The sequence below is a fragment of the Brachyistius frenatus genome, unplaced genomic scaffold, assembly GCF_029030835.1.
Source record: "Brachyistius frenatus isolate BFR_SWC_R1_liver_20210118 unplaced genomic scaffold, ASM2903083v1 Contig_234, whole genome shotgun sequence".
Taxonomy (NCBI): Eukaryota; Metazoa; Chordata; class Actinopteri; family Embiotocidae; genus Brachyistius; species Brachyistius frenatus.
This window is the reverse complement of record NW_027210833.1, coordinates 31-144,209: the sequence shown is the minus strand read 5'-3', so window position 1 is coordinate 144,209 and position 144,179 is coordinate 31. Positions and strand designations below refer to the sequence as shown.

The 144,179-nt window shown below is 39.9% G+C and overlaps 2 protein-coding genes across 2 annotated transcripts; both read right to left on the bottom strand.

The window, feature by feature from the left end:
- Positions 1 to 30,633: 30,633 nt before the first annotated feature.
- On the bottom strand, positions 30,634 to 42,681 carry LOC138633734 (probable glutamate receptor). Its single transcript, XM_069720127.1, has 10 exons — positions 42,585 to 42,681; positions 42,349 to 42,424; positions 39,909 to 39,940; positions 37,218 to 37,397; positions 36,508 to 36,731; positions 34,482 to 34,579; positions 33,363 to 33,580; positions 33,042 to 33,261; positions 31,212 to 31,462; positions 30,634 to 31,133 (listed from the first exon to the last, which is right to left on the bottom strand). The coding sequence occupies exons 2-10, from the start codon at positions 42,410 to 42,412 to the stop codon at positions 31,035 to 31,037; spliced, it is 1,386 nt and encodes a 461-aa protein (XP_069576228.1). The 5' UTR covers positions 42,413 to 42,424; positions 42,585 to 42,681; the 3' UTR covers positions 30,634 to 31,034.
- A 1,823-nt stretch (positions 42,682 to 44,504) lies between these two features.
- Positions 44,505 to 107,370, bottom strand: plch2a (phospholipase C, eta 2a). The gene is made up of 22 exons (XM_069720128.1): positions 107,228 to 107,370; positions 101,789 to 102,032; positions 101,415 to 101,544; positions 88,970 to 89,140; positions 85,353 to 85,446; positions 80,929 to 81,132; positions 79,091 to 79,211; positions 75,329 to 75,500; positions 71,057 to 71,164; positions 69,479 to 69,634; positions 67,973 to 68,071; positions 67,022 to 67,122; positions 64,357 to 64,445; positions 63,710 to 63,892; positions 63,410 to 63,517; positions 62,676 to 62,800; positions 62,320 to 62,404; positions 59,040 to 59,186; positions 56,573 to 56,652; positions 55,040 to 55,117; positions 52,575 to 52,956; positions 44,505 to 47,313 (listed from the first exon to the last, which is right to left on the bottom strand). Exons 1-22 carry the CDS (start codon positions 107,361 to 107,363, stop codon positions 45,683 to 45,685), a joined length of 4,644 nt encoding a protein of 1,547 aa, XP_069576229.1. The 5' UTR covers positions 107,364 to 107,370; the 3' UTR covers positions 44,505 to 45,682.
- Between the last annotated feature and the right edge of the window lie 36,809 nt (positions 107,371 to 144,179).

Below are 144,179 nucleotides of genomic sequence, written 5' to 3'. Positions count from 1 at the left end.
CACCAAGTGAAGGCAGAGACAGCGAGCATGTGTGCGCCGATACTGTTGGGGGAGTGATGTAAGAATTGGTTGAAGAGATGGAGACGGAAATGTGGAGAATAATATGAAGAGACTGTGGACAAAAGTGGGCGAGAGGGAACGAGATAGAAAGAATGCCTCTGACAGAACAAAACTTTACCTAATATAGGTCCAATAATTTTAAAGAGGTCAATATTGTGCCATCGTGAAAAAGCTTTTTGACACAGTGTCATGCAAAATAAGGTTTAGGCTACCTGTTTAATACATAAATAAAAATAATCACATGATTTAAAAACAGCAACAGGACATTGTTATGGAAGTGCTGTTTGAGTAATGAAGTGTCCTGGTGCTCACCTTAACATGCTTCCTGGCATGATCAACCCAAGCGGCAACCAGCAGCGACATCATCCATTGGTTTGTGACCGGCTTGAAGCCTTGAGTTTGGATTTTGGACGGCGCCATCTTGTTAGTTCTGAGCAGTTTGGAACAGGAAGTGACCAAATTTGGACAAGCTGGGGAGGAGCGAGTGGTGGATCTGACTTGATCTGATTGGAAACCCAACAATTCTACATCCCGCCCACTGATAGTCATAACCTGACCAAATCACAGGCCTCTCATCAAATGGGCACACCCCCAAAAACATGACTTTTTGAGGCTTATTCTGTAATTAATGAGTGTATTATATAGAAAACTCATAAGACAACCATTAGACCTGTAATCTAAGTCTACTTGTATATACAGTCTATGGATCAACCCAACAATGTGTTTCCAGAAACAACCCAGTCCTTTTTTGAGTGTAGCATATTCTTTGGACGCTAACTCGATGAATAAAATGCCGCCTAAATAGCAACTAAATAGCAGTGGTGTCACGGTAGTTAACTAGAAGGTCAGGTTTCATGCCTTAATGATGAACAATTCCTGCATGACCATACACTTTTGGCTTCCTTCACTCTTAAAGTTATAAATTATTGCATCAGCAACGACGTGCAAAAGATGTCAATTTAAGATATTTGCTGAACATTCAAATGACATCCACTGAGGAGCCAGAAGTTTTGGTAAAAACGTTTTGAACGTCTTTTCAACGTTCAGTATGGAGGTCACTTGAACGTCAATAGTGAACATTAAAAAGACATCTAAAAAAGTCACAAATACTATTATTCTGGCTCCTCAGTGAATGGCATTTGAACGCCTAACAAAAATGTTGAACTCATGTCTTTTGGACATGTCTCTGCTGGCAAGAGGTTGCATCACTGTAAAAGCATTGGAGTATGCACAGTTGTACAACAGTGGGAAAACACATTATCTTAATTATCCACTACCTCTTTACAAGTTCTGTGCATTGTTCAATTCAATTCAATTCAGTTTTAATTATATAGTGCCAAAACACAACATAAGTCAACTTTACTTTGTAAAATGAAGACCTTGTAGAGCAATGTAGAGCAAATACAAAAACAAACATTTCCTGCACTGGAAAAAAAATAATGCAACACTTCTTTTAAAAACATATGGTAAAACCATTTAGTGCTACGTTCCAAGTAGTAATTGCATTGTGGTTTCATGCTACACTACTGCGGCCTCAAACATGGACAGCAGATGTGGGCACCAGTAGTTGGCAATGGGAGCAAGATTATTTTTGCTGGGGTCAAATTTTATAAGTACATCCTGCTCTGAGAATTACTCGTAACAGAATGAAGCCAAAAGCAGGATTAAATCAGACACCAATACAGCAGCGATGTCTGAACAGCCAAAAGAAGATGGCATTACAGACATACTGGCATGAGCGGAGTTTTCCTAAGGAATATTGTCACAACTTTTTAGTCTCCAACAAACATGAGTAGAGCGTGGGAGCACTGGTTGGCAGACAATCAAATCCGGTTCCATTCTCTCCTGACATGTACATTTGTTCACCACCTCTCATAGATTTAGAACCATTGAATCAGTCGGTGTGGGCTTCATGAAATGCACTAATCCAGTGATTTTTTTTTTCCCCCCTTTGAAATCCATTATGAACACAATGAGGGGATTTTGTCAGGTGTCCAATTCAAATGGTTTTGTCATTTTGGCGTGTAAATCCAAAGCTGGCAGAGTATGTCATCACCTTCGAGGGTGTCTGGATGGTGGGTTCTTTGATGTCCTTTGCTATCTTTAGCAGGCTGACAGACCATTTCAGAAATATATCAGACGTCCTTATGCTACATGGAAAAATCCAAACCAATTCATTCATGGCACATATAACAATAATTTACTGTAGGATCATTTGGGATTGTTTCAACATGGGTCTAACTTTTGCTGTTTTGTCCATCATATTTAATTTTTCAGTAAAATTCGAACTTGTATATAAAGTGTCAAATCATAACAAACTCATGTCAGGACATTTAATATAGTATAGTTCTTGCAACAGAACCTCACAAGATTATAGAGATGAACCCAACAATTCAACAGTTGACATGAGTGATAGCGTGAAGAAAAAGGGAGGAATCCTCAGACAGAGACAGGATCAGAAGTGGGCAGCCATCGGCCTCGACCAGAGGGGAGTGAGAGGAGAGTGGAGAGAGAATATTTTGATGGAGCCAGTAACCATCAACCAGAAACAAGTAACTCCATGGAGACTGGGATACCTTGAAAAAAAAAAATCACTGATAACAGACTTGCTACAATGAGGTAAGCAAGAAACCAAGCATTTTAGCCAAGTTATGTAAATTACATTATTTGGAAGTAAACCAAATAAAGTAAACTGATACACTTCTCCTCAAATATGTAACTAAAAATTGGGGGCACAGCATGAACGGAGATACCATTTGGGGACTTCAAGACTGCAAATAATTCCCTTACCAGTCTGGAGATCCCTGTAACCAGGCTGTATCTGTTAAAAAAAAAAAAAAAAAAAAAAAAACACACACAACCTGTTTCAATCATATGCTAATGTTTGCGAAGCAGTGCACGTTCAATGAGGAACCTGCGTAATGCTACTACATTTAGAGATACTGATTTTGTCAAATTGTGACCTTGCATCTTTCTAAAGCAACTAACAGTGACATCACCCATTGGTTTATAAACTGCAGTTATAAAGCTTTGAGTCCAGTTTTTGGCCATCGACTGTTCGGAGTGGTTTAAAGTGACCATATATGGATGAATTTAGGAGAAGCCAGCAGTGGTTTTGGATTGGTTTTGGATTCTGATTGGCCGAGGACACTATGCTGGAAAACTGACTGCAGCACAGGCCTTTCAATCAAAGAGACATGCCTTAAAAACATAGCTTTTTCAGGCTTGAATTTCTATTTAATTATGGGATTATTTTTAAATGCAGTGCTTGAAAACTAATAACAAGGAGAGACTTTAGTTAACAACATCATAATAACCTGTGGAAAAGAATTATTGACTTTTTATGTCATGGTAGAAGTTGAATGGGAGTCTGTGGAGCAGGAGGCTTTTTGGACCCAACCCCTAGCTGCACTTTGTGGTTTTGAACTTTATGGCACTTCCGCATTGGCTTCATTTTTCAGACCCAGCAGCTATGCCGACTGTTATACACTGCTCAAAAAAATAAAAGGGAACACTTAAACAACACATCCTAGATCTCAGTGAATGAAATATTCCAGTTGAAAATCTTGATTCATTACATAGTGGAATGTGTTGAGAATAAAATAACATAAGAATGATCAATGGAAATCAGAATCATTATCCATGGAGGTCTGGATTCAGAATCATACTCAAAATAAAAGTGGAAAAATCAGATCACGGGCTGATCCAACTTCAAAGTCAAAATGAGGCTCAGTAGTGTGCGTGTCCTCCATGTGCCTGTATGCACTCCCTACAACGCCTGGGCATTCTCCTGATGAGACGACGGATGTTCTCCTGAGGGATCTCCTCCCAGACCTGGATCAAAGCATCAGTCAACCCCTGGACAGTCTGCGGTGGACGTGGCGTCGGTGGACGGAACGAGACACGATGTCCCAGATGTGCTGGATTGGATTTAGGTCTGGGGAACGGGCAGGCCGGTCCATAGCATCGATGCCTTCATCATGCAGGAACTGCTGACACACTCCAGCCACATGAGGCCGAGCATTGTCATGCATCAGAAGGAACCCAGGGCCCACTGCACCAGCATATGGTCTTCCAATGGGTCTGAGGATCTCATCCCGGTACCTAATGGCAGTCAGGGTACCTCTGGCTAGCACATGGAGGGCTGTGCTGCCCTCCAAAGAAACGCCTCCCCTGACCGTCGCTGACCCGCCGCCAAACCGGTCACGCTGGAGGATGTTGCAGGCAGCAGAACGTTCTCCACGGCGTCTCCAGACTCCGTCACGTCTGTCACATGTGCTCAGTGTGAACCTGCTCTCATCCGTGAAGACCGCAGGGCACCGATGGAGAAGCTGCCAATCTTGATGTTCTCTGGCAAATGCCGATCGCCCCGCACGGTGTTGGGCTGTAAGCACAGACCCCACTTGTGGACGTCGGGCCCTCGTACCACCCTCATGGAGTCTGTTTCTGACAGTTTGAGTAGAAACATGCACATTAGTGGCCTGCTGGAGGTCATTTTGTAGGGCTCTGGCAGTGCTCCTCCTGTTCCTCCTTGCACAAAGGAGCAGATAGCGGTCCTGCTGCTGGGTTGTTGTCCTCCTACGGCCCCCTCCACGTCTCCTGGTGGACCAGCCTGTCTCCTGGTATCTCCTCTGTGCTCTTGACACTGTGCTGACAGACACAGCAAACCTTCTTTCCACAGCATGCATTGATGTGCCATCCTGGATGAGCTGCACTACCGGATCAACTTCTGTGGGTTGGAGAGACCGCCTCATGCTCCCTCTAGTGGTGAGGGCACTGGCAAAATGCAAAAGGGACCAACAATCATCCAGAAAGGATGAGGACAGAGAAATGGTCTGTGGTCACCACCTGCAGAACCGTTCCTTTATAGTTGTTGTCTTGCTAATTGCCTCATTTCCACCTGTTGTCTGTTCCATTTGTACAACAGTAGATGAAATTGATTCACAATCAGTGTTGATCCTAACTGGACAGGTTGATTTCCCAGAAGTGGGATTGACTTGGAGTTACATTGTGTTGTTTAAGTGTTCCCTTTATTTTATTTTTTGAGCAGTGTATATAATCTATGGTTTAAAGTTGTCGTTGCCCCAACATTTATTCCACCTTCAAAAATAACAGTTTTATCCTTTAACAATACTAAAAAAAACCAGCTAAAGTAATTCAAAGTCATTTAAAGTACACCACACAAATGTTTCATTTAAAATAATGAAACTTTATTGACTGTACAAGAAATTATTTCCCATCATTCCTTTATGGTAAACTTAAAAAGAAGTCCTTCAGGGTTCTATAACAGAGGGGTTTTATAACAAAAAAATACACATATTCACATATCAGAGCTACTGCAAATGTGAATTTTTCTTCAGTAACTCGGAGTCTTTCACAGAAAAAAATGGATCTTTGCCAATCATGTGCAGAAGTTACTTAATTATTGCATGTTTCTTCATTTATTTCCATATCCACCCTTCACTGTGCCGAGAGGCTTGTCTTTTGTCTGTCACCTGTTGTCTTCTTTTCTTCCGATGTCTGCACGGGAGAGTACTGGACTACCTCCAAGATGTCACCTCCCTCCACCATTTCTGATGTGCCACCTGTCATATACAAACAGATTTCAATGTCTAATCAAGACCATTCTCTTTCTTCCCCACGCCTCATACTGAAAAATCACAGTTTCAAAAACCCCTTTTCTATACCAACTGTGAATTTTCATAGAACTCCACACACTCATTAACAGCCCTTGAGTGCAAGCTGAAGACTCAGTGGATCGGGTCAAAGCGCTTCGAGCTCAGAAGACAGCTCTTTGTTGCTCTCTCTCGCTGGTTTTCAGTATAGGCGCCCTCAAGGTTAGCAGATTAGCATATAACATCAGATGTGGGTATTCAGAGGCATCCAGGAGGCTGCTCAGGTCCCAGCTCATACATACACTGTACAAGTGCTATTAGCATGCATGCCAGTTATCTGCCTGACAAAATGGGTCATGTCGTGTCATGTCATGTCATGTTGGGGTATAAGGTATCACATCATGATAGATTGTGCAGCTGTCAGTGAGAATCAGTCGGTGTGGCGTCACTGTCATGAAGAAAAAACATGGTTTTCTTTCAGAGCAATACAAACACAATAAAACTAAAACAAAACAAAAACAAACTTAAACCTTTTCCCATCAGGTTTCCGCCTTTTTTTTCACTTGTATTGAGCCAACACAGAGGTCTCTTTAAAAGAGAAGCAGGTGTTCAAGCAGGGAAGAAGTCTGTCTGGACAGTGCTTTAGCTAGGTGTGGATGCCTGATGTGGAAGCAGGTGCATAGCCTCCTTCAAAAAAAGAAGAAAATCAGGTTGAGTTTTTGGTGTGGTTTGTTTATTGCTTTGGTTGTTTGTCGGTTTCTCAGCAGGATTACAGAATAACTGCGTGCCCGAATTTCATGAAGCTTGGTCAAAAGGTGTAGCATGGGGCCAAGGACTAATGCATTCAATTTGGGAGTGAATCCAAATCATAATGCAGATCGACAACAATTATTTTTCACTTTTAATATACAGTGAACCCTCGTTTTTTGCGGGGGTTACGTTCCAAATAGAAACCGTGATAGGCGAAATCCGTGAAGTAGTAACCTTTATTTTACAATTGAAATAGATAGAACTGGACATTAAATATATCTACGTTACATATAGTCGTAATGTGATTTCAATGCACGATGCAAATCCGTGAAGCAGCGAGACCGTGAAAGGTGAACCGCGTTATAGCGAGGGTTCACTGTACAGGGTATATGGCCTACTAAATGGCCATCTTAAAATCCAGTAGATGGTGGCACATTTCAATAGTAAAAAATATTGGCACTTCTAGAAATATAAGGACGCCATATCACACATTCACGATGGCAATATGTTTTTGGGTTGTCCGTCTGTCCGTGCATCTGTACGCACATATGTCCCTGGCTCATAAACATGACATTTCAAGAATAACTCAAGGTAATTTCTCTAAATATTGCTCAAACCTTTACTTTGAACTGGATATCTCAGGAACTCCTACAGGGAATTTATTTATTTAATTAATTTTGGCACAAATGTTCACTTCATGAATGAACTAATAGGATGGGATGCATTGTGTGTTCGGACATGTTTCTTATCTCAGCCAGCAATAACATTTTCAGCAAATTGTGCTGCAGTTGCTCTTCTGTGGATTCAGACCATTTGCTCCACAAACGCATCAGTGAGCTTTGCGGCGCTTGGCCCTGTTATCGTTTCACTGGTTGTCTTTCCTTAGAGTTCTTTGCTCGGTAGTAACAACTGCATACTCGAAACCTGCCATTTTTGGAAATGGTCTGACCCAGTCATCTAACCATCACAATTTGGCACTTGTCAAATTTCCTCAGAACCTTACACTTCAACCTTTACAAACTGCCTTTTCACTTGCTGAGGATACAAAAATATCATAATAAATAGGGCGGCACGGTGGTGCAGTGGTTAGCATTGTCGCCTCACAGCAAAAAGGTTCCGGGTTCGAATCCGGTCCTGGGCCTTTCTGTGCGGAGTTTGCATGTTCTCCCTGTGCTTGCGTGGGTTCTTTCCGGGTTCTCCGGGTTCCTCCCATCATCCAAAAACATGCACCTCAGGTCAGGTTACCTGGCGCTGCGCTAGTGGCAGCCTGTTGCAGCAGCTCCCCCCTGAGAGCCCCCCTGCTGTAGTGAAGACATTTCACCTTGGGGATTAATAAAGTGAAAAAAAAAAAAAAAAGGTTTTCTACAATGTAAATGTAATGGTGTTCAATACATGACAATGTAACACACACGCACACGCTTTCATATAGAATGGAAACTGTAATTATTCAGATAAACGTCATCATATCTGTTAGACAGGATCAGGCAAACACTGGAAAATACCATGCGTGTAATGAAAGGTCACAATCAGTCTGCTACAAACCAATCTAAAGCCAAAACACACTCCGCAGCAGTAGCAGCCTGAAAAGTCAAGAGTTGATAAACCTACTAACACTCAGTAGCTCTGTCATGAGCAGTGATAAGAGGGGAAAACAGGTGCAGCAGACATTAGGACTCATGATAAGCAATGATGATTACCTACAGGAGGGGGAGGAGACTCTGAAACAATGAGGACAGACGAGATGAGAAGGAAGCTCAAAAACCGAGGACGGGAGGGGTTTTGAGGAGAGTCTTCTTGCTGACAGCAGTCATTACCATGAAGCACCAACAGATGTTATGGCTGCCGGAAGATAATCCGGCAATTTTCACCCCTGTCAGGTCTGTGCAGGTTCCAACCAATCAGGCAGTGCAGGTCTGCCCACCTGACACCTTCTCTACGTGCGTACATGCGTGCGGGGACAGACACAGACAGACAGACAGACAGACAGACGCGCGCGCACACACACGAGGATGGGACAGAAAGCAGGTGAACACGCTGGAAGGTTATTAGTCTATTGTCGGGTTAAGTGGGGTGTCTATACTGAAAGCCTTTCAAATGCATGTTTGAGCCATCTACATTTTACGCTCATGTAAAATGAGCCTAAAGCCTAAAAAGCCTAAAAGCCTAAAGCATATTTTTTTTCTGCATCTTAAATGTGTAACCCCGGGGCTGCAGGGTGCTTTGAATTTCTGACTGATGCTATTTGCGTCGCTGGCCTTCTAAGTTCTCCACTCTATCTCCATCGTCCACAATTTTAGAAACTCACCCTGTTGCCTTGGCATGCTATATTTGGGATCAGAGTTGGCAGCGCAAACCCAACTCTACATTATCTGATAACAAATATAATAAACAAAGGCCACTCTTCCTTTCCAGACATTACTGCTTTTAAGGATGGCCCACGTGTCTCTCTAATTGCCTGCATGTTTTCAAACCACTCTGTAACAAGTCCTGAGTTACGGACAGTGGGTTCCTCCGACAAAAGACACTTCAGCCACGTTTCCCCTGTTAACAGGGTTTATTTCCTCCAAATCCATCCCGGTCACCGTGCCCACGCTCTGCTGCCGTGCTGGTCACGTTCCTCTACATTCACTCACCTCCAGCCTCCTTCTCCCTGCTCACTTTATAGGGGAGAGCTCATCAGTCCACATCCAGATCAGCTGTGCTCATTATTCCCCATTCGGATCAGCTGTGCTCATTACATCTTCCTGCACCGTTCCCTGAACCACTCCCCCACTCTCTCCCCTCTGCAGCTGAGCTAAAACCACACCCCGCTACCACACCCTCATTTCTTCTCTTTTAGCTCCTGATAATTATCCCATGTCTAAATCCTGGTGTATTTAGTACTTTAGACAAGTGCTTCTAAAATGTCGTCTTAGCCCTCTGCAGTACTCAGGCCACTCCTTCAGATTAGTTGCTACTACTTCAGCAGCGATGCAAAGACTTCCCTCTTCCTCTCTTCAATGATATGACCACTGTCCTGCTTTCTGGCTCCTTAAGGGTCCTGGATTCTATCCCTACCATCCTCCAACAGCCCTCTAGCCTTCCTCACTGGTTCACATCTCTCCATTTACCTCTGACCTGGCTTCTCATGTGCTCTCATGTCTCCCCTGGGATTCAGTTGCCCTCCAGCCTTTCCACAGCCTCTTAGCCTTTTCTGTATCCCTTCTCCAGCCTTCCACAGACCTCTGGCTCCCATAGCTGCCTTGCATATCTGTCACCCAGCCTTTGACTGCCCCATAGCCTTTTCGGCCTTCCTCTTCTGGCCTTCAACAGTCCTCTAACCTTTTATTGCAGGCTTAAATGTCTCCTCTAGCTCCTCCTCATCCTTCTACTAACCTTCTCTGCACCTGTCGTCTGGTTTTTGACGGCCTTCTTGTCTGCATTGCAGACTTGAAGATCTATCCTCTGACCTTCGACGGCCTTCTAAACTTCTTCGCGTCTCTCCCTGGTCTTTGACAGCCTGCTAGCCTTCTCTGCATCTCTACCCTGGCCCCTGATGGTCACTTGTCTTCATCAAGTGCTCACTTTTCTCCTCTGGCCCATAACAGCCCTTTTTCCCTCAACTCACTCTATATTTTATCTCTGTGCCTGAGTTCCAATAAACTTGTTCATTCAATGTATGTGACTGTGTGTAGTCATTCATGATGCTATCCATGGTAAGGTAGCTTTTTTCTACATCCATTTGTAACATCACTCTATCAACCCTTAGAACCTCATAGATGCAAACTGCATCCAAATTCCCACCACTTCTTCTCTGTCGAATTGCGCATTGAGAATTCATCACAGGGAGATGCAACGCATATCCTATGAAACTGCATGCATATCACATGTGCGTATACCCTGAGTGTGAGTCCATGGTTTGGGCCCCTGGCCACCCGGACTCATTCACCTTCTTTCTTTCCCCTCATATCCTTTCAATCTCAAATGTCAAATAAAGGCTTAAAATGTTCATAGAAATAACTTTCAAAAAGATAAATAATTTGCATGCTTCTCATGGCAATGATAGAAAAGAAATTTAAGATGTAACTGAATAAAAAAAAAACCATGTATTCATCTGTCTGGCACACATACTTTTTCAAATTGTCATACAGTGTCCCACAACAATGGTTCACATATTGCCAGATTCTAGACAACCTCCTCTACCCAATTATAAAAATATATCAGTACTTACAATATTTTATGTTGACATACATGTAAAAACATAACAAATTCATGAGACAAATTTTTTTTTCCTTGATATACAGGATAATATAAATCAACATCTCAAAAGTATTTTCAAATTAAATGATGAAAGATTTGAATAGACTGTTTTGTAAAAAACAAGATATATGTTGACCAAGATATGAGCTTAAAAGGGAAGGTAGTTAAATGACCCTGAAAAAGCCAAGTTAAGTGGCTTCTCATCCTCAAAGTCAACTCACCAACATGTATAACTCAAACTAACATTACTTCAATAAATTGTGATTCACTCCTTATAATCTCTCCTTGTTGAAGTTAAGCCTATGTGTAAATTCAGTGAGAAAGATTTGTTTCCTCATGTTTCATCTTTATTCCTCTGTGGGTGAACAGGGGCTTTTCCTGCTATCCTATTTTCTTTGTCACTTCTGCTTTCTCATGCTGTCAATCAATCATTCTTAATCTTGTCGTTACTGTAGCTGCAAAATTATCTTTTTGCATGCATTTTTTTTTAGCCAATCAGCCAATCTTGTCCTTGTTCTTTAAATATCATCGTAATTTCAGACGCGTGACCCTCCGTTTCCTTTTCACCACCTCATCTGTCTGATTTTCCCAAAGTATGGTTCTGTTTGAGGTTTCTTCTTGATTAAATGGAGGTTTTACTTTCCACTCTCTGAGGTTTTCTTCCTGGTCAAAAGGAGTGTTTCCTTCCTGTTGTTGGAGAATCAACATCTGTTAAAAGGAAGAAAGCTTTTCCTTCCAGCTGTTGCTCACTTATATTGTTGAATTGTTCCCTGTGTTAAGTACCATGGGATGTCCTATGTTTCGATTTGGCGTTACATACGGTTGTGGATTACCGAAGAAGATGATTCCATCTGGTCTAAATGACTACTGACCGGTTGCCCTCACATCTCATGTGATGAAGGTGCTGGAGAGGCTGGTCTTGGCCCAACTCAGACTGCGGGTGAAATCTTCACTGGACCCTCTGCAATTGGCGTACCAGCCTCATGTGGGAGTGGACGATGCCCTCATCTACCTGCTGCAACAAGCTCAGGACATGGTGGAGGAGTACAAGTACCTGGGTGTCTCCATCGACAACAGACTGAACTGGAAGACCAACATCAATGCTGTCTACAAGAAGGTGATGAGTTGACTCTTTTTCTTGAGGAAACTTCGATCCTTCAATGTGTGCAGCAAGATGTTGGAGATGTTCTACCAGTCTGTTGTGGCCAGACTGGGGTCTGCTGGGGGAGCAGCATTGGAGCCAGAGACACCAACAGACTTAACAAACTGGTTAAGAAGGCCGGCTCCATGATTGGCTGTAAACTGGACAGTCTGGAAAAGGTGGTGGAGAGGAGGACACTGAAGAAATTATTATCCATATTGGATAATCCTGTCCACCCTCTCCACCACCTGCTGCAGCAGAGCACTTTTTCCAATAGACTCCTCCAGCTCCGCTGTCACAAGGACAGATACAGGAGATCATTCCTGCCCACTGCCATAAGACTGTACGATAACTCACCCCTCGCCAGATCCATCACACAACAATGACACCCTTGCACTGCTATTTTGTCTGTTGTTTTGTTCTAATTCATTGCACTATTGTTTTATTTAGTTTATTTAATATTATTTTATTTTATTTTATTGTATAGAATGTGCTTTTTAAAAAAAAATTATATTCAATATTTTTGCCCTGTACATGCTGCTGTAACATACAAATTTCCCTCTGAGGGATTAATTATCTATCTATCTATCTATCTATCTATCTATCTATCTATCTATCTATCTATCTATCTATCTATCTATCTATCTATCTATCTATCTATCTATCTATCTATCTATCTATCTATCTATCTATCTATCTATCTATCTATCTATCTATCTATCTATCTATCTATCTATCTATCTATCTATCTATCTATCTATCTATCTATTACACCCACAATTTTCTCTAAAATAACTTGAGGCTGAAAAAAGTATTGTCTACTCTACGTTTCACAAAATCTGACTTACCTTTGAATTTTGATGCAAAAGAACATTTTAAATGATAAAACAACAAGTGTTTGGACCCTGAGTCCAATAATCAGTGACACAACTTTTAGAGGCAATCACTGCAAAAAAGCAATTTCTGTAGCTATCACTGACACTTCTGAACCTGTCAGCAGGTAGCTTGGTCTGCTCTTCCAAAGTAAACTGCTCCAGCTGTCTCAGGATTAAAGGGTTCCTATTCAAGACTGCATCTTTCAGTTCTTTTCATATACGTTTGATGGGATACAGATCAGGGCTCATATGAGGCCACTTTATAATAATCTATTGCTTTGATTTTAGCCAATCTTGTGACTTTAATTTAGTGTTTTGGGTCATTATCTTGTTGGAGGAACCCATGACCTGTAACCGAGGCAGAGTTTCTGATACTAGACAGCACATTTTGCTCCGCAGATTCAAGGCATTCCTCGTGTCACACAAAGTGAAGCAGCCCGAAAACAAAACCGAGCATCCTCCATGTTTCACGTAAGTATGGTGTTCTTTTCTTGGAGAGTTTCAACTTGTAGTTGATGAACCAGAGCTGATCTGATTCGCCAAAATAATGCAATCAGACCCTGATGTACCTTGACCTGATGTTCCTTGGAATTGAGCTTTTATCTCTTTAGAAGTTTGCCTTGACTATTTGTCTACCATTCGCACCAATCGTTCTGTTCAATCTGGAGCTAATTTTCCTCTTGCAAACTTAATATTTGCATTTTTTTTCCCCATTTAAGTATGATGAATTACTGATTACAAAATTGAAGATTTTTCTTTGCAACTAACTCAAGAAATCAGTTGATTTAAAACTTATCACTATAATCCACTTATTTATGACTATTTGCAGAGGTACCAAGAAATATATCTGGGTCATTTTAGGTGATATTTGCATAGACATAATATCAGAAAAACATTGTTTCACACTGGCTTTGCCTACTCTCTGACATAAAAAAGACATGCATGTCACATGACAGAAATTGCTTTGAAGTTCATCACTTTGCAGGAGGAATGAAGCATTGCTTTAATGAACTGTTAAGGGCACCAACAAATTCATTCATGTCTGTAAATAACTTTAAATCCCCATAAAAAAAAAAAAAAAGTGTATGTAGTTAAAAATGTTGTACTGGGAAACTGCCACGTCAAATTCGAAGAAATTATTATGCCTTTCTGGAGACATAAAATAGTATTTACACCTTTTGTATACCCTGGTAACAGCAGTGGGACACAAAACAGAAAGTTAAACGCACAATTAACTAACTGACCAAGTCCAGTATGAAATGAGAATGAAAGGTTATGAGGGCTTTGACATTTAGAGAATAGTGGTGGTAAGCTTCTTACAAGAATCCTTACTGTAGGTGTTTTTGGTTTTATTTTATTTGTAAGGTGTGGAATTGATTTAAAGTATCTTTGTCAGCAAGAAAATAAAGAATATATTTGTTGCATTCTTTTTCTAACTTTAAAGGTGCACTATGAAAGATTTGAAGTTAAACCCACAAAAGAATTACCAAGAAATACATGATTGCCTCAATAGGCAATATGAGTCACTGTGACATCCAGTCTTCCTTCAGTTTAAGGAGGAGTAGATTATTTTATTTTATTTTCTGACAGTTTAAGCTTATTCAAGAGTTAACAATGGTGTCGCTTTCCATTATAAGAGACAACTCCTGGTGAGTAAAGGAATGAAGTTTGATGCTGAACTGGCATTGTTTCTTCTCAAGTGGGAAGTAAACAGCAAGGCTTTTAATCCACCACCTGTGGCTTAGAGGTTGGGAAGCAAACTTGTGACCAAACAATCAACGGTTAGAATACTTGTACTGGCAAGGATAAACTTCCATAGCTAACAAGCCCTTGAACAAGGCACCTAACCCCAACTGCTCACCGGGCACTGCAGCTGCCAACTGCTCTGTGTGTGTGTGTGTGTGTGTGTGTGTGTGTGTGTGTGTGTGTGTGTGTGTGTGTGTGTGTGTGTGTGTGTGTGTGTGTGTGTGTGTGTGTGTGTGTGTGTGTGTGTGTGTGTGTGTGTGTGTGTGTGTGTGTGTGTGTGTGTGTGTCCACTTCTTATAGATGGGGTAAATGCAGGGATCAAAATCCTGTGTGTAAACACATATTTTGTGTGTAACATGGCTTTATAGTGATAGCGCATAAAGGTAGCTAATTGTATTATATAATACCATCAAAAAGATAGAAATTAGTCATTCAATTTAGTACAGTACATCTCTTCTCACCTGAACAAATAAATGTAACTAAACTAAAACTAGTCTTTTTGCTATTTTCCCCCAAATTTTCTCCTTTTGACACTTGTTACCATGTTTGCTATTGAAGTGGGGCAGTCCTCAGGTTGAAATATTTTGAGTTTACATACATTTTTTTGGTGTCCAGAGTTAAATTTGATATATTCATGTATGCTTGTGTCTTCTTATTGAATATCGCTGTGTGTAAACTCTTTCTTTTGTATAAGCCCACACATCTCTCTGAAATCCAATGGATTTGAGATCAGGTGACTATGGCCATAGCATGATTCACATCCTTTTCTTCCTTATCCTCATGGATGTGTGGCAAAGTTTGTGTTTATATTTCCTCATCATGCATTTAGGTTTTCCCATTCATTTGTGTAGTTATTTTGTTGTTGTGATTAAGATGGATCATATAGATAGTGTTACTCTAATCCGGCACAAACAGTTCCTTCCCAACCTGCCAACCAGATGTCACATCAGTGTACATCCCAAAGCCCTGCTGCGGTCTCCACCTGCTTAACCCCTGCCTCGCTGTCCTCTTGGGGCCTCACCTGTCAGTATTCAATTCTATAGAAACCTATAGCTGTCCCCGGCTGTGGACGTCAATGCAAAGCAGGCTTGCCAAAGGCATCCAGGCACTCTGATATCTGTCTCCAGCTACTCCCATCTCCCCCTCCCACTGCTGCCACTATTCACACTTTCATCCCTCCCTAAGGACCATCAATAATGCAACGTGGAGCCTCTCAAACAGTGTATGCACACACACACACACCAAATATATCAGGACACACAAACAAGCCCAAACAGAGTCCCGAAAACACACACACACACACACACACACACACACACACACACACACACACACACACACACACACACACACACACACACACACACACACACACGGATGGCTGAGCTTGCTCTGTGTCCCCTGTGTGATTAATAGGCGGGCACTGTAAGGGGCTCCTCCACTGGAGGGTATTATCATGCAGGCGGGCGCATCTGCAGACATCAATAAGTAAGGCAGGGGGTCGAAAGGGTCCCAGGGTCATCCCCGTGGGGTGCCCCTTGTGTCAGCAGGATTCCTCTCAGACTGTCACAGCCTTTCACGATGGACTCCAACAACAAATAGCGCCTACTTGTCGTTGTTCCACCATGGCTGTCAGTCAGTCTGTTGGCGGTTGAAGAAAAGAGCAAGGGGCCTCTCTAGGACATCTGTATTAACAGGAGAGAGGCCAAAGAGCAGCTTCAAGACGTGCACATGTAGGCTCAGATCTTAGAATGGAGATAAAAACTGGTCTGCCATGTGATTCACAGGATTACAGCTCCAAGCTCATTAAAAAGAATAGCTGAAAATCATATGATTTAATGGATCCTTAGGTATATACACAATAGATGAAAAAAGGTTTGTTAGGTCAGTGTGAGAGCTGGATGAAAAGCATGAAGCACAGTTCAAGGTCTATGCACTTGTCTCAGTCAACAAATTTTCGAACTCAACACGGCTACCAAGAGATGCAGTTTCTGTAAAGACAGAAGGTAGAGCAGGAAAACTCTGCGTTTCTGAACTGGATGAACAGTAGTAGTTGTTGTGATGACAGTAGTTGTCATGGAAACAGCAGTACTAGTAGTTAAAACAAGGTTTCCATGGAGAGTAACACGCATTGACACAAATCACCTAGAAGCCTCCTGATCATCCACAGCCCAGCTCTCAACTGGTACACTGCATTTCTTGTGGAGGAAACTAAAACAAGCTATTACATATGAACCTGCACACTGTAATACAAAAAAAAGAAAAAATTCAAGGTGAGACAGTTTTAGTTAATTTTATATTAACAAATTGTGAAAATGGTCCCATCCAGAAATGTTGCTGTTATTGCTTTTGTAGTGTTGTGAATAGCTCCATCTGTTGTAGCAATGCTTCACCATTGACTGTATATAAAAGTGGATGTCGTTTCCAGGTCTGAAAAATGAGGCCAATGCGGAAGTGACTTAAGCTGCGATACCACCGAGTGCCACTAGAGGTCTGCTGCAAAAAGACTCTGGCCCCATAGACTCCCATTCAACTAGTCTCATAAAATTCTCAGTCAATAATATTTCTCCTTGAGTTATCTTTGTTTTACTAGCTAAAGTCTCTCCTTGTTATGAGTTTTCTGTCCGTCCATCTGAAAATAATCCCATCATTAATTAAAAAATAAGCTTCAACACGACGTGTTTTTGGGGGCATGTCTGTTTGATTGACAGGCCTGAGGGGCTGTCAGGTTACAGCTACCGGTGAGTGGGACGTTGTATCGCCAGATTTCCAATCAGATTAAGTCAGATTCCCCACTCGCCCCTTCCCAGCTCGCCCAAATATGGTCATTTCCTGCTCCAAACCGCTCCCAACTAGCAAGATGGCGCCGGACAAATTCTGAACTCGAGGCTTCATAACGGCCGTTCAGGAATCAATTCATGACGTCACTGCTGGTTGCCACTTGTGCTTCACACACAACCTTCACAAAGGCTGATTCAATTCAATTCAATTTATTTATATAGCGCCAAATCACAACATGGGTTATTTCATGGCGCTTAACACATTAAAGTCCTTCCAGCAGAATTTACTAGCTTTTTTATGCTAACATAGTAATCTCTCATGAATAACGGCAGCTGGGTGCTGCTCACAATGGGCCTAATTTACCAATATCGTATTATTAAATTCATTCTTCAGGAGATGCCTTAAGAAAAGCTACATCAAATTCATGAGGTTGTCTGAAACTGCAGAATTGTTTGCGTGTTATAATGAAGAATTTCTGGAGAGCAAGTCCGTTGTCCAGTCCTTGGAGTGTTAATGTAGTTTTTATTCAAAACAATAATGTTTTGAAAAGTAATGAAAATAATTATTAAAATTATGTAGCATCATACAACTGTAGAATTGAAGAAAACATAAGAACCAATTACTTGACACAAACATTTCAGCACTCAAATGCGCCCAAGTGTACTCTTAAGTGTGCGCAGATTTTGTATTTAAGATTAAATCGTAATAAGATCTGCTGAAGTGGGTTTTAAGAAGAAATTTCTTTGTGACAACGGGAAGTGAATTAGGCCCATACTCTTTTTTTTTATATAGTCTAAATACCATAAAAATCCTGAGGTCATTCAGAGAAAATATAAAAGACCAACTGTAGGTCCATTAAGATTGCAGTCAAAGAGATGTCCATTAAAAAGGAGGAAACACCAGCCCTGAATATCTAATGAGAGCTTTACATTGGTAAAACTGCTGAAGTCTGCACCACATGTGCTTTGTGTGTGTTCACATCTTTGACTACTCCTTGTGTTGAACAGGGAGAGTAAAAAAGAGTGCTGCAGGAAAAAGAAAAGAAAAAAGAGAATGAACCAGCCAGCCAGCGAGCAAATGAATGGAGGGAAGGGGAGAAAGCCAAAAGAAAGAGACCGTCAAAGTCAAACAAATTCAGAGGGATCAATGTGCAGACTTCGCTTGGCATATCCAAGGGAGCGCCAGACTCAAAGCCCTTCAAGCCTGCAGTTCAAAGTGGCGACACATCCATTAGAATTTCTAATTCTGATCGCATCGACAGATCCACGGATGCAGCGTAGGGAGAGCGAGCTGAGGGAAATCTAGGCCACTTCTGAGAGACAGAGATTACTGTTCTTTTCATTTAAAAGTCTAAATACTGTATCATTTTCAAATGAGTCCAGAAAAGTGGACATTTTTTCGCCAGGAAGAGATACTTCCTCGCCAGCCCTAACTATAAGCTTTGTCAAAAAAGGGAAAGTTTAAGCCTAGCCTTAAAAGCGTGTCTGCCTCTCGAACTGAAGCAGGGAGGTGGTTTCACAGGAGAGGGGCCAGAAACCTGAAGGCTGTGTCCCTTCATACTTTAGGAAACTCTAGGAACCCCAAGCAGTCCAGGACTCTGAGAGCAAAGTGCTCAATTAGGATGATATGGTTGTATAAATTAATTCTTAGAGATAGGTGCTCCATTAACTCGAGGAAGCTCAGAGTAGAGCGCTGCTCCTTTCGCATCAAATAGCGTCAGTTGAGGTGGCTCAGGCATGTGATTAGGGTTCCTTTTAGGCGACTTTCATTGGAGGTTTTATGGGTACGTCCAACTGATAGAAGAGCCCAGGGCTAGACCCACAACACACTGGAGGGACTATATATCTTATCTGGCCTGGGAACACCTTGGGATCCCCCAGGACGAGCTGGAAAATGTTGATGGGGCGAGGGAAGTCTGGGCTAACTTGCTCGACCTGCTGCCACCACAACACAACCCTGGACAAGCAGAAGAAAGAGTATGTATGGATGTATCAACACTGTTCTATAGGTAATGAACTTGAAATCCCCTAAAAATGGTCACATACCATTCTTGAGGCAATTTAGGTCCCTGTAGCTTTTGCAATGTGTTGCGACTCCGTTTTAATTAAACCAACTCCACAATGTTGAGATCAGGGACCTCACGTATGAACAATGCAAACAGTGGGATGTAAAAAAATAAACGTGAAGTCAGAATTTGCAGGTCGTGGCGCAAACTCTTGTCTGGCTCTGTAGCTTGGTGATTTCAACCTAAACTACCTACTACCAACTAAAAAGCTCCCAAAAATTTTGAAATAAAGTTTACACCGCAATTTCTGGATCATGTCTATGAAGTAGTCTTTGAAAAAAACATAATTATGTCCAACTAAGACAGGAAATAGATACAGGCATTCTCTATATCACCTTATCATGTGCCCTCTGGCTAATTTCCCACAAATGAAATGCCTTAATCAATGTGCCAGCAATAAGTTCTCTTTTAATCACTTGTTACATAAATACACTTTGTCTTTAATACTTGAACCAGTGGTGCAATTTCTGCTACTGAGCCATAACTATTCCATAAGCAACTTTCAATTGTAAATGAGATAAGCAAATCTAAATTTCAGATGTAATTCCCATCAATATTCCAGGATGAACAAGAATCCCCGGGATGCACCGGAGGCTCTCTGGTCAGTCGTGGAGACACTGCAGGTGTTGAAACGCAGGATGATGCCCGGGAATAGGCAGATTCAGGAAAGTCGGGTTTGCCTTTCCCCAATATGAACCCTGAATATACTGAGGCCTTTTCACCATAATAACATAGCAAACTGATCGTCATCATCAGTAACACCAAACTGCATTGAGGAACTGCAAAGCAGAGCATCCGTTTTTAATATCTTCTCATGTTGTGTGTTTAACTTCATGTAGTTTTTGCGTGTAGAAGCGCTGCAGTAAACACAACAGAGCACAGCGTAATGGAAACACTGCTGTGGTAGTGCTATCGCTGCATTTTCTTTAGTTTTTGAACCCAACTGTTTTGGCCACCAAACAACCTGTGCTTCATATCCTCCACCTCGTCCACAAACACCTTAATATCCGATTCTATTTCCAGGTATTCCTCTCTGTTGTTGCCGTGATTCACCAAAGAACGACTGAGCCACATGCCTAATTCTATGCACATCAACTTTCATTTGATGCCTTGCATTGACCACTTAGTGTTAAATGTTGTTTAGGTGAAGGCGGGGTATGAGGCTGATATACAAACGAACATTTCCACATAAACAGATTTATAAAGGGAACATTGCATGCATGCACATGTTTTTATAAATCTGATAATTGTTTTGCGTACACCATCATCAGCTTTTGTGCACATGTAAAGTTTTAGTATGGATCCTACGCACTGTTTCATAAATGAGGCCCCTGGTCTCTGTGGGGTCAACGCATCTCTTTCAGGACTTGCTTGTCAAGGATAGCTCCAGATGACTGCAGAATCTATTTGGGACAATTAGTCATCTCCCTGGTAGTGTGGGATTGATAATAATCTAAAGATCTTAACACATCTAAAACTTTTACACAATACTGTACATGAATGCTAAAATGATCTTTTATTTCACATGTTTTGACTACCTGGACACGGGTTAACAAAACTCCATAAAAGTCCTGTCAAATTTCTCAGAAAAGTGTTCTGAAACTCCTGAGCAGGGAAAAAGAAAAATATATGAATTTTGTTTTTTCTTTTACTTTTAATCCCGTAAACTACCGCTCCTCCTCCCTCACTTCACTCAGCTGTCCTCTGATTTTAGGTTTCCTGTAACATCTGGCCAGGAACAGTTGACAGAAATGGGACTTTTAGGCTAACTAACTCTGGCTTATTTCACTTATTTTGATCCCTGTCAAATAAATGTATTGCTAAATTTGAACATTAATATCGGTGGGTATAGCTTCAGGAATATCATCAGATCAGGAATAGAAGTCAGGCCAAAAAGTTTTAAAAAATGGTAACGGTCATAACAGGCCGCAACAGGTAATTAAAAAAAAAGGCTGGACAGAAGGCAGACTGCACAATAGATCTTTTTCAAAGAAGACATTTTGACATGTAATAGCAGGAAACTCACATGTGTAACTGGTAATCGTAACAATAGCTGTGTCCTCAAAGTCAGAAAAACCAGCTCGATGGATTTAGTATTGTTCATATATACGGGGACTAGAGCTTGGCTGACTACAATAGCTTAAATGGAACCGTGTCGTAACGTAATGTATTAGCTGCGATGAAGTCCAAATGTCTGCTGTGAAAAAGGTCTATCTGAGTGGGACAGTTAAAGGTAGACTGTACATGTTGAGGAACTGAGATCTCATTTTGACTTGTTATAGCAGGAATGGCAAAAGTGAATTAACATTAACAATGGCTCAGTTTCACCAGGATTCACTGCTTAATACCAGGATCCATTCATCATTCATCATCAAGTGACATGCACATTGAATTGTGTGACTGTTTGTTTTTTGTTTTTTGATTGTGTGATGGGTAACAAATACTGTAGAGGTGTCGATCTCTTGGTCAAAGTACTTTACCAAGAGCAGTTATTAGCAGCTTAAGCCCTAGAACTCGAGGGACGCAAAGTGCATCCAAATTCCCACCCTTTCTTCTCGGTTGAATAGCACAGGGAGTATTCATCACAGCGAGATGCAGCACATATCCTATAAAACTGCATGACTTTCCAAAAATGACAGTGCTTCGCCCCCTGTGGCGAAGCAAAGAGGAAAATGGCTTTGAAGTTGAATTTAATCATTGTTACGCTGTTCATGTACAGTGCATCTGGAAAGCATTCACAGCGCTTCACTTTTTCCACATTTTGTTATGTTACAGCCTTATTCCAAAGTGGATTAAATTAATTTTTGTCCTCAAAATTCTACACACAACACCCCATAATAATAACGTGAAAAAAAGTTTTTTGAAATTTTAGCAAATCTATTAAATATAAAAAAATGAAAAAATCACATGTACATAAGTATTCACAGCCTTTGCCGTGACACTCAAAATGGAGCTCAGGTGCATCCTGTTTCCACTGATCATCCTTGAGATGTTTCTACAACTTGATTGGAGTCCACCTGTGGTAAATTCAGTTGATTGGACATGATTTGGAAAGGCACACACCGTCTATATAAGGTCCCACAGTTGACAGTGCATGTCAGAGCACAAACCAAGCCATGAAGTCCAAGGAATTGTCTGTAGACCTCTGAGACAGGATTGTATTGAGGCACAGATCTGGGGAAGGGTACAGAAACATTTCTGCAGCATTGAAGGTCCCAATGAGCACAGTGGCCTCCATCATCCGTAAATGGAAGAAGTTTGGAACCACCAGGACTCTTCCTAGAGTCGGCCGCCTGGCCAAACTGAGCAATCGGGGGAGAAGGGCCTTAGTCAGGGAGGTGACCAAGAACCTGATGGTCACTCTGACAGAGCTCCAGCGTTGGTCTGTGAAGACAGGAGAACCTTCCAGAAGGACAACCATCTCTGCAGCACTCCACCAGCAGGCCTGTATGGATGTTAGAGTGGCCAGACGGAAGCCACTCCTCAGTAAAAGGCTCGTGACAGCCCACCTGGAGTTTACCAAAAGGCACATGAAGGACTCTCAGACCATGAGAAACAAAATTCTCTGGTCTGATGAAAAAAAAGATAGAACTGAACTGAACTGAATGCCAAGCGTCATGTCTGGAGGAAACCAGTCACCGCTCATCACCTGGCCAATACCATCCCTACAGTGAAGCATGGTGGTGGCAGCATCATGCTGTGGGGATGTTTTTCAGCAGCAGGAACTGTGAGACCTGCTCCAGAGCGCTCTGGACCTCAGACTGGGGCTAAGGTTAATCTTTCAACAAACACACAGCCAAGATAACAAAGGAATGGCTTCGGGACAACTCCGTGAATGTCCTTGAGGGGCCCAGCCAGAGCCCAGACTTGAACTCGATCGAACATCTCTGGCGCGATCTGAAAATGGCTCCCCATCCAACCTGATGGAGCTTGAGAGGTCCTGCAAAGAAGAATGGGAGAAACTTCCCTAAAATAGGTGTGCCAACCTTGTAGCATCATACTAAAAAATAGATATTACATAATAATATATTATATTTTCGTTCTTTATTTTTAATAGATTTGCAAACATTTTAAACAAACTTTTTTCACTTTGTCATTATGGGGTATTGTGTGTAGAATTTTGAGGAAAAAAAATAATTTAATCCATTTTGGAATAAGTCTGTAACATAACAAAATGTAGAAAAAGTGAAGCGCTGTGAATACTTTCCGGATGCACTGTAGCTCTGCGCCCATCTCTACATCCACTACTCAGGATTGAATTACTTCTATTCATGAACTTGTCACTGCATGATTATGAAACACATATCACAAGACAGAGCAAGACCAGAGTTTTGTAATGATGACTGTCAAATATTATTATACCAAAATATTCAGGTTATAAAGACGGGATATCTTGAACTTCTTTTCAAAACACACAACTGTTGTGTTTGAATATGCCCCGAAGTTCAGATCAGCTCACAATGTGCCACAAATCAAAATAAACAGCGGAACACCCTTTCTGAAAATACTCCTTTCTCTGTACGACAAAGCCTTTTCAGTTTATCCAGTTTTGAAATCACAGCTGACTTCTGTATTGTCTGTCTGGATATTTTGAGATCACAGTGGTCTCCTGCGTTAACCATCTCTAAAGTCCTTTTTGGCTGATATTACATCCCACTTCATCTAAAAATAATGTATTTGCAGGAATAGCCGATAGCCGAGTTATTGGTATACGCTTATCACATGAATGTATGCCAAGACCAAAACCTGAGTCCCAGGTTTTTGTCCTGGACCATGATTCCATGTGGTTCACTTGCTGTTCTCCCCTCATATCCTGGCAATCTCAAATGTCACCGTCAAGTCATAACATGCCCACAAAAATGTCCTTTAAAGTATTTTTATTTTTTTAAACTGTGCTTTTCATGGCAATTATATAAAAGTTGTGGGCAAAAGATGTGTAAGACTTAACTGAATCAAGCAATGGTATTTACAAAATGTTTTCAAACTGCTGATAGACATATAGTGTCCCACAAGCATGGTTCAGAAAGTGCCAGTTACTAGAAATTCTCTTCTGCACCATTATGAAAATATATCTCTACTGTCTGTGGTGAGATACATGTAAAAGCATAATAATTTTATAAGACAATGTTCTCCTTGAATTAAAGACTAATGTAAACAACAACAAAAATCTGTAAATGTAATCAAATTAAATAATGAAAAATTTGGAAAGCATACAGTGTTCTGAAAAAACTAAACAAATATATAGCATGAATGATTAGCCCCTATAATGATCAGGATATATGATCTTAAAAGGGAAGGTGGAGAAAATGACCGTGCTACGAGATGAGGTTTCTGCTGAGGCGCTTCCCCGCCGGCCAATCTGCAGATTGTGGCTGAGAGGATGCATGAGCTTAGTGCAGCTGTCAGGAGCTGCCAGCTACCAGATCAATAGCATTCTTTTTCCTCCTCTACCTCTCCACGTCTCTCTCATGCCTTTACCCCCCCCCCCCCCGCCTGCTCAGCCGTCAGCCTTCTCCTGCCAGCACTAAATCAATGAGTCCTGAAGCTGATTAGCAGGTTCAAGTGCAGGTCATTTCACAGAGCCGGACATTTTCACAGATGAACGTAATCATATTTACTGTAGCGACACTATGCAAACACGTACTGCTGACGTCTGGATGTTCCACAACTGTGGTAGCCACATGCTAAGTTAAATTTTTTTACTTGCATTTATGTGTGAAAAACAGAGATAAGATCAATTCAATTTCAGGATGAAGTACTGAGCATATATTCACTTTGATGGGTTCTTGTGTTTTTCCATGTTTGGGTACAAAAGAGAAACATTTCAAGTAGTTTAAAGAAAAGCTATTCAGGTTAGGTTGGGCCCTTATTCCTATAGAAATCTGTGAAGACCTGGCCAAGGCCAAGGTTTTCCTACTTTATTTACTTTCCTACACTTTATTGACAGTTCTTTCTGTCACCGCCGGAAAAGCTATTTCCACACACTGAAGAGAGTAACTGGACTTCTCAAAACAATATTTGATTTCAACTGCTTTGTCTGTATAGCCAGCCAGAGTGCCTCTTAACAATAGTTCACAGTAAGGAGTTATTTTATTGGTCTGTATTTCCTTGCAGCTTTTATTATAGTGTTTTAAAATGATGGTATTTCACTGAAAAATCCAAATATATTATGAATAATGGCTTAATTTGGTGTTAATTATGAAGCAAATACAGACAGGGTTAGTTGTTGCAGGTTATACTGTATGTGTTTGGATGCTCACATATACATTTTGTCGACATGTGAAAAAAGTTGTACATTAAACAAAACTAAGATCTGCATCATATAAATTTAATACTTGTAATGGTTTCACGGTTTAATTTAAAATTAGTCCAAAAACATTGCCAGCAGATGAAATTAGGGAATAATGTTTGATGTGAGCAAAGAATGGTTCGCAAAGTGACCATCACAGCTTCCTTGAAGGTGAACAAAAACTCTTCATTTGCAATGTTCAGGAGTTGGAGCTGCCAGTATTCAACATTAACTGTAGTTATTGATTTAACAAATGCTGAATCTTGGTTGAATTATATTCTGAGCTGGAGTCTCCAGCTGCTTTGGAAATTCCTTAGTTTTGGATTTCAAACTGATATGAAGACCAACAAATACAACACACTCTACATAACATTATGTGCTATACACACCACCAATCACCAAAGTTCTACAGACCGAACTTGTACTAAACAATGACTCAGTTGTTGTGTGTTATAGTCGTTCTAGGAAACACTGGTAGATATTGATGTTATTTTATAAATTATTTCTCACTTACCTTTAATACATCATTTCTTATTTCTGAAAAACGTTCATAACTTTTTTAACAATGTTTCTTGAAATTATCCTACTAATTTACAGATACATACCAGCTAGTTTTTAGGAAATTATGATAATTTTGGAGGAAATTCATTGGAACATTGGATTTATTAGTGAAGTATGAAAAATGTGTTCAGGCTCCCCTAAATTAATCCAATTATCAAGAACAGACCCACGATGAAGATAACATTTCGGAGAACATTTTAAATTAAGATTTTGCACCCCATTGATATGTCATCGCAATTAGCTTAAATTTGGTAAAATCTTGTTGATCTTTATACGTTGGGTATCAATGCTTTAATACAAATCCCTCCACATTTTTTGCAGCTGATCATGCATCATATAAATGCAGGGCCTGCATTATAGTTATATCAGTGGTATAGTTATATAGTTATATAGTATATATAGTTATATCAGTGGTCCATATTTCCAAACTGATTTTAAAATTAATCAAAGTGCTACAAAGAAAGTGACAAAAGAATGTGGGACCACTGGGGCCCAGCCTGTCTGCTGCTTTGCTAATCAAGTTCATCTTGCATTTTCAAGTCCAACATCAGTGGTGCAACTAGTGAATTATATCATCCCCATGGCTCATATGCACCATCCTTTTATATGTGTCTTAATGTTCAAATGATTTACTGTGTCGAACACTGAAGGCAGAAGAGCTGCTGTTAATCCACTTGATGCACACTTCATTGCAGTTTTTCGCCCCGCAGTCGGACCTCAGGGAAGTGAACACGAACCAAATTCTACTGAGCCTCACGCCAATAGAAATCCTATAGCACCTCCAAGTGGCCATACTGGTACATAGCAAGCAAATTTGAAAGGTGAGGTGTACAGAGTTTGAAGACTGAATCAGTCTCTAAACTTAATTTTATTATTCAGCAAATTATTTACTGTGTTCCACCTCTCTTGCACAGCGTGTTAGGACATTAGATAAAATGTCAGAGGGTTTTTTGCTTTTCACGACTGACTCACCTCACTGTTCCATGTTCATAGTGCATCACTTCCTGGCATTGTTTTTGGTTTATAATTCAATCTCCTCCATACAGGGTCAATCACTGGACAATAAAGGAAAAAAAAAAAATCATCCAACATGGTTTAACTGGAAGTCACACGTATTTCAGTTTTTAAAAATGTCCCTGCAGTGCTACCAGTTTGACAAAATCCACCCCCGTAGGTCTGTCCATAGTTTTACACGAGATTCCGTTTTCATCAACTTCAAAATGCCTGTCACATTAATGCAAAGGCAGCCGATAAGAACACCTAACGCACATCTAAATGTGGTTGTAATGCCTCGTTTTTTCCAGATCTAATCCAGGTGCCTTACGGAGACACTGAAGTTGGAAAAAAAATGGTTTGAAGTTTAAAGCCAAACAATCTAATGGATATGAAAGTTGCTAAACTTTATTTTTATGCCTTTTTCTGCAGATTATTAATAATTTTGAAAGACCTCAGAAAAAAAATCAGAAAAACATTTACTGCCTTTGTTGAACAAAGGTCCTCCGGTTTCTTTTACAGCTCTTGTTTGTAACAAGGAACTAGTGCAAAGAATAAATCATGAAACAAACATGCTTGACCACATAAAATCACAGAGGCCACTCTGTTAAGACAGACTACATAACTTCTAGGTGGTTAGCATTTAGAAAGAACAAGTTTTATTAAACTCCCCTTAATTACTCAACGTAAGATTTAATTTTGTCTTGTAACAAATTCAGTTATTTCGATTTTGAAACATCAAAACGGATTTTTAAATTCTATGAAAAATGAAAAAGTGAGTAAATTTGATTTAGATTGCTTATCTATCTGACCAACCATTGCTAGAGTGAAGTCATATCAGTTTGGTTTTCTTATGCATCTGCATCGGCGATAGTCTGTGGCTGAAAGCAGAATGTTTCTCACAGTCCGTCTGTATCATTCTCGTGAACACTATTTCAGGAAAACTGAGGAAATCTCGTCAAATTTGGCTTAAACATTCATTTTTTTTGTTTTAATTGCATATTTCTATGATCATATTTTATCGTAAGGTAGGAAGGTCTGATTCTGGTCTTTTCTCAATGTTGACCAAATTATGCTGCATTTTGGCTTTTGAAGGGCAGTTTCGGTCACCACTTTAAAGTCTCACATAAAGAGAAACTCCATATGAAATAATTTTTTTGAGAATCTTACACACACTCAAAGTTACTTATTAAAAGGCTGAAGTCTGCTACTAGTGGTGTTAGATTCCAAAGATCCCAATAGTGACACACGGCACCATGCATGCAAACTCTGCATGTTGCTGGCCAGGACCGGCCTTAAGCATCTCGGGGCACATTTCAAAGGCTAGCATGGGACCCTACCCATTATCACTATACCAACATTGACAGGGGCAACCGGTGCTTATATATTTCTTGGACTCCTCCCCTCCCCCATTGCACAGCATGCCCCAGTCCTTTGTGACCTATAAGAATAAAGCAACCAAGGTAAGTACAATAGATGTTATCATGTGATTCGAGAACATATATTCATTTTTTGGTAAAACAAGTCGTTTTGGAATATTTCAACAAAGACAAATTCAGATTGCCTAAATAAAATAACTTTTGACTCAAAGCTAAAAAGTGTACAAGGTGGATATGTAGGCCTAACTGACAACATGGGCAATAATTATGCAAAACCCCTGCAAGTCTCACTGAGATACATCAGAAGGCATAGATTGTCAATACACATCAAATGGTATTTTACCAGTGTAGGAGAAGCAGATGATGAAAACCTATAATGAAGAATCAACAGAATGTAAAAATGTCCACATGGCCCCCTACCAAACCATATGCATAAGGCGTTTTCAGACCAAACAGTTCTAAAGACTCTCTTGAGGGACCCAGAAAGTTTCCTCCAGAACTAAATAGGTTCGAAGGCCTTTTTCTGTTTGCATATAAACCGCCAGCAGGAACTGTTAAATGACAGCACTGCTGGAGCGACACTCCGGTACCTTTTTCTCTAATTGAGGAAATACAGTTTTCAGTTTACTTAAACCGGTTGAAATTCATGTACATATTTTACCTGTTTGAAGATCCAAAGCATGTTTCATTCAGCGTGTTGTGCCTAAAGTCAGACGATCACACTTTACATGAAAAATCCGCAACAACCTCTGGAGCTTCAAATAGCAGTACACCACTGCGTAGCAGCACGTCATTTTTTTATTTCTCTTTGTGGTATCGAAGTCACACTGTATTTCTTCTGATGTGTATCGGCTTGATGAAGCCAGGACATTTGTTGTCGGCCCATTTCTTAGTATTCTGTGCCTCCAATTGAAACTCTCCTCTGCTCTTTTAAAATGCTTTATTCGTAGCTGTAGTTTACCTGCTGACTGTTTACACAGTGTTTTAAACCCGGCGGTTGTCTATGCTCCAGTGTGTGTCACCACAGTTTCTATTGCAACAGGGGAGAGTATCTAGGCAGACATAGGGGCTACAAGAGCCCCCCAAAGCGTAGTTATAGGAACGAAAAACATTCTAAGGACCCAGATCTGAGCAGCTGATGGACCAACAGTAAAGTCCAGGCTTTGTTTCTTTGTTTGTTTTCATGTTTCTTTCCCTTTCTGTAAAGAAAAACCTTCAGAGGGAATTTGAAGCTATCACACTTTTGATACATCAGCAGACATTTTCTGAATCTTCCCGTGGAAACACGATTCACAAGGTACTGGAGGAATTTTTAAAGTTCTTGGACATTAGTTCTTGTAACTTTTGGACGGAGCATCTGATGATTTTTGTCCAGAGCTCATGGCCCTGAAGTGGAATAAGCAGTAAACTAATTGGACGTAAGTGTTCCTCTTAAGTGTAACAGTGCTTCATAGGTTTCCCTGCCCAGATAGAGATAAAGTTCTGCAGGTAAGATGGAACGGATGGTCACGACTGAAAGAAGTGAAAATGATCTTGTTTAAATTTTAAGCCTCATTCTTTCTTCTTCAGGCATTTGGGGCACTGAAATAAGATGAAAACACAACGACACATCACTTTAACACTTAGCAAACAGTTTGATATTTGTAGTTGTGTTTGTGTCGACCTGATGAATGGACGTTGTTATTTGTTCAATATTTGATGTTTTCGGTCTCCACTCACTCCTGAGAAAAATATCAGACTCTTTAGCCACTGAATACTCACTATGTCTGCTGCTATTGTACGATGGTTTATAAAAGCTGGTTTATTGAGTGGATGTTGCATCCACGAACCCAAAACAGTGAGCTCCATAATGCTTGAAAGCTTTGAAGAATGAAGATGAACTGCAGATTTGGTAATAATTGATCTATAGAGTCATCCCTACAAACACTGCAACTCACAATACCCAGCTTTAGACAAGAAATTCAAAAGGATCTTTTTACTAGTTTTATGAGAAACACCTCGTAGTTTGCATTTCAGGAACTCTTGATTGTGTTTTTTGTAATGTTTTCTCTAATTACATGTCTTGTTAATATTTTTGATCTTTTAAGATGTAATGAGCAACTAATTTCCACCATGAACAACAAAGGCGTATACAAGATGGCAGTTGGGATATTGGGAGATTTATTTGGAATGTACAAATTTGAAACTGTTATATGACTATTATACCTCAAGAAGAAATATACATATATTAGTTGTGAATGGCACATGGACATGTGATAAGATACAACAAGAATGAAAAGCAAACAAAACACAATGATTAGTATTTGCATTTAGAAGTTCTACTTCCATTGGTTGGTTGCTAAATGTGCTGCTGCTGCTGCTAGATGTTCCATGTGGTCACTGAGCTTCTCTGGATGAATACAAAACACACTGACCAACAATACATGACATTTACTATGGACATACAGAAAGCTAGTGCATTTGACAAACAGGACAGAAGCTCTTGGCTTAATCTCATCTCTGACACTATCTATTCAAATGCTGACTTTTAAACCTGTCCGTTAGGCTTTGCTTTTGTCCGAACTGTCTGGCTCTGCAGTCTCCCCTCCGCTGCCAAACCTCCGATTCAGCTCTGACGTCAACACCAAGCAGCATGATTTCTGTTAAAGAACAGAAGTAAATGGTAAAGAATAAAAGCACTCCATAGAGGGACCACACCATGTGATACTCTGCCCTACCTTGCCATCCTTAGCTTGGTTACGGGCCTTGGATAAGAGCTCCAGCAGGGACAGCAGGAGCCCGACGCCCAATCCCAGGCCCAGGAGGAGGAAGAGGCCTCGCAGCTCATGGGGTTGAAGGCCCTCGGTCATGTTGGACCTGTCGGTGCTCATGCAGCTGCTGGTCCACCACTTTTCCCGTAGGTACGTTAACGCACCGGACTCACTAAGCTGGAGGATGGCAATGGTTAGGTTTTTCACCAACGGAGAGCCTGGTGGGGCATAAAGAAGTGATGGGTTAGAAACCACAAGCAGCTGAAACCAACAAGCTGCTGCCATAGTAGCCTCCACTCATGGTTGCAGGCTTTCCATCAGGTGCAGGAGGGAGTTGTTCCTAGTCAGTAGCAAGAACATTAGTGATGTCCAAAACTGATGTTGGCGGATAACGTCTGGCTGGTAGTCGTAGTAGTAGTAGTGTTTCAGTTCAACTCTCATGTTGTGGAGGTTGAGTACAAACCAGACCCAATTTCACTTCGTGTATATATGGGTCTGTCCACCCTCCATAGGGAAATGTTCGCAGTTGTTCCATCCTACCAGGTGTAGACCTCCCGTTAATTTGAGCCAATCAGCATTCGCTAAAACCGTCCGATACTCTGCCACCGCTGCAGCATTTTTTAAATTGTTTTAATGAACTCCAGCAGCCTGACGAGGTGCCGAGCGTTTATTCCTCACTGAACTCTGAACGTTCCGTGTTTTTTTTCGGGCGGAACAAACGCAGTTAACCACCGACAGTGGTTGCTGATTGGTCCGCCCTTCAGAGCGGCTGTGCAAACGCTAATAGGAGGCGAGTTACCGGGCGGTTATGACAGCGAAGAGAACTGAAGCTGTGAGCGACAGTCAGCGCAGCCAGGCGAGGGGTTGAGGTCTTTTACAAGCAAAGTGGAAATAACAATTCTTTATGGAGCTGGCTTTATGCATCGTAGAGCTGCCATGCTCAAACAGTGGAGGGACTAACACAAACTGTCAGATGGACTCTTCCACTAGGAAAGAACTCATTGACTCTTTTATTTAATTTATTGATTAACTGTACTCCAGTTCAGTTGTGTATGTGGGCTAAATCTTGACCCGCTTCAGCAGGTGGTCCTAAAAAAAGCTCCACCTACTTTAAAGCATCATCTAATCTCGAACACAACTGTTACATTGCAAACTAACTTCCGGAAGTGAAAAAGCAGCTTTGGAAGCTCATTGTTGTATAAAATATGGGGATATTAAAACCATTAATTTTTGTAGTAAAGAGGCCAAGTTCAAACCACAAAAAACAACCCCCGACCAAAAGAATGTGGATGGGGTGACATCGCTGCCCATGTACTTTTGGTGGTGTTTTGTATTTCATCTTAAAAGCAGACTATAATGGATGAGGACACTGTCAATTATTCTGAATTGCTCCAACTTAAAAACTCATGTTCCAAAGCCCCTTTAAAAATGTGAGTTAACTGAACTTTAATGAAACTAACCATCAATAAGTTCAATAAACGTATGATTTTAAGTCGATATCATCATAACACTGATAATTGTTAGTGTCAGATGTGCTTACCATTTACATATCAATTATTATGAAAAACCCACTAAATTATAATAATAATAATAATATTGTTATTTCAGACACACAGCAATAATGCGTCATATCAGTTTTTTTACAATACAAAAAGAAAGGTCTCAGAAGCCGTTGAACTCTTCAACAGTGCAACAGTTCACTAATATACTAATCATGTTTGTTTTGCTCACTAAATTGGCCTCGCAAAAACCAGCATACTTTCCCAGAAAACATCCGGTCAGATGCTGTCAACTCACCCAGAGGTGCCGCGATGCTGTAGGCTCTCATCGAGATGACTTCCTGTGAGCGGGTCAGTTTACAGTAGCGAGCCACTGCCAAGTCCAAGGACACTGCTTCGCCAATAAAGGCAAAGTTTCCCTCCTGGGCGCGGCGAACACCCTCCTCCATGCTGGATACGAAGCTTTTCTTACGCTCCATGTGCTGATAGATACGCCGGTACACGGGGTTGTGGGAATTCTGGGAAAGAAAACAACGACAAATGAACATTTACATCAACCTACCCCAGATGATAATAATTAAGCAGCTGTAATGACTTTGAACCCTAATCGGGATTGTGCCTTGAAGAAGTGCATGGTGGATCCGGCGTCAACGGTGCCATAATCGATCACGTCCTGATTTGCGAGTTCCTCAAAGCTCTTGATGGAAATGTGCTTGTTGTTCGAGTGCAAGATGGAGTTGAAGTTGCCAAAGTAGCAGGCGAGTAGCAGGACGGCAAACACCCACCAGATGGCACTGACTACACGTCCAGACAGGGCTTTAGGGTGAGGACCAGCACCTGAGAGGACAAAGACAGCGGGCAGGTTGCTGCAGCTGCACAACAGAGTAACCAGTAAACAGCGGCAGTTTGGCTGAGATGATTGATTTAAAGACAGAGTTCACTGCTGATGACCAGCACCTTGAATCTTGTTACAGGATTTAAAATGGAAACAAGCGGACTAAAGAAGGGAATGCATGATTTATCAAGTTTATCAAAGCTTTAAAACATTGTTGACTGTATGTGCATCACTAAATTATAACCCTAACCCATTTTAAGATGGTTCTAAAGCGGTATTGCTGTCAAAAAAACATATCAACAAAGTGTTTGTTCAAGAGAAAAAAATAATACAATATTAAAAAGCAGATGAAATGATTGGAAGGGTGTAGAAAAAAATTGCTTTGACTTGACTGTGACTGTACTTAAACCATTAGTTTAGTTATCCTTATTCTTCGAGCCACCAAACTCAACATTTACTGCATTGCTCAGTTTTGCATTTTTTTAAGAGCATTTCAGATGTCTGTCGGGCTTTACAGAGTTTTGCATGGGAACATTGTACAACATAATACACAACAATGTGTATAGTTATTTGAGAACAAGTAACAAATAGATTTGGAATAATCTGATGACTGGAGGACTAATTTAATTTAGTATTTCCCAGTCGGTCCTCTAGTGACTCATCATTATTGACTATATAGTCATGGATTATAAATTATTAGAGAAGGACTGAACAACACATCAACTATCTGGTCGTTCTTAATTTGTTCCTTCCTTGTTCTTAGGTACTATTCAGCCCTTTTGTGTCATATTCGATAGTGTTGCAGTGTATTTATTCTGAGAGAGAGTGTTGTGAGAAACCCAAGAGGTGCAAGAGGTGTGTCTTTCTATGCCTGCAGTTCAGTTTAGCTGACTGCTGCGTTACCTTGCAGGGTGAGAGCTCCTGTGATGTACCAGAAGCTGTGCAGCAAAGTGAAGCTGTGTTCATCTGTGTCTGGCTCACTCCATTCAGTAGGACTGATCCTGCACAACAATGAAAAGGCTTCATGAGCAGCGATGTTGAAGATGCATTTATATTAGACTGCTTACTAAAATCAAATATGTCATGTATCAGCACACATCTGTGGAGTTACTGACAAGGTACACATTAGTCAACACTTCTTATTAAAATTCAAATAAGTCATGAGTCACAACAGCAGGGCAGTTTTAAACATACATGTTGTAACCAAGCGGCAACCTCCGGCACTGAAAAATAAAGCCAACCTGAGTGAGTCAATCCCCATAGAGCCTGATGTTAGAATGCCAAACTTCACAGCAGTAAATACAATGCTAACAGCCCGGTATGAAAAAGGGTTTGGTCTCTATAGTTTATTTCCCTGCTCAGGACAACCATACAGGAGGTCAATATTTATATAGCTCCACCATTTAAATTATATTAAGGCTTAAAGTTTTAGTCAACCAGAGCCACTCAGACAGACATTCTCCACGGCACAGGCTTCAGTAATCAGGCTTTTTATTATTAGTCTCAGCTCCACCCACGCACCACCTCTTTACCCATGTTGGGATGTTGGGATTAGTCAGGAATTAAGTGGAAGTCAGTCACTGCCAAGAAACGCACACACACTTACATGAGATGATATTTCCACTGATATAATGTAGAGTGAGTTTAGAAACACAGATTATTACTGTGTCTTAGAGGACAGATGCATTTATGTCTGTGAACACATCTGGCTAGAATTTGCCTCAAACCTCATGCAGAAAGGTTACAGCAGTCAGATTTCACTCCATCTTCAATGTTTGAAAGTTGTTCTTTTGAATCTCTTTGTTATCTTTTGATTGACTTACCATCAAAGAGTCGTACGGCATACAAAGGTGTGTGTGTGTGTGTGTGTGTGTGTGTGTGTGTGTGTGTGTGTGTGTGTGTGTGTGTGTGTGTGTGTGTGTGTGTGTGTGTGCAAGAATCAATCATGTTGCTCTGATGTCATCCAAGTGCAATTGCAACCCCACAGTGTATTGCAGAATAGTGATACAAGTATGCAACAATATCAGTGACATATTTAACACAATAAAAAGCCTCTTCCTGCAGGTTTGGCTCGATTTAACTTGAGTATGACCGCAGACAGAAAAGGCAGTAAAACCAGCTTTGTTACTAAATAGTTCATTTGGTGATGCTGTCTGCAGTAAAAAAAAAAAAAATTCATGATCTAAAGGCCAAGTGATGCTTTTCCTCTCTGGACTTCGCACACAAAATCTGCAACAGTGTGGACCGTATGTATCGCAAGTCTGAAAAAATACTCATGTAGCAGAAGAAACATAATGGGTGTTTGTTTTTTGGGGAGTTTGTGGCACAACATTGCCATTCTACACCTTTCTAACTCATCTATCTAAGAAAACGAGGATGCACAGATGGTGTTAAACTCTGGGCATTGTAAAGCGATAGTGAGCATTACATTCAGCACTAAAAACAATAGGGTAGGTCTGTTTGTAAGTGAAGCAGTCTTTAGAGGACCCTTGTTTTGTATGTTTTCCACTAATGATGCCCAAACACTGTGAAATTCCTAATTCTTCAGAAAATCCTGCGCTGTGTCCTGCTGCTGTGCTCGGGACGGGAAGGCAACAAACTCTGACTCGCGTCTACGTAGAAGACTGGCACGTACTCAATAGTCAGCACACGCCAACACAGAGACCATGAATTGTAATTATCCATCTAAAAACTTTCGGTTGTTTGTTAACTTGAAAAACTTGTAGTCACTACCAGCTCAGTGGCGTCAACTTCAAACTGACACATTCATTAAGTGGCAAGACAGTAGAAAAAATACTTTACAGAGTAAATTTAAAATGTTTTGATCAGAGATGATATAGAAAACACAACCTCTTTGTGCCCAGGAGCTGCAACCCTGTTTCTACTGCAGAAAAAAGAGTGGCTGTGACATTTTGATGGATGTACTTACCTGCCCACCAGGAAAATGCAGAGACCCGTTAGCAGGAAAGCAATGAGGACACCGACCCACATATCGATGGAGAAGGGTGACAGCAGGCTGAAGGTGCTCTCTTCAAAGGCCACGTCTTTGCTCAGGATGAAGCCGATTCCTGTTTGCATGAAGGGGGTGCTCATGTCCACAAACTGCTCTCTGACCGCAGTGAGGGTCAGCGGGGCCAAAGCCAGGTCGGCCTCCTGATGGAGGGTACAGGCCATATACAGGTGATGCAGTACAGCTGACTGCACATTTTTCCATTTGCATGCAAAATACTATATAAACTACGTTTGACTCCAAGAATTTGGTCATTGTCAGGACAAATGGTTTCAAAGTATTGACACCATCATGGAGCTAAAACTATAATACTAAAACAAGCATCTGGTGGAAGTTTATCCAGACATAAGGGACATCTGGAAACAAAACTTAGGAAAAAAGATGTAAAGCAACAGGGAAACTCAGTGTTCAATCATTACATTACTTATTTTTAAAAAGGTTTTACTCCATTTATTAAAGTCATTTATGATACATTTGATTTATATTTGAATACGTTGGGTCTATATACACAGACATGCATTTAAAGCTGAACTAACGCATCCTTGTCATATACAGCCCTGAGGATACCATGGTGATACCATGTGCAGTATATACTCCAACATGCATGTAGTTGAAGGTTTATTACTTACCCCTCTCACGACCTCACCAATCATGCCGTTCCAGTTGCCACTGGATTCCATGGATCCGTATCGGTTGTCCTTCACCAGGTGCAACTTATACTTGAAGCCCAGTTTCTTGGAGAGCTCAGAGATCAGGTCAATGCAGTAGCCCTCCAGCTCTGAGCCTCTGCTCATGGTGTACGGGTCTTCCTGAGAAAACACAACAAGGAGTGAGGTGATACAATGCTTTGAAGATAAAGGAAGAAAAAAAAAACATAACTATATATCTATATCTATTTTGGCTCTAAATTTAACAATATGAGTGTTGGTAATTCTTTGATTTAAGAGGACTTCAAGGATTCAAGGGCTTGAAAGGCACTTTAAAAAGACCAGTGCAATGTGTGCCGTGTGCGCTCGTGTGTCATGGTAACAGTAAATAGAATTCTGCTTTTTATACTTTAAAACTGTTTTTTTTAAAAATGTCTGTTGCCATGTTGGATATCAATACCCATTTGTTTGGAACTGGAGGTCCGCTCATATTAAATGTTGCTAATATTCCCATTGCACAGATAAACTGTGTGCACAAAACTACAGTACAAACTACAGTAAACCATAACATTTTGTTATATTGTCGCCTTATACTAAAATCATTTACAATATTTTTTTCCTTCCATAAATCTGGGTTCAATGATTTGATGACAAAGCTAAAAGTGCATTTTTTTTTTTTTTCCAAATTTCACCAATTTATTTAAAAGGAACATTTTTAATATTACATTCACATCAGTATTCAGGCGCTCGACTCAGTGCTTAAAACCCCATTCCCAAAAAAGTTGGAACACTGTGTAAGATGTAAATAAAAACTGAATGCAATGATTTGCAAATCCCATAAACCCATATTTATTTTTTTTGATTTATTATTTTTTTTTGTTGATTTTATACACTTTATTAATCCCCGAGGGGAAATGTATTCGCTACAGCAGGGGGGCTGTCAGGGGGGAGATGCTGCAGCAGGCTGCCACTAGCGCAGTGCCAGGTAACCTGACCTGAGGTGCATGTTTTTGGATGATGGGAGGAAGCCGGAGAACCCGGAGAGAACCCACGCAAGCACGGGGAGAACATGCAAACTCCACACAGAAAGGCCCAGGACCGGATTTGAACCCGGAACCTTTTTTGCTGTGAGGTGACAGTGCTAACCACTGCACCACCGTGCCGCCCTAATTTATTTGATTTAATTGATTTAATTGATTTAATTGAAAATAGACCAAAAACAACGTATCAAATGTTGAAATTGAGAAATTATATTGTTCTATGAAAAATATATGCTCAGCTGTAATGCAAGGGATGCAAAGGATTATTGTTAGTAGAAGGCAATAACGATGACAGTTTGTGCAATTATATCGTTGGCAATACGCTAACTTTGAGGATATGCTATCGGCTTTATAGTTGGTCAACTGACACTTGAAGCAGATGCACTTCATGCTGAGAGGAGAAAGCCTGTTGTTCGGTGCTGTCTGTCTCTATATAAACGTATCTCGTGCACACAAAATGTTATCTAGTGGCCACGATTTAGCATCTCGTGGCCTCGATTTAGTAATTTGTGCACTCAATTTTTTTTTTTTCCTCTATGGACACTCCATAGTTAAGTTAGCTGTTTATTGTTATGTGGTTTAGATCAGGTAATGGCTAGCTCAGTCAGTTTGTCGTAGCAGGTGTTGCTGACCGTGTTTGGACAATTCCAAATGGATGATTAGTTCAACTAATGACAACATAAACTGTACCAAAAAACATTTTAAATGACATATATATGGCTTGGCTGTGGCTTTTTCATGCTATTAGGTCCTGCTAAAAACAGATAAACAAGCTATAATCTAAACTATATATCCAATTGCCATTTGTTTCTACCCACTACTGGATCCATGCAATCTAACTTTAAAATAATCAATTAGAAAAAACTAAAGAAACCTACTAATTAACGGCAAGGCAAGAATATGTAAATTTGAACAAACTGCCTAAACTCTGAGAGCTGATATTACAGACATCTGTGACCCATCAGAATCTGTGACCTGTCCGAATATTTGGTGTCTTCAAAGGGGGTCATGTTTACAGTGAGAAGAGTCAATATATGCCCCCCTCATATGGGGCGGTGCCTGGGTGCTACAGTAACTCACTATCACCTCCCACTGTACAAAGTGGTATTACAACATGGGATTATATTTTACAAATTTAACCTATAATGCTTCCTTTAAGTTAATTTTGATTTGATTATATTCTTCATTTTATTTTATTTTATTTTATACTTCAGAGTAAGTGTGTTATTTATTTGTTATTTGTTTTTCATATTGACTGCAATATTTTCAAATATTTTTTTCAAAATAAATGACAACAACTATGAATTTTGCGTACTTTTCGACAGTGTAGGTGTAGCTAAAGGAACACACTTTCAAAATTTTGCATTACATACTTACATTCTGAAATAATACATTATTGCATGTGACAAATATCAGAGGTATAAACTGTAATGATTATTTATGAAGAAGAATTTGGGTAAAATGTGAATATTTGCTTTCGGTAGTTCTTCCAAATCCTCCTCCAAAGTCTGTCTAACGAAGAGGTTTGTTTACATCTTGTCTGAGCTAGTGGCCAAACTACAAAAAGGAACTTTCTTGTATTCTGGACTCTATTTCACAGCTGCACCTGGAGAAATGCAAAAACAAAGAATACCTTTATAGTGGTGATGGATAACTCCTTGGCATCTAGGATAGAAACAAAAGAACAAACACAATAATCAGTGTTTGTTTCCTTTAATGAAGCAATTCAACTTAATTAAGCATGAGCTCCAGCACAAAATGAGAGGATTTAGTTTAAGCCAGTTCTGTGGCTGATTAGTGGTTTGGTTTCAGGACTTCAAACGTATGTACAAATCAGCTCCTGAAAGCCGAACGAAGCACATTGTTGGCTCCAGTCTCCTTCACGTGTTTTTCTCTCAACCACAGCAGTAAATAAGCCAAACAGCCATTGAAGGACAACCACGGTCTTGTTATTGGTTGTTTTTCAGGAGAGCTGAGAAAGTTGGTCTGTAGTGAAGAGAGCAAGGAACAACAAGAGGGGTAACTGGGCCCCTGCGAGGGGATCAAAGTGAGGACCCGTTCTTGAGGATGTTATTCACCGTCCTACTTCAACCCCCTCCTTCACCATGTAATCAGAGCAGGGGAGGGAGCCCCAGCCCATCCAGTCTGTCAGTACTCATGACACCCACAGTTGTTTTCTATTTGCTGTAACTGTAACCAATGGCATTCGCAGCATGTCCAGCGGGACCTAACATGCCCTGCCAGGGTTGGTCAGAGTCAGGCTTGGGGACGAGCGGAGGTGCCAGGGGTGCAAGTTCTTCATAATTGCATGCCATAACAAAAGCTGGCCTGGTTGGGTCATATAAAACCCATGACACCCTGTCAGCTTCCTCCAGAGAAGATGGCAGGACCTCGGATCTGCGGAGATGCCTGTCATTTCCCTGCCTGCCTGCGGAGTCCTCCCCAAACACGGTTAATTGATTTATCACAGTTCTTTTTGGATCACAGCGAGGCGGTTGCCCCTCCACTGGTGAGAAATGGGATTCAGAGGGTACTCCCTCTGTGCTTTGATAGGACTCCAGCAGTCGAGCCGGGCCAGCGGGGAGAGAGCCTAATGTGAGGAGTGATTTGGGAGCGTGACCCTGTCTCAATAGTCAGCCAGAGCCTGCTGGCAAAGGGCTGGGCTTTAACGCTGTAGACAGTTTACAGAGGCAAGACTGCTCTGGGACAGGACATTTTCTCACTGCCTAAGTAATTGGGCGGAGGCTGTAAACCGTGAGAATGTAAATTGACCGACTGGCATACATGTTTGCCACAGACAGAATTTGGTCAAAGAATGGATTAAAACTGAAATATAAATTAATAATGTGGAGGTTGTACTTGCCAGCAAAATGCTAGAAGCCTATTTCAAAATGGTGAGTCTCTTTTGTTTTTAAATAAAAAAATGTAAAGTAAAAAAAACTCTGGCCTTCAATAGAATTTGGATTAGCGGGGATCCCTTCACCTCAAAAATGTATTTCCCTCACCAGAACAATTTTATGATTCTACAAAACCTTGTGTAAGATGATTGGCAGTAATTGTTTAATGTCTCATGCAAATGTTCTTTCCTTCTACATGATCTCAATAAAAAAAAAACATTTTGGTGAAAATGTTTGATTATTAATGATGAACTATGAGCTATACAGCTAAAACATTTAAGATTACCTTAGGATGGATTTTGTGCTTTTAAACAAGTGAAACTGGCACAAAACATTGGACATGGTTGTATTTAAAAGATGATACATAGACTACATACAAAGCTCAGAAAATAGTAGACCAAAACGTCTTGAAGAAGCATTCTCCCTATTTGTAAAGTTTTTATGAAAATCAATTTTGAAATATCAGTTGACATTTTTTTTTTCATTTTCATCTTGTTATGGGATCTCAAAGATTGGTGGATGTTGGAGCACGCCATTTATAATTACGTTTTATGTAACCATCTTAGTGCTTGATCATTCTAATTCAAGAATATAAATTGGAAACTAAAATATGGGAATATTGTTCTCAGGCTCTGTCCACTGACATCCAACTCACTGTGCTCTACTTCCAACAAAAGTAGTCTGCAGATCCACGATTTCAAGCCAAATCCTCTCCAGTTCATTGGGAGTAATGATTGCACTATTACACGTGGGTAAATATAGTTCTCAGCAGGGATCGCTTTGCATGGTCTGGGAGGAACAACAGCACCCGCAGCAATGTGGTGACAGTCCAAATAGTTTCTTTACAATTTTTGAGATCTCTTTAGCAAAGACAACATTGAATATTGCAGCAAAAGATAAGGTGTTAAACCCCGACAGAGGAGAGATTAAGTTGTAACATGAAGAAAATCATTGCAAAAGTGCAAAAAGGTAAAGTCTGTAATATAACGCTGTGTTCTGCAACAAAAAGATGAATCATGACAACCCTATGTGTAATTTCACTACAATTCTGGCCTCCGGTCAGGGACTACAGGTGGAAAATAATCCAAATCTGGTGCAATAAATGTACTGTCCATTGGTCCTTTTAGATAAACTGTGTGCAAAGCGTTGCAGGTAAATTGCACACACTCGTCTTACCTGCAGTGACGACCCATGCAGTCAGGGCTGCTACACACAAGACCAAAGCCCTGCAGATTTTCATGTTGCCACAACACTAAAAGAAAAGAACAAGATAACATTTGAGTTCTTTAGAAATAATTATTGACACCAATAATCTCAATCTCAATTTCTGAATTTTACATATAACATTTACAGTACCTGCAAGGATTATGTTTGAATATGTTAGGTTAGCTATAGAACAAGAATATCCTTACCTTCAAAATAATGTGTGAGAATTCACAAGAAGTCTTGTAAGTGGGCAGTGGGAAGGACTGTGTGAAGCAGAATGTGGTGTGGGTTTATATGGTCAGCACGAGGAGGGAGGAGGTAGGAACTCAGAGGGGGATAACTGTCGTGATTGTTGACCAGATTCAAGTCTGAAGAAAGATTATATCAAATTACTGGAGCCAGATGTATTTTTCGAATGTCAAATTGTTAAAATGTTTACACTTGTAAGAATAAATACATGCGTACGTACAATACATGCTCACACTTGTATGAATAAATACATTTGGGGTAAGCCATGTTTCTCCAACTATTCCAACTGAAAACAGCAAATAAACTGATCCGAATGATTACAGTATACTGCTGTCTAAGTGAGAGTTGTATTTTGTCGGTTTGATTTTAAACCCATTACTTCTAGACTTTAGTGTAACTGTTACCACATGTGTTTTAAATTGTTACATAACAGGATTTTTTTTTTTAAAACAAAGGAAGTGGGTGGGGTTGAAGGTTTGGAGTTTGGCAGGTTGGGGTTGGGTGGTGGTGCAATGAGCGTACAGATGGATGAATTGGCAGTCACAAGAGAGTCAGCGGAAGAGATTTCTGTTTTGGAGCGCATTTTCTCTCACTCCATTCGATGACTGACACCTCAGCATAAATTATATCTCTCCTGTAAAACAGCAACTGCGAGAACATCTGATGGTCACTGAAAGACACAGAGAAAACCGCATGCAGAAGGTTTTGTAATTTGAGGTCAGGGTGCAATTTATACCTTGTTTGACATCTGTTAAAACTCCTCCAAGCCCCTAAAGTTAAAACCCTAAGGTTCCATAATCTATAGTAATTACAAGTAAAATTCCTGAAGGTCAATCATTTGTTTTAGGAATATTCATACAACACAAACCAAATTAGTTTACTTGCACAAAACCTTTAAAAACCGGCAATGATTTCATCTTGAAAGGAGGGACTGCATTCACTGTATGAGACAAAAACATTTTCTCAGGCCTGAAGTGCTCGACAAGCCCTAGAGGTTTCAGTTGAGAGGCCAAGATGTGCCAAATTGTCTGGATAAATACGGCTTTAAAAGGGACTCCTTGGAATCCTAATGAAGCTGTCTTTTGTGTTTGTTAGCTGGCTGGAGCAGAGTCTGTGGCGTTAAAATGAGCATGTCGCGCTTCACAAAGTCTAACAGAGAGGCCTGGCAGTGCCTGACAGCTCACCAGAGGTGGCTGTCAGCTTTGGAAACCACAGACTTGACAATGGACAAACCTTTGACGGACAAACCGCCGTCCTAAGAAAGCATGGAGCGACTGCAGGGTTTCTTAGGTTTCCAAAGTCCCAGACATTGTTGTCCACAACAAAGTATTTGTCAAGTGCAGACTTGATCAGTACTCCAGGGGTCAAAGGTAGCTGATACCAATGATTTTCATTAGATTCCTTAAAGGTATGCATGAATCCATAACACAAGTTACTAACTAGTATCATCAGTACCAATTATATAATTTTTTTATATAGGTTTCAGTGGAAGCTGCATGTTGTTTTAAAGGATCCATTTTTTTTGTCTTTTGAAAAGATCTGATAAAAATATGTTTTTCTCTCCTTCATTGACTGGTTGAGCTTGTCATTAGATTTCAGTGTTTCTCCTGGAACATTCTCCTTTCCCGCAGGGGTTCTCGGGGTTTCTTTTGCAAGAGAAGTTGAAAGAGGAGATGGCTGGTAAACACAGACCCAAGCAGAGTCCATAATTACAGCAGCAAGCAAACCCTGCCAAAACCAAGGTTAAAGGCTTTTACATGTCAGTTTAAATATGGCTCAGTTTTACTGTTTTTTTAATGACTTGTCTTTGTCTCTGAACCAATAAAGCTGCAAATGGATTGAGTGCAATTTAAATGAGACAGCTGGAAAATGTTCAGTAATATTCATTTGGGATTTATTCAGGTCATAAATACACAATGTTTCAATTCAATATTGTCCCTAAATTTTGCACAAAGAACTGGCATGGCAGGCCAAACAATACAGCAGTTCGACAAATAAACGTGTTTCGATACAGATCATTCTCATCCTATACCTTGGACCAATGAGAACACAGGGTTACAGACATGATGGTCTTCTGACCACCATGAGACAATCTAAAAAAAAGAGATTTGGAATATAACAAATCTTCATATAAAAACTCCTTGTAAAATAAAGCATAGCCGTGGGATAAACATTACAGTGCATAAAAGTCATGCAGAGAAGACAAAGGGGCTAAACTTGGGATGGAGTAGTCTACCACTGCTTCAAAATACAGGATCTTAGTGCTATGGCATGCCACAGATCCAGAAGTCAGCAAAATATTGGCAGGTTAGTCAAATTACAATGTAATCACTACACAAAGAATACAAAAAATTAGGCCCTTTAATCCAGCATTGTAGGAATGAAGTTTTTTCCCATTATTTTTCAGCAAAGACAGACAAGCCTCAGCTTTAGCATCAAACTGTAAATTATCTTCAATATGATACCACGCCATGATCTTTAAAATATTGCTAGTGGATGGATAGGCCAAAAATAACGACTTGACATAAAGCATCTAATTTTCAACACGATTAAAGTATATCATTACAGTTCAAGTAAACAAAAACAATGGATTAGTTAAAATCCTGCCCTCTAGTTGTGATCTATTGCTACTGTATGCTTAAGTAATGCTCCAAAAATACTTAAAACTTGAGAGTAGATGATAATTAACGTAAACGACATAAAAACTCCTTGTATTTATCACTAAATACTTCGGGCATTTATCTAACAACTGGTGCAAACAGATGACAGAGCTCTACTAAGAACTGCTTTGAGACAATGTTTTCTGATTGCACAGGTTAAAAAAAAAGATCTTGCACAACTTTAAAATGTAGATACATTGTTCAGGAATTACTAATTCAGTGGAACACAATTTTCTGAGATTTTTAAATAATCTGTATTGTGAATCAGTTTCCTGTAAGATATTCTGCAAGATATACAATTTTTTTCTTAAAAAGATTTTGTACTGGGAAAAAACTGGACTGTGTTCCAAGTGAGTAGCTGTGTCTCTCACGCTCAATTTCAAGTCAGCTGGTTCCTAGAGTTTGAGCATGAAAAAGACTTCACTGTTTTCAGTGTCTGGGGAAGACTGGGACTGGATTGGGGAGGGGGGTCCAAGGGGGGTTAGCTGACTCAGCAGGTCAAGGCTGCTGCAGGGACTCCGGGCCACGCAACACGCCCCTTCGGGGTTCCCCCGCTCCTCTAGGGGGCTTGCATTATTTCCACTGTCAATAATGCCAGTAAGACTAAAGCTTGCACTTCTGGCCTGGAGTAGGCCCTGGAGCCTCTGCCTTTCCTGGGCCTTCTTTGCCCTGTTTGCAATGTACCGCACCCTGCTCTGGCTCCTTGACGACGTCCTTCGCACCAGCGTCTCATCCATGGACTCCTCGTGTGGATTTTTAGGCCTATTTTCTGGGGCGAAGTCGCTCGCAGTCAGGGGCTCCACATCAGTAAGCTTCCGTAGCTTCTCTGTCAGGTCACTGGGTGGCCGAGATTTTTGTGGGCTGCCTTTACGTAACTGGTCCCTGGTTGGCCTAACAATGAAGCTGCGGCTAATGCTTCGGTACTTGCTATCAAAGTTGCAGGAAATGTCATCAGAGGTCAGATCCCCAAGGCTTTTGGACATGGAAGCTGTAACTGTTGGGGTTTTAGCTGCAGTGGATGACCTTCTGGTTGATGACTGCTTGAGTCCTTCCATGTAGAGTCGGCTCCAGGTGTGCCTCCTTTGAGTTAGTGTGCCAGGTGAATCCACTGAAGCTTCCTGGGCTGGCTGCAGCAGGCGGGGTTTAAGCTCATCTTTAGGGCTCTCACTTTGTTGAAGATTGGGGTTTGACTTGCTCTTGCTAACTTGTATGGCATCGTACGAGACTAATGCCGAGTGACGGCACTTGACCCAGGGAGGACCACAAGTGCTGCTGGCTGTGGGCAGGTTGCTGAGGCTCTTTTTGGCAAGGTTTGGCAGGGAGAGGTCGATGACAGTGTCACTTGAAGAGATGCTAGAGGACGAGGACATGCTGTCTCGGCAGCTGCCCGGCTCCAGCCTGCTCCAGAGGCGATCATTCATGGTAGCATCTGTACATACCTCTGGTACGGCTGACTGGGCTGGTCCAGCTAGGGCTACATCCACCTGAACATGGCCCCCACTTTTTGTTCGTCTTACTGGTGTGTGGGATGGCAGATGGCTATAAAGTGCTCTCCCGGTCTGGGCATTCTGACATGCAGGGACTGGAGTTCCAGCGCACATTGAAGCAGCAAGAGACTCTGCTTTGTGGTCAGACTGTAACTCTACTGGTTGGTTATTCTTCTGGTTTGGTGTGTGCTCCATGAATGACTGAGGGCCTCTGTGCATCAGGGCGTCTGGACTGCACTGTGACTGTTCAGTTTTCTCAATGGGTGTATCCAGGGGCAATGACATGGTTCTGGAAATGTTATTTGGGTGTCTGCTCACATTACTAGTACCACGTGCCACTCCATTTGAAGGAACAGACAATGGGGAATTTGCATTTATTGCTGTGTATGGTGAGTGCAGTGGTATATATGACGATTGATGTGAAGACAGACTCTCTTCTAGAGTAGAGGCAGAGAGGATGAAACGGATGCTCCTGGTATCTTCTGGGCTTAGTGCAAGAAATGGAAGAGGGGCAGCTGGTCTCTGCACTGTAGAATAATCTATGACAAGACAAGGAAGACAACAAACAAAAGGTATCATTGTTATTTATGTTTGTGGTCACTGGAAGCCTTTCTATGTAAAACTGTACCAACTTTAAAACTAGGGATGCACTGATCCTACAGTCGTGGACGAATTAGTTGGAGCCCTTAACAGCTCGTTAAGACAAACTGTCAGTCCCCCTGAAAAGCCATGAAATGTAAAGCTATATTTTTCATGTATGCCTGTAGCCAAAGCACAGAAAGTCTGAAAATATATTTTTTTTTGTTTAATTAGTATCACACGTCTTCAATCTCAAGCTCATTCTGCCTAAAATCCCGTTACTAAAAAAGTCCAAACGCAGTGTATAATGTAAATGAAAACAAAATGTGAGGATTTGTAAAACAGGTAAACCCGTATTTAACTTAATTAATTGGAGAAAAGACCAAATACAACTTATCAAATGCTGAAACGGAGGATTTGTTTTTGTTTCATGAAAAATATATGCTCATTTGTAATTTTATATCAGCAACACGTTTCAAAAAAGTTGGAACAGGGTCATGTTTAACACTTATTTGCATCACTTCTTTTAACAACACTCTGTAAACATTTTGGAACTGAGGTGAGGAGTTTCTTGAGTTTTGAAAGTGAAGTGTTGTCCCATTCTTGTCTAAATAAAGGATTTCAGCTTCTCAACATGTAGTCTGAATGGTAACATATGCTGCTCCAAAACCTTTAAACAGCATTCAGCATTAATGGTTCCTTCCCAGATGTGCAAGCTACCCATGCCATGTACACTAATGCATCCTCATCACGGATGCGAGCTTTGAAACTATGCGCTGATAAAAAGCTAAATGGTTCCTCTTCCCTTTAGCTCGGAAGAAACAGCGTCCATGATTTCCAAAAAGAATTTAAAATTTGTATTTGTCAGACCAAAGGACAGTTTTCCACATCACCTCAGTCCATCTTAAATAAGCTGGGGCCTAGGGAAAGCGGCAGTGTTTCTGGATCATGATGATATATGGTTTCTTCTTTGCATGGTGAAGTTTTAACTTGCATTTGTGGATGCAGGGATGAACTGTGTTCACAGATGATAGTTTTCAGAAGTGTTTCTGAGCCCATTCAATGATTTCCACTACAAAATCATGCCTGTCATACTGTCTGAGGGCGCAAAGATCACAACCAGCCAATATTGATTTTTGGCTTGGTCCCTTGTGTCGAAATTTCTCTGGATTCTCTGAATCTTTTAATGATTTTAGGTACCGTATATGATGAAACCCCCAAATTTTGGGCAGTTTTTGGTTGAGAAATGTACACAGTCTTGTTCTATTTGTACCCAATCATGTTACTGACCTGTTGCTAGTAAACCTTATTAGTTGTGAGAGGTTCCACCAGGTGTTTTTTTTTGCGTTACACAACTTTTCCAGTCTTTTGTTCTCCCTTTCCCAATTTTTTGGAAACATGTTGCTGCGATCAAATTCAATATGGCCATCCATTTTTATAGAAGAAAAGTTTTTTTTTTTTATTAAATGTCTTTTGTCGGTTACAAATTATTTCAGAAAATTGTGAGTTTCTTTTTTTTTTTTTCGTGAAAGGGCATCAACAAATTCATCCACAACTGTATCTGTTGGTTTGGTATCAGCTTTTATTTTGACCTAAGTAAACATGTGCTTAATGTGACTAATTCACACTAGACTAAATACAGTTTTCTTTCATGTTGTAGCTAATTTTGATGCGTCAAGCTTATGTTTCAGCAGAAACATTTATAGCAATAGGGCTTTCACACCATTTAGCACTCGAGCCCTAATAAATGCATGTTAATGTGAAGGTAGTGGAGGTGTTGCTACTTGAAAACTGATGACAGGGCCACTTTTTCAATCTTTGTTGTAAAAAATAAGAGCTGAACTTTTAGCAGGAGTGTTAAAACACTGGAATGATACATTTAATTATTGGTATTGGTTCATGAGCAACATGATAGACACACAATTTGAGGGGTCCAGTAAAGAAATGTCAATGGTGGATGTTGATTTTTGAACATCTTATTAAGTTAAGTTAAGTTAAGAAGAAATGCGAAGGTTCAGTTGATAAAGAGATTGTGCACAATTAAAAGATTTTTATTATAATAATGACGCCACTTTAGTGCACAAAACATTAACAAATAAACTGGACTAATGGTGTAATTGTTGGTTATTAACTGAGCTTTCAACTGCATCTCATGGCCTTTATCAGCAAATGGACAGTTTTGCTACGTACACTTGCTGACAAAAGCTTTGAGATGAGATGCCCGTAAATGCTAAAAAAAATTTAAAAAAAATTAAAAAAAAAAAAAAATTGCAAGTGGATAGCTCTAGCAATTTCCTTGGCCACGTACTGTTCCTAATGATAATTCCAGTTTATTACAACTTAATATATATATATTTTTTTTTTTAGCCATACCATCTTTTTGTATACATTATAGTCCCTCTTGAGGCATCAAAACCTTAATAGGACTTCTTGTATAAATAAGGCTCAACTAAGAAACTTGACAAGGAACATGGCGAAGACTTAGAACAGTGTTGGAACACACCGATGCCATCAGGAAAACATACAAGCTATTTAAAAACCTGAATATCAGGAGGATCATCTAAAAAACATTATTTCAACGGTAAAAACCCAAGCAATCACACCTGAAACATCCTTAATGCAGATTTGATCATGTGAAAAGGCAATGATGTGAAAAGACAAAGCTAGCATGGTGCTCTCACTACTCACTGATGTCATTTTGAGTTAGTGCAGTTTCGACAATATGTGAAAGTGGAGAAGAATATGAATTTCAAAGCCCAGCCAAACTCCCACAGGTGCATCACATATGGGTCATGAGGAAATCAGACTGGTGAGACAGAGAAGACTGATGGGTGAAGGATGCATTACAGGCTGCATGCATTCAGTTAGTTTACCTGGCTGTGGTCATCCCCTCAATTCTGCACTAGGAACAGAGAGAGCGTGCAAACGGGACAGAGAGGAAAATGGAATTTAACCAAACTGGTTAGAGGAAAAGATGAAGAGGTAAAAATGTAGGCAAGGAAACAGCTCCCAGCGCAGAGAAAGCATCTTTACAAGGTAGGTTAATGCAAACTGGTATCCAAAATTGACATGAGAGCAGATATAAAAGCAGTTGTTTTACACTGAGAGTAAGGACAAGAGGTAAATGTGCTACAAAATGATAGTAAGACGTGATAAACCCCTAAGTACAATATGCATCTGCAAGCACCATATGACTTAGCTGATGTCAGCACACATTGGCTATTGTAACGAGGCCAGAAACTTCAAATTGAACTCCTTAAACTTAGTTTTCCCCACACCATTCATTTTAATAGTGAAAAAGTATGGCCATCATGTGATAAAGGGAGTTAGTTTGTGTAGAACAGCTGGTGTTGTGCAGGAACTCGACTCCCCCTGGAACATGTCATGTGAGGGACGAAAAGAGGTTGTATGTGGGTGTATGTGCGTGTGTGTGCGTGTGTGCGTGTGCGTGTCTTCACATGGACAGATGTCAGTAAATCTTACAAGAAAAAAAATTATGTAGTCAGTATAAATGCAGACTACAGAACAACAGGAAAAAGGTTGACATCATGATTGTATTTATTGGGGGGGTTAGATGGGATATATTAAATTGCTTATGTGCAGATACAAAAATATGTAATCATTATCCATTAGTCTTATCATAATATTATAATATATGATATAATTGGTTCAAGGGATGATGAAATAAACAGTCTGTACCAAATAGTTTGGAACATGGATGCACCCTTAGGATGGATTACTAGCTGTTAGCATGTAAAGTAGACTAAATTGGGGGAAGTTGTATGTGTGCTCTCTTAGTTTTCTGTATGGATGTTGTGTTAGACCATACACATTCAAATGAATCTGTTAAATTGAAACTAATACTATTGATTTTAGGGGAAAAAACTTACCACTTTTCTCATCTGTCAAGCACGTAGGCGGGTAGTATTGGGTAGCATTTTTTAAGGAGAGAAAGCAAGCTTGGAGTCATTTGAAAAATAAGGCTTACATGAAAGGTACAAAAACTACAGCTAAACTCTAAATTGGAAGAGATGGATAGAGATAAGTGTGTGTTTGTGTGTGCAGAAGGGGGTGGGGGGTTATACCTGACTAGGGACAACTGGGATGACGAGGTGTCATACTTACAGGTACACAGCAGAGGGAAGGGTTTGAAACTAGAGGCTACCAAATATTTGTGATATTTGCATGTATAGAGGTTAACTGGAGACTACAGTCTAAAGTACATAAAAGGTCCACACGGCTACAACAGATCATCTAGCTGGTTATTTCTACGGCTGCCTCGGATACATCTTACCCGCAAAGAACATCGGCGACTTATGACGCAACTCTTCCATTTTCTGGGCAAACAGGGCGTTCATCTCTCGCTGCAGGGTGCCTACAGCCCTCTTGCGGCTGTCAAGGACAGAACGTGGAGGCAGCATAGGAGGCAACTCCAAACTGCTCAGACTGCCAAAGCTGCCGCAGCTGCTACTGTCACTAAGTGAGAGACCTTCATTTGCACTACCGTTCGTAAACGAGGCGAGTGCTGAGCTGCAAACTGTGCCATAGTTTGGGGGTGTTGCCTGCTGCCAACAGAGGTTGGTCGTGCAGTCTGGTGTGAGGCTTGGGGCTGGTGTAACAGTGTTGGGGGAGTGTTGACGGGGAACACTGCAGGACCGCGAGTTCCTGTGTAATGCGTCAGACTGAGGTCGGATGTGTTGGGCGTCGAGAGTTTGCCTGGCTTTGGATCTGGGGAAAGGGATAGGTCGAAGGAGAGCCTGGGGCGAGTACTGAAACTGGGCCTCCATGCAGGACTTGGGTTTGAGAGGAGAATGCTGTAAGTCTGGCTGGGCAGATAGGGGTTGGGGCTGGGGCTGAGGCTGATGCTGGGGCTGGGGCTGGGGATGGGGATGGGGCTTGTCAACCAGTTCCAGTAGAACTTGTCTCTTGTTGGTGGAGGAGCTATCATTTCCTTCCTGTGTCTTCCCATTTGTCACTTTCAACTTGCATCCCTGCCTTTCCTCAACCTGAGGCTGATCCTTTCGTTCAGCCTCTGGACTCTCCTGCGAGCCGATCACACACGTGACGCAGTTGGAAGACATCCCCACCCTGCCTGAGCTGCTCAGTGCAACACGGGCAAACACCCCTGGCTTCATATCGATCGGATCATGGGAGCGGAGCCGACTGGCCCGTTTCAGAGGCTCACTCATGGGTCGCCGTTGAGCAAAAAAGGAGGTCTTACCTTTACCTCCCTCAGGGTGAAAAGCCCCATTGGTGTCAGGATGGTCCCAAGTGCCCTTGGTTTGATGGGATGCCAGTGAACACCCGTTGCGGTGTTGTGGGGGTGTGAACTGGTGAGAGGCGGCAGCAGAGGCCTTGTCCCTGTCCTCAGGCTCTCGCACCTCAATGGCGCCCTCCGAGCTGCAGTCTTTGGTGTCGATGGCGATCTCTGGTAAGCCCTTCTTGATTTTGGGCTGACCTTTGGTGGGTGCACTGGCAGTGCGGCGCAGGAGGTGGGCACCGAATGGGTGCTTACGGCTGTGCTGTACAGCAGCATGGCTGTCCAGGGAAGCCTGCTTTGGGTTTCTGTGAAACAGGCCTTTTATGCCGCCGGCTGCTCTGGCCTGACAAACACACAACAGAACATTGTCAAACACACAATCAAATTTTAAACAAGAATGTACAAGTTACAAAAAGGACACAATAAGTGTTTGCCATAATATAGGTGGCACGAGTCCACATTGTATTATTGCAATAATACATGGGCAGTTTTTGTACAGTGAGCATGCTTAAAGAGTAACAAATTCTACCAATATCCAGATTCACTTAAGTAATTTCCTGTGCGTGGATGATCACTTACAGATTACACTTTACATGATCATTCAGCTGTTAATGCGGATCTACTTTAAATTTCACTTGGATTCAAAGTGTTTAGTGACATTTTGAGCAGTACGAAGGTAAACACACAAATAATTCTTCCGACTGTTTGATTCTACAAATAAACATGGTGACTTTCAAAGTGCGGATCTTACAATTAAAAAATAATATAACTTCTTATTTTGGCATTCCTTAGTTGTAGAACCACAAATGAGTGGATGGCTTTGATTACTGGAACACTACAGCAATTTTTATTAAGGCTGCTTGGCAAACTTTGCTACCTGTAACAATATGCTTTACTCTCATAAACGTTCTAAAAAAAATAGTGGCCTAACGATGAAGAGAAAAATACAGATTCCTAAGGATATTTTTTGTGTATAACCATTATCAAGAGTCTTTGCCAGTTTGGCTAATATTCAGATTGCACCGTCATGAAGAATGTAACATTGCATGGGTGTTTCCTGTGCCTTTGGGGGCTATATGAAGTCACAATTACTTGGACAAAGATGACATTGAATGAAGACATTTAGACAATACCAGTGATGATTGTGAAGCTCACTTTGACATTCTTGTAGATAACATTAGACCACACAAATGCCCAAACAAATTAAGCTTTAGTGGGACAAGGCATTATAAGGTGCCTTTCCACCAAAGGAAATTTTCCTGTGGAACATTTTGAGGGGAATTAGTTTCTTTACCTGTGTGCCAGAGGTTGAAGGGGTCTAAATTAAGTTCCAGAGAGATGTTTTAAATGCAAAAAAATGTGGGCTCTGCTTGGGGGATTGTATTTTCTGAAGGTTCACAAACTTTTGAAGAGGTGAACATTCCTGGCTAGTCAAGTACACTGGTCATTGGACTAATTCACTTTGCTCCAGGGCCCTGCTGTAGGAACACAAATCACAATGGATAATTTACCCCTCGGAAACTTCCTGGGCAATAATTCTTGGGAATTTAAAGTTCCTCAAACTTCTGGTGGAAAAGCACCTATATTATATCGCCTAAAGTAATTTCCATTACTTGTTATCAAAAGTGGAAGAACAACATGAGAGAAGTAGATCCAAATAGTCTCACTGCTGACCACTGTGGTGAATGGCTTACAAAACATCGATCAAGAGGACAGACAAAATAACAAGATGATAAAGAAAAAGAGGTCTCTAGCTGAGTGAAAAAAATAAATATGAGTTTAAGTGCACAAGATGGTTATTCAGCTCTCAGGAGATGAGACTCAATAAATCAAGTTCTTCTGCTTGAGGTTCCTTTGGCCCAAAAAGCTTCTATCCAAAATAAACAACAATCTGACATTCTGCGACATATACTTGCTTGTAGTCTTACTTATAAGCAGACGAGAAGTTCAATATTAAGTCCCTGTTTTTTTCGTTTTAGCCAGTCTTAGGTCAAAAACTGGGGCAAGGTTTTGACAGCTCCAATATGTTATAACTGCTGCAGTGTTAGAGTCCTCAAAGACACCGGGTTTATTTTAACCCTGCAGTGCATCACACTGAAAAAAACTTGAGTCAAGAAAAAAATGCTCTCTGTTAATAAAAACAAAAACAGCAGCGATAAGTCATTGCAGCCAGGCAGATTTCCAGACTAACATTTCTCAGTTGTTTTTATGACATTGGATCTACTTGGGGGAGGGGAGGGGTTCAATGACAATGCAGGCAAGTCAAGCCCTCATAACTCATGTGAGGCATGAGTTGACCATATAGTTGTTAATGTTAATTAGTTGGCTAACAAGAAGGATGTGTGCAAGGGGGAGTGTGTCACTTCGATGGCAAAGAGGGTTAGAGCGTGTGGCTCATGCAAGAGGCCAACTGGGTCTCACTACACCTGAGTTTTGAGTGGCAGCTTCAGGGCTCCTAAACATTTCCTGCCTCTAAATGGAGGTTTTGGTAAAAGAGGGTTCCACTGAAAACACAAACAGACACAGGAAGAGAGCGAAAATCAGAGAGGGAGAGGATGAAAGAGAGAAAGGGGGTAGGGTGGGATCAGGAGAGAAATCGCAACAGGAGGGACACTAACAGCTGAGAAAGAGGAAGTTCAGAGCAAGGACAATGTGAACAACAAAGTGCTCATTTACAACATGTCTGGAGACAGCTGAGTGCATTAAAACTTAAGGGTCAAAGGGAAAGTAAGTCAACGCTGGTGTGGTGACAGCAACAACTGCCCTCATAACATTTTAAAACTGAAATGATAGAATTACATCACATATAGTCAATATACACGTATCTGTATGAACCACATTTGCAACACCACCATTTTACTTGATAAAATGAAAAAAAAAAAAACGTAAATAAAGAAATAAAACTGATATGAATGGTTTCAACTGAAATTTATGCTGAATTAAACGGAAATGTTGACAAGGACCAACTCAGAAATTGCAAATGCATGATTGTTCTGTAGACTAAATGGCCAAAAATATGAGGGCACCCAGCTGATGTTGGGCAGTAAGGTCTGACTTGACTTTCATAGAATTCTAATCCAGTCCTACCTATTACAATAATTAGTGCAAATTCAACCAATCCCCACAATATTTGTGGTAGCTTAAAGTTTTGTGAAATTCCCGTGATTTCTCTGTAAAAAGGAAACTAAATAGAATCCCTGCGGAGACATTGAGACACAAGGTAAGCCTTTCAAAACAAAACTTGCTTTGTCAGCAAAAACAGCTCATCATTTGCAATTAGCAAGGCTCTTCAACCTCTCCTCACCTCATTAAAACAATGCACATGCTCATTAAACAGAAAAAAAACAACCCACCCAAAAAAGTGATGGGGTTAATGAGAAATATGGTCTTATCATAATCATAATCTTTCAGTATATACCCTGTGACCCTACTTCTGTAATGTGCAGTATTCTTATTTCAATGGTAAGTAATTCCATATATTACTTCCTATGAAAGTCCCATATGACTACTTGTATATAGTCATATATAACTACTGCATACTCAAGCAGTTGTTATCCCAATTGTTTTCCTCAACTTGCAATTTTTTACTGCAAAGGAATTACATAAAACTCCACAAACTGCGCTGCGATTTTTTTTTTCTACATATATATAAAAGCTGCAGCAAAATCAAGCATTTTTCATTGCAGAAATCATAAAAAAATAAAATAAAATAAAAAACAAAACAACTGCAAAATTCTTGCAGGAGTGTTATTTACTTATTTTGAAAACAAAATTGAGAAAATGTGGATACAATTGTATTAATAACTTCATATAAATTGTAATTAACACAGTCCCAGGGTTTATTGTACAGACTTTCAAGACATTCATATTTTGAAAAGTTATAACGCTATTGTTCCATTCGTAAAACAAATGTAACAGCTTTTGGTAAATTTTCAGACGGCTTTGTCAGTGGCACCTACCTTACCAGTGATGTCATTCACGGCAAAATGGACAAAGATGGAAGCCTCCTCCATACCTTCCAAGTAGACGTGGCGATACCCTGCAGACAAAAACATCACAGCACCACCAATCAGATCAAAGATAAAACTGTAGGGGGTCGATAATCAATCAGTCTAGTAGTAGAGATCCTATCTCCGGGTAAAAGACAAGTCACATATAATAGGGAGTGGGAAGATAATGTTCCATAGTTATGAACTTTGGGTAATGCATAATGTTTCAAGGATCCTGCTTCCTTTCTGTTGGTGAGTTTGAGCCGGGACTCTGCTCACAAAGCTGAATAAGCTTTTTTATGCGCACTAAAGGACTAGCCTGTAAAATCAAGTCACCATCAGTCAATCACATTGGCTGAATGCTTTTGAAAGGTTTGTATTTTGTTTGGTTTAATAATTGGACTGTGACTGTGCTCTTTCCATATCATGCACCGTCACCAGGGCAGAACTGCTCATGTGCTTCAAAGGATTCATAACTTTTAAAATCACACAAAGCAAATGCACTCAGTCCAAAAACAAGAACATTTCCAATGTCCAAGTTCCAAGTATGGGAATGAAGGCAGTCTATTGGAGTTTGTAATCCAGTGTTGAACTCATTTTTCCAAATACTGTGGCTTTTTATTGTAATTAGTTTTCTCCTGATGAGCTCCTTTTTTCTTGTTCTGATCCTTTCTCCTTCATTAAACAATTCAACCTTTTATATTTTTACCCAAAGGGCCTTGGCACCATCGTGTGGTAGGAGCCCTTCCTTCACAAGATGACACCCCTTTTCCCAACATGCAATGCGGCATTACACGCCATCGCATTCCATCTAGGTCATTTTATTCCTGTATGGCAGCACTATTAAAATTCAATGCAAGTTGAATGGATAGGAAGATCACTGCGTGCTCGGGGGCCACACAGAAAACTTTGTCAATTCAAAAAACTCTTCATGGTAATAGATATACCAGTACATGAGATAAACTAATCACGCTCATCCCTTTTATGGAATCAGTTTCAAAAAAGCAAAATACAAGATGAACATAGCAAAATAGTATCGGTCTGTTTATGATAATATCAAAACAATTCCAAGCAGACGTGAGGTGCTTATGGCAGGTCGATATCTGTATATGTTAAAGGTGAAAACAGTGAAACAGCATCCGGACAGGCATCTTCTTGCAGCGCATGTAACATTTGAAATGGGCCGTAGACTCGGAAAATCCGGGGTGTCTGGCAGGGCGTCCCTTGAGGCTACTTAGCCCAGTATTATTCTGTCTGTCTGTTGGGTGGTGAAAACTGTTAGTTCAGTAAACAGTTCCACTTCTATAGAGATGACATCGATGTTTGATTCCATTAATCCTGCTGAAGCCTCCACAGAAAAGCTGTGAGACAAACAATTTTACAATTCAAACAATTCTAATCTCTCAAGAGGCTATACAGAAACTTGATTTACTTTACTTAAAAAATAAGCCTGTACCGTCATGGCTTCTGCTCAGAGTTCAGGGAAATGCTTCATCAGTGATTAAGCCACAAATTAAGATGGATGTTTTTGGATGAAGGCTTATTGGCCGTGTTTGATCAGTATGGCATTTTCTGGGCTTGGTTATTAAACACAAGTTTTGGTTGTACTTTATTAAGAACTATCTGGCAACCTGTGCAAACGATGGAGATGCTAGGCTGATCTTCTTGAAAACAGTTCCAGCAGCTACAGTAACTACCCCTTAAACCACAAGTTGTTATTTTCACATGTTTCTGTCTGTGTACAAAATGTCAAGTTCCCAATTAATCAAGGTTTTTTTGTGGGCTCAGATTCGAGACCTTTAATAGTTTCTGCCAATATGAGTCAGATCCGAGGTTGATATTTACCTTCATGACACAGCTGCCTACAGCACAATCACGCTAAGGTAATTTGTAATAATATCCTTAATGTTGGTACATATCCAGTAAGGAGTAAACAATTGAAATACAACATTTGAAATAATGAGCTTTAAATTTGTTGGTATTTTTGAATTTTGGACAGAGCCGGGTTTGTTGTTTTGTCCCTGCTTCCCGTTTTCATGTGAAGCTGAGTTCACCACATCTTATTCCAGTCTTGCACACAACACACATGGAAATTTGTCTATTTTCCAAAATACTTATCTGACCCATTAAAAAAAGTACATTACTGGTCGGCCAAAGAGATCCTGATATTGACTATTCTTAAAACATATCAGGTTAAGCTGCTTCATATAAACCATATCAGAGAAAGAGGACAATGCCATATACCAGACTTTTAGTGAACCATCACCATTCCCTCTTATTTTTCTTACCCTCAGCAAATTCAATTTCCATGTCTATGAAAATTATATCACCGGAACGCAGGACACAAAATGCAACAACATAGCTTTTACAGGTCGCCGTAGAAACGTGACACGGGTGGCAGCTCCATCTAAAAAGCAGGTGCTTTGCTGCATCTTACCTGGCATCATGCTGTTGAGGGCGATGGTGCGTTGGCCGATGAAGTCCTGGCCGATGGGGTCATGATCCCACACGAGGAAACGCACCAGGGCCAACTCCGGCATCTGAACTGTGAACACCAGAGTCTCCTCCCACATTGGGTTGAACCCTACGAGGCCATCCCAAGTAAGGTTTGCAGAAGGGGTGTAGGAGAGGAGGTGGGTGAGGGAGGAGAGTGCGACGGAGGACGGAGAAGGAGGAGAGGAGATGGAAGAAAAATTGTGTGAGACAGCAGAACAGGAGTGTAACAAAAGAAGTCAGACAAAATAAAAAGAGAGGATGGAAAGAGCGGTCGAGATGGAGGACAGAGAGAGTGGACGGGTCAAGAGAGAATCCGAGCGAGCTCACCACTCATCAATTATTCAGGGTTTGTTTGTGAGAGAGACAGCAGACTGCGAGGTGCTGCGTATGCACATCTCCTCATGCTGCGCTAATCAATTATAGATCAGAACTCATACAGGCAGCTCAAACACACCCATGAGTAGAGTGACACATTTCACCGGTGCAGCACTACAGTCGTCACACACATTAATCACATGTCAAAGGCAAACCACAACAACACCACAGCTCTCCTCGTGCAAACAGCTGAATGTCATGAGTGGCTCAGATCACATAGAAGACCTGAGGAGCAGTCAGCAGTCAGGGACCAATGAGTGTCCACTCAACACTTTTCAGTTTTACAGCCTGGTAACACCTGCAAGGGATCCAGTGTAATGAATCCACATGTCCTTGCAGAATTGAACAAAACAAGCCCAGCGAAACAGGATAGACAGGAAAGGCACAGATCTGGATGAATAGGAAGACGATAATCTTCTAAATAAGGAGTGTGCAGGGTTGTCTTTCACACTCCGGAAACACACTCCAATACCGCAAACTTAAAGCGAACACTAGCTTAGCGGTAACAGGGACCAGTCCAATCATGGGCTAATATTAGCTACTTCAGCTACATTGCACTGTGAGGGTAAGGTAAGCCATCTATCAATGAGAGCTGTCAATTAATGGACCACAAGACATGAAAGCCCTCACAGCTCCAACTCTCTGGTTAACTATGAGCCTTCAAAAACACTGAGATCATCTGCTGCTGGTTTATTGGAGGTTCCCAGCAAACAGTCGAAAGAAAATTGGGGATTCAGCTTTTGACAGCTAACCTCCAAAGCTGTGGAACAAATTTCATGTTAGATATCAGGGAAGCTGCTCAGTTAATACTTTTAAAAGAAAGCTCAAAGCATATCTCTTTACATCAGCCTTTAACTACTCTTGAAGCTCTCTTGCACTTGAACTACCGCACCTCTAAAATGCACATTGCTTACTTTATATTTTAACTCTATTTGTGTTCAATTTTATGCATTTTATCTGTTCTTATGCATTTTATTGGTTCTCATGTATTTTATGTTCTGATGCATTTCACTTATTTTCTATATTTTTAAATGTTCATTTATATCTTGTTTTTATGTGAAACACAGCATGTAATTTTCTTGCTGTAAAGCACTTTGAGCTGCATTTCTTGTATGAAAGGTGCTATACAAATAAAGTTTATTATTATTATTATTGTAAGTCAAATTTTCAACATTGCCAAAACTTACCACCAGAACACTTATTAGAGGACTCAAATTTAGCAACTGTGACCATTAGACTCATTGGAAGATTTGTGACATAGGAGAGAAGTCAATTTTTAATGGGAGTCAATTGGACTCCATCAGCTTAAAGCTGCAGTATTTGGCACTTGATTATTAAGAAACCACTGTAGCTGACTGATAAAATGCTAATAAGTTGGGAACATGGTAGGCCTTGTCTGTCACAGCTGCTCTGTCAGCTAGCCGCCTTGCTAACTTCCAGTCGACCTTACTGACTGCAAACTTGCCTCTTTTGGAAGGCATAGCAAGATTTTAGTGGATGATGAAACACAGCTGGTTCCTCTATTTTTCACTTTCTAGCTTCTTCTCCGGCCTTGTTCCCTCGTGTGTCAAAGTTCACCCAAGTCGAACTTCGCCCCCATAAGCAGTAAAGTAGCCCATTGAAGTTAATTGATTTTGCTCAAAAAGTTTTACAGTTTTAAAATGAAACTGAACAGCAGGATGCTTATTTAATCTCTTCTCTAACAGCAACCCTTTACGATTTATTAGGTTTCACTTGACCATTTCTGATACATTTTGCACATCTACGAATGCATTGTGACTAGTTATAGTTGCAAACTATTTTTGAGATGTTTATCATTTTCTTTACAATATTCCCAAATATATTTTGACTTATGAGACATAATTTATCTGCTATAATGGTGTCACAGAAATCCTCACAACATTTAATTATTATTTACTGGACTATCTAAATGAAGAAAAAAAGCCAATTTGCTGTTTGGTGCACCACACTGAAATTGAACCAGAGGAAGGAGTGAGCTGTCTGAGAAGAAAATTATACATGCAAGCATGTTGAAGGTACAGGCTATTAGACCTTCTCAATCAGCTTGATTTTTCTGTGACCACAGTTGCAAATATTATTAAAAAGTTTAGGGTTCATGGGACTGTAGCCAAACCTTCGTGCATGTGGCTGCAAGAAGAAAAGTGACCCCAGATTAAGTAGAAGAATAATGCGAATAGTAAAAAAAAAAAAAAAAGATCCAAGAAAAACGTCCAGAGTGATACAAGCAGAATTTCAAGGTTATGGAACATCAGTGTCTGATTGCAGCATGTGTCGTTTTTTGAGCATCACTGGGCTCTGTGAAAGAAGACCCAGGAGGAAAACATTTTTAAAAAATGAATGGAATTTGCCACAATATGTATTGATAAGCCACAATGCTTCTGGGAGAATGTCCTTTAAACAAACAACAAAGAAGCCTCAAAGCTTAATTTTTTTTTGTCTGTGACCAAAAAGCTCCAGTTAGACAAAAAAACAAAGCTTTGGGGCTGCTTCGCTGCGTCTGGCAGAGGATTCCTTGAATCTTTGAATAAAACGTCAGGACTATTAGGGCATTCTGAAGTGAAACATGATGTCCAGTCTCAGAAAGCTCTGTCTGAGTCAAAAGCACCCAATCATTTTACTAATTTGAATCAGTAAAATCTAATTATTTATCATAAATATCAGAAAATAATACATTTTTAATTGCGTTAGTCACTATTAATCAATAATGGGTGTTTTTATGGTACCGAGCAGATATAATCCTAACCTGTATGATAGGTGGTTTTTATAATCATTTTACAATTCTTTTAAAGTTTATGAAGACAGATTAAACCTCCCAATCAACGCACCATTATCATCCACCACTCTGGTTTGCTCCTTGCAGCAGTCCACCGGAAGGCCGATGATCTCCACCTCCACAAAGGGATCAATGATCTGACAGAAAAACATGATACAGCATGAAGAGATCACTTTATACAAACCACTTGCTCTGACATTCAATTACGTCTTGGTTTGGCAGTTGTTGTTTTTTTAATTTAAGAATACACTATTGGCTAAAAAAAAAAAATCCTCATCTACACTTGGTAAAGGTTGATGCATTGCTGTGTAAAATTCTCTGCTAATGCTTTCCCAATAAAAGTAATTGTACTCAATCACTTAGTGTGTTTGTTTACTGAAACATTACAACTGCACTTGGGTGTCTTACCTCTCCTCTGTCTCCCAGCATTGAGTCTTTGGGTTTGGGCAGCTGTTGTCCACTAATGATCTTTAACACCACCTGTTTCTTCATCTGACTGGGCAGTGGGTCTTCCAGGTTGGGGTTAAAGGCACCTGAGGTGGGTAGAAAGGAAGTGAACTGTTTATTTTAAATCCTTCAGTTATTGTACATTTATAAAATGAACAAAATATATCAGAATCAGCTCTATTGGCCAGGTATGTTAACACATACAAGGAATTTGACTCTGGTTTTAACTTCAGCTCTCAGTGTGCAAAAAAAACGAGACATACATAAATATACATATAAATCATAAATATACGTATATACAGCTAGGAAAGAAATAAATTAAATAAGTATATGCATGTATACACCTAAAACAATGGTGCAATTGCACCTGGTGCAAATGGTGCTGATGCGATTGGTATCCAACCAATCATCAAAAATCAAATAGAATCAATCATTGCAATAATATAAAAAAAATGCAATGGGTGCAAAGATCAAGTCTTTCATGTTGCAATGTAATGTGTCACGTTAGCAATTTACTGGAGTTGAAATAAATATATTACTATACTTTTCCTCTGACATTCAACAACAACAACAAAAAAATGCCTGACCTTGTAAAGCTAAATTTAGAAAATGAAGAAATTTCTGGGGTCTATGTAAACAGTGAGCTTCCAATTCTCCAACTAAAATGACATGAATGACTCTTTGTATATGCTGACCTTCACACATGCAGGCAGGTTTGAGAATGTAGCCACAGTTGCCATTGCTGTAGAATTTGGCTCTGTTGAGCTGGAGGACCCGGCCTTCGGACTGGTAATTGAGTGCAACTGAAATCAAAAGCATTTCACTTCATTATTGTCAGCAGGCTCAACATTTTACTTTAATATTCCTGCTAACAGCTGCTGGGAGAGGAGCACAAAGGCGTCTGCAACACTGCCAGCAGCTGATTGGGAGACGTCTTGAAGGAAATCATAATGGTTCATAAGGCACACAGTGAGTGGGTGGAGTTAAGCTCATACCAAGCTGGCAGCCGGTGTTCCAGAAGGGCTGAGGGTTGAAGTTAGATGAGTCCACGCGGTAAGAGGAAGGGTAGATGCGGGAGAGCTGTCGCTGGTTGAAGTGGATGATGGACAGAGCTTTCTGCTGCATCACCTGGCTGGCTTTAGTCTCACTCAGCGATGACACCTGCCAGCTGCAGTTTGCTGCCACAGATAACACGGAGACATCTTTTTTTTTTTCTCCATCAGACTTGATAAACTTCCATTCAATTCAAATTATTTTTAAGTTAGGTCAGAGGGACTTATGATGATTTCACCTGCTGATTTTTTTTTAAATGTTGTGGACATATGTTTTTAAAATTGTCTAATTCAATACCACAGTGATCTGTTCAATGGAACAATTGAAAAACATTGTTGGAGAAATGAATCAATGAAAAAGTCTAATGATCGGAATGAAAGTTTGATCTCAACTTTCAAAATTGGATGGTTTTTGGATACTTGAATAATAAAATCAGTCTACACACTAAACTAAGAATCACTGTCATTTAAAAGTGAGTGTCAAAACCCAGATATTTCACTTTTGCTATTGTACAGTTGGCATTGTGCTATCAGTGCTCCATTGTTTGAGTTAAATCTAACAACTGTACAGAGTGAACAGAACTGCTCACCTTGTGCCTCAATGTCATAGAGACCCACAGAACACGTGTATTTGACCAGATCGGAAAGAGCTCTGGACAACTTCATGGTCTTCTTCTTTCTGTGAAGAACACAAAAGTCAAAGGTTACAGAAGAAGACATGTACACGTGAAAACAAATCAAATTTGTAGGGCACATTTGAAAATAACAGGAGTTACCAATGTGTTTATGATTCCGTTATAAAGAGAGTTGCAGTTATCAAGATACGAGATGAAAAAGAAAAAGCATATAAAACAGCTTCAAGATTTCTATAAGAAAGAAGCCGTTTTAGTTTTGGTATCAACTTTAGGTGGAAAAACAAATAGTGCTAATGACAGAATTTTTCTTGTTTTATTAAAAAACAAGTATACAAAGAATACAAGTTGAAGCCATAATAAGAGCTGTTTGAATTATCTAAAAGCTTAGAAGAGAAAAGCAGATAACGCCATGCTACAATTCACCTGTGGTTTCAACATTTAATGCATCACATCACTTGGTCTGTATGGAATCATGACATGTACAGTAGTAGATTTGTCGGCTTAACATGTGATGCCTGTTTGAATGAATTTAACAATTGTTTTTATCCGATTATATAATTAGAAATCATGTTGGTAAATAAGAGGAAGGTGAGCATGAGCAACCAATTCACATAATTCCTTTATGTGTTCCTATAACGGACGTGACCACTCTAATCATTAGTGGAGGCTATAACTAACACAATGTGGAAATAGGTAGCCGAGTAACAAAAAAACAAAAATAAAACATGTCATTGTACTTTGAGTTGCTGGATAAAAAAAAAAAACATTGCAAAGAGACAGACATGTCATCGTTTAGGAAATCATATCAGCTACACACACAGCAGTGTTGAGCTGATTAGGATAATGTATTTATTTGGGGCCTGTTATTGTGTTTTGGGATTTTATGTGCGAGGTTGTTCATGTTTATACAGCCTCCATGAGACAACACAGAATGCAAAATAATATGTTGTCCAATTGCTTAGAATTGTTGTTTCACCAGACAGACCATGTCGTTAACATCTGCCGTGGCCTGATTGCATTGCTTAGTAAGTGAAGTTGAATTATCTTAACACTGCAGGTGTCTTTTTTGAAGTCCTTATGGGTTCTTCATCCCATCTTACCTTGACCTCACGATGTTTTGCCATCAAGGTGAAGTAAAAACTGGTTTAGATTGGATTTATGGTGTAATTTTTTCTGCCCTCTTAGATTTCTGTTGCATGCACTGAGATTAAAAGATAAATGGTTGGGAAATTTTCAGATGGGATAATAAGAAACTGTTTTGTTTTCATTTAGCTAAAGGATCATTTTGGGTATCCATCATTTACTATACTCAAAATATCTTACATGGCTCTATTTTCAGAAATCTGGGTGCAGTGCAAACGCAGGTCTATTGGCTGGGAGTGCATGTAGGTGTGGTGAACACAAGCGCATCTGAGGCACAGCGTGGCACAGTGGTAAAGTAGGAGGAATGGATAATTAAAAGGTGTGTTACAGCCGACTTCAGTCATGGCCAATCGAATCAGCTCCTCTCATTCCTTTCAAACCGGCGTATCATTAACTCTACGCGGGAGGAAACTGACATCCTCGTCCAATTTAGGCTCGTAATCACTGAATTTATGGTAACTAACATCATGGCCCCTTCTTGGGTATTGTGAGAACTGCTGCCCAGTGTAAGAAGCAGTTTTTGGGGCGTCGAGGATGGCATATTTGATCACATCACATTTTTGTGTCGTTGGCATCAAATTCAGATTTGATTTGATTTTTGATTTGATACACTTTATTAATCCCCGAGGGGAAATGTCTTCACTACAGCAGGGGGGCTCTCAGGGGGGAGATGCTGCAGCAGGCTGCCACTAGCGCGGCGCCAGGTAACCTGACCTGAAGTGCATGTTTTTGGATGATGGGAGGAAGCCGGAGAACCCGGAGAGAACCCACGCAAGCACAGGGAGAACATGCAAACTCCGCACAGAAAGGCCCAGGACCGGATTCGAACCCAGAACCTTTTTGCTGTGAGGTGACAGTGCTAACCACTGCACCATAAGCATATAGTTTTTATAAAACAAAAAACATCTCAGTTTCAAAATTTGATTTGTTGTCTTTGGTCTGTCTGCAATAAAATGTGGGTTTTGTGTGATTTGCAAATCATTACATTCTGTTTTTATTTACATTTTACACAGCATCCCAACTTTTCTGGGAATTGGGGTTGTAAATAGGAAAGTTGCATTAACATTTAAAAACATGTTGTATTTATGATTATTTATGTAAGTGTAAATGTAAAACAAACATGATGTTCACCACAGCAGTCTGTGGGATTGTTGATAGGTCTGTTCATCTGTGCTCTTGCCCACTGGAAGCCATGAAATAGCTCTCCTTCAGCTGCACTGCAATTACACCTGGTTTGAGCTGGCTAAGCCGTGAGCGCTATGACAACAACATTGCACTGAAAAAGCACGTCTTTAATCGACACACCTCTTGTTCTGCCGTGGTGAAGCCAGATTCACGGTAAGCCACAAAAATAGCAACTCTATGCAATATGAAAACTCTACATTAACATGTAAGGAAAGACAACACATTCCTGTCTGTATAAAACACTGTACGAGAAGTGTGAGTGTGTGCGCGCATTTGTGTGTCTGTAGCATACTTGCTGTGGTGCAAAGGAGCACGGGAGGCGCTACTTGTGCTCTCTTGATCAGTATCTGTGTCTTCAAAGCTTGACGTCTTCTTCAGCTTGGATGTCTTTTTCTGCAGAACAAAGGGACAAAAGAAAATCAGTGACAGAGTTCTCTTCATGTGGAACAGTCTTCAAGATCGTAAAAAGAGATTTTTAAAATGTCACAGTATCCTGAATGCTTTAAAATGTTATTTCATCTGACCCAGATTCAAGACAGCAAAAGTGTACAGAACACTATAATTGGAGACTTAAATCTGTTGGATATCAAATCTAGAGCAGCACATTATAAATGTTGTAACTAATGTTTAATTTCTTTAAATTTTTTAAATACCCATCAAAAATCTAAAAATATTTTTTAGTCTGTGTGACCAATAAGGTCCAATTATTTGTTTATTTAGTTCACAATATCAAACACAATACGGCATTTTACTTAAAAAATGACTTGAAGGATTACCATTTTGGATTTTACCAACTAATACCAGAATTATTGCCAAGAGGTTGTACGCTTCAGCTAACCTCTCGAGGTTGTAGTTTATGTGCATATAAAACAGCATAAAAAGCAGTAATGCATTGTCATACATATGCATGTTTGCCATGCTTTGTATCTCAAGAGTTCTAATAATCAGCTAAAGATGTACTTCTTAAAGACAACTTCAAATTCTTAAATGTTTTTTTGCAATATGGATGCTTAAATAAGCTGTGCTTCTTATTGGTTCATTTTCCCATTTCAACTGTTGTTATCGACTGTTTCAATCTAATACTATGGGTGCATTTAGTGGCGATACAACAACCAATCATTCACATGGAAGAAGTCCAGTCTACTTTATCAGTACTGCAAACTCTGCAAAAAGAAAAATGGAAGATTGGATAGATGTACAAACAGACGAACATGCAGAAAACTGAAGACATAAAAAGGCTAACCTTGCGTTTAGAGAAGCTCCCCATGAAGGAGCGGCCTGTGCGCTTGTTGCTGCTGGGATAAGACTCGTCTGCTGTGTCCGTTCCATCCTCACTTTTACCCTGAGAGCAGAGCAAAAACAGAGAATATTGTTATTGAGCCTCATTGTTGTGTGCACAGCTCGGTAACATCTAGCTCAACAAGAAGGTTTGAAAAACTGCATTTACATCTATGTGCTGTCAAATATCCATGTTCAAATTATACAGAAGTGTGGGTAGAAACGCCCAAAATTAATAACAAAATTTCAATACATGACAAAAAAAAAAGTTTCTAACTGGACTGCAATAGCAGGGCCAGCTTAATAAACATAGAAGTCTGTCACTGACTGACTGAGCGAGTGATAAAGTTATACCACTGGTCAGCTGCATGCCACAACTTTGGGTGGCTGTTTCAAATTAAAAAACCCTCCAGCATACATGGTGGAGCCATGAACTAGATTTTTTTTTAGAAGAGCTAGTGTATTGAAAAAGGTAAAATGCCACAAAGTGCAACGGAAACTAAATTAGCTAACACGTCATGATGTCAACATCCAGTGAAGCTCTGCGGGAGAGACGATGAGAGCATCAGAAATGTGGGGCTCTTTCCTCTTCCTACTGTTACTTGATTTTGGACTTACAGATTAAATACAATACACATTAAAAAGTAATAGTAGTTTTGGTTGCTGTTGTTTGGTGGTTACACAAATAACCCAAACTCCAAGATCTTCAGCTTCCTTTAGCTACTGTATGGTACTGGTGCATTCATTTAAAAATGCAAATAAACACCTACATCATTGGTTTTAAATTAAACTGTTCAGTTACTCCACAAATTAATCCACACCTTCCAACAAATCAGAAGACAAAATGTTCCGCTGCTATAGTATCACAAGTGTTGCTGATCAAAGTTTGTATTGGTGGTTAAATGCAAAAGTACTATCTGTTAGTTTTGTTCATTTTCATTTGTACTAATATGTGTAGTCAGCAGTTTGCTGTTCATAAAATATACAAGACAACATAATATTTCAAACAAGCAATCAAAGACAGAATCAAATAAAAATAAAAGTCTGGACAAAAGCTGAGAAACCATTGGGATTGAATGTGGAAATGCATTATTCTTGCAGCAAGCCAGAAAAGCATAAAAGATAGAAAATATACAGCATTTTGAAATTGAAATGTTCTTTATTTTAACATGCTCGTTTGCAGTTCACTTTAATAAGTCTTTCCTCCAGCTACGACTGAAAATATCATTTGATTTTCAGTGCAGCTCAGTGGAAGTTGAACTCAACAGCCATAAGACAATAAATATCCATTTATTAATCAATCTATCTATGAAGTAGTGACCCCAGACCTCATCATTCCTCCACTCTGTGTGCTTAGTGCTTATTGCTGTTGGATTGTTTTACTTGAATTTGCAGCATTAAAGAAGAGTAATAAGTCTTTATTAAGCCACTGTGTAAACACAGACTGAGGTCACTTTCTGTCTGCATTTACCTTGCTGCCAGTTTTGTCTGCGGGATTCCCGGTAGAAGGAATGGCTGCGATGGTGAAGCTGTCTGGGTCCTCTCTGTCTCTGATTTTGGACTCTTTCATCAGGTTGTCAAGCTTTTTTTTAGCCATGTTCTCCACCTGCTTCCTATCGGCTGACGTCTGGAAGGAGGAAGGAACAGTTACAAGGAGGATAGTGATGCTGTTCATGACACAACAGGTGAGGATAACATGAATGGTTGTAAAGTTGAGCTTAGAAGCAATAAAAAAAAAAAAAAACACTGATGAAGGATGATAAATGAAAGGATGTGCTTATTCCTTATGGAGAGATCACTGCACAGTATTTCAGATGGAATAATATGCACATGCTCGGTTCGGCCACACGGTGGCAGAGTGTATCCATAAAGCACCAGTATTGAGACCACAGGAATAATTTCATTGTCTGAGTGCTTAGCACACATGGAACTGAAAGTACAGGACCACTATTGAGCTTTTATTCATGTAGAATTTGGTCCAGTCAGTCCTGTCCATCTGATTTGATGAAGGAGGATGTTATATTCCTTGTTGAATTGATATATATCATACTAACTGAAAGCCTAACACTTTATTCTGATTGTGCACAGTATGCTGCATTCTTATTGGTCTCTTGGTTTTCTTGTTTCAGAGGGTTTTTTTCCACCCTGACAGAAATGTATATATTTGACAAATATTGAATAAAATATTCAATACTTATTAATTGCACTCGATTTCAATGATTTTTGTTCAAAATTACCCAAGAACAACCTAATGTGGAAAAAATACCCACAAATGATGACAACATCCATTGCAACCTGATAAATTAGTAGTAATATAAATGTAATGGTATATAACAATTGCAACATGAGCCTATCCTTGCAATGTTAGCTGTGGATGTATCAACCAATGGCCACAGTGCCCAGCCAACATTTTTGTCACTCTTATAATGAGCATCGCTATAACTGAAAGCAAGCAGACCTCCACTTACTGCTGAGCCATAGCTCAATATAGTTTTTCAGAAAAATAGGTATCGCATACACAACAAGTTATTAATGTTTCCCAGCCTATACAATTCATATAATTGTTCCCAGATATTTTCTGTTCTTAATGTGCCTGTTTGGTTCCAGATGGAGAATCTGTGTAAAAGAGTAAAAGCATTTTTGGGTCTTTCAACTTTCACAAGCAGGATGAGAAAGAACAGATGAGATATCGGCGGTGATTGAGGACGAGCATTTAATACAGTACCTTCCACTTTGAAAGAAGCAAACAACAGTTGAAGAGTGGGAAAATGGAAAAAAAAACAGGAAGAGAGAAGAGTAGGAAATGAGAACAAATAGGCCCACGGAGAGACGACAAAGAGAAGCAAACAGCAGAGATAGCAGTCTAACAGATATACAGTAAATAATAAACAACAGAAAGGCAGGAGAGGAGAGCACTCAGTCAACATGGCTAAGTTCCAACAACAAGAAATACATGCAAAATTCATATGTCACTGACCAGACACGAGGACACAAAGCCTGCCAGGAGTTCTGGTGGAATAAAGAGATAGAAACCAAACAAGGTACGTACATCTCCATTCATCAGCTTGCAGTCTTCCTCCATCTCATCAGCACTGTCCTCGTCCGACACGTCTCCCTCCTCTGCGTTCTCATCAATGTTGGCAGGCAGTTTCTTTCCCTGTCAGTAGAATTTCACATTTTAATACCAATTCATATTCAGGGGAAGCTTTAGAAATAACAAGAATTGTATGGCTTACAAACAATTTGAAATAAATTATCAAATTGTGTTGGTAAAAGAATCTGTATTTATTTCACTCAAATCTGATATGTTTATGGCCAAAGAACTTCTTTTTGGTCATGGTTGTTCATTGTTCTTAAAGAGTGCAGAAAAATGGCACGCACAACTCACAGATCAGAAAAGAAGATAGGTGCACAGCTATGATGAACATGCTAAAGAAAATGCACCCACAGAGCAATATGCAATAATTTATTGTAGGCAAACAAATGGACGCGTTTCAGCCAGAGGTCATCTTCCACGTTGAAATGTGTCCGTTTGTTTTTCCCTCAATAAAATATTGCATCCTGCTCTGCGAGGGCCGGTGTTCTTCCTTTTTTTTTTGCATGATCATCATTCTGAAGCATTCATTTCCACCCGTTCATATGGTCTTGCAGGGCCTCCCTGCTCGCTCCACTAGATACAAGTAGATCAAGAAAATTGACTTGATAAACAGTGAAAGTCAGGTCAGCTGAACGCACGCCCATGTTTTGTCGCCACAATCATATCTGATGTGGTATGACTGGTAGGACCATTCACCTGTCCTGTTTATATGACTTTCTATGATGATGAGTTGAATGCCTGTTGCTAAAGAACTAGCCAACAATTAGGACAGTTTTTTTTTTGATGCAGCAGCAGGAGCCATTCAGCAGAAATGTCATTTATTTCTCAAGGAAACACTTCTAACGCAGTCGGCTGTCGTTCTCCCAGCCCCTACGGAACCCTGTTATCCCCTTCTTTTTACGGTTGTCTTAACATTGTCTGTCAGGTAATCCCTCCATTTCCAGTAACTGTTGCACTTTCTATTTCTCTCATTAAGAATTGGGGATGAGAGGAGGTAGACGTAAGGGTGTATGGCTTCAGCGGTTGATATTCTGGTAACAGATGGCCTTTCTCTCGCCGACTGCCTTGGCCGTCGATTTTTCATTAACAAGTGAGATAGTTTGGCCTGTGTTAACAATCACTCTCAATCACGGTATCATTGAGACAGAGGTCTGCAGCACCACTTTGTGGCTGATAATACACTGACCCCCCATATCCACAGTGTGCCTGCACGCCAATGAAAAAAGCCACCATGGACCTCATCAGCGTTCCTTTCAGCGCTTACATTTTGTTGACAACACTGTGCTGATTGTACACACAGGTAACAGTGCTGGCATAACAGCTGGTTGAGCAGTACTTAGCGTGCTAATTACTGGCAAGGTGCCCCTGTCTTTACTGAGCATCTGGTGTCAATTGTTACATCCAGACAGCTGAGCTGGTGCTCAATCTCTGTATTAGCAAGGCTTGCTGGGTGTTCCCAGTCAGCCTTACTGACTATAGCCTGATGAGAAACCAGTGGCAGAATGTTGTGGGATATGCTGGAAAACATATTAACTGAAGTGAGTCTAATTTGCAACTTCCAGGACCTTTAGGTTGTACTGCTAACATCTTGGTTCCTGAAACCTCATGACACCTTCAGAGGTCTAATGGGGTCCGTGCCAGGATGAGTAAAAGACAAGAGGTGGTCATCATGTTTTGGCGCACACATTTATATAGTTATAATAACATGCATACAGTGGTGTGAAAAAGTGTTTGCCCCCTTCCTGATTTCTTAGTTTTTTGCATGTTTGTCACACTTAAATGTTTCAGATCATCAAACAAATTTAAATATTAGTCAAAGATAACACAAGTAAAGACAAAATGCAGTTTTTAAATGAAGGTTTTTATTATTAAGGGAGAAAACAAATCCAAACCCACATGGCCCTGTGTGAAAAAGTGTTTGCCCCCTAAACCTAATAACTGGTTGGGCCACCCTTAGCAGCAACAACTGCAATCAAGCGTTTGCGATAACTTGCAATGAGTCTTTTACAGCTGTGGAGGAATTTTGACCCACTCATCTTTGCAGAGTTGTTGTAATTGGAGGGTTTTCCAGCACCAACCACCTTTTTAAGGTCATGCCACAGCATCTCAATAAGATTCAAGTCAGGACTTTGACTAGGCCACTCCAAAGTCTTCATTTTGTTTTTCTTCAGCCATTCAGAGGTGGACTTGCTGGTGTGTTTTGGACCATTGTCCTGCTGCAGAACCCAAGTTGGCTTCAGCTTGAGGTCACGAACAGATGGCCGGACATTCTCCTTCAGGATGTTTTGGTAGACAGTAGAATTCATGGTTCCATTTATCACAGCAAGTCTTCCAGGTCCTGAAGCAGCAAAACAGCCCCAGACCATCACACCACCACCACCATATTTTACTGTTGGTATGATGTTCTTTTTCTGAAATGCGGTGTTACTTTTACGCCAGATGTAACGGGACACACACCTTCCAAAAAGTTCAACTTTTGTCTCGTCAGTCCACAGAGTATTTTCCCAAAAGTCTTGGGGATCATCAAGATGTTTTCTGGCAAAAATGAGACGAGCCTTAATGTTCTTTTTGCTCAGCGGTGGTTTTCGTCTTGGAACTCTGCCATGCAGCCATTTCTGCCGAGTCTCTTTCTTATGGTGGAGTCATGAACACTGACCTGAACTGAGGCAAGTGAGGCCTGCAGTTCTTTGGATGTTGTTGTGGGGTCTTTTGTGACCTCTCGGATGAGTCGTTGCTGCGCTCTTGGGGTAATTTTGGTCGGCCGGCCACTCCTGGGAAGGTTCACCACTGTTCCATGTTTTCTCCATTTGTGGATAATGGCTCTCACTGTGGTTCTCTGGAGTCCCAAAGCGTCAGAAATGGCTTTAGAACCTTTTCCAGACTCATTCTTTCTCATTTGTTCCTGAATTTCTTTGGATCTCGGCATGATGTCTATCTTTTGAGGATCTTTTGGTCTACTCCACTTTGTCAGGCAGGTCCTATTGAAGTGATTTCTTGATTGAGAACAGGTGTGACAGTAATCAGGCCTCGGTGTGGCTAGAGAAATTGAACTCAGGTGTGATAAACCACAGTTAAGTTATGTTTTAACAGGAGGGGGCAAACACTTTTTCACACAGGGCCATGTGGGTTTGGATTTTTGTTCTCCCTTAATAATAAAAAAAACCTTCATTTAAAAACTGCATTTTGTGTTTACTTGTGTTATCCTTGACTAATATTTAAATTTGTTTGATGATCTGAAACATTTAAGTGTGACAGACATGCAAAAAAATAAGAAATCAGGAAGGAGGCAAACACTTTTTCACACCACTGTATGCTGTTGTTTGTATAAGAACTTCTTATGGCAGCAAAAACTCTCCAGTGCTGCCTTACCTTTGAATAATATATCTGTAAGTATATTGTCATGTGAATATTAATAAATTAAATTGTGAGGGGCAGTGTACTGCAAAACACTTCATGTGTTTTCCGCCTAGTCTGGGGAATGTTCCAGAGGTGACCCAAAGTTCAAATTGTAAACATCTTTCGGGAGTTTCCGGCTGTGCTGTTGATGTGATGAACAGATGTTAAATCACAAGAATTACAAAATGAATGTCCACAACAAACACATAAACACATTACTACTTTCGAGCGAGACAACAACAACAACAAAAGTAGAAAAGCATATTGGACAGGGCCTGCAGTCAGCCTCAGGCTGAGCTTGGTTGGATGTCCATCAGTCCCAGCTAAAACGGGATCATACTTTTGCAGTCAGGGAGTCTAAGACTGCATTAAATCAGACATATTTTTAAAACTTAAAACTTTTTTTTAACTAACATTCGCTTTCAGTTGTATTACCAATATGGCTTTCAATTATCTGTGGTCCGCTGGACTCAGGAAATTGTTTTCTTCGTAATAATACAGGTTTGAATGCCCAGATAATAAGCCAACCAGCAGTCTGCTGTTAATACACACAAACAGTGCATAAACTAATTTTCAAGCTTTAAATTCCTTCAGTCAAGTTTTGTTTTGTTTTTCCTTCTCTTGTCCCAAGCGGTTTTCAAACACTTTCTCATCTCATTGCTTCAGTCGGACCACCCTCTCCTGCCTTTGAAGTTGTTCTGTGAGGTTCACACTCCAGATAATAAAACAGTGAGCAGAGATAATTGCCTGAGGACTGAATCCGCTCAACGAGGAGAATCAGTCACTTACTTCGGATTGCTTTATGGTATATCCACATTCCTATTTTACCTTCACAAGGATCTTGCCCTTGAGTGTTTCTGGCGACGGCAGTCGTCCGGTCTCATCGGCTTTGATGTTGGACACGTCCAGTTTGTCACCCAGGATTTCAATCAGGTACTGTGCCATCTTCTTTTGCTGAGGAACGCTGCAGTGGTTCTCTATGGACAGGATGACTGGGTAGCTGAGGGACAATCACACACAACAGGTTGGAGTTACAGAGCGTCTGTCAGCGACTTTCTTGCTGCAGAGTTTGGAACTCATTAACGTCAAAATTAAACATTGAGATTAGGATTTTGTTGGCTCAGCTATGACTTCAGACAACAAACGCTGTACAGTACAATAAAGACATAACAATGGCACTCACAAGGACTAAGTTACATTGTTTGGGTGTCATTCAAGATTCACTTTTACATAACATTACGTGCCAGACACATTCCTTGTTTCTATCTACAAAAAGAGAATAACGGCACTCAGAGGTGAATAAACTTCAAGTTATTGTGGGTAAAAATACATAAGTTTCACGTAGAATCCATCATCAGTGTCGTTAAAAGATGCAGAAATTACTGCTTATATAGACGGGTGAGCACAAAAGGACCAATTGGCAAGGAAGAGACATGAATGCACATACATGCTTTGAATTAAGGAGTGCTCGTACAATATGGCACCAATAATCATAACCACATCTATTTAATTTTCTATTTTGGCTGTGGACACCAGTCTATTGGTGTCCCGTAGAAAATAAAACACTATCCCTCAAACTGTAAACACATATCAGAAAATGTATATTAGGAGCTACAGTTTATGATTCAACAGAATACTTTAAATAATAAATCAAATAAAATGTTCAGCCTACTTTTTTATTGTTCAACATGGAGCGATCTGTTAATGCCTCTCAGGTATTGATGCTTGTAGGTGAACTCTCTTTTGAGACTGAAATTACAGTTTGATCCCTGAAATGCTTTACGATTCCGCATGAAGGTTTTCACTCCGCCTCTGTGCCTGGCCTCTCTGTCCTCTGTGGAGCCCGTTTTCTATCCAGCATCCTGGAAAATCGGATTGCACTTTGATGCTGAATGCAGCCTTTCACCCTGCTCCTTTTTTTTTTTATCTAATTATCTGTGCAATATGGTGCCTAAATTTTGTTTTCCAGAAGCCACAGTGATAGTGAATACACGCACAAAGTGAGTGTTCCTCCTTCATTTTACTTGAAGAGACAGGATCTAAAAATAGAGATTTTCCTCTGCATCCTCCAGACTGTGTGTGTGTCAATGGGATTATCACCCTTTGATGCATATTTTTGTGAAGAGGAGGAGGGTATCTCTGTGTATGCTTCCAGTTCTCTGTGTGTGTTCCTGTGTCTGCACAGATGTGAGGATGTTTTTATGTTGGTTTATAGGGATATATCTGTGTATGTTCTTTTTATACAAATAGGTGACAAACAAATGAGTATAACACAGCTTTGACACAGGACACAAGGCTTTCCTTAGTGGCTTTCACAGTCACCAGATCTTAATCCAACACATTACACATTATGCACTGATAAGTTATGTACCATTTCCACATATTGACTCCGAAGTTGCAACAGCGATCGGGTTCTATTCATTGTGAATAAGAGTTGAGCACTCCAGCCCAGCTGAGTGACGGATATTTTAAAAGGTGCCCAGTGACACGACAGAAGACAAAGAGGGAGGATTGCTTCTAGCGCAGATCCAGGAATGACATGCCAATAAGTCTTGCCAAGCGTGTGCATCATCCTCGTCTTCAATCAGAAGACAGGGGAAGAAATGGTGACGTCAGGAAACAATACATATGTGTGACTATGTATGTGGCCAGTGCAACACATAGTCCCTGAACCAATGAGTGCATGTTATGTAGATAAATCCACGTTTAAGGCGGAACAGGCTCAGCCTCCATTTCTGTGGTGGTACAGTTGAAACTCTAATCAAAAATAGAGGACTGGGAGAAGCCCCCACTTCTGTATTTCAGTTCTTCCTTCATATGATGCCCTTGTTACCGAACACAGAAACATGGGACTCTCTCCTGAATGATGTATGTCCCTGTAGGTTTATGTTGTTGCCATGGGTTTTAACTATTTCAGCTTCACTTCTGGAAAATAAATGTTTTTTTGGCAGACATGTCACAATGCTCATGAGCTTCGGGCAGCATTGCTAAGGTGAGGAAGTCAGCCAGAGGTGCAAAATATATATATTTTTGAAGAAATACAAAGTGACAGCCCTGCTACTATAAACAGATGCATGTATTTTCTCTTTCTGATGTTTGGTTTTACTCATAGGATCCTTCAGTAGCTGAGTGATTAAGGACATAGTGAAAACAAATTTCTGTATCTCAGTAACATGACATATCTGCAACTCAAAGTAAATATTTCAATATTTTTATTTTGATAGAAAAGATAAGATAAGGGCGCTATATGAATAAAAGTGAATAGATACTTTATTCATCCCCACAGGGAAATTCATATGTCTAGTAGCTCACACAAATCTAGGTTTAAAAGACATAGGAATAAAATTTAAAAAATTCAAAACCCAAGACAGTGGTAATAGTGGGTTAAAAACAGAGATTCATTCATTTAGACTAATATGATTAGATGTAATACGACAAAAAAAAAAAAAAGTTAACGGACATAGAACTTCAACTTTTTAAAGCTTTTTAAAAGGAAGCTTTTTTTGTTTCCCTTTTTGGTAACACTTCACTGCAGGAAGTGAATGCAGGAATTCATACATGAATTATTGCAAATTCATGTATGAATTCCTGCATAACTTGCGCATTACTTCATGCAGTAATACCTCATGAATCATCAGGAAATAACATTAGTTTAAAGTCTTTCAAGCATTGCTTCATACATAACTTAACACATCAATTAAAGTATTAACTAAGGTGTATACATTATCATACATCAGGATTTATTAAGCATGATCATGATGTATTCTTTGCAAAAAATGTTCAATGAACCAAACTCTGCAGCAAAAAAACTAAACAAAAGGAATACCAATGAAAAAGGAATCATCGGCATTATGACTAATTCAACCACATAAGTACAATTAGTGAAGAAATTCAAGATATTATCCTGCAGTTGTTTGACCCGTCTTCAGTACGGGATTATTTTCGGTATTCTGATATGTGACAGTCATCATGACAAAGCTCTGGTCCTGCTCTGTTTTGTGACGTGTTTCATATTTATGCAGTGATGAGTTTATACGGTTGTGGAGAAGGACGCAGAGCTGCACGCAGAGTGTAACAACAATTTAGCTTGGTGCAACTCAAAATTTCCCTTTAATGCTTCATCAGACAGACAAGGCAGTGGCATTTCAGGAAAGCTCAAGTCGGGCAGTTTCATAAGAGACGATCTCTCCATGATAAATACTCCCTGCGCAATTCAACCGAGAAGAAGCAGTCGGAATTTGGATGCAACATGCGTTCATCGGATTCTAAGGCTTAAACAAACATAAGCTCCATTTTCATGATTTTTTGCCATTTTATTAAAGTCTAGCAAACTGTATATTGCAGCAATTTCCTATGTGCTGACAGGATACAAGTCTGCGTACTGCTGGACTTACTTTTTACGTGTTATATGTATTAAAGCCAAAGACATGCACGCTTTGTGGGTTGTCAGTTAAATCAAAGTGATCTATTATTTCAACCGGCTCATTCAAGGTTTGAGTATGTGGACACTTTTTCTGTATAAGGAAATAAAACCTCTGAAAAAATAAATTAATAAATGCAAGATTTAGAGAGATGCGAGTATAAACGTACTCATTCTTGACGAAGGCATATTTGTTGATGGTCTCGATGACATCTTTAAAGACGATCTTGGAGGTGAGGGTGTAGCCATGGTGGACAATAGGCTCACCATCTTGACCATCCCAACAGTCAACTGTGAAACAAAAAGAAAAGACAGTATGAGCAGGACAGTCATTGTATCGAACCTGATGTACATTCCCTTTTCCCAAAAAGTTTGAACGCTGTACAAAATCTAGATAAAAACAAAATGCGATGATGACAGGCCAGTTTAGTTCCCAGACTCTTCTACTACGGAGTCATGTTGTTGTAATACATGCAGAATATGGTTTTGCTGAAATAATCAAGGCCTTCCCCGAAAGAGTTTAGCTTGTATCTCTTCCTTCTCTCCGTTTACTATTCCTGGTCTTCCCGGTCAACATGCATTTTGGCAAACTCCATTCCCAAAAGGGTGTTTTTTGGAAAAGAGTGCCTTCCTCCTTGGTTCCCTGATTATCCTTCAGTTCAATGATCTGTGTATGGTAGACTAATGTACAGAGACATTATCAGGCTCTATGATTATATATTTGATCACCTAACCTTACCAATATCAGTTTTTTAAAGACATAAGCATTTCTCCTTTGACAGCAAAGATGAATCAAAACCTGAATGCTATCTTGATCCGCAGCAGACCTGCCGACATTAGCATCTTTAGAACATTTGGTAGATATATAGGTAGGGTGCTTTTAAAAAAAAAAAGCTTTTGGTCTGATTTTCAGCAGTTTGTGGTGAAGGTTTGTCAATTCTTAACTTTGGACTTTTATTGTGTTTTTTTTTTTTTTTTTTTTTTTACAGTCACGTAACGACTGTAGTTGTCAACAACTCGAGAAACGTTCACCTGTGTCCTGCCGCTGTTCTGCTCTGGTGCGTGTCTGTGTGAGAGAGGCACAACCTCACCCTTTATTAAACAGACAGTGCCCAGCAGAGCAGGGAAACAGCACAGGAATTAGTGACCTTCAGTGACAGAAAAATGCATGAGTGACTCTCACAAACGCTTAAATGAAACAGGTGCACAGGAACTAATTAAATATATAGTTACTGGATGTAACTCCAGTTCTATGAGTACATGTGCATGTTTTTTTCAGGAGGACGGTGGGTCACATTAGGGGGGGCGTGCCAGGAAAACAATGACTTTGTAACCCTATCCAGCAACATTTCTTGAGGGGTAAGTCTTCTAGGATTTCGCTTTTTGCAAGTAATGGTTTAACACCAACAGATGCTTGAACTGCAAAGTCAAAATGTTTGAAGCTCTAACCCACAATTTAAAAATTCCCAATGAATGAATACACTTCAGGACTGTTAAAAAAAACAAACTGGATAGTGCAATATTTTGTGGGAGGCTACTCAAAACAAAGGGAGAAACAAGTTTATTTATCTACAGTTCGTCACGTTAAAGTAAGAATATGACTTACTTCTTTAAATGGCTCACCTCCTGCTACACTCCCCTGTGAACTCTCAGATTCTTTGACACATTAGCACAGCTCCCAGGGAGCAGCACACCACATGTCCTGTTCCTTTTTAGCACAACTCGATCTCCACTTACATACAATATGATATGAAGTGGAATAAAACAGTACTTTGAACTAAACTATATCAATTCCCCAACAAGCAAATCACGTAAAAAGTTTCAATGAGGGGTGTGAAAGGATTGTGATATATGGATTCAAAGTTGGATTCAGAGTCATTGAAATGCTACCTAACACTATCCCTATGAAAATATGGCCTTTTCTGATCCTTATGTTTATACATTAGTTGCATGAATACTGAGAATGTACACTGACATGTATGAGTAAATTCCACATGTCCATACTGACCTTCCACACAGCGACAGCCGGCCTGCAGCACCCAGGCATACATGTCCACCCTGGACTGTGACATCAGCTGGTCCCCCATCAGGTAGGTGTTGTGCGATGAGGCAATGAAGTAGTTGCACAATGGCTGGTTCATGTCGTGGCTCACATTGTAGTGTTCTGGGTTGAAGATGTCCCCTGCTGGGCTGCGCATGTAATTTGTAAAACCTGGAAGAAAGTTAAACAAAAAGCTTTTTTCCTATAGATTTTCTCCAACTTTTTACATTTTTTAATCCTAAATCTATTCTAAGATGTCAGAAGTCATATCCCACTTCAATCTGAAACTTGAATCCTACACTTTTCATCTTACATTTATTTATTTAATGCAATGTAAACTGTGGATGTAATTAAATGTATTATATTAACAATAAACAACATAAATGAACTGATTAATAATGCAGTGTAAATGTATTTATTAACAAAAACATGAGCCTTAAATTAGTGCAATATATTGATAGAAAAGGGAAGACATGAACAATGTATCTGCCTGAGTTCCTAGGGCACATTAGGGCTAATGTTATATACAACAACAAAAAAACATTTGTGAAAGTTTGAAAACATTTTTTTACAAAAGTATTTTTATATTTTAGGAAAACATGTTTGCATGATATGATCACATTATATGACATGGCTATATTTGCATAATGTTTGCACAAATATTGGGATATTTTTCATGAAATGATGACTTTTAATCTAAAAAGGATTTTTTTTCTCGTAACTTCATTTTCCAATCCTGCCCTTATAAATGTGTAACTAAATTTGAATCATAATTTGACTTTTTTCTGACATTTTATTTTTCTATCATAAACTGCTGTTATTATTTTACAAACATTTGCATTTTATTCCTATATATTTTTTTAACATCTACTCTTAATTTCTTAGATGTTGTTCCCTCACAGAAGCTGGACTATTGTCATAAAATGTATAGCCCATCAAAACTGTACAATAATATTTCCCATCTGTGTAAACAGCACAGTGATTCAATTTACTGATCAAGTACTCTCAAAATATTATTGATAATTATTTTTTGAAAATAACTGGAAAATAATATTTTTTTTGTCCTTTTCTATGAAGTTCAGAAAAACTAGCAATATTAACTTCACTTCAGTCCAGTAGAATGAAAGACCACACTGTGAATGTGGACTTCTTGTTCCCTATTTTTAAACACTGTTACTTTTTATTTTGTGATCTTAAAAAAAAATAAAAAAAATTGAGAAACGGTAATGATGGCATGTGTGGAAACTTCTGGCAGTCTTTTTCTTGTTTTAAAATACCCACACAGTGTTATATGAATACTGAATAACATTGCAAGGGTGAACTGACTCTATTACTACCTGTCTTCACTTACCAAACGACTCACTAACTCACAGTATGCTAAGCTAACACTATGCATGCTCTGCTCATACACCAAAGCAAGACACCACCTAATACAAAGCCTTTGTAACAGTGATATTGTTCAGTATCTCACTGTGGTTATCAAGGGCGCAGCTCTCTTCACCCACAGACATATATATGCAGTGGGTACGGAAAGTATTCAGACCCCTTTAAATGTTTCACTCTTTGTTTCATTGCAGCCATTTGCTGAAATCTAAAAAGTTCATTTTATTTCTCATTAATGTACACTCAGCACCCCATCTTGACAGAAAAAAACAGAAATGTAGAAATTTGTGCAAATTTATTAAAAAAGAAAAACTGAAATATCACATGGTCATAAGTATTCAGACCCTTTGCTCAGTATTGAGTAGAAGCACCCTTTTGAGCTCGTACAGCCATGAGTCTTCTTGGGAATGATGCAACAAGCTTTTCACACCTGGATTTGGGGATCCTCTGCCATTCTTCCTTGCAGATCCTCTCCAGTTCCGTCAGGTTGGATGGTGAACGTTGGTGGACAGCCATTTTCAGGTCTCTCCAGAGATGCTCAATTGGGTTTAGGTCAGGGCTCTGGCTGGGCCAGTCAAGAATGGTCACAGAGTTGTTCCGAAGCCACTCCTTTGTTATTTTAGCTGTGTGCTTAGGGTCATTGTCTTGTTGGAAGGTGAACCTTCGGCCCAGTCTGAGGTTTTCTTCCAGGATATCTCTGTACTTGGCCGCATTCATCTTTCCTTCAATTGCAACCAGTCGTCCTGTCCCTGCAGCTGAAAAACACCCCCATAGCATGATGCTGCCACCACCATGTTTCACTGTTGGGATTGTATTGGGCAGGTGATGAGCAGTGCCTGGTTTTCTCCACACATACCGCTTAGAATTAACGCCAACAAGTTCAATCTTGGTCTCATCAGACCAGAGAATCTTATTTCTCATAGTCTGGGAGTCCTTCACGTGTTTTTTGGCAAACTCTATGCAGGCTTTCATATGTCTTGCACTGAGGAGAGGCTTCCGTCGGGCCACTCTGCCATAAAGCCCCGACTGGTGGAGAGCTGCAGTGATAGTTGACTTTGTGGAACTTTCTCCCATCTCCCTACTGCATCTCTGGAGCTCAGCCACAGTGATCTTTGGGTTCTTCTTTACCTCTCTCACCAAGGCTCTTCTCCCACGATTGCTCAGTTTGGCTGGACGGCCAGGTCCAGGAAGAGTTCTGGTCGTCCCAAACTTCTTCCATTTAAGGATTATGGAGGCCACTGTGCTCTTAGGAACCTTGAGTGCTGCAGAAATTATTTTGTAACCTTGGCCAGATCTGTGCCTTGCCACAATTCTGTCTCTGAGCTCCTTGGACAGTTCCTTCGACCTCATGATTCTCATTTGCTCTGACATGCACTGTGAGCTGTAAGGTCTTATATAGACAGGTGTGTGCCTTTCCTAATCAAGTCCAATCAGTTTAATTAAACACAGTTGGACTCCAATGAAGGAGTAGAACCATCTCAAGGAGGATCAGAAGAAATGGACAGCATGTGAGTTAAATATGAGTGTCACAGCAAAGGGTCTGAATACTTATGACCATGTGATATTTCAGTTTTTCTTTTTTAATAAATTTGCACAAATTTCTACATTTCTGTTTTTTTCTGTCAAGATGGGGTGCTGAGTGTACATTAATGAGAAATAAAATGAACTTTTTTGATTTTAGCAAATGGCTGCAATGAAACAAAGAGTGAAAAATTTAAAGGGGTCTGAATACTTTCCGTACCCACTGTATATATATATATATATATATATACACGTAGACGCCGCACAATGGTCAACGTGGCCGCCATTTTGATCTGGGCAACTTGCCGTATCTCTGAGTAGACCCAACTGGTAAGGATGCCGGAATCGTGTGCTTTCTGGGATTGTTCAAATCGGTGCACTATTCAAACTGGATCTCGGGTTATTACCCTTTCACAGGTACAACTGAACAAGTGTTTGTGGTTGTCTTTGGCCCGTGATAACATTACATTTATAGAAAACTAATTGGCCACAAGAGTCAGACAGTAAATAGCTAACATCAGAAAAAAATACTCTATTTGGTGTCTGAATACAAACAACCTCATCATCACCCATTTAGAACATTACAGGGACAAAAAAAAGAGTCATTATTATTTGTACACTCCATTTCTACATCTTGTTTTTAGCAGATAACGTTTATAACAGAAAACTAACGGCAACAAAGTACCGGCCGTGTGGGAGGGCTTAAGATCTCAAAATGAAGCAAACTGATGCTTTGAAAGTAGGAAGGGCTATAAAAACAAGTTCAAATTTGCATTTTCCACATTCTCATAATGGCATTAATAATGGCACTTGAGATGAACTGTGGAAGTCAAGACGAGTTCGGGAAGAGCAATAAAACTGCACGTCTGCTTGTCAGACGGGCAAAACCAAAACCTCTATAGGACTGCAAAGGAGCTGCAGGAAGGTGGTGGTGCACTGCTCTCCTGTGCAGCAGCAAGAGAGTGGCATTTATGCTTTTTATGTCTAAAAAAATCTACAAACTTTCACACAAATGTACATTATAGTCTATATTAGGTCATTTATAATTACACTGACCTTGCATTTTGTAAAAAACAAAACAAATTTGAAACACTCAGCACTTGCACTCAAGTATGGAACACATTCATATTGTAAATGTCTTTGGACAAAAGCATCTGCCAAATGAATAAAAGGTAACAGTTTTCAGATAGTAATAACAAAAGCAGAATTAAACAGCCTTCAAAAAGCAAAGTCACTTTTTGAACACACAGCAGCCAAAAAGGCAGCAGCGGCTCCATCAAACTAAAGTGGTCCATTTGCAAAACCTTGCACAACATTTTCATAATAATCAAACCTTGGCTCAGCACTAAAAGGGAATTATCTGAATAGCAGCACGGATGATTGTGTAACTTTCATTACACCTCATTAGAGGAAAACTAACAGCATTCAGATTAGTTCAAAACACAAGGGCAGTTGATGGCAAAGAAATTAAATTAAAGTGGACTTACCATCAATTCCCAGAACCCCTTGCTTCTGGTTCTCAGAGCACGGCTCAAATTTGTTGATAATCTCCAGGCAATGTTCTTTGGTCACCTTTGTCATCTACAAAGTGTGGAAAAACATGTCAACGACTGCATGATGCAAATTGTACAAGTAGAATTACTTAAATCCCCTCTAATGAGCAGGAGTTAAGTATAGAAGAGCATACATGAACTTGGCTGCAAAATCCAACTGTTTGTCTGGTAGCTGCTCTTTAAAGCCCCTGATAGGTCAATCGGATTCCCCTCTCTATTAATCATTTAAAGGAGGCGGTCTCTTCCCTCAGCCACTCTTCCTCATTCTGTCAGTGTTTTTGTTCCCCATGAGAGAACATGGCTTTAGCTAGGTGAGACTTTTTTTTTTCACAGGATTATTTCCATTTTAGACACATTTTGTTTCACCCCACGTCTAAAGTTACTAAGCAGGGTGAGTGTCTGAAAGTGTTTTAAAAGGGGTACACCTGCTATCCATCTCATCATAATCTCTATTTCAGAGAGAGTGCTGTGTGGAGAGTATCTGAGGTAAGAGCCCATGTGCATTGTTACTGTGGACTGGTGATCACACAGGTTGCTGTCAGCTCTCTCAGCAAAGGCACACACACACACACACACACACACACACACACACACACACACACACACACACACACACACACACACACACACACACACACACACACACACACACACACACACAGCAATACAAACTTGAAGAATATCTCACACTTTTAGTGTATCTTCAGCTGGAGTTTGAAGTTAAAATTGAAAATATACCATGACGTGCAGTCAGTAATGGACAAAAAAACAAGGCGTTAAGAATAACAGCTTCCAATATACAATAACAAACCCAAAATGTTTCCAGATGAAATATACTAATCTACTCAGGAATGAATGATTTTTATGCTGTAACTTTATGATTTGAGTATTTATGATGTATAATATTGATTTTTATGTCGTGTTTATTGTCTTTTGATATTGCCTGCCTAACTGGTTATGTTACAGCTGACTTTTACAAAACATTTAACAATAAATATGTTCCCAAACACCCCATCTATTTCCTCTATCATTATGCCTTTGCATTTCTTGTATTACATTACTCACTAGCTAGTTTGCTAAATTGTTAGCCTCTGTGGCCTCTAGACACAGTACGTGTTGCCGTTGCTAAGCAGCGGTGTTTTCACAACTAGACATGTCATAACCATGAGCTCACGAGTTCCATTTGAAGGCAGTATGGCATTAGTGTTGATTGCTACTTAAACAGATAATGACTGACATTATTATTATATTATACAATATAATATAAAAAGTGATAGAAATGAATGTCAAATATAGTACGTCCTCATAAAAGTTATAACTTTTGACCATAAATTTGCATTTAAAATGTCCCTATATATTTTGTTTCTTTAAGTGTGTTATTAAACACGTAGTAAATATTTTTTTTATATCCCTATAGATGCTAAAAAGGGTGAGCTAAAGCAAGGTATGAGCAATTTTTAACACAAATATGGAAAGATGATGGGGTCATTTCTATGTACAAATTTGGCCTAACTTGACACTAACACTTAGTTTAGGGTGTGTGGGAGCACGTCCACTTTGCATCATTTTAAACAAATCGCTTCACAAAATTGCTCCTGCAGCACGACTCTAATACAAAAGAGGATCAGTTTCATTCTCACAGGACTAAAAGTAAATGCTGAGAATAACCTTCACTAACAAGCTGGCTTACATGAAAATAATCACAGCGTTTTAGATACAGTAAAACAGTGACAGAGGACAGGGAATGATACATTTTGAGGCCCTCAACATTTTTTGGGGTTGAATTAGAACCTCACAGCCCTGTGGACAGAGATTTGATGCCTGCTGTGGCTGCTATAGCACCAATCTGGTATCATTTGATTTTGATTTTTTTGTTGTTGTTGATTTTATACACTTTATTAATCCCCGAGGGGAAATGTCTTCACTACAGCAGGGGGGCTCTCAGGGGGGAGCTGCTGCAGCAGGCTGCCACTAGCGCGGCGCCAGGTAACCTGACCTGAGGTGCATGATGGGAGGAAGCCGGAGAACCCGGAGAGAACCCACGCAAGCACAGGGAGAACATGCAAACTCCGCACAGAAAGGCCCAGGACCGGATTCGAACCCTGAACCTTTTTGCTGTGAGGTGACAGTGCTAACCACTGCACCACCGTGCCGCCCTATTAATAGCTAAATGCAGGTTAAACCTGTGTTCACCACCTTGAAGTGGGTAATCATTTTTTACAAGATTTGTCACCTAGCAGCCAGCTCACCATTCAGCTGCCTGTGCCAGAGCTTCATGCCATCGCTTTATTTTCAGACTTGGCACAGATTCAGGCCAACGAGTATTGATCAGTAGTTGCCCACTAGGCTGGTGATCCAAATAAACCATTCCATGGTAGTAAAATTAGTTAACAGAACCGTGATACCACTGAGACTGTGTTGGCATTGATCTGCTTCTGTCAAAACGGTCAAGCTTGATGAATGAATGAATGACAATGTGGGTTATGCTCATTCTATACATAATACACCGATGAGCCAAAGCATTCTGACCACTCACACATTACATGAACAAGGCTGATTAGGTCGTAACAATAGCATATGTCAAGGTCTGAGATACATTAGACGATAAGTGCGCAGTGGGGTGCTCCTGGGGAGGGAGTGGGGGGGGGGGGGAATCTTCCATCCCTGGTCAAAGGAGTGAAAAAAAACAACTTAAACCCGTAGCAGGGTGTTGGTGTATGTGCTGGAAGAAGTCTAACTCCCAGTGGCTCCACTTGCAGCTTAAAGGACTTAAAAGGATCTTGTGCTATCGTCTTAGTTAGGTCTTGGAGAGACCGAGCGGTTTTGGCAGCACATCAAGGACCGAGTGGCTGGTCAGAATGTGTTGGCTCATAGGTATTCTACTGTGCTGCCTCATCCTGTTTTCTGTTTACAATCACATTTTATTCATTTTAGTGATGTTTCTATGGTTGATTTAAAGACTATCCTAGCATCTTCGCTTTTTAAATCAGACCTCTTTCACTCAGGAGGTAACAATGTCAATTTGTGCAATTTCAGAGGTTTAGAATACAACTGATGACTTAATTCACTGACTAACAACCTTTCAAGAAAAGAGGAAAAAGGACCAAATAATGTTGAAAAACAAAATGGCAGTTCAGTCTCCATTCAGTGTTGACTCTTCATGGTCTCCCTGTGATAAAGAGATCTCAAGCGGATCAAGAATGCAGGTCTGTTTGAGGGACAGATATTCAAATTTGACTAATACTGATTTCACCATTAGAGTACCTGTATAAAATCGTTTTGTTTTTTTATCTCCTGAAAGAGCTGTGTTAAATTATGTTACTTGATCAGTGTGAGTTGGATCTGAAGACCACAAGTTTATCAGTATCAGAAAACCATCTGTAAAGCAAGCTAAAAGCCCCAGGCTACATTAAAAACTCTACAAGTCTAATCCACCGGTTGGCAAGTGAGTGGTTTTATGGGTTTAACAAGAAAGAAGTAGAAGCTGCATCAGTGTGACAGTGAAAAGATCAACTTCTCCCTGTCAAATGAAATGCAGACACCGTGGGTACCTTCTGCTCAGTCTCGAGGAAGCGGACCAGGTCGTCTGTATCCATGTGGTCTTTGTGGTTGCTGTAGGTGAGCATAAGAAGGTACAGATCCCTGCGGGTCGACATCATCTTGTAGAAGGAGCAGAACTCCTCGAAGCCCAACGTCCCCTGGTTGTCGTCTGTGTCCGCCTCCTACACGTCGGGTACAAGAACAAGTTTTCGTTTTGTAACATTGACTAAATTTTGTATTCACAGACCTTTAACATATACAGCTAAAGCTAAAAACATGCCATTTGGTCCAAAGGGGGAACTTGTTTTTCTACACTTAGGGCTAGGATATTTAGTATTTTACTGAATTCTATTACAGTATCAAATCAAAATTCTTTATCAAATCGGATATTTTGCTTCATCATTTGCAAGTAACTAAGGTTATGAATAATAAGCGAAAGATTCCATTCTGATCTGTGACCAGCTAATTGCAGAGAAGCCAGAAATACTACAGGTTTTAATGGCAGCTGCCAACTTTATCAACATCAACATTAATGAAGTTAGCCTCATTAATGTGACAGCCTGTGGCTCTAATTTGAAAATGAGCTGAGCAGAGGAAGACATGACATGGAGATTATTGATTCATACTGACTGTTCTGAATTTTACAATTAATTTTTCATAAACAACATGATCCAATACCAGACGTGCAGCACTGTGAGCTTAAGGAAGACCAAATATTGATTTGATGCATAAAAAGCTAAATTAGGACTCTGTATTTACTTTATTAAGCCTAATATCCACCAGATCACTCCTCAGAAGAAGTGAATGTAGCTAATGACACCATAATGATTGCACTTCAGACATTTTGCATCGACTTCACTTTTATATGTCCCTTTCTCCTAAATTGTTTATATACTTATACAGTGCGTACTCATTATGTCTGAGATGTTCCTTCTGCTAGTCTATAATTGGATTTTGTTGGATGTACTGTTCATTCTCTTCACTATTTTAGTCCTAGGAGCAGAACTAATTTGAGATTTAGTTATATTTAGTCATGTTCAATTTTGTTTTTACAGATTCCATTGACATTTGCAAGCTGAATCCCAAAGTTTTCAGAGTTTCTCTCAAACCCATATATTTTTCATTACAGTATACTGACATACCAACGAATGTGGAGCCCCTCTATGTTGGCTATTAGACCAAACACAGGTGAAAAGCATACACTTGTACATTTTAGAAGTAAGTTTGTGGTTGTAGGATGCAGCTGGCTCCAGCTCTGACTAGAACACTGCAGGTGTAATAGAAGGATGACCAAGTAATGCAGGTTGATGAGTCATGTTTTTTTTACTCATTTCCTTTATTCATAAATAATATATAACAATGTGACCACAAGTTTTTGCTTCATAATGTCTTTTTTTTTTCTTTCCATAAACCAATTTAAGAATGGTTTGGAGATTTAATATTCAGTCATTATTATCTTGTACTAACATACAAAAGTGTTTTCAGCTGAAATTACACTGATGAGGGTTTTTTTCAAGTCATAAAGAGCTGGAATAATACTAATTCAACATTTAAAACACTGTGGTTGTGTATCAAACAAGGTTAATGAGAGAACTGCAGTCGGTCACACCATGACCCATGTAATCCCTGTATGAGGTGGTCCGTGACTGGCTCCATATGCCAAGCAGCACCAGAGGCAGCCACTTACTGTAGGGCGATGACGTCTGTGCTAGCTGGAAGTCGGCCTCTAAGTAGCTCCATGTACTATATACACACAGGGCTGTGAACAGTAGAATGATAAATACTTCTACTCCTACAATGACTCAATATGATTCCACAGTTTCTTTATTATTTGGCTGTAAATATAATTTCAGTAGGGCTTGGGAATATTTTAATAAATAACTTTATAATATGTAATATATGTAATGTAATATATGTGTGTATATATATATAGTCATACTTTTGGGAGGAGAGGTGTCCCAGAGTTCTCTTACAAATTAAATGTTCGCTGGGTTGAAAATCTGCCTGCATTTCCACAGCTCAAGAATTTCATCATGTCATTATTAGGCTTAAATAAAAAAGACTGGGCTACGAATACTAGTCTTCCACACCAGATAAAGAATAAAAAAAACTGACACGTCTATAGCCCATGAATTTAAATTGAATTTAAGTGGCCATTAATGACTGCTTAAAAATGAAAAATTAAACACTGAATTTCATGAAGACCTGGATGAATAAACTTGAATGTGGAGTTACGCACATCTTGTTGATGCCAAATACACTTAAAATCAAACTGAAATTCCATTTACTCTTTGCTTTCTGTGTTAAAGATAATGTTAGCATGATATTTTTGATAAAATTGTTAAATTGTCAAAATGAAGAAATAAAATGTTTTTTTCTCAGTTTGCAAGTGGGGCAGTGTAATCATCTGCACTTCCTGAAGCTGACATAAGATTTGTTTGGGTGTATGAATTTAAGGTAGCGATATTGATGGACACCAAAATGGTATTTAAAATAGGCCTAATGCAAAATTTAGGGGCACTGTCATGAACCACCACAAAACATAAAATACAAATTTCTCCTTTTTGGTTTTGGTTTTTGAGTTCTTAAGATTGGGCTTTGAGTTTATCAAACTGAAAATAGTAACAACTTTTATCTTATTCCAAGTTAGAGTAAAATATCATTCAACATATGACAAGTGAGAAAGTACAAAATGCTTTGAAGTACAATTAAAGTAACCCAAATGTGTATGCTAAATCCAAATTAAAAAAAGAGAATGCCCTTGCCCTTCATGAAGCACATGCTGCAAACAATCTAAAAATGTTTCCAAACACTTTGGTTTTTGCTCCCATTTTTCACAAGTAGAAGTAAATATCTTAGATTTCCTTCTGGTACACAAGGGGTTTATTGCTTAAGTTTTGTTTACAAATTTGTTACAATTTTAGCCCTTCTGCTTTGCCAATGTCTGACATATTAAGAAGCTGATTAAGCAGCATGGTCGCTAAAACACAGGGCGCTAAAATGTGCAGTTTTATCACAATCAAATGCCAAACATGTCATGTTTTGAGAGGGTGTGCAATTGGCATGCTGATGGCAGGAATGTCCACCAGAGAGATTGCCCGTGATTTAAATGTTCATTTCACTCTGGATCAGTGTACATGACAGCACCAATTCCTGCCAATATCCTGCCACTTCGCCCAGCTATCAAGGTGGTGAGGACCAGCATTTTGCGGCCACAATAAACGGCCTGATTAACTCAATGTGAAGTAGATACCTCGCACCACACAAGGCAAATGGTGAGCACACCATTGGTTTTCTACCCCTCACCAAGAAAAAAAAAAACACAGGTCTGTACCCATTTTTGTATATGGCGATCTGTCCAGGGTGTACCCTGCCTTCACCCAAAGTGAGCTGGGATAGGCTCCAGCCCCCCCGTGACCCTGTTCAGGATAAAGCGGGTAGAGATAATGAATGGATGGATGGACTTGAAGTGTTTATTAATACCTAATTACATAATTTGCTATTTTTACTGTGTAGAAAACAAAATTACGATGCCAATCAAGCAAACTGTATCAGTTCATGTTTAGCAAAGAAACCACAGCTGTTTTAAAGTGCCCTTAAAAGAGCTTTAAGGTCTGCTTGCTCTACATTTGATCAGAGTGCACATTTCAGTGTCATGTGAGGATGATGCTGTGGCAGAATACACACAGAAGTAGTTGCAGCGGGGAAGAGGGAGTGCAGTGCGGTACACAGATCCAGACAAATTCATTAGTCTCCTCCAGGGCCAAAGAATTGGTGTCAACACTCTAAACCCAAACTCAAAAACTCTGTATACATCAAGCCATTTAATCTCCCAACACTCGCCACTGTGTTCTCCCCCGACACAGCTGATACACCGGAAGCCAAATGACTCACAGACACAAGACAAACACGTCACATCGTCTGACTCCCCTGTTGGTTTTGCGTACATATCACTTAGTTGTCACCAAGCTGTTCACGTGTGACACGCTTGTGACAGGCATATTTGCATACGGAAAGTATTACTCGTGGCAAGAATAAGAAACCGTGCTCTGAGCAGGCAAAACTGTGTTATGGTGAGTCGACGGTGATAATTTAATTTGGATGTTATTCTTTGTAACTAGTGATAACCAACACAGATAAAGACAAAACACACAAAAGCAAACCACCAAAACTGCATCATTATTCATCGTCTTCTTTTTCACAAGCAAACTTCTTATTCAGAACACACTTGGTCGCAGGAGGATTACGAAGTAGCAGAAGCACAGCTGAAAAACGTATTTTCATTGGACAGAAAACATAAATGTGGCCTAAGTCATTCACATTCATTATGCACGAGCCGGGGCACTCAAGTTGTTAGAAGGCTTGTGCGTGGTGCTTTAGCTCCACAGCTAATATGGATTAATTCAGTAGTTAGTATTGCAGCTTACTCTGCCTACAAAAGCTTGCCCTCCACATGTACATCTGCAAGACTCCACTGCTATTAATCAGAGTAAAAGCATCTGCAGGAGAGTTCCACTTCTTTGCTCTCATTTAAAACTGTGCCACTTCCAGGTATCACATCCAACCAGCACCAACAACACACAACACTTCTGTTCTGTCACTACAATCCTAGAAAAGTGTCTGTTAGGAAACACATTTCCCTGTTTTACTTTTTGATTGAGGCGGGATATCAGGGTGACGTTGGATGATCCTGATGCAGCATAAAGCACTTTAGGTTTAATCGTGTGATGACCTGTTTTCACAGCAACTCGCCTGTTTTAGTTTTCCGTCGGGCAAAAAGTGGTCGATGACTTCCACTGAGTTTTTAAGTGAGCTGAGCCGATTCTAAAAAAGTTCAGTCAGGAAGATTATCTTAATGTCTTAATTCTTCCTCAGTTTACTCTCCTCCATCTTCCTCTAATCACCTGAGTATGGGCGTTCTGGGTAAACCAATCGAATTTCGCCACAATCTTTATCAGCCAATCATTCTCTTGCTGGCAAATTTTAAATCTGTTCTCCTCTCTGATGCATCAGATTTCAGGTCAGGGCAATCCGCTGCCACCCTCCTCCACCCCATTATCCTCTGGTCTTCAGACCCATTGTGACCAGGTCAAGCCCATCAGAATCCACTTTTCATGTCAAGGGCAGCTCCAACCTCCCCCGATATTTATCGTTTATCGTCTCACTGTGTAGTTCTCTTCTCTCTCTGCTCTCCCATCGTCCCCGATTGGTCAAGGGGTCACCCACCCCTGAGCCAGGTTCTGCCAGAGGTTTCTTCATGTTAAAAGGGAGGTTTTTACTTTATACCTGTCACTTGTGTAGGAATCACTGAATCGTTGGGTTTCACCTTATAACAGGGGTCTCAAACTCGCGGCCCGTGGGCCGCAAGAGACGATATTTTGTGGCCCCCACCATAATATGAAAGTTTAATGTGAGTGCGGCCCGCGAGTTTTATATGAATGGCACTTTCCAGTGTTGTGTGCGGAGCTGAACGAACCGACCAATCACGGTGGGTATTTGGCTCTCGGGGGCGGGACATCGACCGGGCTTGATGCAAGCAGAGAAACATTTCTCAATGAGTGAAAGTGACAGCAGCGTTGCCATGGAGAGTTTTCTTCCGGGCCTGGCTGGCTGCCTCGTTTCTATTCGGCAAACGCGGACATCCGTCCCAGCGCGCTGCGTTCACAACACTTCCAAAAAAAAGTTTTTTAAGTTGCTGCCCAGCGGGACATTACACGTATATATGTCTCTCTCTGACAAAATAAATCAAAGTGATGCGTACGCGGCGAGATAAAAGAAAGGAAATAATGTAGTCTAATGTGGTCTGCAGTCACATACCGACACCTGTCCATCGGCAATAACAGTCCCCGATAACCCGGACCAATTATAGGGTCGCACCGTTATTTGGGGGTCATTATTTTGTTATTTGCATTGCCTCACACGATGAACACTACATCTATTTCTATATGATGTCATAAACACGGCTAAACACGACAGTGACACTAAGTGGAATTAAAATATATCCCACAGCCCCAAACATGTCTTTTTCAAAGCCTGCAGTGAAGAGAAAGGTTGGTGATGAGCACAGACAATCCCAGGGAAAGTGGAGATGCATTATTTCTTTGTTGAGCACAGGGGCACCCCGACGTGTCTTATTTGCACAGAGAAAGTTGCGGTGCACAAGGAATACAATTTGAAACGTCATTACACAACTAGACATGCTGAGGAGTATGCAAAATACCGGGGAGATGAGAGAGCCAACCGGGCTGCAAATCTTAAAACATGTCTACTGAGGCAACACGATTTCTTCAAGAAAGTAACCAAAGAGAATAATGCAGCAGTCGAAGCTCGCTACGTGGTTAGTGAGATGACTAAGGCGGGAAAGCCATTCACAGAAGGTGAATTCGTCAAAAAGTGCATATTACAGGCTGCAAGTATCGTCTGTCCGGAAAAGAAAGGTCGGTTTAGCAACATCAGCCTTCCTGCCAACACCGTAGCAGAGCGCATTTCTGACCTGTCAAGTAACATTTATGATCAACTGTGTGAGAAAGCCAAATATTTCAGTGTATACTCAGTCGCTCTTGATGAGACCACAGACATCAGAGACACCGCCCAGCTCGCAATGTATGTCCGTGGTATTGATGACAATTTTGAAGTGATAGAGGAGTTGCTCACAGTAATTCCAATGCATGGCCAGACCACTGCTCAGGAGATATTTCACCAGCTGTGTGATGCCATGGAGAATGCCGGTTTGCCATGCAAGAGGTTTGTTGGAATAACAAGCGATGGAGCGCCATCAATGACAGGGAGGAAAAATGGACTGGTGGCACTTGTTCAAAAAAAACTGGAAGAGGAGGGTGTAGAGGAGGCCATTGCTCTGCACTGCATTATCCATCAGCAGGCCCTTTGCAGCAAATGCCTGAAGTTTGACAATGTGATGTCTGTCGTTGTGAAATGCATCAACCAAATCAGATCCAGGGGTTTAACGCACCGAAGGTTCTGTGCTTTTTTAGAGGAAATAGAGTCAGAAGATGGGGATGTGCTCTACTTCACCGAGGTACGTTGGCTCAGCAGGGAAACGCCTTGAAGAGATTTTTTGAGTTGAGAGCAGAAGTGAAAGCCTTCATGGAGAAGGATGGGGTGGCTGTTCCTGTGCTAAGTGATCCCAAATGGCGCATGGACTTAGCTTTTCTTGTTGATATCACACATGAGCTTAATGTACTGAACAAGAGTTTACAAGGCCAGGGGCAACTCGTCAGTGCTGCCTATGACAACGTGAGAGCATTCTCCACAAAACTTGTGTTATGGAAAGCCCAGCTCTCTCAGACAAACCTTTGCCATTTCCCAGCATGCAAGGCACTCGTGGATGCAGGTACAGTGAACCCTCGCTATAACGCGGTTCACCTTTCATGGTCTCGCTGCTTCACGGATTTGCATCGTGCATTGTGTTCTGCATTCTGATTGGCTAAACAGTCTCTCCGCTTCTTCTCTACCTGTTTGTCAATAACGTTGCGGTTTAATATGTACACGTACGTAAAACAGCTTGCCAAATTAAAAATAATCGATGGTGGCATGTCGGTTTATAAGAATCTTTTTGCCCAGAAGAAAAAAGAGCGACAACAACTACCGATAACTATGTTCTTCTCTTGAAAAACCACACCTGCACCGCCGGCTTTAGAAGAAAGAACCGCTGCAGAGCGGAGTCAGGATGCAGCGGCTCAGTCAGAAGAGCAGTGAAATACACCAGTCACTATTTGTCCGACTGTACTTTGTATTTGTTTTCATAATCATTTTTCATTTCCTCCCGTTCTAATCCAATGACTCGGGTCGCAGTGGGGCGGAGCCGATCTCAGCAATTTGAAGCCTTCAGTTCGTATTGATGATTAAAATTATTATTTTACAGTACAGTAGTTATTTGTAAAAAAAAAACATTTATACAGTACTTTTATTTGTTAAACAAATGCTTGGGCCTGTAAAAAGGTTTTGTTCTTTGGTTTCAATGTATTATGGAGTATTTCATTGTATAATAATTGTAAAAAAAAAAAAGGTTACTACTTCACGGATTTCACCTATCACGGTCTCTATTTGGAACGTAACCCCCGCGATAAACGAGGGTTCACTGTACACCATTCAGTGGTGAGAAGTATGTTGATGCCATTTTGAAGCTACAGGAGGAATTTGATTACAGATTTGCAGACTTCAAGACGCACAGAGCCACATTTCAAATTTGTGCGGACCCCTTCTCCTTTGATGTGCAAGATGCCCCTCCTGTGCTTCAAATGGAGCTCATTGACCTGCAGTGCAACTCTGACCTCAAAGCCAAGTTCAGGGAGGTGAGTGGAAAAGCAGACAAGCTTGGGCAATTTTTGAGAGAATTGACCCCCAGCTTCCCTGAGCTTTCCCGAATGTTCAAGCGGACCATGTGCCTTTTTGGGAGCACATACTTGTGCAAAAAGCTCTTCTCCACCTTGAACTTCAATAAGTCCAAGTACAGGTCCAGACTTACTGATGATCATCTTCAAGCCATACTGAGGGTCTCAACTGCTTCCTCCCTTAAGACAAATGTGGCTCAGCTATGCGAGAGGAAGTACTGCCAGGTCTCTAGCAGCAAGGAGTAGGCAAGAGAAGCCATGTTCAGAAGAACAGTTCATGTTCTTCAATGTTCCATTCATGTTCAGGACAATTCATGTTCAGAAGAACCCATTGAGGTTAAAGAACTGTTAATAAAGACGTTTAAATCTGAATACAGCAGATATAGAAGACTGAAGAAACCACACATAGTTGCTGACTAGAGAAATCGAATTATTATTATATTTATTACTGATTTATTTACTTATTAATTCTTAATTTGTTTATTTATTTTTTCATCTTATTTTATGTGAAAAAAATAAAGACATTTGAGAAGATTGGAATTTTTTTTAACAAAGCTTTTCTTGTGGAGTACCCGATGCGGCCCAGCCTCACCCAGACTCTGCCTCCAGCGGCCCCCAAGTCAATTAAGTTTGAGACCCCTGCCTTATAATGTTATATGGTTCTGAATAAAGGGCTTTATGGTGTAAAGTGCTTGTCTGACTTATTTCATTATTTGGCCCTATATAAAAAAGTATTCATCCTATCACCACCACCACCAGTGTGTTGTTGTTTATTTGACTGTGTCAAAAATGTAATCCACTGATGAACTTTCTAGTGCATCCAATGGTCTTAATCAGTCAGTCCAATTATGAAATTTCATTTCAAACCATTATAATTGGAGAAAGGCAAAAATCTAAACCTTTGAATTCTGTACATATTCAATGAAAGCTGTCAGCATATGGCTATGACCACAGTTACTGTGATCCCGAGACAGTCGGGGTGTTCCACCTGACGATTCAGCTCAATGATTTGTTAGGGGCAGGCCTAACTACAGGTACTGTATGTTTTTTTTTTCATGTATTATTTGTTTTCTTTGTTGATGTGGTTGAACCGACCCAGATTTATAATAACTTTCAGATTTTATACCGATTTATTGTTACATTTTAGAAATTAACCACACTTACAAATGCTGAGTTCGCTTTGGAACAGCATAGATGGACAATATGTTGGTGGAGGAACAAACTATTTTAGTTTTACTTAAATTACTAAACATGTTTATCATTAACAGAACACATTAGACAGTGATACCTTGGTTAAGTCTCCATTCAGATAGTTCATTGGAATGTATTCAATTACTAATGATACTACTGCCATGATAACAGTATTTTCATTCATCTTCGACCAAAGCTGATGATGATGATGAGAGTGAAGACGCTGCAGGGTTTTCAATAGAATCCAAGAGGCTGGTGTTGCATGACATCTACATGTACATTATTGTACAGTATAGTAAAAATTGAATACTGTATTGTCCCAAATATTAGAGGATTAGGTTTGAAAAATTATGTTTGTCGTAATCAAGGACAATTATGATAATGTAGTAATATTGCTATATTTTTTTGAATGGACAGAGCGCAGCAACTTCTACAGAAAGTGTTGCATTATGGGTAGTTTATAGCCTTCATATTAATAGCCACCAGGAGTTTTCAGTACATTTACAGTAAGCCTAAAAGAGTTCGGTTTGCCCAGTTCAACCTGCAGGAGTTTGTGAAGCATCCTGTAGCGTGTGTTTTTTTTTTTTTTTTTTTTTGAGTAGCAGTTGCTATTGAGAAAACACTCAGTCTTAAGTGCAAAATGTCTTTGTTTTGCCAAGATACTTATCTTTTACCAAGGTTTTTCTCAGTATCCGTCTTGTCTTATATAGTAAACCTGAACTAGAATATTGTTTCAGCATTTGGGAGTATGGTTATTTATTAATGACTATTTTCTCTACCTGTAATTGATTTGATTCTGGTGTCAGGAGATCTGCTGCTCCCCCACCCACTGAAATAATAAAACTATTATTTCTGATTCACGTCACACACTTCACAGGCTGGATGTGCTCATGAGTCATTATTCAGAGAGCAACCCTCTCTCCTCTTTAACTACTTTAATATTAATCTCTACCACATTTCTGGATATCCAAATGTCTCTTATGGAAGGAGTGAAGCTAGTTTATTAAGTCAACCTGGCTAACTAATGGTTGCACAACAATAAATCCTAAAGATAGTAATGTCCAGCTTTTGTTGTTTTTTTAAAAAGCTGTTGACTGGTTATGTATTGAGCTATACAGACAAGTGTTTTAATATTTTGTCTACCCTCAGTGACAAATGCAATATATTACACAAAACACTCTTTCTCTATGTAGCAGAACGGTACATTTTGAAGAATTAAGAAAGAAGAACAAACTTACACCCCTAAAGTGTAAATATGCAGCAGCATGCTCTGAAATGTGAGTAGATAATCCACAGTACTGGTACAGACTCCGTTAATGTCTTCAAACTGTGAAAGAAGTTAAGTTCACAGCTTTTCCCTCTTTACAGTAAGTAGGTTAAGCCAAGAAACTAGCCGAGAACACACAAAACTTCATCAATGTCCACACACACACACACACACACACACACACACACACACACACACACACACACACACACACACACACACACACACACACACACACACACACACACACACACACACACAGATCGGTCCCTGGTGTGTTTACCCTGCATCACACCAGAGGCCATCTGTGTCCCAGCAGCACCATATGGTTGGCCGTGAAAAGGCCGCTGAAGATAGTGATAGCAAACCAGCTTGCTGCTCCGTAACAATAGGGCTAAAACAATGTTTAACGCGGCAGCATGCTAATCCCTCCGCTGTGGAAGAGTTATTCATTCAACATCTGCAGCTTGTCAAAGTGTCTTTACTGCTCATTCAGAGTTAGCCAGGAAGCGAGTTCATACTGTCACCAGAAGCCTTGTAGCCTACTTTGAAGCAGGATTCAGGATGAGCGAGGTAACAGGTTTAACCCTGCGTTTTCACCACGGACTGTATTATAAAAGTGGACGCGGCTTCCAGGTCTGACAAGTTAGGCCAATGAAGAAATACCAAAATCAAGGGCGGCTAGAGGTTGGCTCCAAAAAGGCTCTAGCTCCATATACTCCTATTCAACTTCTCTCATGAAATACAAAGTTAATTTGTTCCACAAGTCATAATGGTGTTATTTGCTGAAGTTATACCATCTGTATCCCTAATTTATAATTGAATTTTTTTTTCTAGCTGCCATTCAACATGGCATAACCTCTGAACCTCTGTTGCATTGTTTGGAGTTGTGATAAAATACCTCAGAGTTGAACATAAACCCAATTGAAAGCCCAAACAGGTCAACAGCTTAGACAGTAAAAACACATGTGGAGTCAAAGGTTTTTCTTACAGTGGGAATTTACAGTAAATACAGTACAAGAGTAAAGGATGTGCTTAATAGTTTGAAATTTGGTGAGAAATAACTAAGGATTTTAGCATGCTGCCTCAACCACAGACACATTTCAATTTAATGTGCAAATAGTAGAATATAGACTTAGAAATGTGTTGAAGGTTTTGCACTACTGCACAAATGTTATTTTTCATTTTAGCGAATCATTTGTGAAATCTTCTTTACACTGAATATCAAATTTTGAATAATCAAAACTCAGCTCAAGTCCAAGAAAAAGAGCCTTTTCTTTATAATTCTGTGTAGAAATAGCCTGTCACGTAGTGTAGGAGAAATGCACAAATTATTCAACATGAAGACTGCAAGTGTGAAAAAGAAAACACACTGTGGCCTTGCCTTCTCTTATGCCTCTGGACAGTTAGACGGACTTAATGAGAACAATAGGGTGAAGAGCATTCAGCACATGAATGCTGCAAAGACAATCTTTAGATTCACTTCAGCAACTACTGAGTGGACATTTTTCCATTTCCCATAACTTGGCTTTAAAAAAACACTGCAATAAAAACTACAAGAATGACTTTCAGATGAATGTGCCTGAATGCTGTATAGTCAGGTATCTGCAGGTCCCTGATGTGGCTTTGTCCTTGTTGTGTCTTTACCTTGAACATCTGCTTGACTTTCTGTCGGGGCAGGTTGACGTTGAGTTTGTGCAGGAGCTGTAGGACCTCGCTGATGCTTAGGCTGCCGTCACCGTTTTTATCAGCCTCAGTGAAGGTCTGCTTCAGCCATGTGATGACACAAGGGTTAAGGTAAGTCAACATGAAGATTCAAGGGCAGTTACTCCTGTTAGTCCTGCTGCAGCTTTGGCAGTTAAATGTAATCATAGCAGTGGAATTTGAAAATTCCTTAAATGCTTCAAGCTACCCTCAATTGTTGAGTTTAAAAATTTTACATTATGTAACACATGACCTTAAAATGGCGAGTCCAATTAGTGACAAGGTGCCTCCAATATGACTGTAAAAATGAAGGATATTGGTCGCGGGTGCGCTGCCTCTTGGCCAGGCTGTCCTCGTCGCTGATGCCGGCCATTAGATACTTGAGGCCTGTGATCCATGTCCGCGCCTCCTCCCCGGTGCCAGACACCAGGTCCAGGGACTCCATGTGTTCTCCATAGTACAGGCTGAAGCAACAGTTGGGGTCAAAGCAGCCCTCTGCATAGCGCTGGAAGATCTCAGATTGCTTCCCTTCACACACCTCCCTGATGGAGTCAATGGAGACTGTTGGAGAAAAACATGAACTCAGTCAATGGTATATTTACTAGTACAATTTGAAGACACTTTGACTTTACTTTGTACTTGTTAAGCCACTTTATTCTTCAGTTGTACCACCTCTGTTGCACTGTTATAGATGAACCATCCAGCAATTTGAATTTGTTAAATTTAGCAGCATCAAGCCCAATTACAACAGCAAAATATTGCTGATTTAGGGCTTTGTAAGTAATAATGCGATAGTATAACTCTCTGACAGGAAGCATTTTGCCAAACTAGGACTTTTATTTTTGGTATTACAAGTATATTTTGTTAGTTTTGTAATTTGTACATACAACTTCAAATGCATGACTTTTTGTTCTAATGACACATTTAAAAGTGCCTTGCTTTTTATACTTAAGTAAACAAAAGAAGTTATTCAACCAATCGAGTGAGTACACTTCTATTTTCAAGCGTGGTTTTTAAGAGTGTAATTAAATGTGGAAATTACCCATCTGATTTCAAACTTTATGATATGGAGGATAAAACCTACTCGCTCCAATGACTGGTGCTCTCTGTTTATTAAGGTACATAATTTATTACATGATTATGACCCGATGACACTGCCTTGAGTCATTCATAAATTGTCCCCATGACAGCAAGTACATGATAAGTTCATTAGGTTTTTTGTTCTTCCTGCTTGCTGTTCAGGAAATTCTACAGACCAGGTTGATTCCCAAGTGCCTCACCATATCCAGATATGGATACCATACAACACACTGTACGGATAACGGAAAACTATTGACATACACACTCATTCATAATGCAGTGATGTATCTGGCCTCGCATACGTGTTACACAGCTATAATTGTGAGGACATTTCATGATGTAATGCATTACCACCTATAGCCCCTTACCCCATCCTAAATAGGATTCTAACCTTAACCCTAAAACCCAGTCTTAACCCTAAAAAGTCCTTTGAAGGGAAAGTGAAGAAAGTGAAGAGCCTGTTTATTTGTGCCAAGTTGTATGTGCATATACTCCAGGATGTCAAAGATGACATCAACATGGCACTCGACATGCTTCTGCTGTGTTTCGGTGTGGTCCCATGTGGCTGTCAATGTTTTCCACAAATGTAGCAGCAGGAGATAGAATAACTAATACGAGGGTTTTTTCCTATCTTGCAGCATATATAAATTATGTGCGAGTGCAGACAAGGGGCTTTATTTATAACCATTGCATACACACAAAATACACACGTTGAGGAAATTGGCGGGGCTGATGGCGAGGTGGAGAATTAATTAAATGCGAGAGGCATCATTACACGTATAACCTCCCACATTTAATTCCCCTTCATATCATGTTATATTGGCCTCGGGCCACATTATAAACAACATTCAAACCATCAGTGTATTTTTGTGGCTAATGGTCCATAATTATTCCATAAGCTACTTTTCAGTTGTAAATGACAGAAGCAAATCTAAATCTCAAATCTAATTCCGTTCAATATTTCATGCGGGCTGTCTCACCATCACGTTTCCCCAGAAGCGCGAAGGAGACAGCTCGACTGAATCTCACCGTCAATCATGGAGCACTGCGGCCGCTGAAATGCAGGATAATGCTGGGATGTGGCAGCTGACAGGAGTCGGGAAAGTCTGTCCGTCTTTAACCAGTATTAAACCTGACTACACCGAGTCTTTTTCACCTCTTTAGCATGAAAAACTCTTCATTATCATCTTTTTATATAAATCCAAGATAACATCAAATACCATCACAGAGCGTCAGTTTGGAAAATCTTCACATATCGTGTACATAGCAGCAACAGCATGTTGCCACTCGCTGCATTTTCATTCTTTTTTTTGTACTTCATATCCTCCACTTAATCCGAAAGTGCCAACATTTTTCTGTTGGAAAAATTCCATTTCTTGGTTTTCCTCTCTGTTGTTGCCGTGATCCCCCAAGGAGCTGAGCCACACACCTATTTTTATATGCACTGACCTCTATCAAGCGTTTTTCATCGACCATTTCTGGTTGAAGGTGGGATATGGGGCATATCTAAGTACACACATTTTATAGATTGTACTCCATAAAGGGAACATTGCATGCAGGTGTGCATGCGCAACATTTTATAAATCTGAATATTTTTTGGTTTACTCCATTTTTGGCTTTTGTGTGCATCATGTTTTGTACTGCTGCTTCTACTGTCAGAAATATTTCGGGATGATGTCATTTGGCCAATCTTCATAGAATGATTCCAGACCTTTGCTCTAGTACCTCGATCAAGACAAATATTCCACCTACCCCTTTTGTGTAACAAAATTATTGATTTCTTAATTATTTCCAAATTTAAATGTGTGAATTCTGAGTGTTCTTAAAGGTAGTTCATGGGGCATTGTTTGGAGTACTTTTATCTGTAATGCTTTGAGTGCAGTGTGCAACTAATAATGATACAGTTTTCCTTCAATAATATTTTAAATGTAGGACTTTTTCTTTGTTCATGGTGCTCCTTAAACCCCTCACCCCTTCTCTTGTCTTTCTCTTTTCACGCCAACCAGTCAAGACAGACAGCCGAACTGAATTGAATACTATAAGCCTGAGTTAGCCATGCGTGTCTCCACAACCTGCATGAGGACTACTGAGTAGTAGTAGCTATAATTCCAGTGTTCTGAGATTATTACTCTTATAGAAATGAGCCAAATATTTTTGCTTTAATTTTAGATGCTGAATTTGTGAACATTTAAAAAATAGTTTAAATCAAGGGCAAAACATCTGTGCTAGAATTTCAATGTTTCTTAAGTTACAAAATTTGTTAAAGACAGATGTATTTTTATATAATTTTTTTCAATTATTTGATATAAGAACAGACGCACTCATATTTCAAAAGTATTTATTTGCATGAAAAGGTTTTTTGGTGGTTTAATTACCGAAAACTATCTCAATGTAGGTCTACATCTCCGGTTTCTTTCTGAAGCTCTGCCAAGAACAAGCTGTTTTGTGTCTATGCCTTTATGGTCCATTGATGTCAATGACCCTCTCTTCTGATTGGCTGGCTCTTCTTCTGAGAGACGCATGACCAGGCCAAAGCAGCTTTTCTTTGGTTTTGTTGCTATGGATTGGCCGTTTAGTGTTTTCTTCCATATAAAAGGTTGGACAGCAGGCTGTGCTGAGGCTGAACATGACCCCTCCATTATTTCCTTTACTTTAGCCTTTAGACACACACACACACACACACACACACACACACACACACACACACACACACACACACACACACACACACACACACACACACACACACACACACACACACACACACACACACACACACACACACACTTCCCACTTCTAAAATACAAAGCTGTTTTTGTTCTTATCCGCCAGTGAGGCATATGCGTGTCACTTTCATTTAATGGCACGTGTGCGTAAGACACTCTTTGGGCAGATTAAAGCTGATGAATAATTAACTTGACTTAAGAAGCTTATTAGATGCAGGGCTGCAGAGGAGGGAGAGCAACAGGAAACTGAGCCCCTAAACCCGATGAGACGTCACAGAGAAATCCCTTTGTTTTCTTTGAATCTAAAGAGCTGAGGAAACGGTTTGGTTTGCTTGCTGCAGATACGGTTGTTAAATCAATAAATGTCCAGTCCTAACAAAACACTTAGAGCTTACAGAGTATAGGAGCATGCATTAAAGGTTTTATAGTATTAGTTAGTTAGTTATTCTATCTATCTATCTATCTATCTATCTATCTATCTATCTATCTATCTATCTATCTATCTATCTATCTATCTATCTATCTATCTATCTATCTATCTATCTATCTATCTATCTATCTATCTATATATATATATATGACTCTATATATGACTCTATATATATATAATTAAGATATACAGTGAACCCTCGTTTATCGCGGGGGTTACGTTCCAAATAGAGACCGTGATAGGTGAAATCCGTGAAGTAGTAACCTTTTTTTTTATATATTATACAATGAAATACTCCATATATATACCAAAGAACAAAACCTTTTTACAGGCCCAAGCATTTGTTTAACAAATAAAAGTACTGTATAAATGTTTTTTTTTTTACAAATAACTACTGTACTGTAAAATAATAATTTTAATCATCAATACGAACTGAAGGCTTCAAATTGCTGAGATCGGCACCGCCCCACTGCGACCCGAGTCATTGGATTAGAACGGGAGGAAATGAAAAATGATTATGAAAACAAATACAAAGTACAGTAGGACAAATAGTGACTCGTGTATTTCACTGCTCTTCTGACTGAGCCGCTGCATCCTGACTCCGCTCTGCAGCGGTTCTTTCTTCTAAAGCCGGCGGTGCAGGTGTGGTTTTTCGAGAGAAGAACATAGTTATCGGTAGTTGTTGTCGCTCTTTTTTCTTCTGGGCAAAAAGATTCTTATAAACCGACATGCCACCATCGATTATTTTTAATTTGGCAAGCTGTTTTACGTACGTGTACATATTAAACCGCAACGTTATTGACAAACAGGTAGAGAAGAAGCGGAGAGACTGTTTAGCCAATCAGAATGCAGAACACAATGCACGATGCAAATCCGTGAAGCAGCGAGACCGTGAAAAGTGAACCGCGTTATAGCGAGGGTTCACTGTATATATACTTAGTAATTAGTAATTTCACTGTGGACTTTAGCAGAGGGGACACATCAGCATTTGTGTCAAACTTGAAAAATTGGTAACAAATACCCTTAAAATGCTTCAGATAAATGACGGTAATGAAGCAATGACCCGGTTGAGGGTGCTTTGAATGGCATTCATGTTTCGAGATCTGCGAACGTCGCTGTCAAAGACAAGAGATGGCGTATCCGGCCAGGAGCGCGACCACGTGGGTTGTGCACTGTGAATTTGTCTCACAGGATCGATCTTTTACAGACCAGGAGATTTTGCACTGCAGAGCGTTCAGCTACCTTGTCAACCAATCTCAGTTGTCTCATCCTGCTCATACATATTGAGTTGTCAAAAGCCCACTTGGTAGAGCCTTTTAGAAGGATCACATGGAAAGCCAGACTGAAAATGTGTTTATGGGATGCCTTGGGATGCCTTCAGTGAGCCCTTGCCTGTCACACAAAATATGGCAGAAATGGCTTTCCATACATGCGAACTACAGTATGATTGCAATGCAAAACAGACAGATTTCAAAATGCTGTTCCCTTGTGACCTTAAAAGAAAAAAAGGAGATACTCACTCTTGGCCTTTTCATTCTTCCGCGAGGGCCTCCAGCGGATGCAGGATTTGTGTTCATCCAGATAGAAGAACCGCACTAGTCCCTTGGAGCTGCCGCGGAGCTTCACCATCTGGGTTCCCATCTGCATGGAGCTCATGCATTTCTCCACTAGTGGAAAGAAGAAAAAAAAAAGAAAAAGATTGTTAAGTTCTCAAAAGGGAAATTGCTGGAGTTTGCACTGCAACTGACAAAGGGGGTGACGGAAATGTGCATACACTACATATTTATATTCAAGAGATTGTGTGTCCGTGTGTGTGTGTGTGTGTGTGTGCGTGTGTGTGCGTGTGCGTGCGTGCGTGCGTGTGTGCGTGCGTGTGTGTGTGTGTGTGTGTGTTTGCAAGTGTTTTCTGGGCCCTCGTGCAGATGCCAGTTATTTACTTAAAAGCTCAGTTATTTACTTATAAGCTCCCATGAACACATGGCAGTGCAAAGCCAGCTCTTTGAATATGCTTGTCACTGCCGACAGGGTTTTTTCTTGTCTCCTGGGAGGAAGAGAAAGCAAGTGAAGATAGACGACAGCAAGAGGCAATTTCTCCATGAAAAGCCCTTTAACAAGTCCTTTACCTCACAACGAGACGACAGGGAGAAAAAAATCAATAAAACCAGGAGGTCTTTCTAAGATATGACGATTTGTATTGTGACCTCAACTCAACAGATATCCTTCCACGCCTTCTAGGAATAAAATGACATCCAAAGAATTGACTTCAATGAGCTGTAACCAAAGTCCACCATGGACACACTCAAAATACAATGTGGTTGTATTCAGTATGTGTCTGCGCCATTAAATTGGGGGGATAATTTGGCACTGTTTTTCCCACAGGAAGCTAATGGTGTGGTAATCAAGCTAGGTCTGGCTGGTGTCGGCAGCCACGTGCCCCTTGGGCTGCAGCTGCAGCACCCCATGCAGTCATATTATCAATTATCAAGACTCTGTCACATCCTATCAAACAATTTTCCCACAGCATGCAGGAAATTAGGCCACCTCAGCAGGCACACTTCTAAATTAGGTCAGTAGATTGCTAACATTCATGACTTTCCACATAGTGCTGTAGAAAATATATTATGTGACATCTTTCAAGATGAAGGAAGAAGATGGAGGGTGTTTTGTCCTTTCTGTGATCGGGACCTAGTTCTTTCAAACTTGAACTAAAACAATTTTTACTGAGACTTTTCAGAACTTGTCATTTTTATGATTTAACTTTATTTTTCTTCCTTGTCTCCCTAAATTAATATTCTCCATTCTGCCGTCACGCATGTTTAATTATGTCTGATCATTTTGATCTGTAACAAAAACAGTTCACAGAAAAATCCCAACAACTTTTAAAAGAAATATGGATCACATTTTGTCCCATTTCACCTGAACGTATCCAAAATATCTGCTGTGTAAGTAAGTAACACAAAGCAGCAGTGACAGATTGCTCTAATTGAGTATTGATTTGGCCTGGATGTGGTCTTGCTGCAGAGGGCCCAACCCCGGGGTATTGTTAATGTAGATCAGTCCTGTTCTACTAACCTCCACAATCGAATTCCTGCTCAGAACAATATCAGTAAATTGCACAATGCCACTCCTATGGCAATGTTAGCCTACCAACAAACACCAGCATCCAACATGGTTAATTAAAACGTGCTATGCTCGAACACCCAATAGGTTAAAGAGCAGCAGGCCAATCAGAGCACCTTTGAGATCTCAGTCACGACATACATTGTTTAAAAGGCATATAAAGGCATCACTATTCAACAACTACACACTCACTATGGGAGTTTTGAATTGCAAGTACACAATATGCAATCAACCAAACAGACGACAGAATTACCAGATTAACGGAAAAATAAATACTTGACATTCAACGTGCATACTACATAATGATAAACTCTAATTGGCTTTCTTGTTTGAATTTGTACCACCTGTTGTCTTCCAATCAAATCAATGTTCATTGATTTAAGCGACCAAGCCAAGGTGGTTGGCTGTGTTGTCAGCCACGTTATCATCAGTCAGCAAGGAGCAGACTTAAACAATGACTTAATTTCAGGTTATGGTAACATATTTCCTTTTTGGCAGTCAATGGCGATCTACATATTAGTGATTTATTTTAGTGGATGCGCTTGAAAATCAAAACATTCCAAGTTATATTGAGGAGCTTTTGATAAAGGTTTGATTTGCTATCAGTGTTGAGGGCTGTTGGGAGGTTTATGCTGCCTATAAAGTTTAGATGTATATTAGCTTTTTTGCAAAGTTTAAAACATTTGTTAGAAACCTAATCAAAATGTAATCAAATATGATACATTATATTACATTAATAAAGTAATTAAAATAATTGTATTACTTATTATATAACCAGTCATCTGTAACCTATTACATTTCAATGTTAACCTTCCCAATACTGGTTTAAGCTACATCATATGACCTGGGAGAGTTCATAAAACAGTACAAATATTTTATGTCTTTGTCAATATTGCTATGTTTTAAAGATAATAAAATGACGCTTTAGCAATTGATTTGGCACAGCTATTAACATTTTCTTTTACTTTCATTTCTGACTGGATTATTAGGATTTTTAAAGACTGAGTGAAGCATAAGCAGAAAAAAGGTGCCGAGATGTTTTTCAACTTGAGATGGATCAGTTCAAGTAAAAAAATCTGACCATTCATTTGGGAGGTCATAGTTCGGGGCATGTCTGTATTTTTCGGTTCGTTTTTAAAAAGGCTGTGAGGAATGCACATGAGGAAAAAAAAACTTCAAATGGCAAAGAGAAAAAAGCCTCAAAACAATAACCCAGTTAAACATCTGCAGGCATTGTCTGCTGTTTAGGAGCTTTGCAGCAACTGTGTGCAGGCACTGTGGAACACATATTGCTCATGCCAGCAGCAATACTTCCAATGAACTACATAAGAAGACATCACCCCAGTGGGTCCCTTGACAGTGCAAAGAGGAGCAAGTCCGGTCAGAAAGAATATGTCCCTCTGTCTAGAGCATTTAAATGAGCTCTGCATGCAGTTTCAATCAGGGCAAAGTGCAGAACTAAAGATACGCAGCCGTGGAAGATGCGGGATTCCAGCACATGATTAAAGTACTTCAGCCATGTTATAAGATCCCCTGCTGCTGAAATGACAAAGGAACTGCCAAAGAATTGTCCAACACAGCCTACATAGCTCTTAAAACAGAGGGATGTTCCTCCAGGGCTACTGAAAGTTACCTAACGCTGACTGCCCACTACAACAATTGGGAGTGGGAGATGAAACTCTGTCTGTTTTGCAGACACACCTCCTTCACGAGAGACACACAAGCGAGCACAAAGATAATCTCACTGATGCTCTTCCTATTGACAGCCTTTATGTATTTAATGTGGTTGTTTTTAATTAAAAACACAAAGCAGAATTGTTTTTGTTTGCAATAATTCGCAAATGTATTCAGTAAATCGATAAATTAGTCATTAAGATTTAACAATAAAGAATGTTTGTGTTCCTTATCTTCTTAGCCAGTATGTTTAAAGCAAGCAGTTGTTTAGGCAATGAAGTGAATGAAAAACATGCTGTGATTAAAATCTGGACAACATGTTTGCATTAACGGTCACTCAGCTACACTAAAAGGCAGACCAGTCAGCAACCGGTGTCGGGGGTTAAGTGCGATGACGTGGAAATCGAGGATTCTTTTTTTTTCTAAATTGAGTTGCAGAGCCGGTAGAATTTCAGCCGATTTTTAACACATACTGATTGGTTAAAGCTGCTCCAGTAATTTAAAAATTAACCCGAGGTCTATGCCCAGTAGGATTTGCAACGAGCGTACCCGGACCCATTTATGTGAATCTGGGTCTGGTTATACGAGTCTACCCTCCCCCCACACTTCACAAAAACTTACAGAACTGAACCAAAACCACCAAATATGAACCAAATATGTTTGCCGATATGAACCGAACCGCAAACGCTGTTTGTGTGCGTACAAAACTGTAAAAATGTAGACACATCAGATGAATGGCATATTTGCTGCACTTGTGGACACAATTAATAGGACTACCGTGACTTGTCAAAAAACTAGGTGAACTATGTTTCATCTGTTGTGCAGATTTAGGCGACAGTGATACTGAAGTTGGTTCCAAAGACCGTATGTAAATATAAAACAGCAGAGGCCCAGCGATTGTTCCTTGGGGAACTGTACACATCATCTCGGTGCACAGATATGTAATTGTTATGTCTGACTACGTTTTGAACACCCTACAAAATGCTGGTGGTGGTCTAATATTACTAAAGCAAAAGAAAAGTGGATTGTCAAAATAACGAATCATGTTTACATAACGTGCTTAAAATAATGAGGTAGTTAAGATGCAGTACATGAAAATGGTGTTTGTGCAGATAGAACCATGGTCATACCAGGCTTGGACACTTGTCTCTGATTTTATTGACTAAAAGCCGGCAATGTAAAGTAACTGAACCGGTGAATAGCTGGTGGACAAGAATCGATGTAACCTTTGTCTCTGCTGTAAGCTCAACCAGCACACATAGAAAAGGACAATCATCAGTTTAGGAGGGATCAATACTGCACTTGCAGGCTGGATCTCGCTCTCTCTCGCTCTCTCTTTCTCTCTCTGCCTCTCTCTCTCTCTCCCCCTCTCTCTCTCTCTCTCTCCCTCCCCCTCTCCTTCCCCCCTCTCTCCCCTCTTCCTCTCTCTCTCTCTCCCCCTCTTCCTCTCTCTCTCTCTCCCTCTCTCTCTCTCTCTCTCTCTCCCCTCTCTCACTCTCACTCTCACTCAGAAATTTATCAGGACTGAAAACTAACAACAGTGAGACTTTATACTCACTGTGCATCATAATAACACAAAATCCATCTGTTTTTTTTTTTTTAGCAAAAACTATGCCAATGATGATGTATTTTTTCTGATCATCTACATATACATTTCACTGAAGTCTCCATGTTGTCATCCTAAATGCAGCACACGTGTTGGTTTGCAGAGAGCAACAGGAGGACGTTGTGGCTGGCAAGAAAAATGACTATAGTCATTACTACACACTATGTTCACAGGACCCCAGAGTGCTTGTGAAAAACAGTTTTTCCTCTCAATAGTCTATTTTTAAATATGTCAGATACAAATTCATCAATGTTCTGGATATAATGTGAAACTGATGTTGTAAATACAACAAAAAGTTACCGTCGGGGACACAAAAGCTTTGTGATTCTTAAAAAACGGTGTTCTGAATGTGACGCCATGTTGTTCTATATTTGAGATCATGGTCTTAAGAGGGGGGGTCACAATGGGCTGTGAACCAAATAGCTTATGTACAATTGATCTGGCGAATGTAAATGATAAATATATTTAATTTTCATGTTAAAACACGATAATCCTAAAGCAAGTTCTGCATTTTTTTCCCCTTTGATTTATAAACTGATTTATGAGTATTTATTTGCAGTCTACACTGGAGATGATGTCCTCTGAAAGTGGCACACTGAATTCAAGAGCATCATAATCTGCGTGTTCACATCTGACTGAGTTATAGCTCAGAAGAAGGAGTACAAGTGCACAAGTTTTGATGCTAAATGTGGGAGTCAGAGGTGCTAAAGATTTTTTTAAATACTTTAATAGATCAATCAATGAGTTGTGTGTCAATGCAAACTACAATACATTATTTCCCTGTATTTTCAGACCATTATGTGAGCCTAAATGCAACTGGATCTGATTAAATACATTGTTAAGTCCTACAATTAATATTAAGGGCACCAAACCCCAAAAAACAATGTGTAAAAGCATTTAGTCCATTTCTACATAAGCAATTACACAAGATTTGCACAATTCATCAAATGTTTTTGTGATTGGCTTTCACTAGGGGAATAATAGGAGAAGCACATGATCCATAAATGACTGACCCTTAATGGTTTCACAGCGTGGAGTCTTTCATGCAACATGGCTGTTGAGCAGCTTCGTATTGATTTCAAAGGGAGTTATTTCTGTGACTGTTGGCAAACTGCAGCACATGAAGCCCAGTGGCTGTAACAGAGCAAGCGAAAGGATCTGCGCTCCTTCAGCCAGAGAGGTGGCAGTAATCCATGAAATGAGCTCCTGCCAGAGTTAGGTTTGAGAGAAGAGCATCCAGATATCAGGTCAGATTGGCATCCCGCTGAAAACCATCTCCTGACACAGATCTAAGTGACTCATCCTTATTCTCCTGTCAAAAGATTAGCTAAATGCACTTTCTAACAGCCATCAGAGTTTCCTGGCAAGCATTTACATCTTCCTGCATTTACATCCAGATCTCACCCTGGAGCCACGGCATTCCACTGTCAACTATCAATGTCTCTTTACCGAAATGAAAAGGGAAACTGATGAGCTATTCAATTCTCTCGACTGAGTCGAGATAAGATGAGAAGCAAACAGAAGGCCAGTTATGAGTCCCTTTTTGTTCTGTTGATTCATGAATGTTTAATTTCACCACTGCAGCGGGAGGTGAAATCTAATCAAACTGCAATCAAAGAGACTTTTTTGGAACACACTCTGCTTTGTGGTTGCCTTGAACACAATAAAGCCACGGATGAGGGGGCAGCGAAGGAGGCCATGCACTGCTCACACTCCCTTGCCAGTCAGCTAAAAGGAGAATATGATCACTCATGTGATATAGCTGGCCGTGTGTGGGAAACCCCTGTGGAAAGTCGAGTTAATTTTTGAAAGATCCTCCTATTATACTTCACTGAGAAGTACCATGGGTCGTGGGCTTAAATCCACGAGTAAAGTAAAGCCTTTTAGGGGTGTCCAAATTGTACGTTAGTGGTCTAACACTGCTACAGCCAACTAATGAGTGAAGCGACTCAAAAGTGCATCAAATGTGCTTTGAGAAAAAAACACTCCCGCTGTATGAAATTCTGTTGAATTTCAATTCAAACAATTAAATGATAACTACAGCGGCGCTTCAAATATAGCCCAGACCAGTTTCCATTCAGCAAGAAGTGGTGGAAGAAATGCATTTGAACCATTTCTGCCTATAGGAAAGGTTAATCATAGCCTATGGATAGCTGATTGAGCCTTGATAATAAAGGCTGCTGTAATCAATTAAGCATCAGTCCAGTGACTTTGGACTTTGTGTTCACAATTGGAGCTGAAGCTTCAGGAGGTGGGGACACGTTTCCTGTCCCGTCCATATAAAAGAGTACAAGAAACTGATTTCTCATGCACTTCAAATTAACATGCAGGTAAAGTGACATTTGAAGCTACATAGAAGATTAAATAACAACACCGGAGTTTGTTCTGACTTTTCTCAGAGGCCCAGACATCTGCGACCAGAAGTTCTTCTGTAAAGACTAAAGTTCTTCTGTAAGGACTTTAATGTGTTAAGTGCCATGAAATAACCTCTGTTGTGATTTGGCGTGATATAAATCAAATTGAATTGAATTGAATTGAATTAGATGTGTAATATGTGCATGTCAGAAATTGGATGATTACCTAAAAATGGACTACAAAGTGGACAGGAGGACAATCCTAGCACAATCATAGTGAGCAGGGTCTTGATGCTTGCTCTCAGTGTGAGCTCCACCCGTATGGTGGCCTGTTGATTGGCCCGTATCTTGTGAGCTGGGAAGTCTCAGGTTCTGTCAGAAGGGAGGCCAATTAGCACTTGTAGTGTGAGTTCACAAATCGTACGAGGTTCACAAAAGTCGTACAGCATTTGCAGCTTTAAAGACGAAACCCTTCTAGCATGCTATAGCACCACCAATACTTCACATTTTGGTGGGATTTTTTTCAACCAAAATTATACATTAAGGCTCCATTGTGTGAAGAGCAGATTCTGTATTAACATATTATGCATGTGCACCATTTCTCTTCACTTTCTTACAGAAACTAATTAGAAACGTATCAAGTCTAAAAATATCGTACAAAAGGTGCACACGTACACATGCACATATATCTCTATTGGTATGAAAACTGAACTTACAGTGACAGCATCTTTGGATTGCATGAGGTGCTAAACTGAGGAAGTCTCACCCTAAACTTATTGTAAGCAGGTACATCTATTATGAACAGCCACATCCTGGCTTGCCTCATAAAAGCTGCTTTGGTGCTCTTGGAGAATCTGGCAAAACCCTGTCAAGAACAATTCACAGTAACTGAGGACATATCTATGAGCTGATGGTAACGACACCAGCACAAGAAACAGCTGTTCAGTTACAAATTTACAATTTTGAACAAATTCTAGAAATGTCTCCAGCTGATAAGGAGGATTATCAGTACTGATTCCAGCATATTTGAATAAATCGGTATCGGCTGAATGAAAGCCAATGAAAATGCAATTCTTTCTTTACTGTGCTCAGCTGTTTTGACGCCACAGCCTGCTCATGTCATCGAACTGCTGTCCTTTACCGCGGCTGGAATCTACACTGTCAGCATCACATCACATATGGAAATAAAAAGGGGTCCGATTTGGATCAAGGCCAAAGAATTTGATAGGAACATCCCGAACAAATTCTTTAAGCAAATTAACTTTGAATACACATGCGGAAAGGAAACAAGAATAAAACTGAAACAGAAATGGGCAGTTATGATGAAGGTAAACAAGAATAAAACTGAAACAGAAATGGGCAGTTATGATGAAGGTAAGGAGGGGGAATATGACATCTCATTATAAACAGGAACAAGAAGAAAGGGATTAACTGTTGGGGTTTGATGGCAAAAAAATAAAAAAATAAAAGATGGTGCAAAAAAAAGATGCAGCACAAGACACAGAGAAAGGCTGTACACTCTTTACCAGTGGGGTCCGGGCCTGTTGCCATAGTTACAACATCGGTGTGTATGAGAATGTGGAGAAGCACTGGATGTTCAAACGGATGAAAACAAGCTCAGATCCTATCAGCGAGCTTGATTAATGAGAGCACAGAGGCTTTATCAAGAGTGACAACAACTATGTTTCTGATTATCCACCTGATATTGAAAACCATCAATAGCACCAGTAGCAGGTTTTTGAATTTGTTAGGTTTAATTTGGTATTTTGTAATTGTCATGGGGCCATATACAGTACAAAAAAAAACATTAATCTCACATAATAAGAAGAGCTGTACCACATTCAGCTGGTAGCTACGTTCCATCTGCAATTAATGAAAGTAAGAATGTTTTAAATTAAAAATTCAAATTAGACTCGGGGTGATAAATATAGAATATCATCCCAACATCTGCCAAATGAATCACTAGTGCGATAACTAACATGAAGAACAGTCTTTTGAGTGATGTTTAATCTCCTTAAAGTACAGCTTAATTTATTCTTAACAATGTCATTATTCTCTCCCCTCAATGAGACACAGCAGCTGATCATGAGGTATTTTAATACAGAGATTAAAGAAAACAGTTTCTGTCAAATCAAGCAGACTGGGATGCAAAACCCTACATTAAATTCAATGAATTTATTTTGAAAATTCAACAATTATATAACAACAGTATGAGTATGAAGTATGATTAATTGTCGGGAAAAGTTACAATTATGGCAAATAAATAATGGTCAAGACAGATAGAACTGAATGAGAGTAAACACCAATACCTTTCAAGCAGTAGCAATGTGTATAGTAATGTTCCCAATTCAGGATTTTGCATTTCAATCCTTTCACATTGCAAGAAACGATCGTAGAGCGGGTTACCCACTAATCATAGGGGTCGGTGGTTTAATCCCCGCTTCCTCCTGTCCACGTGTCGAAGTTTCCTTGGCTTCTAACTCCTATTATGTGAGATCAACTGGATGGATAATCTTCAGTGTCATCACAGTTTGTTTAGAAGCAAAGCTGCATTTGTGTTACTTTGCACCCTGGACTTGGAAATAGTTTACAAGCTTTCCTTCACAGGAAGTGCTGCCATCACATTAGACACTAAAACACCAAATTCAAAATGACACCAAATTCATTAGAAATGTTACAATTAAGCCCACGGGTGCAGTGCTTTTTCTTGAAGTACCAGAGCACACAAATGACATACACATGCACACGTACAAACGCACACATGGGGGCGTGGACGGCTCGTTTCTAAGGTGTTAACTACTGTTCCTATGGTGGCAGGTCAATAATGTATATTTCTATCACTTTAATTTTATAAAATCAATATGAGAATTCTGCTCTTTTCAACAGTTTTTTTCTAGATGAGTCATCTAAGGTGTGATTCTCCTATTTTAGTCACAACACATTCCTGCAAATATTTCACAATAAAAGCCTTTTTAAGAATTTAGGGGATTATGTCTAATGAAACACTTTGAGAGCTTTTAATTTGAAATAATACAGGAAATGTTGAATTTGTTTTAAAGCATAATGCAGTAACTTCGACAGCACAAATGAGCACTAGCTGATCATAAAGAGGCTTCAAGTTGATGTCGTAAATCAATGAATTTATCTTAAATGAAATAATGAAAAATTTGACAATTCAATTTGTTTTTTTCAGCTCTCTTCAATGAAATAGCTATGCTTTGGATCTTCAAGCAGTTCAAAATGTATGTGAAAAAGTGGCAGCACGTCTTTCGGGTGCGCTCCAGCAGCTCAACGCCTATGATTAAGCCACATCAATTACGTTCAGCACCAGTGAATGTCTGGCCTCTCTCCGGGTGGATGCGGCTGCCATGTACAGGGACGACCTACATCAACAAGCCAGCATGTCATGGGTATTAGCAGTCCTGCTGGAGGCCACAGCTGCTGTGGTTTTGTTAAATAGGTTAAATCAGGAAGCAGAGAACAGGTGACGGCACAGAGGTAGCAGTTTTCCACATAAACACAGCTGAGGCAGCAGCACAGTAGGACTTTTGGGTGACCTGGGTGGCTGCTGACCTGCTGCCACAGTCACAATGTGGGTTAAGGAGCCTGAGCTAACTACTCTCCTCCGCCAGGGCACTAGGCTAAGCTCAGGGGGATTGTCTGGCGGCCATATGTTGCAGACACAGACGCGCGCACGCACACACGCGCATACGCACAGGTGATTCCATGGTACAGATGGCCAATTTACTGACAAAGGAGTAGCAAACATATCACAGACCGACACGGCTGTAGTGTAAAATATAAACACAGAGTTAGTTTGATCATTTTGAAATGAAAAATTAACAACAGGCCCCACTGAGATACCTTTGATGAAGATGATAAACTTCACTGAAGTGGGAAAATACTGAGTGAATGGGTGAAATGATAGAATACACCGGTGTTGAAGCTGTCTGCTGCAGGTGACAAGCCTGCCACACTACTGATGAGTGGTGCTACTTTTACAGTTTGTTTTTTTGCAACATATTAAATGGAGTTGTGTTTTGTTTTGTTTTTTAGGATGCATGTAAAGGTGTAAACGTAGTGCTCCACAGAGAAGGGTGTTGTGGGTAACTGAAGGTTGCAGAGGAGCAGAGCCAGACACCTTCCAAAAGTCGACAAAGCGTTACGCAAACCTGAGCACGATTGATCCAACCAGCATGACTGCACTATCCGGTGGTAATTCAAACCCGGATTAAGACAATCTACCTTTCAAGACGTACTTCATGTGACTCAGGCAATAGTAAACAAGTGTTAAGCTCAAAGCAGATTTTAGAAGTAGAAGCAGAAGATGCAAATTTACGCTGATTGGCATAAGCTACAGTTCAGATGAAACTAAGAAAACTAGGAGGGAATAGGTGACGCTGATATCTAGCTGCAGTTGACTTACTGATCATTTCACAAACAGACCCAATAAAGATATGAAAAGATTCAGTGTAATGTTTTTGTAGAGCTGCATATAATTGGCTACAAATGTGTACAAAGACAGGAGGAAGTTCACTGCTTGTGTTTCTGTTGCTTCTTTCACAATACTTCATTTTGCATTGTGGAGAATTGGTTGTGTTTCTGTTAAATACAAATCGTCATCGGTTTAATGAATACATCTATGCAGAATAATCTACCTAAATTAGTGAACATATTTTGTGAATGATCCTGATCATTAACGCAGAGTTAAGTGATGAAGCAACAAAAGCAGTGCATGTGAACGTCATTGCAGATTATGTCCCTGCAAACAAATAAATACATTTTCCCCTCAAACACAATGTCAGTCACATGACAGTCAACCAGTCTATTTTAGTTTCTGGTCCAGTTTGTGTTCAGTTGGACTTCAATAACAAACCAAGAGGAGTAAATATGAAGTACTGCATCATCAGGACCCAAATTCCAGCGACTGACAGCAGGTCAGTCTGCACTAGTGGCACAAGAGTCTCAAAGAAATGACTGATTATAATAATATTATGATTATTAAGCTGCGAATCAGAATATAAAAAGTGGCAACTCAAACAGACGCATTTTGGGGGTGTTACTGTGAGATCAACTTTTTAAAAGACTTAATAAACTAACAATCCAAAGAGGATACGAACACAGCCAACCACAGTTTAAAATCACTGCTTAGATTACAAGATGGCCTCCTGAACAATAAACCAACAACACATAGACGTTTTTTGTGGTTTAGCTTTAGAAGTTACGCTCCAACAGTGGTTGCATGGTTGACCCGTTTACGTCCCCAGTAAGACCGTCAGTTCAGTCCCGGTTCGGTTCTTGGGTCTGCACCAAGTTTTGATTGTCAGTTTTCTCACAGTGCCAATGGACCAGGCTGACTGAGCAGTAATTATTTCACCCAACCAAACAGGTTAGGTGCTGAAACACCTTAACTTTACACTGTATGTCTGCCTAAGCTTACCTATGTAGCCAAGCCTCCACTTGGAAAAGGCCACAATGCTGCTACCTATCCAGAAGAACTCCTCCACCACGCGGGACAAAGAGCCCTGCTGCTGGCTCTTACACCGAGTCACTTCCTTTTGTTTGTCCTTGTCCTCCTCTGGGGCGAAAGCCCCTTTAGCCAGAGGTCCGGGCTTGTCCCCGGTAGCTGCTGCGGCAGCAGAGCACATCAGGGCTGAAGACACTGGGCCAATGGGGAAAAAGTTATTCTTCTTGGAGGTGCTCATTTGCAATAACCTAAGTGTACCTCGGGTACTTTGGAGTAAATTTTCTTTCAGGTTAATCCTGTTATTCCACCTTTTTAAAAACTCAAAAATAGCATCATCAAAAGTATTTCTTGCTGGTAGTTTTTATCCTTGGTTAGAAGCAGGATCCACGGAGAAAGAAAATCCTCTCAATTCCAAGCGGTATCAACAGTTGGTCAGTAATCTTGTCATATTATTACTCCAGCAAACGTGCTTATCGCACCGCTATCGCCTCAATATTCTTCCATGTCAAAGACCAAAAAAGATGCCGTAGTCCGCTTTCAGAGCTACAATTTGTCTTCATCCGGTGGCGTAATTTCTCTAGTTCTTCCCTCAGCTAGCATTCGTCAGAAAAGGGCTGGCTCGTTATGAGAGAGGGACTGTAGCTGCAGCAATGAAAGCAAAGACAACCCACAACTAAATGTGCAACATGTGTTGGGCAGGCAGAAATCCTAAATCCCTTGAAGCAGTAATCCCGGTGTAGGGAGATTTACTAAATGTGTGGATGAATGGAAATGCAGTGACCCACGGAAAAAGACAGAGGAAGGGCAGTAGGACATGACAGAACCGTTAATAAAGATGGAGCTTCTTTTATGCTCCAGGACCAATTCAAGATTTTCTTTGATACCCGAGGATGTTTCTGTGAGAAGTGTGGACAGACTAAGGTCTGATGTTCCCACACCTGTCTGCAGACGTCTCACGGTCTCAGCTCCACTCATGAAACGATCCTTTTATCATTCAGCCTGTAGTCACTTTAGCTTTCTAGCTGCTTCACTTTATCGTCAGTGCAGACTCAAAAGCTTTAGGGCATTCGTCCATGTTACGTGTAATTCCTTTTACCACGCATACTTGAACAAATACAGCCTTTATGTTAGCTGACTGTGTGCTTAAATAGCAATGTACTATATACAACATGAACTGTGAAGTGAAATAGGGCATGATTCAGGCTCTGACTCCTGACCACGAGACGCAGCTCTCTGAGCGCATTCAGGGGACTTAAATGGTGTCAGACCTCTGGACTAGGATCTCAGACCGGCCAGACTGCTTGACAAACAGATAGCGGCGGCTGAATCTGGAACGGTTTCATTTACAGAAATGACAAAATCTGAAAAGTAAAAGTGGCTGCAAAACAGTCTACTGTAGAAAAATAACCTGTTGTGTTGCAGAAGTAAGAAAACCGGAGTCAAACTCGCATTTGAAATGTCTGCAATAAATCACAGGAAAAAAACAACTGATTACCAACTAAGATCACAGCTAAAATGTTCAAGAAGTAAAATACATACATTGTGCCATGTATTTTATAGAGATTGTGTATTACTTCCCAGTCAAAGTTGGCTGGATGAACACTGAACTGACAATCCTGCCAAAGCCTTTTGTTGAAGATAATTAGAAGAGAACACCACTGTTGTCTTTCTCATCCTCCTCACAGTTAGAACTAAATAGGAGACTTTGTTTTTAGATTTCCCATACAACGAAACAGGATTCAAATCTTGTAGGTTACTGAACAGAAATCTAAATCAACAGGTCTAGTCACACAACACAACCAGCACTACTTTAAAATAATGAATAACAATCAGAGGAGTTCAGTTCATTTTAAAATATAAAACATACTTTACATGAGCGCATTCAACAAGTTGGATACAAGATTAATGAGTTAATAAAACTTTTTCACAAGATTGTGAGAGAAACTTTCTTTCTGAAATCCTGAGCACTCGAATGTGTGTGTGTGTGCATCTGCGTGTATGTACAAGTAAGTGTGTGTGTTTTAGGAAGTCAAAAAGATGAGGTCACTGAAAAGCTCAGTTACAGGCAGCAGCAGAAGTCAGAACACAATACTACACACACAGTAACAATCAGCAGAAGTTCTGCTCTACAGAAACTGTATCTTCTCTGTGAAATGAGACCACAGTCTGACCAAGACGTGAGCCAACTTCATGCCAACTGGAGTGAAACACTGAATCTTGAGCAATAACTCAACTTTTATGAGGTTTTTTTGGACAGCTGAGAAAACTCCAAGACTTTTGGACAAAGACTGAACAAATACATTTGACCATTTTCATGTGTTCAAACAAAATTTTTGGTGCCCTCGAACCTTACAGGAAATCCCTTCACTGAAACCGAAAAGATTGATCTAAATGTAATTGGGTAAAAACCAGACAACATATATGTGCATTTAAATCCATTTAGGCCAAGAAAATCACCCAGACGACTGCAGCGTTGATCACTGCAGCAATACATATGCAGTGTGCCTAATCACAATGCATCAAAACTTTCAATATCAGGTGAACAACACTGACACACAACAAGTGACACTCGCTCTACTATGCTAAAATACATTGAAAAAATAATTTAGAGTTCCATTTTGGCTTTAAATAGTCAATGAAAAAACTATTTTTATAATTGTAAGAGTCGCCCAGGCTTCTGGCCTCACTGATTTTTTTTTCAAAGTCATTGTGTAGCAGGATCATCAGGAAAGATCACTTCCATCTCACAAACTCCCTTTGTGGTTAACGCAGACAGCTACAGACTCAAAACAGCAGACTTTCATGGGCTTTCATACACAATGGGGTGGCATACACAAACAATTTTCACAAATTTTGCATTCAGTATAATTTTCTGATGGTTCTGTGTGGACAGTCCACTCCATCTCAGATTTCAGGCGACATGCAGACATACACAGAGGGGTCTTCATGGATTCGATCCATTTTGTAATTCCAATTTCAAGTAGATAATGTAGAAAATTCCCCTCAGTTTGAAAATTACATAATGAGACTGCTTCACAATGCTTTGATTTAAATCTTGACATTGATTGCATAGTTTAATATTATCGACAGAATGTTTTGAATTGGTCATACATTTTTCAAACACAAAGGAAAACCTAAATATCACTTTGATATAATTTCATATTAATAGCCTACTGACTCTAGCTACTGACACCTTGTAATAAACAAAGGTGGTACTAGCTCAGTTGAAATATTATAGCATGTATTTCCTTCTGATGTTAATAATCCCGAGAGTTGTCACCACAAACGACAAAGTGATCAGTCCCACTGCTGAGGCTTACAGTGCTTCCAATGCAGGATGTTGTGACAAATTTAATCCTGCTTTACCTTCCCACCGTGTTACCTATAATTAAACTGAGTGCCCGGTCGAGAATTATTGGCCTCGCGTCTGTGTCAGCAAACCAGATCACTCCGGGACTAAACCTGTGCCCTCATGCATTCATTACTTCAATTTGCTTTGCTTGTCACCACCGCTATACTCATTAACTGGAGGAAGTAACTCTGCTAGAAATGTCTCAAACACATTCATCAGATTTAACAGCTCGTTAATTTCCAAACTTTCACGTTAGAAATTTGCACGGTGAGGTATATCAAAAATATAAAATGGAAATGGGATAGAATGCTGCTTAAGGGATCATTTCATAGCCGAATTATCTGCGGAACCTTTTTTAAACCCTCAAAATAAATTGCATATCATATCTTCTCAGTTGCGTGTGCAAATAAGCAAATAAATAATGAAACTGACAGAATTCTTAATTGAGTTTGGCATGTGGGGCTTTAAGTCATTGGCAGCAACCTTAACCTTTGAGTCAGAGTGAGTAGAAGCTGTTTAAGAGCAGAGAAAGGAGAGACAAGGAGTAAATACATTTCTAGCTCACTCACCATGTCCTAGGGGTTGGACTTTTCTCACATGTCCGCCAGGCACACATTTGGAAACGCCATTTGCAAACACTAAATTGGGTTTCCAGTTTACCTTAGACCAAGTGGCATAAATAAGAATTTTCGAAGATTTTCCCTTAATATACCAAAGACGAGCCGAATCATGGAAACTCTCAATATTTGGCATAACAAATCAACTCTCTGAGGTCTCATTAAAAACACGGGAAAAAAAAAGCAGACGGTGCTGAAATTCCTATTTACTGTAACTATTTTTAAGTTAAAAACAAAAAATGTAAGACAGGCGTCACAATTTGGCTCATAATTGTCCACAAATCGTACGCAAATCAAATCGCAGGGGAACATTCGGCCTCATTATTCCAGTAGTTTACACCTGCACCTGCTCGTGTCGCATTCAGGAACACATCGAATAATGGGAAACGTAAACTCTGTCACAAAATATTGACTTTCAAGCGTTGAATATGAGTATAAAACAATATGACAAGGCTGATAAGACATATCAAGTCGGTTTGTACTCCAAATAAACTTCAAATCATTGAGTATAATCATTGTAAATACTTACTTAATAGTTATCTTGTATAAGTATTTAGTATTAATTGGGAGAAACTGCAACATAATGCTGCACATCCCTGCCCAAATTCAATGATAAATGGATAGTCAATAGTATATAGTAACACCATATCATTTTACTAAACATTAAAGACCAATTTAGTCAGTTTCCAGGACATTTTGACAATACGCCATATGACATTGGGAAAATGCTCATGTAAAATTGATGACTCAGGGCCAAATTTGGGGGGAAAGATTGTCCAAAATTTCACAAATTTAATTTAAAATGCTGGAATAAAAACACAAAAGTATTGTCTCATTACTTTTGTCTTTCTTTACTGAGAACGTTTTTTTTCTGTTGTCCTCACCTGTCCTTTTTTCCTATTTCAAGTACAAAAAGTGGGAACTTGTAAAAACTGGTATTACCCCTTGACACTTTAAAATTCTTTACCATATTCAACAGTTTGCACAAAGACACCAACAGCCCATGAATGTTCCACCACTGGAATGTGTCAAAGCCATTAGATTTTGATCCATCATAATCTTCCATTTAGTAAAACTCCAAAGTGTTTTCAGTCTTTTCAATACAACACATTTGAACACAATTCTAGAGGCAGGCATTTATAGTATTATATAATAACATTTCTGAAAGAGTGTTGAATCCCAAGACAATAAATCAGTTCAAAACCCTGCACAACAAAGTAGAATGTACGCCTATAAGTAGGCCAGGGGAAAGTAGGTCAAAGCTCAGGTGGCTAATTTTAGTGGGAGAAATGTCTCCTTACATTGTCTTTTGGTTTGTTATAGTAATAGCTGCCTCTGGAGTTAAGCAGCCAGTGAAAGGGGTGCAGCCACTTGACCATTAAAGTGGACACACTGGTGACCTTCAAGTCTGATTACTGTTGAAAAGCAGGGACAACTCTCCCAGATGGGACTGCATTCAATTACTATCCCTTTGCAGAAAGAGACCTTTTTGCTGTGAGCTTGTGCTTCGTGCATCGTGGAAGTGCGCTGACCATGGTGCTGAAAAGATCCAATAAGACCAAAACTGAGTTTTGTGTGTGGGAGTTTCCACCCTTAAAGAGCTTTTCAGACCTTCTAAGGTCCAGCATTGTATAAATTCAGATTCTGACCATATTTCACATTTATGACAGATACTAAATTGGTTACATTACATCAAAAATTGTGGTAATTGTATAGATCATCTGTGCTGTCAGGATTGACGTTGTCAGTGGAATACATGCAACTTATGTGTGGCCAACTGGTTTGAAAAGTGTCATAAAATGTAACCACGAAGATCCAGTACTTCCCATTTCAATGGGACCCCCCGCCCCTCCTGAATGAAACACATGTCTAAGTCAAAACCCAGAATATGGCTGGACCCTGTGTGAAATTGAAGTGTTTTAATTAGAAAAGTCGCGATAGTCAGCCGAACTGCAGTTGATCTGTCACTCGCTCAGTGACAGACACTCGCTTAATAGCTCTGGCGCCACTGTTGCAGTCCCACTAAAAATATTGTGTTTATGTTATTTACATAATTAATGGTCAAATGGTCAGATCAGTGTGAGAGTGTCTGCTGCGTTTTTCAGGGGTGTTGCAGGTCAAGCGAGTTACAGTCCTCTGATCTCTGTGTTTACCAGTTTACCGTTGGTTAATTGATCGCATTATAACGGCGTTCCCTTGGACATGAATAAATAAAATAAATGCTGAAATGGATTGCCAAATATTCATTGTAAGTCTATATATGGGAAGCACTGCATATTGTTTAAACCCTCAGAAACAAGTAACAAGCTACTGGTAGCTCGCATGCAACGGGTTGGACACCCCTGTCCTGAGCTGTAGTTACATGTGGAAAATGTGCTGACATAGCTAGTAAAATGTTATTCTGTTGTTACCAAACAAGTATCTCCCTGCACCTTCAATTTGTACCTCATGGCGTGCTGTCCCTGGAGCAGATGACCACATAAAGACATTTATGATGAGATGACATCAGATACAGTAGGTGCGAACCAAGTGTTCAAAGTAGTCTGAAGCCTGAGCTTTATTGTCAAAGGAATTACTATTACATGTTTACCTTTACATGAGACTTTGGCCATGTTAGATATGAGCATCAGACTTTGTAACAATATATGTTACAGAAAATACACAGAAACATAATATACCATTCCGATTCTGCCTGTGTGGCTGTGCCAGGAGCATGCGTTTATAAAGTTTATACATATTGGTATCCCTGCTCCCTTCTAACGCTAAGACTGATTTGAGTACAAGCTCCATGTGAAATTTCTGAGAACAGCTATCGTATCAAAGTTGATGCCAAACTGTTGTTTTAGTTTTTTTTGTAGTTCCCCTGGCTACAAGTGTGTCCACCTAAAAAAGTGACAATTCAATATTAAGATGTGGTTTCTACAACATCATCAAATAGCCTGATAATCAAAATAAGATCCAATTCCAATTAATTTCGGTGAAGTTCTGTATGCTAATCAATCTACGGTCTCTCAATATTGCAGTATGTGTTTCATATTAACCAACCAACTACGTTAACTCCATTGCTTTCCATTAAACCAACATGCACTTGTCATAACCAAGGTAATGTCACTGGAGCAATAATTATTGACCTGTGTAAAGCATTAGACAAACAATGGGGTCTGGGAGTCCAAAGGGACTGGTGAGTATAATGTACTTTTATTTTGCATTTGTTTAGAATTTAATACGTAGGTTTAATTTTAAAGGATTATCATCTTAACAATGTGAGTGAAAATTGTAATGCCTGAAGGTTGTGTATGAATTTTAGACTATCTCAGCATTTATTTGCCCTCCCACCCCCTTTTGCTTTGAGACTGTGGCACATAAACTGGAGAGAGACTAATGAGCGAGAGGAGAATACACTAATGATGAGGACGATATGTTTTTTTTTCCCTGCAAATGACGGTGCTCCTACATTAATCAAACAGCTCCAGGAACTAGAATGTGTGAGAATACAGGTATATACAGTACACTTAATGATGCTTCACTTTATGCCTCTGCAGTGACCTGATTGTTCTCTCATTTGGTTTGAGTTGGGGTTCTGCAGGCTTAATATGTCATTTAATCCCCACTGGGAAACCAAAAGCACATCAAAACCGGCAGGGAGAAGAAATAAAATAAATAATTAAATGTAATAATGGAAGACCTTTTGCGGGTTGTTATTTTTGTGTGTGTTGTTTTTTGGGCCGGGGGGGGGGGGGTATTTTGATTCCATCACAGACAGAAATCCACGTTTTGACAATTACTGTGAGGGATTATACCAAAAAGCACTGTCCTAGATAATGAGGGTAGAGCTAGGGAGGAACCTCACTTCATACTGAGGTTGCGATTCAAGGTGAAAGCCTGCCCAGAGCAGTGCACCGATAGTCAGCTCAGATTTACCTCTAAAAAAAAAAAAAATTCTCAGTCTCAGAATTTCCTGGAGCAAAAAAAGAACAATGGAAAGAGAAGGAAACGCATTTTGTGTTTGTTGTGTGTGTGTGTGTGTGTGTGTGTGTGTGTGTGTGTACATGTGTGTTTGTCATGCACGTGCACCTTCCTCCTACTGCTTGGATATTCTACCAACGGGTATTTTCAAAAATATTTCTAACTTTATGGCCTCTGATCTTTTAAATATTGTAAAAACATCTCTTCTTTCAGGTGTCTTCCCACAGGCCCTGAAAACTGCGGTTATTAAACCATTTAAAATAGGCCAATTTAGACCGTTCATAAATGAGAAATTATAGGCTTGTATCAAACCTCCTGGATCAAAGTAAAATAACTGAAAAGGCTGTTTTACATCAACTTCTTTGCAGTAAATACCTGTTTTGATGTCTACTAGTCAGGATTCCGACAGCACAACAATACTGACACTCTTTGTTACGGTCTTCAACCACATCCATTTAAACACAAACAGTGGCCGAATATCAGTCATAGTATTACTGGATCTCAGTGCTGCATTCGACATGGGGGACCATGATATACAACTCGACCGACTAAAGCTGGGTGGGACATTCTGCCACAGCACTAAACAGGTTTGAATCCTCCTTAAAGGACAGAGGATACTTTGTGTCCATAGCTAACTATACATCTGAGCAGACCAAAAGGACATGTGGTGTCCCCCGAGGTTCAATTCTGGGGCCTCTTCTGTTCAACATCTACAGTGCATCCGGAAAGCATTCACAGCGCTTCACTTTTTCCACATTTTGTTATATTACAGCCTTATTCCAAAATGGATTAAATTCATTTTTCCCCCTCAACATTCTACACACAATACCCCATAATGACAATGTGAAATAATTTTTTTTTTTTTTTTTGCAAATCTATTAAAAATCAAAAACAAAACAAAAAATCACATGTACATAAGTATTCACAGCCTTTGCCATTACACTCAAAATTGAGCTCAGGTGCATCCTGTTTCCACTGATCATCCTTGAGATGTTTCTACAACTTGATTGGAGTCCACCTGTGGTAAATTCAGTTGATTGGACATAATTTGGAAAGACACACTGTCTATATAGGGTCCCACAGTTGACAGTGCATGTCAGAGCACAAACCAAGCCATGAAGTCCAAAGAATTGTCTGTAGACCGCCGAGACAGGATTGTATCGAGGCACAGATCTGGGGAAAGGTACAGAAACATTTCTGCAGCATTGAAGGTCCCAATGAGCACAGTGGCCTCCATCATCCATAAATAGAAGAAGTTTGGAACCACCAGGACTCTTCCTAGAGTCGGCCGCCCGGCCAAACTGAGCGATCGGGGGAGAAGGGCCTTAGTCAGGGAGGTGACCAAGAACCCGATGATCACTCTGACAGAGCTCCAACGTTGCTGTGTGAAGAGAGGAGAACCTTCCAGAAGGACAACCATCTCTGCAGCACTCCACCAAGCAGGCCTGTATGGTAGAGTGGCCAGACGGAAGACACTCCTCAGTAAAAGGCACATGACAGCCCACCTGGAGTTTACCAAAAGGCACCTGAAGGATTGTCAGACCATGAGAAACTAAATTCTCTGGTCTGATGAAACAAAGATTGAACTCTTTGGCCTGAATGCCAAGTGTCATGTTTGGAGGAAACCAGGCACTGCTCATCACCTGGCCAATACCATCTCTACGGTGAAGCATGGTGGTGGCAGCATCATGCTGTGGGGATGTTTTTCAGCGGCAGGAACTGGGAGACTAGTCAGGATGGAGGGAAAGATGAATGCAGCAATGTACAGAGACATCCTTGATGAAAACCTTCTCCAGAGCGCTCTGGACCTCAGACTGGGGCGAAGGTTCATCTTCCAACAGGACAACGACCCGAAGCACACAGCCAACATAACAAAGGAATGGCTTCAGGACAACTCTGTGAATGTCTTTGAGAGGCCCAGGCAGAGCCCAGACTTGAACCCGATTGAACATCTCTGGAGAGATCTGAAAATGGCTGTGCACCGACGCTCCCCATCCAACCTGATGGAGCTTGAGAGGTCCTGCAAAGAAGAATGGGAGAAACTGCCCAAGAATAGGTGTGCCAAGCTTATAGCATCATACTCAAAAAGACTTGAGGCTGTAATTTCTGCCAAAGGTGCTTCAACAAAGTATTGAGCAAAGGCTGTGAATACTTATGTACGTGTTATATTTTCGTTCTTTATTTTTAATAGATTTGCAAAAAATTTAAACAAACTATTTTCACTTTGTCATTATGGGATATTGCGTGTAGGATTTTGAGGAAAAAAATGAATTTAATCCATTTTGGAATAAGGCTGTAACATAACAAAATGTGTAAAAAGTGAAGCGCTATGAATACTTTCCGGATGCACTGTACATGCTAGCTCATGCTAGCTCAGATTATGGAAAACAACAAAGTGTGTTATCATAATTATGCAGATCACACACAAATTTACGCGACTAAATCGCCAAGGAGTATAATCAAGGGCTGAGTCAGTGTATTGAACAAATCAACGACTGGATGTGCCAGAATTTTCTTCAATCAATAAAATATAAAATAGAAGTAGTTGTTTTTGGAGGCAAGGGAGAACGATTGTAAGTCAGCGCTCAGCTTCAATCATTGCTGTTAAAAATCACAAACCAAGCCAGAAATCTAGGTGTAGTCAGGGCCTCAGACCTCAATCTGAACAGCCATGTGAAGACAATTAGAAAATCTGCCTACTATCACCTGAAGAATATATCAAGGATTAGAGAATTTAAGTCTCAACATATTTTGGAAAAACTTGTCCATGCATTTTTCTTCATCAGACTCGACTGTTGTAACGGTGTGTTTATAGGTTTCTTTAAAAAGTCAATCAGACAGCTGCAGCAATTCATTTCTTGCACTGCACTGCAACTATTTCTGTATTGCATGTCTTACACTGCACTGTAACTTTTATCCTACTATTTCATACACGCAGTCTCCCATTTTAGCTGTTTTTTGTTTCTTTTATGTTCATGTTTTAATCCGTTTTTGTTATTTTTAAAATGTCTCCTGTAGTTTTGAAATCACCCTGTTAACGGCCTCTTACAGCCAACAGCAGTTATAACACCCCAAAATATGAAAGTGAATAGAGGAAAGGTTCGGGGAAGATCAAAGTCATCAGGATTCATCCTTTTGGGAACGAGAATCAATTTTGTGTTAATTTGGCCAGTAGCTTCTAAAATATCTTCCCCAAGATCAAAAGTGTCGGACATACAGCAAAATTATTCCTAAAATTCAAAGGAGCAAAGTTGTAAACTGTAATGTGTATGGATGCACTAATTCAATAAAAATAACTCTTCTCATGCCTCATTTAATACACATTTCTGTATGTACCGAAAAATATGAGATGTTGATTAAAAACATACAGCTCCACAGTCCACAATGTCCCAACTTTTGTCATTGGTTTAGCTCAAAGTTCTGAATCATAACACTTCACAGACTTTCAGAGTCACAGCGAGGCTTTATATGTCCTCTCATGCACATTCACATGTGTGCGTGTGTGTCTGTGTGTGTACACACTCCACCCACATTCCCCTCAGTGTGAATTAGGACTTACATGAGCCAACACACACGATACAAAAACAAGAGGGGACACTTCTTGTGCTACCCACACTTGAACGAGCAAAGCGAGGGAAAAGCTCTGTCCTGCCTCCTCCTTTATTTCTCTTCCTTTGTTGCCAGCTTCAAATGAATCTGTTTATACAGGAGACAACACTGTGAAAAGAGGTGCAAGTCAACACCACTGGTAAAGTAAAGGCTCCTCTTTTCACTTTTCTGTTTTGCGCAACGTGTTTGTAGTATCAAAATAGATGAAAATCCCCTAAAAATATGATCATGCATGTATTTCTTCTTGGCTTAGCAAAATACAAAATAAGTCATGCACTCAAGCACTCAGTGAGAACTATTAGGAATATCGCACTTGACAGGGCCTCCCTTTGCTCTCAAACAGCCTCAGTTCTTGGTGGATTCCACCAGATCTTGAAGCCTTCCCCTTGAGATTCTGCACCATGTTGACATGATTCATTACACAATTTCTTTGGATTTGTCAGATGCACATATTGTCCTGACAATCTCCAGCCCTAACACAAAAAATAAACATTTAAGTCAAATAAACTCACGTTCAGTTTGAGATGACTTGTGCTTTATGACATGGAGCATTATCTTCCTGGAAGAAGCCATTAGAAAATAGTAAGCTGTGTCCATAAAGAGATGAATATGGTCAGCAATACCTGTGGCAATGATTTTTTTTTGGTACTGGCCAAAAGTGGGCCATGAAAACATTGCAAACACTCTTGACATCAAACAAGTTGGATTCATACAACATGTTCAGATTCATATGCCTAATTATAATCTACAATCTGCATCCTCAGCAGAAATGGAGTTCCATCAAAAGAGGTTACTTTTTTAAGTATTTAGTTTTGTGAAACCCCACATGGTCTTCTACTATTGTTGCCCATCCACCTCAAGGTTCAATGTGTTGTGTTGGAAAGAGTTTTCTGAAATAACTCGTGGAGAAATTTTATGAGACTATTTGAATGGGAGTCTATGGAACCGGCTTTTTGGAGCCAACCTCTAGTGGCACTTGGTGGTATTGCAGATTAAGGCATTTCTGCATCGGCCTCATTCTTCAGAGCCAGAAGCTACAAACACTTTTATATACATCCTACGATATATATATATATATAGTGAACCCTCGTTTTCCGCGGGGGTTACGTTCCAAATAGAAACCGTGATAGGCGAAATCCGTGAAGTAGTAACCTTTATTTTACAATTGAAATAGATAGAACTGGACATTAAATATATCTCCGTTACATATAGTCGTAATGTGATTTCAATGCACAATGCAAATCCGTGAAGCAGCGAGACCGTGAAAGGTGAACTGCGTTATAGCGAGGGTTCACTGTATATATATATATATATGTACATTCACTCACACATCTACATATATCCTCCAAATATTTTAATACATATAGTAATTTTACTCAGATTGCCTATGAGCAGTCTGAGGACAATCCTGAATTTATGAGCAAGAATAAATAGTAAATGAATATAATTTCCAGAGGAAGTTTTCCACTATGTCTTCATAGGAAGAGGAACCAATGCTTTTTCTTCTGTCAATTCAGTTAAATTGGTCCCACTGGATGAAAGAGCAAGGACCTTGTTGTGGAGTAACCAAACCAGCTGAAGCTGCCAGATGGCACAGAGGAAGCTGAGGCCTGCTGTTAAGCTCTGCAGAGGCACGTTAACCATCGCTATTTGTGAGTGTCAGTGTGTGTCAGTGTGGAGTCTGTACAGAAGATTAGCTGCAGAATCCCTTGAAACCTTCTCGTGTGCACGCAAACACACAACAACCTGCACATGCTCACGGTTCCTCATTGAAAATCCTGTTCTTAATCTGACAAATGCTTTTGCTGTTGAGTGTAAACACAAACACTGATAACACACACACACACACACACACACACACACACACACACACACACACACACACACACACACACACACACACACACACACACACACACACACACACACACACACACACACACACACACATCATCTTTGTGTCCAAATTGACACTGAATCCTCATTTATATGCTATGTTTTCCTCTTCATTCCTATCTCCTTTAAACTGCAAGTTAGACCTTTATATTGACATGAATTATCAACACAATATCAATAATACGTGGAATAGTTTCTTATTTTTAAAACAGCGTCATTGAGAAAAAAACTGAACATTAGTGAAATATGTTAAACCAGTTCACCCAGGAAACTTATGTTTAGGTTTTACTACATATTTCAACAGTCACATGTATTTTACTTTGGCAATGTGACTCTCACTTGAACTGCTGAGAGAAATTAAATGGTAATCTATGGAGACAAAGGATTTTGTGAGCCAACCCCAAGTGGCCCTCTGGTGAAATTATGTTTTGACTAATCCGTGTAACGTCAGTATTTCTTAATTTGTCATTTTCAAAAGTCAACAAAAGTCTTCAAGGTTTCAAGTCTCAACATGTTGACAGTGTCACAAACCTTTGTAGATTACACGGTGGCTCCGAAACTATCCATTTTGCAATCGAATCAACAGATTAAATATCATATCAACATTTTTATATAATCTATTAGATTAGCAAAAATGTTAATGTTTCCTGCTTCCATCCTCTCAAATGTGACACTTAGCTACTTGTATATATTGTGTATTGAATATATTAGAGTTTTGGATTGTTGATCAAAATAAGACATTCAATGATGTAATACTGGGTTTTTATTATTTTCAGAGTAAAAGATCATTTAATTAACTAAACAAATAATCAATAGATTATTTTAATTATTAGTCTAACTGTTGGAAGAATTTCCCTAGCTTAAGTATTGTATTATTAAATCTCTATGCGAGTGAGTCCCTTTCTACAGCTATCCAGTGGTTTAAAATTAAGTATAGTTTTTAAAAAAACAACTAATAATTATATTTGTGAGGAGTAAAAGACCAAAAAAGGAGAGATAGCATCCATCAGCAGGTGAAGCAAAGAGCATCAGGGTTATCGAAGAGGAGAGGATTTAGAAGACCTATCAGACAATGCTCAGGACAGGGACTGGGTAAAGCCAGAGATCACTTTCTAAGAGACAGAGGCTTGCGGACAGAGCTGGGAAAGAAAAGAGTCTGCAAGGAGTGAGAGAGGGAAGACGTGTCGGCATAATCAACTCTTCCCATTCCACACATTTTCCTCTTAAGTTTCTCTGTTTCAATCAGTTTTTCATTTCACTCCCGTAGTTCTTTTTTTTAGAGCTTTCCTCCTAGGTGTCTCACACCTGCCAAAGCTGTCACCAAGCTGCATTCACATCAACTTGACTGTGGACGATGAAATTATAACAGAGATCAACAGCAGTCGTGAGAATGGCCAATTACATCTGTAGTCCAAAAACATTGAAGAACTCAAGGTGCTGTCGGGAAGAAAGAGGGAGTGTTCATTGTCTGTTTCCTCAGCCTCCATTCAGCTCTTTAATTCAAAGAAAAAAACCATGGCTAAATGCCTGAGGCAATTCATTTCCACTCATTACCATCATTGCAACAACACACCAAAGAGATATGAACTCAGTTCCATTCATATTTTCAGCTTCACAATGCGTGACTTGGCTACAATTTTGCAGCAGAGTTGTTGGATTTTTAATGCTTGCACCACATTACACAGAACCCACTGTGACTCCATACTGAAACCAGGGAGTTGGCATCACTAAGCCCCCATGAGAACAGGATGACATGGAATTTCTGTGCCATTTCGAGTTCCGCAGCACTGAATACAAGAAAGCTGCCAGACTGACGTGAGTGATCATCTGTTTGTTAAACATGAATGTGTTGATGTCATCTTTAGGCATAAAGTGACGTTAAATGTCTCACCTTTAAGTGAAGATATCTTTAAAAGACCTGATATACCATCTGTAGATCTGCAGATTTCTTAAAAAAAAAAAAAAAAAAAAAAGACTTTCTTGGCATTTCTACATAAAACTGATGCTATTCTCTAGAGCAGAGCCACCTTTGGGCCAAATTTGAGCAGCTAAATAGTACATGTACTGTATGAGTTGTATGGCAATATACAGCATAGCTCTTAAAGTTGCTTATTAAATTACATTGGTCGGTGTCCTGTCTAGGAATAATTATGGAATTGCCCTTTTCTCCTGATGAAGCTCATGTGTTGTTATTGTGTCCTATGTCACTGGCTTTGAAAGACTGAGGCAGTGACTTAAGAAAATGTTGAAAAAAAAATCGGTAAGACAACAATAATTTCTGCAATATAATGAAATTACTTTTACGCAGATTAAAGTGTTTTAAATATTCTGAAATATGTTTCACATTTAGAATGTTAATTTTCTGTAAAATATATTTCATTTTAATGAAACATTATTTCACATTATATAAACATATATTTTCGACCCGTGGCCTTTCATCCAGATAGATAGATAGATAGATAGATAGATAGATAGATAGATAGATAGATAGATAGATAGATAGATAGATAGATAGATAGATAGATAGATAGATAGATAGATAGATAGATAGATAGATAGATAGATAGATAGATAGATAGATAGATAGATAGATAGATAGATAGATAGATAGATAGATAGATAGATAGATAGATAGATAGATAGATAGATAGATAGATAGATAGATAGATAGATAGATAGATAGAGTCCATCCAATGGAATGTGAAGACAGAGAGCAGAGACAGGAGGTGGACAAGCAGCAGTCTGGTAATGAGCTACAGCCCCTGGCTGAGGTGTTTAAAGCCTGATGCCCTGATATTCTAAACCTGCAGGACAGCGAGATGAGCCGACTGTTGCGACTGATCTTCTGACATGCCAGGATGTTGGGGAGAGGGTGTCTGCTGTTGTCCAGTACAGTCAGTACCTTGCTCTGTATTTGCCTCTCTACCACTGTCCCCAATGAGTCCAGACCGCTGACAAGAGGACTGAGACAGCTTTTTGGAGCAGCTTGTCCAGCCACCTAGTGTTCGTGCCACCCTGGCATACGGCAGCATAAAAAAGGACACTCGCCATCACTGACTGGTTGAACATATTGAACATTATACTATATTATATTATATTATATTATATTATATTATATTATATTATATTATATTATATTATATTAACCTTTAGTTTTTGTCTAAAGGTTGTACTTAGTCTGCTGTCTACGGTGTGAACAGGAGTGGTGCTAGAACAGTTCCCTGCAGCGCCCCAGTGCTGCTCACTGTCCCAGGGACACAGTTCTCCAGCCTGACACATAGTCTATGATCCAGGAAGTGAAGAAGGGAACCACACCCATCGTTTCAAGCTTGTCTTTAAGTGTGTGTGTGTGTGTGTGTGTGTGTGTGTGTGTGTGTGTGTGTGTGTGTGTGTGTGTGTGTGTGTGTGTGTGTGTGTGTGTGTGTGTGTGTGTGTGTGTGTGTGTGTGTGTGTGTGTGTGTGTGTGTGAGAGAGAGCCTTAAACCACTCAACCACCATGGACACCCCACAGAATAGAATAGTGTCATCTTTGGATGATGTTTAGAGATTTTATTAGGTTAATAAAAGTCCTGAAGTCATCATAAAAATGAATTCCTACAGCTAAACATCTTTACGTCTGTAGTTGTCATGCACATACATCCTCTCTAGGTTTATAAACCCCCAATGAAAAAGAACATAGAACATACTGTGATCCAATACTGTCAGATACAGTGGGTCAGACTACATCTGGAAGCCGTGCGTCTTGCATTGTGATTGAATCCCACTCAGGTGTAAATGAGAACAGCTGAAACTAACTATTCTATACTAGATCCAATAACAATTCAACCAACTTGATCTCTGGTCTCAAAGCTAATCTTGGGATATGAATTTTAAATGTTTGGCCATGGTGGAAGTCAGGTTTAATCAATAGTAAAGCTGAACTCTGTGACTGCCAGTTCATTATTTTTTGACCCACCACTATAAGCCAGACAACAGCAGCCTCCATGCAGTGGTTCAACAAGCCTCTCTGTTGCTCTGAGATGAGTTTAAGTGCTGGAAATAATACCGGGTCCATTAGCACCTCACCACAGAGAGTTGTAAATTAGTGTCACATAATCGCTGCCAGGGAGAGAGGTCTAATAGCTGGCTGAGTTTGGATGTTATTATTATTCTCTGCGTTGCAGGTATATTTGGTTAACCCACACTGAACCTATGTTAAGCAGTCGTCCAATCAATTTAGTCTCATTATTTATTTATTTTTTGCAAGGACAGCAAAACAGTCTCCTGGGCCCAGGAGTTTCTCTTTTGAAGCAACATTAATCACACAGCTACCTACCAAAGCACTGAAGAACAGTTCTTCTGTCAGAGAGTAACAGGAAGCTGGAACAACTATACACTCAATAGCAAACACATAAAGTCCCATGTGACTGAACAGGACGCAGCAGAAAACACCTCCTTTGTAGTTGATAACACAATGGTGAGATTCAGCTGAAATGGATTTTTATTGCTTCACCTTACAATATTTCTACACACTATGCGATATTATAAAAAAAAAAAAAAAATCACATCAGTCTATATCATGATGATTGAAAGACTTCATCTAAAGATCACCTGATCATTATATGTCTGGTTCAAACAACAGGATATAACCATGTTGTTAGATTAGGAGACTATGGAATCCATTCTTGCTGTGACTTGGCCAAATTCTAGCTCACTGTTTGTCATAGTCTGCATGATGAGACTGACCTTTATCGACCCATCCATGGGTTGTACCGTGAGGACTGTCAGTGTTGTCTGTCCCACACTTCATGGGATGAAACAATCAACTGTCATGCCTGATTATGGAACAACGCCCCGACAACTTTCAAGCCTATTATCAGGCTGATATTGTTTCATCTGAACCCAGTATGAGGTTTTAAACAAATCTAGACTCAAAACCCAGATGTCTTTAGATCTGCAGAGGTTTGCGGCCATGTAGAGACCTAACAGTATTTGGGCGTAGTGCTGAACTGATTAAAAGATGTTGAGCTGTTAAGAAGGATAACTTATCACTTCTGCGTTTAAATGTTTTATGACATCTCGTTCCTAAACAAACTGTAGAGAACCGAGGAGCTTATTAGAGAGACGAGAGCTGCAGAGCTGCTGGAATGTGTGAGGAGCTGGAAACAGTCAGTCATCTGCGGCAAGTTTCCCCGTGGTCTGATAGTTTTCATACACTCACAGGGCTAATGATGTGCCTTGGCAAATGCAATTTACAAATGCATCAATCAGTTTGCAATTCTTTAGCAGTAAGAATTGTTGTCCGTTCCCTTGAGGCACTGGAAGAGATCCTCCTAATAGCAAAATACATGTTTGGACATTAGATTTCATTGGCCCTCATGGCATTTGAAAGTGGAGACTGAAAATTGAAAGAATACATCCACCATGTGACAATTCTTTGTCACTGTTGTAACTAAATTTTTAAAAAAAAGAAAGAAAAAAAAAATCAACTTTTTCTCACTAACAGTAGCATCCTGCCACTGGTATGCTTCGCTTCGGTGCTCGATACTTTGTATTGACTATTAACATAAACAAAGAAAATCTACTCTGTTGGGTTTGGAGAAGAGCTGCGTGAGCAGAGATTATGTCACTCTGACACCCAACACTTTTCTCAGTCACAAGCACACACACACTCGAGTGTGTGCATGCTCTAATGCACTCCCTCTTTGAACATGAACACACATTTAGAATAATGTAAAAAAAAAAAAAGATAGCATTTCCCACGTACATGGCAATCGAGCATTAAGAGGCTCTCATTCCCCTCAAGTTGAGGCTGTGCGGCGGATTAAGACGGCAGAGGCAGCACTTATGAAGCCTTCTTATCCAATAAGGTGCACTCCGCCACATCATAAGTGCAACACTCATTAAATATATTGTCAAAACAACCAAAGTGGTTATAAATCCCTTGCACAAATAGCAAGACGGAGCCTCAACACACAATCAATCTCACAGCAGCTAAACAGCAGTTCATGAGGGCTTTGACAAATTTAATTTGTAAATGTCTGTGCATGTATTCACCTGCAAAATGTAACTGTTTATCAGAGGAAAAATAACATTTGCAATATTGCTATAATGTGTTGGGAAAGAAGGTGCAAAGACTTTTGAGGAGTTTAATTTCAATATGCTGTACATTATCCATATGCTGTTTGTTTTGTTTTTTTAAGTACTCTCAGTACTTTTTTGCCTGCTGGGTGGCTGAGCAGCATCTTACAGGCTTCCCAATGTGAGCTGCTGCACAGCTGAGCAAAGATACAGGGTTAAGTGGAAAATTAAAAAGACTGCGCTGTTCAAAACTTTAATTTCACATAAATCCTCAGGGAATTTTGAAGAAAATGTCCAAGTGCAAGACCAGTTTAATCTCAACTGTAGCACTTGATTCAGCTTCTTGTAAGTGGTTATATATATATTTTTTTGGTACTTTTGTGGCTTTAACCATTTCTCACTAAGATGCCTATAAGAAAGTCATGCATCTGGTCAGGTACTCCTGGGTATCCTCTGGGTAACCTGCCATTCTTAAAGGCATATTTGCTATCAAATGACAGTCAACAGTAGCAAGACAAGGAGACAAGAAGGGTGTTATATGCAACAAAGGATCCTCACTCAGAAATCAAACCTGGGAAGTTGCAGTTACAATATGTGTACCGTGCACCTAAACTGTGCTTCAATGCAGCTTAATTCATATATCATATAATGAGTGTAAAATCTGATCATGGATTACAAATATATATGTTCATTATTACTACATAGTCTGGCAAAAATAAAACCAAAATCCAGGTTAATGAAGAAATAAAAAGTTAAGAGAAACTACAAAAGACTCTTGCAAACACATGTATGCCTGTAATACATTAATAATTATAGTAAACAATATTATACATGTAGCTGCCAAAGATGTCTGCTTCGGATACATCACTAGTGGAAATAGACAGCTGCGACTGAGCAACAGCACACTCACCATAACACATGTGCCACAGTTGCGTCTGACAGAAAATAGTCAAATTTCACAATGTCATACTTACTTGAATCGTTTTTTTTTTTTTTTTGAGCAACCCACTACAGGGTATATATTTTTCAGTCTCCAAAAACATCTAGCACGTAAACCCTAATTAAGCATTTAACTGCTACCTGTAAGAGGGTGTTTTGCCATTTTACATATAATCCTTCCAATATTTACACTTATTCAGCACCTTAGCAGCTGCTCCTTTGTAAATCTTCCGCTATTTCTTGATACTTTGCCAAGTCAACATTTGTGATAAGAGATGGAAAAGCACCACCGAGGCCTCGGAACACCAAAAAAAGTCATCACATATTCTGCTGGGGAATTCATCGCACATGTGTGGTAATTACGCATCGGTAGAGGCTTTCACCCAGGAATCAACTCAGCTGCAGTGAAGTTAGACCCATCTCCAACCACTTGGATTAACTTTGTTTCTCGTCCTATCTGCAGAAATCCCCGAATGCAAACTAAAAAATGTGATATTTATTACAACTCCCTTTGTTTGGAACGAGTCAGAGATGTAGATGATGATGTAGATGATGATGATTTTTTTTTTTTCAAATGCATTTGAATGGCTGCATTCCTGTACGGGAAGTTGTGAGTTTGAAAGTTGTGGATACAAACCCACTGGACGTCAGCTGATGACGGAGTTAATGAACAGGACAGAGCAAGTAGGAGGTGACAAAAAAGCTGCAGCCAATGTCCCTGCAAATTTAGCGTGTCAAAAAGCACAGATTATTCAGTGAATGTTTGTGTCCATGTCAGATCGACCTCACTCTGTTTCTAACTGTGACTACTGAGATGAAGGAAAGGAAGGACCAAATGACTGCGAATCACCCTGCCAGCGGTGGTTCTTTTTGTTTTCCTGTTTGCTTTTAGTGTTTTATTAAACTTTCAGCACATTTTCTGGGGGTCTGGACTAATGTGTCCAGACCAAAAAATGTGCTGAAAAAGTCCTAAACAGCCACAGCCCCTTTCTAATATGAAAGGGGCTGTGGCTGTTTAGGAATTTTTATTTGAAATTCCAATATGAATTAATTCATTGAAACATAAGAAAAATAGGTAAATTGTAATAATTTTCTGAAAGTCAAAATTTCATTTCTGACATCAGTTTGAAGTAGTTTGTGTTGTCATCTTGCAGAAGGCACTCACTGAGGAAAATAAAATTTAAAAAAAAAGATTGAGTAGCAAAGCCTTGTCAATTGAATAATTGTCACGCTGAATAGTCTGGAAAGCAGCAAGTGGAAATGATTTGATTTTTTTTTTCACTATTCTTCTTTAGCAGAATCTTTTTAGCTCAACTATTCTTCTAAGAAACTTCAAACACAAAAATGAGCACCAGAAGTGGGTGGGGTACTGTACAGCCTAGTATGGGTTATTTTTTCACCACAATAGTTCTCTAACCATTAACTCCTAAAAAGGCAATAACTGATAATATAGCACGTGTTACGAATTGCGTTTGAACGAATCGCATGCCATTGTAAATACCTTTGTACTTTAATTTACCGATGTTAAAGGCTGTCAAAGTCAAGTCTAACACACTGATATAGTAAGGTATCATGAGTTCTTTTTTTTTTGCCATGGAATTTATCAAATTTGAACTTAATGAATTAAGCTTCAGTCCCGCTTTGGCAGGGCTATAGTGTGAAGTACTCCTGTATGTATACAGTGTCAGCATCTCTGCCTTTTTTAAATGTAACTGTGGAAAACACAAGTTGTTCAATAAAACGTTACATCGCATCGTGTTGCGAAGCTTCGCACCACGATGGCAGCTGCCCAGTAGCACTGTTGCTTTGTGACCCAAGATCTAATGTGGCATTTTCTCAATGGCAACATGCAGTAAACACACACACAAAGACGCATGATTGCACGCACACATGGGTCACAGTAGTTCAAGCAATATGGAAATTTGAATGTCAGTGAGTGTCAGCAATTTAGAATTAACGCTGCTGATGGCTGGTAGCTTGTGCCACAATTCGTTATTTTTTATAACTTTGTGCACACATTTCTAAAATTGAACACTGATAACTATTTAGTTCAGGTAAAATGGTAATACATACATTTTCTGCTAAATATTCGATTTGACAAATTGCTGCCATTGACCACATCCAAGGTGGACCACAAAGATTGTACCGCTTTCCTTTCTTAATTAAAAAAATGTCAATAACCTGATACAGTGATCTTTCACTCATTTTTCAATGCACCTTGCTTTAAGATATTATTGTGAAGCTCAGTGGTAACACTTAACCTTTGTCAGACTAATTCGTCCCTAAAGGATTTCTTGCTCTTTTTTCATTAATGCTTGATTGTTCAGCAGCTATTCTCAAAAATGTAATGGCAATATGCTGAGTTTTATGTGATTTGTTTCAAGAAAGAGTCTTTATGCAACCAATGTCTATAATATTAAGCATATTGTATAGCAATCAATCAGTTGTTGAATATTGAATATATTTATTTTCTGAAATTCTGAAACTTCAAATGTAAAAAAAAATCTCAGTTATAGAAGTGATGTAGCTTAATAAAACACATTAATTCAATACATACCAATTGCACAAAAACTAAGTGCGATTTCTTTCAAGTATAGAGGTATATTAACTCTTGAGCTATGAAAACTACAACTCGGGCTCTACTATTTCATACTCCACCACCTCTCCCTCATCCTGATTTTAAATGTCTAACTCACATGATAAGAATACATTTCCCATAAACTTTGTCACTTCCTGTTTTAAAAGTTTTTGTGCTCAACCAGCATCATAAGCGGCCTTGGCTATTTTTCACTGGTTTCAAATGAAACCTCTCAGTGCTGACGGGTGGTAGTGCCGGTTGCTTCATCAGTCCCAGCAGGAAATCGTTCTCTACAATCACAATAATTAACGTAAATTCAAGCAAACATCTAGAGGGAATTACAATTTTGGAAAATTTTCGGGATTTTTCCACAAAAATACATCCTCAACAAAAGCTTTGCAGAAAGGTTTACCGCATAAAGTAGTGTTTCCAAGTAAAACTCGCTTTAATAACAAAAATAACTCCTCATTTACAATCAGCAACCCATCTAATCTTTTACAGTGTTGCGACTGTAGAAGACAAAAGTGTCTTATATAAAACTGTTTTATATAGAACGTTATTGTACAATGAAAGGAAATAAATAAACACCACGATAAATATGTAAATGAGTCAATATTTACTCTTTAAAATAAACGGGCAGCTTTCAGAGAAAATGAGACTGGGCCAATGAACATGATTGCCCGCTGTTGGTAAGGTTTGTTGCTTAACATACTGATACATTACAAATTACAAACATTTAAACCAAATTTCTGACTTTTAATGTGTTATTTGATCCTAAAATAGAGACTGCCTTGAGACATGTGGTAGATTATGCTTAAATGTGGTAGATTATGCTTAAATGTGGTAGATTATGCTTATGCTATGCCCATTTATATATATATATATATGTTTGATCCAGTCTTTAATCAAATGCTATTATGATACTATATGTAACCCTGTCGACTCAGCATTAAGATGTGCTGCACACAGCTGTGTGCCCAAGGTCATGAAAACACGAAGTAAGTTTCGGTACGTGACAACTCACACGCGAGCTGCACTTGTTACTCCTCTTGTGGAACATCCGAGACTAAAGTCCCGCCCTACTCTGTATAAAATATGTAATATCGAGTGTTCAGATCAGACTCCAACAGAGAGACCTCTGGTTGATGTTGGGCTCTCCGTGATATCATGTATGCTGAAGTTGCTGAATAAATCAACTTGCTGATTGAATCTGCCTATTGGTGTCTCTGATCAA

Coding starts and splice junctions, on each gene's coding strand:
- LOC138633734 (XM_069720127.1), bottom strand. CDS start 42,412: ATGAAAATCTGCAGGGCTTTGGTCTTGTGTGTAGCAGCCCTGACTGCA. Junction 37,398..39,908: donor TATCCATCACCACTATAAAG/GTATTCTTTGTT, acceptor GTGTTTTCTCAG/GAAGACCCGTACACCATGAG. Junction 31,463..33,041: donor CAGCATCGCGGCACCTCTGG/GTGAGTTGACAG, acceptor ATGCCCCACCAG/GCTCTCCGTTGGTGAAAAAC.
- plch2a (XM_069720128.1), bottom strand. CDS start 107,363: ATGAGCTCCATGCAGATGGGAACCCAGATGGTGAAGCTCCGCGGCAGC. Junction 102,033..107,227: donor GAAGAATGAAAAGGCCAAGA/GTGAGTATCTCC, acceptor TTTCTCCAACAG/TCTCCATTGACTCCATCAGG. Junction 62,801..63,409: donor ACCTGCCTGCATGTGTGAAG/GTCAGCATATAC, acceptor TACCCACCTCAG/GTGCCTTTAACCCCAACCTG.